The sequence below is a fragment of the Myotis daubentonii genome, chromosome 5 (genome assembly GCF_963259705.1).
Source record: "Myotis daubentonii chromosome 5, mMyoDau2.1, whole genome shotgun sequence".
Lineage (NCBI taxonomy): Eukaryota > Metazoa > Chordata > Mammalia > Chiroptera > Vespertilionidae > Myotis > Myotis daubentonii.
In genome coordinates, this window is record NC_081844.1 from 27,417,868 (window position 1) to 27,532,045 (window position 114,178).

General features: G+C 51.9%; 5 protein-coding genes and 1 long non-coding RNA gene across 14 annotated transcripts in view; 5 read left to right on the forward strand and 1 right to left on the reverse strand.

Moving 5' to 3' along the window:
* S1PR5 (sphingosine-1-phosphate receptor 5) overlaps positions 1-2,777 on the forward strand; it is a 5,325-nt gene extending 2,548 nt beyond the window's left edge. For all 3 annotated transcript variants that reach the window (XM_059696828.1, XM_059696826.1, XM_059696829.1), the window contains one exon: positions 733-2,777. In XM_059696828.1, the coding sequence (XP_059552811.1) occupies positions 750-1,925 (1,176 nt within the window). In that variant the 5' untranslated portion in view covers positions 733-749 and the 3' untranslated portion in view covers positions 1,926-2,777. The remainder of the gene's footprint in view (positions 1-732) is intronic.
* A 3,429-nt stretch (positions 2,778-6,206) lies between these two features.
* On the forward strand, positions 6,207-14,494 carry KEAP1 (kelch like ECH associated protein 1). Of its 4 annotated transcripts, none has more exons than XM_059696832.1 (6): positions 6,207-6,432; positions 8,426-9,111; positions 10,932-11,617; positions 12,921-13,126; positions 13,403-13,579; positions 13,743-14,494. In XM_059696832.1, exons 2-6 carry the CDS (start codon positions 8,473-8,475, stop codon positions 13,907-13,909), a joined length of 1,875 nt encoding a protein of 624 aa, XP_059552815.1. In that variant the 5' UTR covers positions 6,207-6,432; positions 8,426-8,472; the 3' UTR covers positions 13,910-14,494. The 4 variants fall into 4 exon arrangements, with proteins under 4 accessions (XP_059552815.1, XP_059552814.1, XP_059552816.1 ...); XM_059696831.1 differs by lacking the exon at positions 6,207-6,432 and adding an exon at positions 6,510-6,764; XM_059696830.1 differs by lacking the exon at positions 6,207-6,432 and having other exon boundaries at positions 7,080-9,111.
* Positions 14,495-23,994: 9,500 nt separating this feature from the next.
* On the forward strand, positions 23,995-29,882 carry LOC132235062 (uncharacterized). The gene is made up of 2 exons (XR_009452970.1): positions 23,995-25,098; positions 29,017-29,882. It is a non-coding gene; the product is annotated as an uncharacterized LOC132235062 (long non-coding RNA).
* On the reverse strand, positions 27,212-72,499 carry PDE4A (phosphodiesterase 4A). 4 transcript variants are annotated; one of them, XM_059696834.1, is made up of 16 exons: positions 71,965-72,499; positions 63,913-63,966; positions 43,805-43,996; positions 42,963-42,999; positions 42,794-42,864; positions 41,975-42,024; positions 41,678-41,790; positions 37,887-37,980; positions 35,986-36,203; positions 34,220-34,318; positions 33,944-34,108; positions 33,611-33,710; positions 33,301-33,455; positions 32,958-33,080; positions 32,254-32,436; positions 27,212-29,792 (listed from the first exon to the last, which is right to left on the reverse strand). In XM_059696834.1, exons 1-16 carry the CDS (start codon positions 72,276-72,278, stop codon positions 29,112-29,114), a joined length of 2,649 nt encoding a protein of 882 aa, XP_059552817.1. In that variant the 5' UTR covers positions 72,279-72,499; the 3' UTR covers positions 27,212-29,111. The 4 variants fall into 4 exon arrangements, with proteins under 4 accessions (XP_059552817.1, XP_059552818.1, XP_059552819.1 ...); XM_059696835.1 differs by lacking the exon at positions 63,913-63,966 and having other exon boundaries at positions 71,965-72,498; XM_059696836.1 differs by lacking the exons at positions 63,913-63,966; positions 71,965-72,499 and adding an exon at positions 62,491-62,886.
* LOC132235061 (small ribosomal subunit protein uS2-like) lies at positions 49,052-50,072 on the forward strand. Its single transcript, XM_059696839.1, has one exon. It carries the CDS (start codon positions 49,122-49,124, stop codon positions 50,007-50,009), a length of 888 nt encoding a protein of 295 aa, XP_059552822.1. The 5' UTR covers positions 49,052-49,121; the 3' UTR covers positions 50,010-50,072.
* An 11,335-nt stretch (positions 72,500-83,834) lies between the features above and the next one.
* Positions 83,835-94,730, forward strand: CDC37 (cell division cycle 37, HSP90 cochaperone). Its single transcript, XM_059696840.1, has 8 exons — positions 83,835-84,043; positions 90,111-90,392; positions 90,734-90,842; positions 90,950-91,065; positions 91,148-91,270; positions 92,329-92,511; positions 92,595-92,666; positions 94,200-94,730. Exons 1-8 carry the CDS (start codon positions 83,942-83,944, stop codon positions 94,347-94,349), a joined length of 1,137 nt encoding a protein of 378 aa, XP_059552823.1. The 5' UTR covers positions 83,835-83,941; the 3' UTR covers positions 94,350-94,730.
* Positions 94,731-114,178: the final 19,448 nt, after the last annotated feature.

A 114,178-nucleotide genomic window follows, 5' to 3' on the forward strand; every position in this document is an offset into this window, starting at 1 on the left:
TCGTCTGTACACGGGGCTATGGTGAGAGTCGTCCAGGGGACTAAAGGGCCCAGTCGCAGGGGATCATTATCAGGCTTTCATGACACGTGTGCCTGTCTGCTGGAGCTACCTGTGCATTGTGGGCCTGTCGGTTGCCCTCGGGCTCGGGCTCTGTGAAATGGGCCGATGGCTCAGCGTTCTCACGGGTTTTTGCGGTGGGTGAAAGGGCAGGAACGAGCCCTGTGTGCAGCTCAGGGCTCCAGGCTGAGCATGGGTGGAGGTTGTGAAATTGTGGCCTGTGTGGCTGTTGGTATTGCTGTATGCCTCTGCCTGTGTTGCTTTATCTACGGATGAATGCATTTCTGTGTGTTTTTCGGATGGGATCTGACCATTTTTGCCCTCGTTTGTGACCGTGTACATATATATCCTTGTCGGTGTGTCACTGTATTTGTGCATCCCTTCCTATGTGCGGCTGTATTTGTGTGCTGCATTCTGTTTACGATTGAATATACCTCTGGTTATCTCGATGATGTGCGAGTTATGAGTATCCCTCAGGCACTGTGGGACTGTGTCACCCTGTTCCCTATTATTATTTCTGTGTCGGCCTGTCACCATGGCCATCCCCCTTCCATCCGGAACTCCCCCTGCTCCCCAGTGTACCTGGGAGGTGCAGGGGAGGGGGTTAGGGCCCCTCGCCCCTTTGGCAGCGAGGATGGTTCGCGCCAAGCCTGACACTGCACCGCCTCTCCGCAGCCTCGGGGCGGTGGCCCATGGAGTCGGGGCTGCTGCGCCCTGCGCCGGTGAGCGAGGTCATCGTCCTGCACTACAACTACACCGGCAAGCTCCGCGGCGCCCGCTACCAGCCGGGCGCGGGGCTGCGCGCCGACGCCGTCGTTTGCCTGGCCGTGTGCGCGCTCATCGTGCTGGAGAACTTGGCTGTGCTGTTCGTGCTCGGACGCCACCCGCGCTTTCATGCGCCCATGTTCCTGCTTCTGGGCAGCCTCACATTGTCTGACCTCCTGGCGGGCGCTGCGTATGCCGCCAACATCCTGCTGTCCGGGCCGCTCACGCTGCGCCTGTCGCCGACGCTCTGGTTCGCAAGAGAGGGCGGCGTCTTTGTGGCGCTCGCCGCCTCGGTGCTGAGCCTCCTGGCCATCGCGCTGGAGCGCAGCCTCACCATGGCGCGCCGGGGACCCGCGCCCGCAGCCCGAAGGGGGCGCATGCTGGCCCTGGCTGCCGCCGCCTGGGGCCTGTCGCTGATCCTCGGGCTCCTGCCAGTGATGGGCTGGAATTGCCTGGGCCGCCTGGACGCCTGCTCCACCGTCCTGCCGCTCTACGCCAAGGCCTACGTGCTCTTCTGCGTGCTCGCCTTCCTTGGCATCCTGGCTGCCATCTGTGCGCTGTACGCGCGCATCTACTGCCAGGTGCGCGCCAACACGCGGCGCCTTCGAGCTGCTGGGGGCTCCTCCAGCCGGGCACGCCGCACGCCGCGCTCCCTGGCCCTGTTACGCACTCTCAGCATAGTGCTCCTGGCCTTTGTGGCGTGTTGGGGCCCCCTCTTCATGCTGCTCTTGCTCGACGTGGCGTGCCCGGCGCGCGCCTGCCCCGTGCTCCTGCAGGCCGACCCCTTCCTGGGCCTGGCCATGGCCAACTCTCTTCTGAATCCCATCATCTACACGCTCACCAACCGCGACCTGCGCCACGGGCTCCTGCGCCTCCTCTGCTGCGGCCGGCGCCCTCGGGGCCGGGGCTCGGGAGCCTCCCAGCGATCCGGGAGTGCCGCTGGGGCTTCGGACGGCCTGCACCACTGGCTGTCCCCCAGCCTAGATGGCAGCTCCATCCGCTCTGAGCTCTCATTGCCCCAGCGGGACGGGCTGGACATAACCCTCTCCACCGGCGCACCCACAGCCCCAGGGACAGGGGTACCCGCGCCAGCCGCAGAATGACGCCCTTTGACCGGCCATTGCCCTACCTAAGAGCTGTTTCGCAGACGTTTTCTTTTTTAAATAATGGACTCGATAGGAAACCCAGCCGAAGATGGTGGAGAAAGAAGACGCAGGGAAAGGTATTTCATTGGCTGGTGTGAAACCCCACAACAGTGAACAAAACTGACAAAAACCACACTCTTTGTGGAATTGACGTCCTGGTGGGAGCACAGGAGATAATGGCGGCGTGAAGAAATCATGGAGACAGTTCCCGTGACAATGGGCGATGTGATGGTGTCGGGGGAGGCCTCGCTGCAGAGGTGGTGACATGTGCTGTGAGCTGAGACATGACTGAACACCTGAAGCAAGAGCGTTTCCTGTGAGGGGACAGCAGGTGCCAAGGCCCGGAGTGGGAGCGTGCACACAAAGGCAGGGAGGTGACTGGCCACATCACTCAGGGCCCTGGGCTCAGGGGAGGACTGTACTTTTGCTCTGCTTGAGGTGGGAGCCGTGGAGAGTTCTCGGTGAGGGAAGGGCTTGACTTGGTTCAGTGTTCACAGACCTCTGTGTGAGGCAAAGGTGGTAGCTGGAAGAGCAAGGTGGTGGCTGCACTGGCCACAGAGCGTGATGATGGGGACTCTGACCACGTGGGTTCTGGATAGATTTTGGAAACAGCAGACGGAATTACTGAGGAGTTGAGTGTGGGAGCGAGAAAGGAGTCCGGGACAGCTCTCCCTCCAGCTTAGAGGCGGGAACACCAAAGACAGGGCACTCTGCAATGGGACTCTGGGAGACTCAGCCAATTCTGAGCTGAAACAAGATTTGAGCGTGTGTCAGATCCTTCATAAAAAATAAAAATGGAATAAAATAATACGACCAATTACAGCTTATTGTGCCTGGCTAGTCATCCCACAGCGGTAGGTCCAGGACACGCCTTTTACTCACCCTCACTGCAACCTGGCAAGGTGAGCTTCCCCACCCCGTTTACAGGGCAGGGAACTCTAAGCGGCGAGCACCTTGCACTCGCCCAAGCTGTCAGGCTCCTAGGCCTGCAGAGGTGCAGGCTGGGTTTCTGGCTCCTCCGGAATGGGGGGCAATCCCAGAGCCCCATTTGTGCCCATAAAAGGCTCCAGACTGCTGGCCAAGGTCCCTGGCCGTCCCCAGGCGCATTCCCGACTCCTGTGAGGTGGGGCCCGATTGGGAAACTTGTAGCTCAGACTGTCACACGCCTCCTGTCCGGAGACAGCGGAACTTCAGGCAGCTGCAAAGTGTTTTGGGGGCACTGACCCAGCCTAGGGGGGCCCAGTCTCTGCGGGCCATGCTCAGGCCTCCCCGACAGGCCAGGCACACAGGAAACAACCTATTTCTTGGAACACAAACACACTCATGCCTGGGGTCACAGTCTCAGGACTGGACCCAATTCCCAACCCAGCCTAACACTCCTTGCCCCAGGCTCCTTTAATTTTCCAGGGGAGCCTGAAGCTCACCCCATTGTTCAGTTGTTTAATGATGTGATGGCAGATTATTTGTTTGTTCACATTTTACAAAATTCAAAAAGTGCTAGTTACCTCATTGGCCATGATCATTGTGGAGGTTCCTGGGAAACTTCCAGAGCTATCTATACTAATAAAAGGGTAATATGCTAATTAGACTGGGAGACCTTCCAGAGACCTTCCGGACGTCCTTCTGGGCAAAGCCGGGGGCTTGGCCAGCCTGCAAACCGCCCCCAAACGGCCCCTCAGCTCCTCGCCCAGGCCGGCCACACCCCCCACAGGGACCCTCACCCCAATGGGGGCATGACCAGCCTGCAAACAGCCCTCCCCTTACCCAGGTTGGCCCCACCCCCCAGCGGAGACCCCCCCCACCCTGAAGGGGGTGTGGCCAGCCTAAAAAACGGCCCTCAGCCCCTGACCCAGGCTGGCCATGCCCCTCAAGGGGACCCCCTTCAGGAAAGACCAGCTGGCCCCCACCTGTGCAGCAGGCCTCTATCTATACTAATAAAAGGGTAATATGCTAATTAGACTGGGAGACCTTCCCAGATGTCCTTCCAGACAAAGCCATGGTGGCGGGGCGATCAGGCCAGCAAGGGCGGGCAGACATTTTGGGGCAAGCAGGCCGACAGGGGTGGCAGTTGGGGGTGAGCAGGTTGGTGGGGGGGGCAGTTGGGGGAGAGCAGGCCAGCAGGCAGAGTGGTTAGGGGCAATCAGGCAGGCAGGCAGGCAGGCAAGCAGTTAGGAGCCAGCGGTCCCAGATTGAGAGAGGGATGTCCCGGCAGTTGGACATCTCCTGAGGAGTCCCAGATTGGAGAGGGTGCAGGCCAGGCTGAGGGACACCCCCCACCCCCGTGCACGAATTTCATGCACTGGGCCAAAGGTCTATGAATAAATGAGCTGAAATGTTAATACATCTTCTCTCTTTTTATACAATTTTAACATTGCTCTGCATCTTGTTTTGTTCACCTAATAGTAGATCTTGGAAACTGTTGTCCATTTACAGATTTTGTTCTGTCTGGCTGCCTTATTCCACTCAGGCTGCCATAACAAACACCATAGCCTGGGTGGCTTGAGACAGTAGACATTTATTTCTCACAGTTGGAGGCTGGAAGTCCAAGATGAGGGTGCCAGTGTGGTTGGGTGCTGGTGAGGACTCTCTTCTGGGCCAGAGACAGTTGCCTTCTGGCTGTGTGCCCTCGTGGTGTAGAGAATTCAAGGAGCTTCCTGATGTCTCTTCTTATAAGGGCACTAATCCCCTCATGGGAGCCTCCTCCTCACGACCTAATTTAAACCTAATCAGTTTCATTCATAGCACTTGCTCTTAAACACACACACAACATTTTAAAATATTGAGGTAAATATTCATACAGCAAATGTCTTGCTCCTTTTCGCTGACAATATTACTTTCCAGCATGGATGTGCCACTACTTACTGCACTAGGACCCTAGGGGTCCTAGGAGACTCATGCAACTGGGAGGTGGTGGTGGTGGGGCACCCCACCCCATCCTCTGAGCGGGCTTAATCCCAGACCCCAAGCAAGGACATTGAATCCTCCAAATTCACTCTGGAGGCTGGCAGAATCCTTTCTTAGACTAACGTATGTTCAGCCTAGCATTCCCATTATTCACTTAGTTTTATGTTTCAAAAAACTTGAATTGCTCAGTGGGCATGGCTCAGCGGTTGATCATCAACCTATGAACCAGGAGGTCATCCATTAGATTCCTGGTCAGGGCACATGCCCTGGGTTTTGGGTTCAATCCCCAGTAGGGGATGTGCAAGAGGCAACCAATCAATGATTCTCATCATTGATATTTCTCTTTCCCTCTCCCGTCCTCTCTGAATTCATTAAAAATATAAATTAAATAAAAATGAAAAACCTTAAATCCATTTACTTAAAATTTAACTTTATATAAACAGCATGGCCCTAGCTGGTTTGGCTCAGTGGATAGAGCATCAGCCTGGTGACTGAAGGGTCCTGGGTTCGATTCTGGTCAAGGGCACATGCCTGGGTTGTGGGTTCCATCCCCCGTAGGGGTCGTGCAGGAGGCAGCTGATCACTGATTCTCATCATTGATGTTTTTATATCTCTCCCTCTCCCTCTATAAAATCAATAAAGATATATTTAAAAAAATGAAAATAAACAGCATGAAAAATAGCAATAGCTGCCCTGGCTGGTTTGGCTCAGTGGATAGAGCGTCGGCCTTCGAACTGAAGGGTTCCAGGTTCGACTCTGGTCAAGGGCATGTACCTTGGTTGCGGGCACATCCCCAGGAGGGGGTGTGCAGGAGGCGGCTGATCGATGTTTCTCTCTCATCGATATTTCTAACTATCCCTCTCCCTTCCTCTCTGTAAAAAATCAATAAAATATATTTTTAAAAAACAGCAACAGCTAACATCTGCTGGGCGCTGGCATTCGCTATCATTTCACAGGGAGGAAACGGAAGCATGGAGAGGCCAAGTTACAGCCCCGCCGCACAGAGCCGGGGGCGGCAGAGCTGGGGTTTGAACCTCCGCACGCGCTGGCCACGCGCCTCCAGGTTGGAGGCAACTGGAATATAAAGACCAGGGGAGCCCGGCCGGCTCGGCGTTTCGGGCTGCGGGGCCGGCGCGAGGCCTGCGCTAGGGGAGGAGAGCTGGTGCTGCGAAGCGGCTGCGCGCTGAGACGAGGAAACAGGGCGATGGAAGGGGCAGCGAAGGGGTAACGGGGGCGCCCCTGGCCTCGCGCCCTCGCCCGGCGCCGGCTCCGGTCCCAGGCTCAGGCACCCGAGGGCAGGGCGGGGAGTCTCGGCTCCTTCCCTGCCGCGCCCTCTCCCCGCCTCCTTCCCGGCGACTCAGCCTCGCCCCGACCCGGAGCCGAGGTCCCGCGACAGCGCAGCGGTCCCCGCGTCCCCGACGGTGAAGGTGGGGCGGGAGCCGCCCCCGGCTCGGCCGCGGCCGCTCGGCCCCCGGGTGTCACCACCGCGCCCGGAGCCGCCGCCACGTGCAGGGCATCCCCGCCCCGCAGCGAGCGGGAGCGAGGCCACGCGGGGGCCGAGGTGAGCGCGCCCGCCGCGGCGACAGGGAGGGTGTCCAGGTGCCGGCAGGGCTCGCCCGGCCTCGAACCGGGAACGCTGATCCCCGCGGCGCTGACCACGCGGCGCTGGCCGCGGGGATGGACGCCGAGCTCGCCGCGCGGGGGACGTGCAGCCTGGCGACGCCGGCGGGCAGGGGAGGGGAGCGGCCCGGCCGCGGGGACTTTTATTCTGACACCGCCGCCGCCGCTCTGCTTAGTCACGGTGACCGCGCGCCCCCCCCCCCCCCCGCGCGCTGCGATGGAGGCGCCCGGGCCTGGGCGGCGGAGGCGGAGCCCGAGCGCGGCCATGGCGGGGTGAGTGCGCGGCCTGCGCCTGGGCGGCGGGCCGGGAGCGCCTCTGCGGCCGTGCGGGGCGGGGGGTGGAGGGGGGGGACCGGGAGACACGGCCCCGCCGGCCCGTAGCTCGGGGTCCCCGCGGCCCGGCGGAGGCCAGGAGGGCGCGGCTCGAGTCCTGTCCTTTTGTTGGACGGCGCGGCTCGCGGGGTTGCCTGGGAGAGACGCGAGCCGGCCGAGGGGCCCTGGGAGCGCCGCTGCCACCGAGGCGCGGGAACCCCGGGACGTTGGGGGGCTGGATCTGCGCCCCGGGGTAGGCAGTCGCGGAGCCGCGGTGGGGTCACTTCCTCCCTCTGGGCTTCGGTGGCGGCTCCTGCGGGGCATGCGCAGTCCCGTCCGTTCCCCCCTCCCGCTCCCCCCCCCCCCCCGCGTTTGTGAGCGCCCAGGGCCCAGGGGGCACCGTGGACCCATTGGCCACCGACCAAGAGACTGGCCAGGGGCCTTGGCCGCGAGAAGTGGCCCGCGGCACCCGGGGCCCAGGGGAGGAGGCGCCCCGCGGGCACAGTGGAGGGGCAGCCGGCCAGCCGCAGCCCGCTGACCCTGCGCCTTGGCACGTTCGGGCTGGACGTGGGGGAGGCGCCGAGAAGGTGGTGTAGCCCTGACCTGCACAGGGCTCCCTGCCTTCCGAGGCGCTGGGGCGAGGGCCAGGGCGATGGGCCGCCCCTCCACGAGCAAGCCAAGCAGCTCATTTCAGTTCTTGACAAGGGCGGTTATGGGAATGAAAACGAGGTGAATCTGAGCTGAGCCCCGGAAAGATAAGATGGAGAACCTGGGGAGCCCCTTGCAGGTCTCCCCCGACCCCCACCTTTGCCCAAGCAGGACCTTTCAAAACGCCACTCATGCCCTGGCTTTCCAGGCCCCAGAAGACCCCCCTTTCTGTAGTCATTATCTGTCATTACACTCTTCCCTGATTCTCCGGGTTGTCGCTCTCATTCTGCCTTTGAGCCTTTGCACTTGCGGTTGGTTCCCTCACCTGGAAAACTAACTCCCACCCGCACCCGCTTTCATATATTCATTCTTTTTGTCTCAGCTCCACCAGAGGCCTGGACCGCCCACGTTAAAGTAACTGCCCCCACGTCACACGGTCAATGCTGTTGTCATTTTCTTCATGACTCCAGTTTCTACTCAAATCTTGTTTATTTTATTTATGGCCGTTTCCTCCCCGGGTGTCAACTCCAGCACAGTTTATGTCTGTCTTTGTCACTGCTATGTCCCCGGTGCCTAGAACAGTGCCTGGCACACGGTAGCTGATCAATAAATGTTGGTGAAATGAATGAAAGAAAGAGTGAGCTGGACATGATCTAGGAAGGGAAGGGCCAGTAAACCGCTGGAACAGAGTGAGCAAAGGGAAGAGGACAGGGGCTGATTGTGGAGGGCTTGGCAGGTCATGTGGTTTTACTCATGCTATAGGGAGTTGGGGGATTCTGAGCCGGGGAGGGACATCATCTGACGTGTTTTAGGATGGACCTGTGGGCTGGCGAGGCGATGGGACCTTTAGCAAGAACAAATGGATCTGCTTCGCCTGGGCTTGTCAAGGAAAGCTGGTCTGGGAGTCGCTTTATTTTTAAAAAGGAGGCCTGGCCCCAGGCCCTGTCCCCAGCCCTGTGCTCTCCCTCCTCCAGGCCCCTGAGTGTCAGTGGTGGTGTTGTCCCTTGTCACCTGGAACCCCATGCAGCCGGAACCCAGGCCTAGCGGGGCTGGGGTCCACACCCGATTTCTGCCCCTGAGGTCGCAGCGCCCTGAGGGTTCAGGGGACACAGTGATGTACGCCTCCACCGAGTGCAAGGCTGAGGTGACACCCTCCCAGCATGGCAACCGCACTTTCAGCTACACGCTGGAGGACCACACCAAGCAGGCCTTCGGAATCATGAATGAACTGCGGCTCAGCCAGCAGCTGTGCGATGTCACGCTTCAGGTCAAGTACCAGGACGCACCGGCTGCGCAGTTCATGGCCCACAAGGTGGTTCTGGCCTCATCCAGCCCTGTCTTCAAGGCCATGTTCACCAACGGGCTGCGGGAGCAGGGCATGGAGGTGGTGTCCATCGAGGGCATCCACCCCAAGGTCATGGAGCGTCTCATCGAGTTCGCCTATACAGCCTCTATCTCCATGGGTGAGAAGTGCGTGCTCCATGTCATGAACGGTGCCGTCATGTACCAGATCGACAGTGTCGTCCGTGCCTGCAGTGACTTTCTGGTGCAGCAGCTGGACCCCAGCAATGCCATCGGCATCGCCAACTTCGCTGAGCAGATTGGCTGTGCTGAGCTTCACCAGCGTGCCCGAGAATACATCTACATGCACTTCGGGGAGGTGAGTGAGGGGACGGGCCATGGAGCAAGGCTTGGGGTGGTATGAGAAGGACCAGGGACCGGGGGTGGTCATCCCTCCCTCCCTTGAGATATGAAGGGTGAAGGCAAGCAGCTGGAGAAGAGCGGAGCTCTGAGCTTCTAGTGTACACATCTAGGGCGACGCTGGGAAACAGCTGAGGCGAGTGAGACCTTCATGGGTATCTGGGCTCCCTGGTTTCTGGGGTCCAGAGTGGGGCTAGGATGCAGCCAACATGACAGCAGCTCAGCCCTGGTGTGTGCAGAGCAGGGCCCGGCGTTTCAGGCAGTCAGCAAATATTTATTGAAGACCCATGACATGCTGCTGACTGCAAATGTGACCCTTAGACGTGTTTTCTTTGGTTCACGCAGTGTCATCCTATGTTCTTGGTTTCGTTTTCATTTTTACGTGGAGGAAGTTGTGAAAGAAATAATAAGTGCTTGAGTCTTTGCTGTGGGCCAGCCTGTGTTCTAAATGATTTCCATCCTTTAAATCACTGAATCTTCTTAACTATCCCAGGAGGAAGTATGCGTTGGAGGGCTTTCCTAAAAGTATTCAAAATCCTCCTTCAGTGGCCGGGACCAGCGGGGTAGACATTACTCTGGTCACCATTTCTCTTCTTCCCTCGCCACCACATGTGGGGTTGACCAGTTGTCCCGAGGATCTGGACAGCTAGCTTCCAGAAAGGCAGCCTGCAAACAGGCTTTTCCACTGCCCTACATGGTGCTTGTTGAAGAGATTGCCTGGGCTTGGAGCACCTGAACGGTGGTAACCTGCTGATGTGGGGTCTATTTTTATAGACCAGTGCCTGACAGGAAGGATTTGCCCCAGGGCCCTGTATGTCCTAGGAGCAGCCCCATTATATAATCCCCTACTGATATAATCCCCTTTATAGAGGAGGAAAACAAAGGCATGGAATGTTTCAGATATTTGCCCAAAGTCATCCAGTTAGAAAGTAGGGAGCCAAAATTACAACTCAGGTTGCTTTCTTCAGAGCCTGTACTTTTTTTTCCTAGAATATTCTATTGCTATTATTTTTTCCTTTTTTTTAAAAAAAATATTTTTATTGACTTCAGAGAGAAAGGGAGAGAAGAGAGAGCTAGAAACATCAATGATGAGCAAATCATTGATTGGCTGCCTCCTGTACATCCCCTACTGGGGATCGAGTCTGAAACCCAGGCATGTGCTCTTGACCGGAATCGAACCTGAGACCCTTCAGTCTGCAGGCCGGCGCTCTATCCACTAAGCCAAACCGGCTAGGGCTATTTTTTCCTTTTTAGTAAATATGCCATTTTGAAAAAGTATTATCATTAAAAAAAAAAAAAAAAAAAGGTAGCCCTGGCCAGGTAGCTCAGTTGGTTAGAACGTTGTCCCCATATGCCAAGGTTGTGGGGTTGACCCCCTGTCAGGGCACATACAAGAACCAACCAGTGAATGAATGCATAGATAAGTCGAGCAACAAATCAATGTCTCTGTCTCTCTCTCTCTCTCTCTCTCTCTCTCAAAATAAATAAATAAAAATTTAAAAGGTAATGTTCTTATAGTTCAAATAAAAAATGAAACAAAAAAGATACACAGTACATTGTGTCTTTGCCCGTTTACCTGAGTACTTATGTACTACATGCCTGGCACATGGTACTAACTCCTTTAATCCTCACAACCAATGAGTTCATACTATTCAAACTCCCATTTACAGATGAGGAACCAGACTGTCAGAGGCGGGCTGAGTGACTTGTCCAAGGTCACTACAGCTGACGCCTTGGGGGGGACACAGGAGTCAGCCTGTCACGCTAACTCCCTTGCAGGTGGCCAAGCAAGAGGAGTTCTTCAACCTGTCCCACTGCCAGCTGGTGACCCTCATCAGCCGGGATGATCTGAATGTGCGCTGCGAGTCTGAGGTCTTCCATGCCTGTATCAACTGGGTCAAGTACGACTGTGAGCACCGACGCTTCTATGTACAGGCGCTGCTGCGGGCCGTGCGCTGCCACTCGCTGACGCCCCACTTCCTGCAGATGCAGCTGCAGAAGTGTGAGATCTTGCAGTCAGACTCCCGCTGCAAGGACTACCTGGTCAAGATCTTCCAGGAGCTCACCCTGCACAAGCCCACACAGGTGATGCCCTGCCGGGCGCCCAAGGTGGGCCGGCTCATCTACACTGCTGGTGGCTATTTCCGCCAGTCACTCAGCTACCTGGAGGCCTACAACCCCACTGATGGCACATGGCTCCGGTTGGCAGACCTGCAGGTGCCTCGAAGTGGCCTGGCCGGCTGCGTGGTGGGCGGGCTGCTGTATGCCGTGGGCGGCCGGAACAACTCGCCCGATGGCAACACCGACTCCAGCGCCCTGGACTGCTACAACCCCATGACCAACCAGTGGTCGCCCTGTGCGCCCATGAGTGTCCCACGCAACCGAATTGGGGTTGGGGTCATCGATGGGCACATCTATGCTGTTGGTGGCTCCCATGGATGCATCCACCACAACAGTGTGGAGAGGTGAGTAGCAGGGCCAGAAGGGGTGGGCTCAGAGGGTCCCCCAGCTGACAGGTCCCAAGCCGTTGGCATTTGGGGATTCCTCCTATTGTTGAGTGCCTGTCTCTACAGCCTGCTTTCAGGTAGCAGAAACCTCAAATGAAAGCTAAATTCGTGGGAGACTTCTAGTGGTGAGCTTGGATGATGTGTCTGGGCCTGGGTCTGTGTACAGGGCCGTCACAAAACCATACAGCTCCTTTGTGCAGACTTGGAAAGAGTTCCATCAGGTTGAAATTGATGTAATATGCTAATTTTGTTAAAACGCAACCCCTCACTGTCGTCAGCCCCCAAATTGTTGTAATAGAGTCTGCGGTCTGGTATGTGGCAAGTGCCCTCTTCGATGTGGTGCCCTGGTGCAGTGCAGCCTGCGCGGAGTGACCCTGTGTTTAGGGGCCAAGCGTGTTGGACTTTTGACTTCTGCATAGTTTAGTCCTCTACCTTCTCTTCTTCCAGAAGTGAGATCCAGGATATAGGTCTCACCTGGAGAACTTGTTAAACTCGCCAGCCTGCTGCTGGAGCTGTGGAGGTCTGGCATTGGTGGGTGGGTTTGGAGCAAGGCTGGGGAATGGAAATTTTAAACAAATGCCCCAGAGGTTTCTAATGCCTGTGGTCTGTAACAAGGATGATGGGATGATGCATCACCCTTAATAGGCTATTTTTGGGGAAAAAAAAAAAAAAGACACTATTAATTATTCCAGGAGCACAGGCATGAACTGGAGTTGCCCAGGCCCCTCTCTCTCTGAGATCAAACTTTAAGAAAAAACATCCTGGGAGGTAGCCTCGTTGTTAGAGTTGGGGTCCTGTTTTCTGAGAGGGCTGGGTCAGACCCCAGCTCCATTGCTTTTTTGATTCCACGGGTTTTTTTATGTCCTGATGTACCTCTTAACCCCTTTGTGCCTCCATCTTATCATCTTTGAAGAGAGGTGACAATAATGAGGACCCCTTGCCCACTAGGCTAGGGCATTGGTGAGATAGCACACATAAGACTCAGCACAGGCCTTGGAAGTGGTCTGATGAAGCCAGCAGGGTCCAGCAGGTGTGTGTGTGTGTGTGTGTGTGTGTGTAAAACCTTGAGCACATGACAGCTATGAACCTCAGTTTCCTTATCTGGAAAAGGGAGCTACTGATAACTTGCACCTTAGAGAACAATTGTGAGGATTAAAGAGCTAGACCTAGCAGAATAGACCTAGTGGAATACTGGGCTTTAGGAAGTGTTCCTTGGAGGACGGCTCTGACTGCTGCTGTCGTTGTTATTGTGCCCTTGCAGGTATGAGCCAGAGCGTGATGAGTGGCACTTGGTGGCCCCAATGCTGAATCGAAGAATCGGGGTGGGAGTGGCTGTTCTCAACCGGCTGCTCTATGCCGTTGGGGGTTTTGACGGGACGAACCGCCTCAACTCAGCCGAATGTTACTATCCAGAGAGAGATGAGTGGCGAATGATCACACCCATGAACACCATCCGAAGTGGGGCAGGTGGGTGGGGGCTGAGGGGAGGGGATCATGGAGGATCACCCTCCCCGCCCCGGGAGTGAGACTTGGCCAGGCCTGAGTGAAGCCTGTTGTTTCCATCTTGAGTACCCTGTGGCACACACAGGAGAGCTAGATTCTGACATCAACTTCCTCTTTCCTGGCTTAGTTTCTGAAGGGTCCTTTGGGAGAGGGAGGAGGGAAGGGGCCCCCCAAGAAGGTGGTGGCTGGGGCCCCCCAGGCCAGGCCCCGGAGTCACCCTTTCTTCATGGTGTGGTTTAGGAGTCTGTGTCCTGCACAACTGTATTTATGCTGCTGGGGGCTACGATGGCCAGGACCAGCTGAACAGTGTGGAGTGCTACAACGTGGAGACAGAAACGTGGACTTTCGTAGCTCCCATGAAGCACCGGCGAAGTGCCCTGGGGATCACTGTGCACCAGGGGAGAATCTATGTTCTCGGTGAGGCCCTGGGCGTGGGGACCTGGGTAGAGAAGACGAATTGAGTAGCCTCATCTTTGGGGGGCTGGCTCAAGTCACATAGGAAGGCTTCCTGTGGTTTCTTCCTCCTTTTTCTTTCCCCTGCCCTTGGAGGCAGTGACCATCTCCGCTGCTATCCCTGCAGGGGGCTACGACGGCCACACATTCCTGGACAGCGTGGAGTGTTATGACCCAGACACGGACACCTGGAGCGAGGTTACCTGCATGACATCTGGCCGGAGCGGTGTGGGCGTCGCTGTCACCATGGAGCCCTGCCGGAAGCAGATCGACCAGCAGAACTGTACCTGTTGAACCACTTTGGTTTTCTTGGGCAAAAAATGGTCCCATCAGGAGTATTGTTTTTGTACAAAAATAGGGACAAAAGAAAAGCGACAGAGCAAATGCGTGTCCACCAGGATGCGAGGCTGGGATGCCCTAGTGTTAGAATGACTACTTGAAAGGAAAAAGACCAGAGTGGGAGCCCGTGAGCCCGTCAGAATAGTCCCAGGAATGTCTAAGAGAGTGCTGGGGGGGGGGGGGGCGGGGAAGGGGGGGTCCATCAGGGTGGGTTCCTGGGAAAGAAAACCTCCCATCCACTATCCCAAGACGAGGCCTGGGTCCCACACCAGCAGACGCCACCTCCCTTTGGGGTGAGAGCAAGTCCTGAGGTCAGGCTGGTTTTTGTCCCCTGTGTCTCTGTGATTGGTTCCTAGAGGACTGGGAAGGAGCCAACTGAGGCCTTGGGGGTGAGGCCCTTCAGGAGGTAGGGACCCCAGGATGCGCCTGTACATAGAAACCACTGGATATTTTTGTCCTGGACAGTCATTTTGTTGATAAGTAACCCTGTAACTTTCCAATGAAAATAAAGAACAAACTAACTAGTGTCTTCTACCTCTACTCTCGGCTCAAGATCTTGAACCGGAGGACAGAAAAGACTCTTCTCCTGAAATGCACTCGAGTCTTTGATTTAGGTCTTAGATTTGAAACCAGTTTGTTAACTCTGCCCGTTGCCTCTTGATATGTAGGGCATCTTTCTCCCGTAGGCAAGACACACAGAGCTCACTCTATCATCACTTTGGGCTGCTTTGAAGACAATGACCTAACTCCTGACACATCTCCCAGGGCCCTGAGAGGTTAATTTCATATGTGCACACAGTTTCTATTTTAGGGCAAACCATCCCCAACATGCTTTGCAAATTTGGTGAAGATCTGTCTGGTCATTTTAGTGTACTTCAGTCACAGACTGCACCTTTTCTTTTATTGAAGTGCCTTTAATAAAATAGACGGGTTTTGGGGAATTTTCTTAGACAAAGGGCTCAATAGTCTGGTCTCTTGAACAATATGTGTGAAGGCAGTATGTGTTCTGGATCTTCTGCCAATCCACTCTTCGTTTTGAGGGGGTGGAAATAAAATGAAGTGTGGTCTCCACTATGGGCATACCTGAGCCAGCGTGGGGCTGGTTCCAGACCATCGCAAAGTGAGTCACTGTTGTTTTGCTGGTGGAGCATCTTGCCTTCAGTTTGTAAAAAATAAAAAAATAAAAAAAAAAGCAATGCCAGGGAAGCACAATAAAACAAGGTATACCTATATTGGGGAATTCACAGGTTCTCCAAGTAGTTTAGAGAGGAAACATTGATTCCGTCCCTTCCAGGGAAAGCCTCATACCTCCCGTCTGTGGCTTCACTCACTCAGTTCACCTAAAGGCTACCTTAGTTGTGCTCAGTTCTCTAGTCCTGCTCCAAGGTTTTTTATGGAACAAGGAAATACATCTATGTTGGCTGCATTGAATGAATAGGGGAGGACTAGGAATTGTAAACTTAATACCTGGATAGCCTTTTAGTATTTATAAAGTGTTTTGACTCATTTGTCAAATAGTGCTTTGAGCCCTAACCGGTCTGGCTCAGTGGACAGAGCATCGGCCTACGGACTCAAGGGTCCCAGGTTTGATTCTGGTCAAGGGCATGTACCTTGCTTGCGGGCACATCCCCAGAAGGGAGTGTGCAGGAGGCAGCTGATCAATGTTTCTGTCTATCCCTCTCCCTTCCTCTCTGTAAAGTATCAATAAAATATATATTTTAAAAAAGCATCAGGCCTTAAAAAAAATACTGCTTTGAGCTAGGAAGCATAAGCCTGTATACTTTACAGATGAGAAACCGGTTCAGGGAAGTGACTTGCCCAAGGTCACATGACCACTAAGTGGTGGAATTCAGATTCAACCTGTGGGTACACCAAAGCAGCCATTCTCAGCCACAGCACACCCTACCATATGCTTGTGAGAATGAATACTAAAGAGCTCCCGTGGGGTCAATGTGTATAGCAGTGAAAGTTCCAAAAACAGTGATCTGGAGATTTACATGTAATGCAATTGCTAGAAGCCACAGCACCTACCCCAGAGTTGAATTTCCTTTCAGAGAGGTTAGATCCCGGGTCTTGAGGTCAGGTTTAGCTGACTTAGTAAAGCAGTTTAGGTATCAGCAGTTAGGTGAAGTTTCTTATCTGCAAAAATGGTACTTTGACACCTACTGTGTACTTACCTATGAGAGCAACTGGACCAGCAAAGGTATTTACATTCACTTCCCAAATCCACAAAACAACTTTAAAATAAAAACCCTGACTCTCCTAGACAGTGACCAAGCCCCAAATGACCCCTGCCCTCATGGTAATAACAGCTTAGCAGGGGAGTAGGGTAACCAGTTCATCTCAGCTTGCCTGGACTTTCCCAGTTTGGACACTGAAAGTCTGGCATTCTCAGGTAAGCGGGGACCATTGGTCACTCTCAAGGAAAGCCAGATGCTGAAGCAATGTTACCAACATGCTGAATGGCAAATAGATGTGGGTCACAGTTACATTCACATTTTTTTAAAATATATTTTATTGATTTTTTTACAGAGAGGAAGGGAGAAGGAGAGGGATAGAGAATTAGAAACAGCGATGAGAGAAACATCAATTCAGCTGCTTCCTGCACACCCCCTACTGGGGATGTGCCCACAACCAAGGTACATGCCCTTGATCGGAATCGAACCTGGGACCCTTCAGTCCTCAGGCCGACGCTCTATCCACTGAGCCAAACCAGTTAGGGCCCAAGAAAGCATTCTTTTAAAAAAATAAAATTTTATTGATTTTTAGATAGAGTTGATGGGCGGGGAGGAGAAACATCCATCAGATGCCTCCTGCGTGCCCCCTACTGGGGCTGTGCCCTGACCAGGAATCGAACTGGCAACCTTTTGGTACCCAGGACGATGCCCAACCAATTGAACCACACCAACAGGGTCCAAGGAAACATTCTTGAGGAAGTGTTTTTCTCACTGAAATCCAAAGGATTGATGAGTGTAAACTAGATGAAAGGGGCAAAATTCTGGACAGAGAAAGCATCAAGTGCAATGGTCTTACAGCATTGAGAATCAAATCTAGATAAAACTCTGAGAAGAGGAACATGGTGCCAGAAGAGGCTAAACAAAGGTTGGCAGGGGGCCAGACCATACAAGATCTGTGTCCACTCTCATTTCTCTTTAATTGTTAAATACCTAATCTTTTTTTTAAGAACATTACAGACATAGCTTAAATCTTACTATTTATCCATTTCAGTCTCCTCTACATCTTAAAAAAAAAAAATTGCTGTAACGTTCTGTTTACTTCCATAAATAGCATAATGCTGCTTGTATTATTCTGCATCTTGCTTTCCCCCGCTCAGTAGGACTTCTCAGTCTATCTGTAATGGCATATTCCATTTATCAGCTCCCTGATATTTTGTTTTTATCTCTTCCATGATTGACAGACTTTTAGGTTGTTCCAGTTTCTCAGAATTACAGAAAAGGCTGCAATGCCCACTCTTAATCATGTCTCCTTGGGCACAAGTGTGTGTATTTCTCCAAGTGGATACTAAGAGGTGGAACTTACTAGATCATAGGGTAGGCACAGCTTTACTAGATGCTGCTAGATTGCCCTCCAAAGTGGCTGTAACAAATCATAGTCCCGATGCATTCTAGAAGTTTCTTACACATGTATACACACATTTATGACTTTTCTTTGATGGGTTTTCCATTTTAAGAATGACTTGTGGTTCCTGAGATTTCCATTTGTTAAGTTACTGTCTCCTGCCCATAAATTAATTATTCTGCCTAAATTAATCAGGATTGGTTTTTTATTAGTTCTGTTAGAACCAAGAATCATGACTAATAGAGACATCAGGAAGTTTTTTAAAATATTTTTTTCTTCAAATATGTTTGTTTTGTTTTTGCATTATTTTAAAATCCATCTGGAATTTATTGATATGTATGATAAGAAGTAGGACGATAGCCCGGGCCGGTGTGGCTCAGTGGTTGAGTGGCGACCTATGAATCAGGAGATCACTATTTGATTCCTGGTCAAGGCACATGCCCGGGTGTGGGCTCCATTCCCACTGTGGGGTATGCAGGAGGCAGCCAACCAATGATTCTTTCCCATCATTGATGTTTCTATCTCTCGATCCCTCTCCCTTCTTCTCTGAAATCAATAAAATACATGTTAAAAAAGAAGTAGGAGCCCTAACCGGTTTGGCTCAGTGGATAGAGCGTCGGCCTGCAGACTGAAAGGTCCCAGGTTCGATTCCGGTCAAGGGCATGTACCTTGGTTGTGGGCATATCCCCAGTAGGGGGTGTGCAGAAGGCAGCTGATCGATGTTTCTAACTCTCTATCCTTCTCCCTTCCTCTCTGTAAAAAATCAATAAAATATATATTTTTTTAAAAAGTAGGAATTTTATAAGGATAGCTGATTGCTGCCAAATCATATATTTTTCAAACCATTTTTTGACTAATTCATTTTCTACCTATAGTTTTCAGATGCTATTCCTTTTTTATACTAAATTCCCATATATGCATGGGACTCTTTATTCTTTTTTAATTTTTTTACTTTTTATTCTGTTTTGTTGACATACTCATTTTTTACACCAATTTGTTTGTTATTAGTTTTATAACCTGTCTTAATATCAGATAGAACAAGTACGCCCCTCCCCCTTCCATTTTTCTTTCTTAAAAAAAAATAACAGTGTGGGCTATTATTGCATATTTATTCCTCTCTATGAGGTTCCATGGAAAATCAAATTTTGTATTGGATTGCATTAAAGTGATTGAGTTGGGGAGAGAGAATATTTTTAGAATATTAGATCTCTCCATTCATGAACTTAGTATACTTGTCTGTTTAGTGAAGTCTTTTTTGCTCTTCTCAGGAAACTTTTATAAGATCTCCACAAAGAGCTTGCAATGTGTTTGCTAATGGAAATTTCATAAAGTTTTGCTATTATCAATGGGACCTTTATTCCTGGATCCTTTTAAATTGATATTTCTCATATATATGAAAGTTGTTGATATAGATATGTTGCTCTTCTACTGACCTCTTTGCTGAATTCCCTTATTCTACTAGTTTGTATTATTTTCAGTAGATAATAAAATCACAAGCAAATAATGATAGTATAATGTCATTTTCCAATTGTAACCCACTTACTGCTTTTTCTTGTCTTACTATTAGCTAAGACCCACTGTAATGTTGATTAATGGTGGAAATAGTGGGTATAGTTGTCTTATTCCTTTTAAAAAATATTCTTATTGATTTTAGAGAGGAAAGGAGAGGGAGAGATGGATAGAAACATCGATGATGAGAGAGAATCATTGATCGGCTGCCTCCTGCATGCACCCTATGGGGATCGAGCTGGCAACACTGACCAGAAATTGAACCGTGACCTCCTGGTTCATAGGTCAATGCTCAACCACTGAGCCACACCAGCCAGGCTATAGTTGTTTTATTCCTAACTATAAGGCAACTGATTCTAATGTCCCAACATTAAATCTGATATTTGCCAAAAGACTTTCTGTAATTTATGCCTTAAGTTTTGCTGAAAACTTTATCAAGTTCAAGAAGCTCCCTTCTATACCTAATTTTTTAAAATCATTATTTCAGAGGTCTTTTATTTCAGAGGTCCTTTAGGTGAGTGCCAAAGAACTGAATTTCTAACAAGTTCTCAGTTGATGCTGATGCCACCTGTTCAGGGAACACACTTCGAGACATAGGAGTGTAGAACAATGAGTTAAAGGCACATTCTGAGAAACATTTAAGGAGTAGATGGGAGTAAGAAAAACGCCGATAGAAACATACCAGCAGCAGAACATTACGAGGAGAACTAAAGGAAAGTAGTGTCACAGAAGCCAAGTAGAGAAAATGTTGAGCACAAAATGTTTTAAGGACCAAGGTTATTAAGTGCAAAGAGGTTCAGAAAAACAGACAGCTTCAAATGCCCAGTGGATTTGGTGACTGGGAAGTCACCTTACTGAGCATCATTTTGGAAAAATAGTGAAGGTAAAGCAATAGATTCCTTCGGTAAATATTTATTGAGTGCCTCCTTAAAAAAGGCAGTGTTGCCAAGGAGACAACACTGAGTCAGTGAAAGAAGCTGAGGAAGGGAACATGTCATTGGAGACATTTGTGTGAGGCACAGAAAGATCAGATGATAGCTGGAGGGGAACAAAGGGTTCGTGGGGGGTTTGGAGTTCTGCTGTTAAGATTCAGAAGACACCATATTTATAAGCTGAGGGGAAGTTCCAGTACACAAAGAGATAATAAAGGTGAAGATGAAAGACAGGATGGACTCATGGTGACGGTGATCAAGTAACGCCCCACACTCAATTCACTGGATGTTGTCTAAGGTAGCTTTCAACTCTGTGAAAGGCACTGTAGTTCTGGATGTACAGAGTCTCTTGCTTATACGATACAGTGTACCTTTGCATCAATGAATATCTTCTTCTTTGAGTGTATTCTGGTTTTAAATTATAAACGTTAGTGCACATATATATTACAGAAGATAGAATTTAAGAAAATAAAAAAATAATACACTAGAGTCAACAGACTAGGGTTGAGATCCATATCTAGCACTTAGTGCAAATCTCTGTGCCTCACTTTCCTCACCTGTAAAATGGTGATAATAGTACCTCGTGCCTGGCAAACACAGTAAAAATACAATAAATGTAGTGTTATTGACTAGGAATGCGGTACGTAGTGAGAACATGAGATTAATCTGATTTATCAAGGTTGGTAAAGTTAGAATGATAAATGATAACATTTAATGTCCTCAGAGCCCTTTACCTGGGTTACTTTTGATTACTCATTGGCTGTCATCACCGGTGGGAAATCAGTACTTCCTGTCTTATTTGAGGATGGTTTTCTAGCTCCCTGTGGCCTTCGGCGGATACAAGAGGTAGGTCTACTCTAGAAGGAGTGCAGCACCCTCTGGTGGGCCTCTGCATGGAAAGAGGAACTATTTCCAGAGACGTTAGAAAAGGAACAAGATTGAATGCGTCCCCAGGGTGTAGAATGCCCTTGACCTTGACTTGTTATTTTTTTAAATGATCATTCTTCAGATCTTCTGGGCAAACTATATTTTTTATAAATTCAATACAACGGCTGCCAATGCGTCCCAGAAGCTCCCTACTTAAAGGACTTCTTCCTCCTGAGAGGGCGTCAGCACCACATCCACACCTCAGCGCTGTAACTTTGATTTCATTGTGCCGCAGTTTGAGCATGGCCTCCAGGAATACTTCTCAGACTAGAGATCCCAGGACCCGCCGGGATTTAGTCAGCCGATCTACACAACTTCGGTGGCAAACTGGAAACACCGCAGCCCGATGCCGACTTCGGCCGCCTCTTCGCCTTCACTCGCTCCCAGCTTCAGGGTCAAGAAAGATGAATTGCATCAGCCAAGGCGTCGGCGCTTCTTCCTTGAGTCTCAGTTCTTGCATGTGGGGTCCCTGTCAACTCTGAGCTGTGCTTTCCTCTTAGAGTTCACCCGCCCTGGCCATGGCCCAGCTCCTCTAGGGATTCACCACGTGAAGAGTTAGGGCGGGAACAACAAATACTGCAGTGCCTGCCACGTTCCAGGCTCAGTGGAGAGACAACTGGGAGCGAAGACATGGCTTCTGCCCTCCGGCAGCCGACAGCCAACGAGGGAGAGACAGATACTTGCCTGATTGATTGGTCATTAACATGCAACCGGAAAGCCTGAGACACGCTCCAGAAAAATGTAGCTTGCAGACGTCGTGATGCATTTGTCCGCGTTGTAGTCATCGTTATCCTTCCGGTTTTCTGCCTTGTCCACCATTTTATTTACGGGCATACGATAAGAGCTTCACATGTATTTGAACGTTAACGAAAAGAGGAACAATTTCCAGGTGAATTCTTGGTCACCGTGGATTTGCAAGAAACGTTCTCGTGAGTGAATGGAGTTGGCCAAAGCTTCTAGGTCAGCGGTTCTCAACCTGTGGGTCACGACCCCTTTGGCGATCGAATGACCCTTTCACAGGGGTCGCCTTAGGCCATCCTGCATATCAGATATTTTCATGACGATTCATAACAGTAGCAACATGACAGTGATGAAGTAGCAACGAAAATAATTCTATGGTTGGGTCCCAACATGAGGAGCTGTATTTAAAGGGCCAGAAGGTTGAGAACCACTGTTCTAGATGTTTCTCCAAGGGTGCGGGTCCGCCCAGTTCTGTGCAGGAGTAAGACACTCAGCCATCTGGATTTCAGTTCAACACGGAGAGAGCCCCTGTGACCTCCTTCTAGCTGTTACCATCTCTTGGAACCTCATGAAACAAAGTAATGCCTGTCCGGGGTGAAAAAAATTACTTTTTTTCAATTTGCCAGGTAAAATGGAAAAATTACACATTTTCAATCGTAAAATTGAGAAGTGCTTGATACATAGTGTCGGGAAGCTTTAGATCCTTCCTGCGGCTTCCATTTTCAGGGGAAACAGCCCCAGTTCCTGAAACGATTTCTGTGTAACACGGCGAGTTCCTCCGTGAGCTGGTTTCACCCCCGCCCAGGCCCCAGCCGGGAAGGGGGCGCGGGGCGGGGGGGGGGGGGCTTCTCATATGTGGGGACCACTGAAGCCTTTTTGCACGGAGCACCTCAAACTGGAAGGGAGGAGGGGACACCTCGGAGCACAGGGGGACGGCGGGGCCTTTCGGGGGGGAGGGGGTGAGGATGGCAGTGACAGGAAGCCTCGGGAAAGGGGGCGGGGGGGGGGGGCAAAGACGCGCCACTTTCCAGGAAGGAGGAACCATCCTGGGGACCTTGGAGGAAGCGGTCTGACCTGGGGTCCCCGTGGGAAGAGATAAAGTCACGGCAGGGTCCCCTTGGGAAGGGCTGTCCACGCCGAAGGAAGTGGGGGCGACTCTGATGTCACTCTCAGGAGGAAGAACCGACGCTAGGGTCACCTCAGGAGGGAGAGAGGTCGCCGGAGTCCTTCCTGGGAAAGGTGGGCGTCTCAGGTGTCACTCTCAGGAAAGGGGGCGGCGTCCGGCGTTACCCTCAAGAAGGGGGAGGGATGACGCCAGAGTACTCTGAGGACAGGGGGGTGACGCTGGGCCCCTCTAAGAAAGTGGAACCGACGTTGGGGTCACTCTCCGGAAGGGAGTGACGTCTGACAGCCGGTCCCCTCCGCCGCCGCCGCAGGTGTTCGTCTCACCTGCTTCCGTCCGCGCCCCTCCGCTCGCAGAGCCCTCGGGTTCCGAAGGCGAAACGGCCCGCCCCTCGCGGTCCAGCCAATCGTGTCGCGGGAAAATCTCCCGCCGGCCTCGCCACGCCTCCCTGTCTGCGCGTGCGCGACGTTCTGTCCTGCTGCAGTGCCTTAGCGCTGCTCTAGGGGCGCTCGGGAACGAGCTCCCGCAGATCGGGTGCCCTGTCTATGACCCATTTTATAATAACAACACTATCTACTTTATAGGCTCTTGTGAGAATTAAGTGCAATAATTTACGTAAAACAAACAGTACATAGTAATCGCCTGGAAAACCTGGGCTGTTATTATTTGCATTTTACGAGGGAAACAGGCACAGAGCCGGTAAGGAACCCGCTCAGACTAACCCAATCATTAACTGGCAGAGTCGGAACTAGAACCCCGGCAAGCTGAATCCAGAGCCCGTGTGCTTATCTACCAGGCCTTTGTGGTTCCCAGGTAACAACGACCAGCTTTTATTTCTTCTGATTATGAAATAACTTTCCCCTGGATTATAAAAATTCTTAAAACATGCTCATTGCTAAGATTACAGAACAGAAAGCACAGATCTCTTTTAATCCTCCCATTGGCGAACTGTTAATATTTTGATGGACAAGCTGCCTTTTCTATGCACATATTTTTTAGTAGGATCATATATAATGGAGAATGTTTTGAAACCTGCCCTTCTCACGTTTAACATCTTGTCATTTCAATGTAGACTCACCTTATTGTTTAATCCTCACCCCAGGATATTTTTCCATTGCATTTTAGAGGGAGTGGAAGGAAGGAAGGGAAGGAGAGAGAGAGAGAGAGAGAGAGAGAGAGAGAGAGAGAGAGAGAGACACACCAGGTACGTGCCCTTGACTGGGAATCGAACCCTCAACCCTTCAGGGACAGGCTGACATGCTACCTACTGAGAAACACAGGCCAGCACTCACCTATTGTTCTTAATGGCTGCATATTATTCCATTGTGCTGGCAAAGCATACTTTAATGACTCCCTAGGTTGGACATCTGGGTCTTTAATAATTCTTTAATATTCTGACCAATACCAGAATGGGCCTTTTGTACCCGCATCTTATGGTTTTCATCCAACTGTTTCTTTAGGATAAGTACTTTTAAAACTGCAATGGCTGGGTCAAAATGCATGCACAGTTGTTATGTTTTTGATAAATATTGACAGATCACTTCTGGAAAGTTCTCTGTGTCAACTTCCATTAGCACTAACGAGCTATAAAAGTGCTTTGCCCACCCCGGAACGGTTTATATATTCATTATTTGCCAATATATAAAAAAAGGAACTACAGTGCTTTTCATTTGCACTTCCCTATAGTTTTATGCTGTGAAAGAGGGAAAAATATTACCCACATCTCAAGATTTTGTGCGTGTGAAATAAAATAGCGGTAATAATATAAAAGTATCAAGGAGCTATCATTGTGGAACAGTCACCAGGTAAAGTGAGATCCTGGCCTTATTTCCCTGAATTTCCCCAACATTGTGAAATCCTTTCTTGGCCTCAGTTTCCTCTTCTGCAAAATAGAGCCTATGAGAGTACACACCTCCAGGATTGCTGGAGACTGAATAAAATAATCCTCCTAATGAGATCAGAGCCCTGGAAAGGCTGGGAGAGGCGGAGCTGTTTGCTTAAGACTCTGTAGCCTACAAGTGGCTGATGTCAACTTCAGAGAATAAACTGACTCCACCCCTTCTCCCGTTTACCCAGCCCTATTCAGATTACAAGGCCTCCCTGCCCTTGGTCATGGTCGCCCGAGGAAAGCTGGACTCCCCATCAGGAGGGTTGTAAAGAGCCAGGGATGGTCACATGCCACCTCTGCCCTTTGACCAACATTCTCAGCCTGTCAACTTTGTCCGACACTGGAGACATTTGGGACATCACGCCTGCCCTTTCACTCTGGGGGAGACCGAGGCCTGGAGGAAGGAGGCTGCCCGGGCCCACCTGGCCATCCCCTGCAACCTGGGGTGAGTATTGTTGCCCCCGACCCCCATCCTGATACCCTTTCCCCGACTCTGCCTCCCTTGGAAACACCCTTGGGGAAACAGCTGGTCTCCTCTCTGCTTCTTGAACAAAGTTCAGATTCTCTGGAACCTTCTCGCTAGTTTTCCAGCGTTGCTGCTCCACTCTGGGTCCAGGCTGCCTCCACTCCTCTGGGCCAGGACATCTACTGTGAATCTTTAAACCACAGTCAAGCATACAAACCTTGATGCACTAAATCCTCCACCTCCCTCTCAGATGTAAGTCCCTGAACTGTGCAGTCTGATACAGTAGCCATTGGCTACATGTGACTATTTAATGGAAAGGAAAATTAAAACTCCAGTTTCTCAGTTGCACTAGCGATATTTCTTTTTAAAAAATATATTTTATTGATTTTTCACAGAGAGGAAGAGAGAGGGATAGAGAGTTAGAAACATCGATAAGAGAGAAACATCGATCAGCTGCCTCTTGCACACCCCGCACTGGGGATGTGCCCGCAACCAAGGTACATGCCCTTGGCCGAAATCAAACCTGGGGCCTTTCACTCCGCAGGCCGACGCTCTATTCACTGAGCCAAACCGGTCAGGGCTGCACTAGTGATATTTCAAGTGCTTAATAGCCACGTGGGGCTAGTGGCTACTATGTTGATAGGGCAGACATAGAACATTCCCATGCTAGAAAGTTTCAGCTGGACAGCGCTGCTCAAGACTGACTCCATGAGTCTGAGATTTTTATCCCATTTTACAAATGAGACAACTGAGGTCAGAGAGATCATACCTGAGGGCACATAGCGAGAGCTGGGATCCAAACTGGTCTCTGGTGCTAGTGATGGATGGCAGAGCAGGTGTCAGCTTTTCCTTCGATTCAAATAAGCTGTCCTCATTTTGTTTCAAAACACACAAGCTGTAATATATACATCTACTGATCCCATGGTGCTTAACCACTCAGTGTGTGTGTGTGTGTGTGTGTGTGTGTGTGTGTATGTGTGTGTATTTGCTTATTATATCCCAGAGGCAGCCAGTATTCTAATCCAAAAGCCCACATCACAAACACTTCCCCTATCCATATCTCTATCTACCTGGGAAGTTTTGTTCTTTAGCATAATGAATGTCAGCACCGCTTGTGATTTTGTTGTTTAAGATTTTTCAGAGAAGAGAGGAAGGGAGAGGAAGAGAAAGAGAAATATAGATGTGAGAGTGAAACATCAATCAACCTGGGCATATGCCCTGACTGGGAATTGAACCAGCAACCTTTAGGTACATGAGACAATGCCCAACAACCGAGCCATTGAATAGGTGAAATTGGGGGCTCATTAATTAGCCTGATAAAGGTGGGAAAAGGGGGCTCCCATGGGTGGAATTAATAGTATTAAACTATGTGGATTGGTTAAAATATGAGGTGCACTCCCTAACCTTGTATGAACAAATTAGAAAACAGTTTATAACCCAAGCCTGTTCTTTGTCCAGTCATTAACTTGGAGGATTCTGCTTGCCGGATTCCCATAAGACTAACAGGCCCAAAGCAACACAGAATCCTGCCTTAAAATTGTTCAGGTTTGTTCCTTGGTTTTGTTTTCATGCAACATGAAGGTTGCAACACCAATATGGACAGAATGCTGGGAATTCATGGGATTTACAGGTGTCGATGCTCTTGTGCTTGCTAATCAAGTTTAACGTCTCCACGGCAGAATTTGCCCCGAAACCTTTTATCATGACCTGGCAGCCAGAAGGTGTCAATCATGGTGAAGGTGTCAATCAGGCCTCCTGGAGGCTTCCAGGGGTGATTTGAGATTCCAGAAGAACCCAAGAGTCGTGTCAGACATGTTCTGTGTGGCGGAAGCGAGGTCACCTGGGTCTGTTGGCCTCCAAAGACGGCCTGGTCTCAACCTCCGTTTTACAATCCGGAGTTCCCTGTGCCAGGCCCTAGCCCACGCCTGGAAGCTGCTTTCCGCCAAGCTCCCTGCAACCCCCTCAAGTTCTATGTCCTTGGGGAGGGATAGGGTCAGAGCCCCCTTTCCCTCACCTCCCGCCCCAGGCAGGCAGTGCTGGAGAGGCGCACCTCAAGGACCAGGTGGGAAAGAAAGCCACATTAGCCAGGAAGATCAGTGAAAGCCTCGGTTTAATTGGAGACAAGATCGAAAGATTATCGATCAATGGACTGATTGATTGACCATCAAAGTGGATAAACTGGAGTACCTCCCGGGGGACTTGTGCACCCCCCATGGAGAGAGGAGCCCTGATTGGGGGTGGGATGGTCCATCTCAACTGTTGCCAGTCGAGCCCAGCCCTGGGCAGGGGGAGGGACAGGCTCTGCCCAGCCCTTACCCCCTGGATGAACCGACTCCCCATCAAACAGCGCCGAGCCCACCCTTTTGGGGTCTATGGTACAGTTGATATAATACAATAGGAATAGGGATTCTCCCTCTTGGGAGATCCCCACCCTTCCTTCCCTGACTGGGTCAGCCGGGGAAGGGCACATATATTTTCCCTTTTTGCCTCTGTAGAATAAATTTACAAACCAACCTTACAGTATGTACAAAGAAAAAGAAAGGAAAACAAGAAAACAAACAAAAAAAGGCCCACTCCGGTTGCCGGCTAGGACAGAAACTACTTTCACTACAAAAAAGAACCCTGTACAGTATCATGAGGGTGGGAGAGGGTGGTACTCCCCAGTGGGATAGACAGACGGATGGAAGGCTGCAGGGGGCGGGGGGGGGGTGGGCTACAGTACCATGTGCTCAGAATAGAAGGGGTGGGGGCAATGAGAGAGGCCCCACCCCACCCATCTACAGAACCAGGCCACGAGGAGGAGTAGGCAAGGGAAGAGGGGGTCCTTCCTTCCAAACAGTCCCCCATGGCTTGGAGAGAAATGGCCTTGCATCTGTCTGTCATATTGCTTGGGGAATAGTTAAGGGAGAGGGCGCGGCTTGGCAAGGCGGAACAAAGGAGAAATGACTTTGGTGCCAGGGTAGGGAAGGAGGGAATGTGGGTGTACACCATTATTGCTTCCTCCTAGGGCAAAGGGTCAGGGAGGGGGGCAGGAGGATGCTGGGGGGATGCCTGGGATGGGGCTCTGGGTCTGGCCCCGCCCCACCCAAGGTGCAGGTGGGAGCCACTGCAACCCTCTCCTATGGCCATGAGAATCATTAAGGCAGAAACAAGAGGAGAAGCAGCTGGAAGAAGGGGGTGCAGCTTGGAGCTGTCCCCCCAAATGGAGAAAAGTCAAACGGAACCCAAAGTGGAAGGGGACGGGGGTGGCAGGTGGATCAGGCCCTCCTCAGAGCGCAGACCCCAGGCTGGTGGTGCAAATGTCCCCCTCACACCTTCGCCTCCCAGCATCCTAAGTTGTACAGCATCCCCAAGCCTGTCCCCGAGTCAGTATTGCCAGGTTTGTGCAAAATGAGGTGGAAGACTTGGCGGGGAGGCAGTGAGCCTGAGCGGGGCTGGAGCTGGGGCCTCTCAGTGACCCGCCCCACTGGGCCCCTGCCCAGAATGGCTATTCCCTGGCTGGATTCTAGAAACCCTCCAAATTTAGGAAGAGCCTGGAAGGAGACCTTACGCCTGCTTGGGCTCAGGTGGAGAGCCCACAGAGGCTGGAAGACTGAGCCTGGGGCCTGGGAGGGGTGTGGGGTGGGGTTGGAGACGGACCGGGGGGAGCCGGGAACAGGAGCATCTACAGTTGCTGTGTTTCATCCTGTTGTTTGTTTTTTTTTCCCTGTTTTTTTTTTTTTTCTAAAAATGTAACAATGAAAATTCCAAAAATAAAACCCCTTCCAGAACCTCAGCCCCTCCTTCCCCAGGCCCCACCTCCAAAACGTGCCCCCTGGGTTGGGTTGGGGGTGGGGGGGAAAGGGGAAAAAAAGAAAAGAGAAAAAAACCCCACTTTTCTGTTTTCTTTTTTCTCAGGAGGCCGAAGAGTCTTTGAGGCAGTGAAGGAGGCAGTCGGGGGACGATGGTGGTGAAAGGAGGCAGGAAGGGTAAGAGGGTGTAGAGGCTGAGGCTCAGGTAGGGCCTCCAGCAGACCCCCACCCACCAGGGGCTGGGAGTGTGTGTGGGTCCTCGCCCAATGTCCCAGTGCAGGCACAGCACGCCCTCTTGGCAGCCTGATGCTCTTTCTGGGCCCCCACCTCGGCTGCCGTGGAGGGGAGGCCCAGGAGGCCCGGGGCAGCCTCTGGAGTGGGTGGGGTCCTCAAGGCAGGCAGAGCGGGCCTCTCCGGAGATAGGGCGTGGGGGCTGCTGCAGCCCATGGCATCCACCGACGCATCTGGGGATGCGGACTCGTCCTGGCCCACAGGCACACTGTCTGCTGGCTGTGCCAAGGACATTTCCTCTACGTCCACCTCGGTGGATGCGTCTTGGCCATCGACATCCAACAGTTCCTCCACTGGGGATGCATCCTGAGCCATGAATAATTCCTGCACCTCAACTGCACCCGGGGCAGAGGACGCCTCCTCCTCCTCCTCTTCATCCAGCGTCAGCTCGAACTGGAACTTATCAGGGGGGTTTGGGTGGTCCGGCCCCTCCGGCTCCTCCTCGGGTGGCGGCGACGGGCTCTGCCGCATGGCGCTGTAGTACCAGTCCCGGTTGTCTTCCAGGGTGTCTAGGATCTCCTGGGCGTCCGGGTGGACCAAGTCGGCCCATGTCTCCCACAGCGGGTGCACAATATAGTCGATGAACCCCACCTGGGGAAGGGAGAAGAAGGATGAACCTGTGGCCGCAGTGGTAAAGACGGCCCCGCCATGCTGAGGGATCTAATAAAAGTTAAATGTTGATACCATGTGACCCAGCAATCTTGCTTTTCCAAATCCACCCTGGAAAAATTCTTGCATAAATAACAAAAAAGAACCATATGAGATATAAACAAAAACTGGGAACACCTCCATAGGTACATCAGTTGGGGATTTTTTTTTTTTTAAAGAAGCTATTTTAGGGAGTCATTGTTTATTTTTATTTATTTATTTAAAATATATTTTATTGATTTTTTACAGAGAGGAAGGGAGAGGGATAGAGAGTTAGAAACATTGATGAGAGAGAAACATCGATCAGCTGCCTCCTGCACACCCCCTACTAGGGACGTGCCTGCAGCCAAGGTACATGCCCTTGACCAGAATCGAACCCGGGATCCTTCAGTCCACAGGCTGACGCTCTATCCACTGAGCCCATCCGGTCAGGGTGGGGATTTTTTTTTTTTTAATGTGGTACCCACAGATATTCATAATGGCATTTTTTGCAACAAAGAAAAACTGGAAATAACTTCATTGCAGGCTGAGACTAATATCATCTTCCCTACTTTTAATGGATTATTTTTCTTGGGGGACACAATGCTTCCACTGAAAACTACATTTCCCAGTCTCCCTTGCAAAGAGAGGGTGTCGACAGCATCTGTGATCATGAGAGGCATCCCTGAGGATTGAAGCCCCATTCTTTCAATGGCAGAAGAGAAACACTGAAAGCTCCAGGTACCTGCCAATTTTGTGGAGCCATAGAGAGCCAAATTCTCTTTCTCTAGGCTTTCCTTGTATAAAAGAAAAAAGAAAGCTTTGTTTTGTTTGAGTCACTGTGAATGTCTAACTCCTAAACACTTAAATGTCTACCAACAGGGAAATGACCACACAAACTTTTATCTACATACATCTATGGGAATACTATACAGTAGTGAAAAAGGGTGGGCTAAATCTGTTTGTAATAGCTTGGACAGATTTCCAAGTCACTGTTAAGAAGAAAAGGCAAGCTGTATAAAATGGGTATATATTGATATAATTTATCTTTTTCAAAAAGCTAAACCCACGAACCACTGCTGGTAAGTTGCCTGTTAAAATCTATATATATAAAAGCCTAAGCAACCGTTCAACCATTCTACCGGTAGCTATGACGCACACTGACCACCAGGGGGCAGACGCTCAACACACAGATATGGAAACATGGAACAAATTGATGAATCTCAGAGGGAAGGGGGAGGGGGGAGGATGGAAAGAGATTAACCAAAGATCTTATATACATACTAGAGGCCCAGTGCACAGATTTGTGCACCAGTGGGGTCCCTCGGCCTGGCCTGCAGGGATCGGGCCAAAACCGGCTCTCTGACATCCCCCAAGGGGTCCTGGATTGTGAGAGGGCGAAGGCCAGGCCGAGGGACCCCACCAGTGCACAAATCCGTGCACCAGGCCTCTAGTAACTATATAATAAAGCTATGAAACTGGCTTTCATCAAGGATGGGCATGATTTGCAGGCCCCGGAGACATTTGAAAATGTCCGGAGACATTTTTGACTGTTATGCCTAGACAGGGGAGGGTGTTCCTGGCATCTAGTGGGTGAAGGCCAAAGAAGCTGCTCAACACCATAAGATGCACAGGACGCCCCCACCACAGAGAATGATTTGGCCCCAACTGCCAGCACAGCCAGGCTGGGTAATGCTGGTCTAGGAAGGCACACACACCGAACTGGAAAAGGTGGGTCTCATGGGAGGAGACTAGACGTGGGGAGGGTGAGAACCTCTTGCATTCACACCTACGTGCTGAGTTTTGATGAGAGGGCACTCCCGTCCCTCTTGTTAAATTAATCAGCACATGTAGACAAGTCAATGCATCTCGTTTCAAAATCCTCTAAAAGTCGGGGACCGTATCACTGGCCAAGTTAGGATATCAGAAACAGGCTGAATCAGCATAAGGCCTGTAACTAAGGGCCAGCTAAGTATTACTGATCCTATGGCAGTTGCTGCAAATGAGTTAGAACTGTCTGAGGATGTGTGTGCCAGAGGCTCAGTCTGGTGGTTCTGTGGAGGAGAAAATGCTGCGTATTTCCCATCAAGATAGAAAAGAATGCCCTGCCAGCATGGCTCCGTGGCTGGGCGTTGACCTATGAATCAGGAGGTCATGGTTCAATTCCTGGCTCGGGCTGCTGGCTGGATCCCTAGTGTGGGGTTTGCAGGCGATCAATGAATCTCTCTCATCATTGATGTTTCTCTCTCTCTCGCCCTCTCCTTTCCTCTCTGAAATCAGTACAAATATATATTAAAAAACAAACAAACATCGTAAGAAAAAGAACAAAGACTTGAAGTTGTGGAGGAGCAGGTCAGGACCTTCTGGGCCTGAAGCTCCAGGTGGATGGGGGGGGGGGGGGGGAGGCCGGTGCCCTGCACTGTACCTGAGACTTCTCCACCGAGGCTGTGTGCTTGTCGCACATGGGGCTGATCTCCATGCCGCGCTCCCGCTCGCGGTCGCCCTGCTGGAAGAACTCGGCCATGATGCGGTCTGTCCACTGGCGGTACAGGTCCAGCGGCTTGGTGGGGTTGCTGAGGTCCGCACAGTGCACCATGTTCCTCAGGACCTGCAGGGGGCACGGGACCTTCAGCGGCCATGCTCCTCCTGTCCCAGTGGGAGGCTTCAGGCTTCCTTACCTTCCCCCCTTGCGGGGAGAGTGGGTAAGGGGCAGATGCAGAGACAGAGCAATAAAGAGGGCGATGAGTGGAGGAAGGAGGGAGGAGATAAGAAGGGGTTAATGAAGGAAAGGGCAGAGGGAAGGAGGAAAACGGAGGGAGGGAGGTGTGGGGGAGATGGAGAGAGGTAGGGGAGATGGGGGAGAGGGGAGGGGAAGGTGGGGGAGAGGAGAAGATGGTGAGGAAGAGGGGAAGGGGGGCAGGGAGGGGTTGATGAAGGGAAGAAAGAATTGGGGGAGATGGTAGGAAGTGGTGGGAAATGGGAAGGGAGGTGGGGATTGGAAGGGGAAGATGGGAGGGGAAAGAGAAAAGCAGACAGGAAGATGGGCAAGAAGAGAGCTGGAGAGCAGCCCAGATCTGAAGGGTGGAGGGGAGGGGACCAGTCCTCTTCTATGATGTGTGAAGGGGGCACCTGGATGCGGTCGGAGTAGTTGTCCAGCAGAAGGACCCCTGAGCTGGTCACTTTCTTGGTTTCTACCATGGTCTTCAGGTCAGCTAGGAGGGTCATGTGCTTGGACATGTCGGTGGCCAGCACCTGTGGACAGGGGGGCTGTCACAGGGGCCACTGGATCTCCCCACCAGACCGCTGTGCGGGCCGGAGCTTCTCAAGTTTTCACTGGGCACAACCTGTCCCCACAGGTCCCGCCAAAAGACTCCCCCGCCCGCACCAGGGGCCATTCGGTCTCAAACTCAGACCTTCCCACGGTGCCACCCCTCAAAGCCGACCTTTCCTGGTCTGCCCCCGCCCCGCCCACCATGTCGATGACCATCTTGCGCAGGCTCTGCCGCTGGCGCTTGCTGAGGTTCTGGAAGATGTCACAGTTGTCCTGCTGCAGCAGCTTGAAACCCACGGCCAGGTGGTGGTTCTCCAGCACCGACTCGTCATTGTACATGAGCGCCAGCTCCGAATCTGCCCAGGCGGGGCGGGGGGAGTGGGGGGGTGGGGGGGAGGTCAGGGGAAGGGAGCGCACACTGGTGGGCCCGCCCACCTCCACCCCAACCCGCCCGCCCGCCCACCTCCTCTCCAACAGGCTCCCCCCTCCCCCCTCGTGGAGGGGCGCTCACTGGTGTTGATGAGGAACTGGTTGGAGACCCCGGGGTGGTCCACGTCGTGTATGGCAGCCGCGAAGAGGGCTGCGAGGACCTCCAGGTCTGTGAATACAGCCTGGAGGCAGAGAGGGAGTCAGAGAGACACAGGGTTAGAAAGATGGGGGCTCAGGGAGAAACAGAGAAGGATCAGAGAGAGGAACGGGGTCAGAGAGAGACGGAGGTCAGAGACCCAGAGTCAGAGACGGGCAGCCAGAGAGGGGCGGTCAGAGAGGGGCGGTCAGAGAGGGGCGGTCAGGGAGGGGCGGTCAGGGAGGGGCGGTCAGGGAGGCGGGGTGAGGCGGGGCTCACGTCCAGCGCAGGTGTGGCCAGCAGCACGTGGGTGGACTGGAGCACGTCGGCGGCGTGCAGGCTGTTGTGGTAGGCCACATCCTGGTGGTAGTGGTCCTCCAGAGTCAGCATGTATGTCACCATCGTGTCCACCGGGATGTGGAACTTCTTCAGGAGGCCCCGTTCCTGAGGACAGGTGTGGGGAGGCGGCGACCCCCACTAGCCCTTAGCTCCCCGCCCTGAGCCCCTCCCTCTCACTGCCCCTCGCCCGGCCCCACTCAGCCCCCCGCCCCCTACCTGGAATATGGTGTACATGATGCAGCTGAGGGAGCGGCCCCTGGCATAATCTGACACGTGGAAGATGTTCAGGCCCCACTTGTTCAGGTCCTCCAGCTCCTGGAGGAGATGGAGGCCAGACATCAGGAGCCTGTGAGGGCTTAGGTCTGAAGGTAGCGCCTCTATTGCTGACCCGGTGGGTGGCATGCTCAGTAGTAACGAATTTACAGCCCAGGGCCTACTGGGCGGAGAAACAGCCAAGCAACCACAGCGGCTGTTTGTGGAGTGATTATCATCTGCCTGGCACTGCACTAGGCACTTGGTCTCATTTGACAGGGGCAGAGAAGGGATGTGACTTACCCAAGACCCTGTAGCCTCGAGCGAAACTGCTCATGGGGGCCAGGAGGAAGGAAACATGGGCTAATTTTCCATGTCTTCCCAGGATCCAGAACAGTGCCAGCTTAAGAGGGTGGGGGCCCAGCAGGGGGCCCAGCAGAGCGCATGGGGGGGGGTGGGGGGGGTGGGGACCTAAGGCAGCACGGGCCAGGGTCAGCTCACAGAGGGCTACAATAAATGTCGGCGGAGTGAGCCACTGAGAGAGCAGCACGTCTACTGTACAAATCAATGCGAGGGCCCCTCGGCTCAAGGTCTCTCGGAGAGTCAGACGCCAAGCCCAGGTCTGGCCTGCAGTGCACACTGCTGGGGTTCTGCCCAAATCCCCTTCACCAGCCACTGGCCCACCTCCTCGCTGTTGGGACTGATGCTTCTAAGGCTCACGGCTGCCCCATTCTCCAGAAAACTGCTTTTGCCCCCACAGGAGCTACATGGAGGGGATGATGCATCCCCCGCTGGGGCAGCCCCCAGCCAGTGATGACACGGGGCTACAGAGGCCGGCGCGCTCCCCTCAAGGTGGGCTCCCCTCTGCGGTGCTGTTCACAGCTCCCTGTGAGGCCCAGCTGAGGCCAGGCTCCAAGGGAGACCACCTCCTTGCTTAGCTCCTTTTGCTCCTGCTTCCAAGAGTCTCAGAAAGTTCCTGTCATGCCCCTGGCTTTTAGGACAGACCTCCATTAGGACCTGTTTCTGCTCACCAAAGGAAATCCAAAGAGGATTTTTGCCTTTACAAAAAAAGGTGAAACGCCAAAGCAGAAAACAGTGCTTGGCGTTTGTTCTGCAGCAGCGGTTACACAGGCGGCAGCACCCTGAGCAGCGAGCGGCCCTGCCAAACTCCTTCCCAGGACCGCATGGGGCACCTGGGCATTCAGGCACCCGAGCTGTGAACTGCATCTGTGAGCACCTGTGCTTTACCTCAGTTCATCCTGTGCAACCATTAGTGAGATGTGTCCTAAGTGTCAGAAGAGCCTGAGAGAGCTTGTAAGGGTGTTACACGTCATGTAAAACTGGATGTAATTAAGTGTTTTGATCATCCTATATAATAACAGGCTAATATGCAAACTGTCCCCTCGACCAGGAGTTCAACCAGGGGGCAGGGCAGGCCAGCCAATCGCCCGAGGCCCCTCCCCCCGGCTGGTCCCACCCCCGATCGGGGCGAACCGGCTGGACCTAACCCTTGCATGAATTCGTGCACTGGGCCTCTCGTAAACCAAATAAAGACACATAAATTAACAGCAATGGCTTCATTTTACACCCTGTGGGCTTACGCAAGGTTTCATAGGAATGCTCTGGGGACCCGTCGACCCCAATCCGCATCTCAGGCTCACCCAACACCCAGTCCTTCCCCAGGAAACCCGACCCCTCTCCAGCCCAGCCCCTGCTGGGCCCCCACCCACTTGGGCCAGGAGCTCCTCTTGGTCTGTCTTCACCCCAAAGCGGGGTATGCTGGCGTCGGTCAGGCTGCTGCTGTGCGTCATCTTCTTCACCCCCGTGATCTGAGACATAGGCTGGAACTGTGGCTCCGCGGGTGGCGGCTGCTGGGAGGGTCTCGGCCGAGGTGCCCTTTCTCCATCCCTCATCATGGGCGATGGGATCTCCACTTCATTCTGCTTGTCTGTAGAAGATGGAGGAGAGCAAGCATGGGTCCCCCTCAGAGATCCCTCATCTGGCCCTCAGCCCCCATCCCATTAGCTTTGGGAAGTTTTGCCCAGGATGGAAGACCCCTTCTGGGTGTCATGCTGTTGGTTACTCATAGCTGGAAACCAAAGGGGAGGTAGGAATTTTTCTGGGAAGTTGGTGGGCTGGGGTGGGGACTTTGGGGCCTGCCAGGAGCTGGGAAGTGGCCCCCGTCCAATCGCAAGGTTTGGCAGGGGGTTGGCATGGAAGTCAGGAAGTGGGGTGGGGATGTTAGAGAGGCTGCCTGCCCTGATTGGAAGTGGCTGGGAAGACAGCTCCATGGTGACGGAGAGTACTGGTGGGGACGGCCAGTGCTGGGAGGAGGGAGAGAAGGGTGGTCTTTGGCTCCATGGACCCTCACCCCTACTGGGTAACACCAGTCTGCCTGGCAGGTAGGCCCTGGAGCCTTTTTCCTGAGCTTTCAAGGGGCCTCCAGAGCCCAGTCAGGGCCACCCATTGTGACCTGCCCCCCCCCCCCCACTCCCCCAGTCAATGACAGGGCCCTACTGGGGTCATCTGCCTGCCATGCTCCCATTGGATCTCAGAACTTGGCGCAGCCACATCCCCCCTGGTGGGAGCATTTGAAAATCAGAACCTTCTCTTAAACTTGGGGTGGGGTAGACATCTCCTGACTTTGGGAACCTCTGGTGATAAACTGTGAGGGGGAAATCCCACGTTTGTGAGAAATGTTCCCAGCTTCGGCTCTTGAGTTCAGAGGGTAGGGTGAACTGGAGATGCCCAGGAGCTTGAGGGTTCCGATAAAGGCGGGGTACTCTGCATTAGGGTGGCCCTGAGAGGAAATGCTCCTCAGTTTGGGGAATCTCTTCCAGTTCTTAAGCTTTAGAAGTCTGTTGAGTTTGATTACCTAAAGTTTGGGGATACTATTGAATGTGGGAGACTTTTCAGCTTGAAGGTTTTTTATTTAAAGTTTGGAGGTTGTTTGTGGATTCTTCAGGGCAGAAGTTTCCTTACATTTGAGAGCCCTACTGAGTTTAGACATCTCTCTTGAATTTGGGGGGCTCTTCTTAATTTGGGGACTCCAAGTTTGCAGATTCTATCGACTTTTGTGGGGCTTTTCAGCCTGGAGGCATTTTCTTATCTTTTTTTTTTTTTTTAAACAAGTATAGGTTGAAGAGAGAGAGGAAGACAGAGAGAGAAAGAGAGAGAGAGAGGAACATAGACTTGCCAATCCCCGCATTCAGCGTTCATTAGTTGGCTCCAGCGGGTGCCCAAGTAGGGATCGAGTCCACAAACCCCGTGGCGCATCCGGACAACACTCCAACCCACTGAGCCACCCGGCCAGGGCTCAGCCTGGAGGCATTATCAAGTTTAGGAATCCTATTTGAGTTTGGGGGTTTCTTGGGGTCATGAGTTTCAGAGTTCCATGGGGGTTCCCCTGAGTTTGGGAGAGCTTTTCAGTTGAAATGTGGTGTTCTACAGAAGTTAGGGTCCCACTGGATTTGGGGGCATCATGAGTATGGGAACTCTTGACCATGGTGACTTTGAGCTTTGGAGAGTTGAGTCAGAGTCCACCTTGGGCAAAGGTGGGCAACAGGACCCGAGGTCTGGGGGGGCCCTCCAGCCCAGGTGTGCACCCCTGCGCGGGCTGCCCTTCACTCACCCAGGAACGTGGAGGAGATGTACTCAGAGACCTGGTTTCCTGACCTGCTCATCTCTGACAGGTGTGTGAGTTCCCGGTTTAGCATCCTCTTGAACTAAGGTGAAGGAGGCAAGAAGGAAGGAATGATGGAGTCGGGTAAAAGGGGGGAAGTCAGCCTCGCCCAAGAAACTTCTGAAGACTCCATGAGTGCCTCCTACTTCTCTGTTCAGCCAACAGAGCCCCCAGCAAGCTGCCAGAGGGAAGGGGTCAGCCCTTCCTTTCCTCCAGCTCCGGATGGGAGTCCCCAGGCTGGGGGAGTCCCCAGGCTTGGGGAGACTGGGCATATCTCTCCTTGCCTGAGGAAGTGGGGCTCCCCTGTCCATACTCTCTCCCTCTCCCCCCAAGGAGGAGCCAGAGGGGCACCTGTGGGAGGGAGGGGCTCCTAACAGGGAGCCAATGAGGTATCAGGAGAATCCCATTGCCATGGAGATGGGAGTCTCCTTAGCAACTCCCCTTCCAACCAGCTTCTGGGCTTGGGGGAAAGGCGGGGTAGGCTGCGGGCCCCTTAACCCTTGCCTTCCCAGAGCTACTCCTGGCCCCTGTGTCCCCAGACAGGGACCCCACTCCCCGGGAGTCCTGGCCTCCGGCACTCAGCCCAGCTGGGAAGGAGGGAACACAGTTCCCAAGTTCTGGGCGAAGAGGTTTGTGGGGAGCAGGGGAGAATGGTGAGCTTAGGAAGCCCGAGTTCGTCACCGGCAGAGGGGTTTCCCCATCATCGCCCCCTCTCCCCTGGCCCCAGGAGGCGGACAGATGCACAGATGAATGTAATACGCCCAGCGCTGGGCTTGGGGGCCTCTCCTGGCGCCCCCATGCTACCTCACACAGCATCTGCGGTGACATTGTGCAAGGAGGAGAAAGGGCACCAGCTCCCCGCCCCCCAGCTGCCAAAGCACCCCAAAAGCAGAAGCCGACAGTGTCCAGAGATGCAAGAAGGGTAAGTCTAAGTGCCCACCCTGGACGGGCACTTACTCCACCCAGTGCTGACCAGAGACCCTGGGCACACGTAAAGAGAGACACACACACGCACACGCACCCGCACCCACACCCACACACGCAAGATGGACCCACAAAGTCACAAACCGCACACAGATTTCTGTTACACAGGTCACACAGCCGCAGACATGTAAATCAAGGGGCATGTACAATAAGGTGGTCACTGACACTCGAGGTCACATGCCCCAGAAAAATCATGTAGTTCTGGACTCACGAACATGTCCAACACACAATGCAATTGAAGCCATAGGATCTCAGACAGGGCCACACCATGCCCCAGGCAAACAAGCATATAGTTAGGTGGCCCCACACCGCTGCAGACACACATGTGTGTACCGACAGTCACACCCAGAGAGATCCACACCCCCAGCCACCCACCATCTACACCCAGCCCTGGGCCACGCACAGAGACACAGTCATAAGCACTCATTTCCAGGCCACACACGTGCACAGCTGAACACACAAGTTCAGACCAGAGGTTGATGGGTCAGAGGTCAGAGGGTCTCCTGCCCATCCACCACCCCGAGGTCCCCTACCTGGTCCCACCAGCCCACCAGCCATGGCTTGGAGCAGGTCTCGCAGAAGAAATCCACCAAGGGCATCTTGGAGTCTAGCCCCGCTCAGGGCTGCCGCGCACAGAGGCAGAGCTTGGGGAGTCCTGGGGTTGGCAGCCACAGTCTGGGGTGGGGGTGGGGTGCTGGGCAGGTGGGCAGTGGAAGGGGGAGCCGCGGAGGGGCCTGGGCCGGCCCAGCAGGGCTGGGGGCTCCCTTCCCCTCCGCGCTCCCGGTGGCAGCCCTGGTTACATGGTCTGCCGGCCCCTGGCCTCTGCGGGCCCCCCCACAGCAGTGGTCGGAGGTGGCCAGGGACCCCTGCCCATGGAGGGGCAGGGCGAGGGTCCCAGCAGGCGGCTTCAGAGGCTCTGGGCTCCGTTTGTGCGCCTGTGTGTGCGTGCTCACTGCAGCACTGGCAGGCTGCATGTGATGTCAGCTGGTGCCGGGGGTGGGGGGGCGTTAAAGGGGCATCAGAGTCCACAGACCTCGGCCAGGCCCAAGTGGGGCTGCCGGGATAGGCAGGGCAGCACACACCCCCTCGAGGACATGCCTCCTCCATGGACACACCCAGAGACAAAGACACACACCCAGATGCTCCCCACACTCACAGACATACGAACACTCTGAGACACACCTTCCACGCTAACACAGCCAGACACTGGGCACACTGAACACACACAGATATCCAGATGCTTTTAGGGCTACCCTGACCACACGTGCACACACACACACACACACACACAGAGTCACAACTCTGACGGGTAACACCTTTGTAGGTATATAGCTGAGTCCATAGAGATACAAATGCCTTCAGACACGCCTCTTCCAAGAACACAGACCCACACCCAGACATGGAGACACACGCCAAGGGACAAACACTCAGATACGGGACACACTTACAAACACACACTCAACACACCCACAGACACTTTCAAACAAACACAAATACCCACGTGCCCTTAGACACAAACACACCCTGACAAATCCATAAGGGAGTACACACACACACACACACACACACACACACACACTCGCAGATTCACATTCAGAGATACAGTCACATGCTCAGATGCTCAACGCACCCTCAGGGACACAACCGCCCTCAGGCTTACATGTTCCCAGACAGATCTCCACCCACAGGCATATGCACGGCCCCCAACAGACACCCCCACCTGCACACTCATTTCCTGAGCTGCTTCCTCCCACAGGGGCGGCCACTGAGCCGCACACTCCAGGAAGCATCAGGCACTCGGCCTACTTTCTGAATGGTGACCCTGGAGCTGTGCAGGGCACGGTCTGCCCAGCTGTCCATGGAAGCCTTGCACCCTCCCCTGCAGCCCTGCAAGCACACGCATACGTGTGCAAGCACACACGGAGAGTCACAAACACATGGAGACACACACCACAAATGTGGACCAACTCACACCTGTAGACGTACACATCCCCCCGGCACAGACCCACACACAACCCTGCAAAATCGCCTGTGCACACCCACACCATCCATAGGTACACATCTGTACTCCAGGCCTGGCCGTCTCTCGGAACACACCCCCACCCCACACTGCTAATGTGCAGCCAACAAATGGACAGCCACACAGACTCAGCCACAGGTACATACCCATAGATGATACAAGCACACCGCCCGCCCCGAGAAACATGATTGTCTATGGACAGATGTACACACACACACACACACACACCAGGACGGACGGACGGACACACACACACACACACACACACACACACACACACACACACACCAGGCTCCCTAGGTCCTGGGAGAAGTAAAGATCTATAGAAGCTGCCGAAACCGGTTTGGCTCAGTGGATAGAGCGTCGGCCTGCGGACTGAAAGGTCCCAGGTTCGATTCCGGTCAAGGGCATGTACCTGGGTTGCGGGCATATCCCCAGTAGGAGATGTGCAGGAGGCAGCTGATAGATGTTTCTCTCTCATCGATGTTTCTAACTCTCTATCCCTCTCCCTTCCTCTCTGTAAAAAATCAATAAAATATTAAAAAAAAAAAAAAAGATCTATAGAAGCTGTGCCCCCACCCTATAGCCCTAGCCACAGATTGGCCCTGCCCACTGGGACCGCCCCGTTGCTAGCCCTGCCCCAGGCCCCGCCCCGCAGGCTCAGCCTAGGAATAGCCCCACCCACAGCCCCACCCAGGGACTGGCCCCGCCCTGCCGGCCAGCGAGGTCCACACACCTTGTGGGACGCCATCTCGCTGACTGAGCGGTAGGTCTGCATGGTCTCTAGCTGCTCCAGACACCAGTCCAGCTCCTCCAACGTCTCGCGGGCCAACTGCTGACATGTCTCCTCTGGAGAAGGGGCAGCAGGGTGGTGACGGGAGGACCCACAGGCAGGCCCTCAGAGGCCCGGCCCGTGGCGATGGGGTCTGCCCGGTGAGTGGGGTGTTGGGAAAGGGGATGAATCAACTACCCTGGGCCAGGGACCCCCACTGGGGCAGTAAGAGGGGCCCTTTGCCACTACCCCTGGGCTTACCTGACAGTGTGGCCTTGCAGACTGGGGTTGGGCCACTCAGTGGGGATCGCCTGCAAACAAATGGGGCTCCAGTGCCGGCCTGGGCCCCTCCAGATCCCTGCCCCCCTCTCCGTGAGTGGTGCCGATACTCCTTTTGCTGAGCGCTCAGTGTGTCCCAGGCACGCTGCCATGTACTCTGCAGCCTCTCACAGAACCCACAAGAACCCATTTTACAGACAGGGAAACTGAGGTTCAAGGAGGTGAACCAGCTTCCTGGAGACTACATGGCTGATCAGCAGTAGGGTCAGGTCTTGTGTCTCCAAAGTTCCTGCTTCCTTCCATGTCCCCCCGCTCCCCCGGCCCCCAGACCTCCCAGAGGGACCAGCTGCTCTCAGCCATACCCCTGACCCAAAAGAAGAAGAAGTACTTCTATTCAGTGAGCACTTGCTATGTGCTGGGCAATGTTTTAGCACTTTCCATTTATCATCTTCTGGACTCCTCACAGCAGCCATCTAGTGGGGCAGCTATTAAATTCTTATTTTATGAAGGGAGAGCAGATACACCACAGGATCCTATCTGTCCAGCAAGTTAGCATCAGGGCAGGAGCGGCCCCGAGGCTGGGGTGGCTGGCCGCCTATGGTCTCACCACCCTATATCTGGGACCCTCAGTCTTTATGTATAAAGGTTTCTGTGTCTTAGGCATTTGAATGACAAGAGTTTACTGGCTCAGAGGGAGCTGTTACCTGAACGGACAGATCAAGTGCCTGCCAGAGCCCAGCGTGGACCCAGCTGTGCTTAGTTCACGATCGATCGTGGCTGTTGGGGCCCAGCTTAACTTACTTGTTGCTGGGAATGGGCACGTTGGTCAGCAGTGAGAAGTTGCTGCGAACGCTCCGGAGACTGGCCAGCACCTGGGGTCAGGACGGCAGTGAGGAGAGGGTACTGGGCCCCTGTCCCCAAGTGTCGGGGAGGTTTGGAGTCCTTTCCCTCCTTGGGGGCGAGGTCTCACCTGGGCAAATGGCGTCACGATGAGGTCCTCAGCATACCTGTAATCCAGGACAGGGTAGGTCAGGGGTCCGCACAGCGGGACGCCAAAGGGCCTGGGAGTGGAGGGGGCGGGGCGCCCGAGAAGCAACTCTCCTGGGGGACACTCTGTGGGGGCCGGGCCCAGGGAGGCTGGTGGGCAGGGAGGGGCTCCTGGGGGGGGGGGAGGGCACTCACACCTCACAAGAGTGAACACGCTGCAGGGGCCAGTCCTGAAGGAAATGGTGGTAGGGAGAAGGGCTCAGGTGGGTGGGAGCAGGTGAGAGCAGTGGGTGTGTGAGATGGGTACCTTGGTGGGTAGGGCAAGGGCTGGAGGATCCAATGAGAGGGGAGGGGGCTGAGCAGGTCTGGGGGGGCTCACACCTCCGTAGGTGGCAATGATGAGGGAAGCTGGCACAGGAAAGGCTGGCGGAGGGGAGGAGGGGCTGCTCAGCAGAAGTGGACTCTGGGAGGAAGCAGTGGCGATGGGGGGGGTTAACTGGGGGTCTTCCCTCCTTGCTACAGACACAGGCTGAGGTGGGGCCCGGCCCCAGCAGCCAATGGGCAAGTTGGGTAGGTGGGGACTGTATGGACAAGGATAGGGGCTTGAACTGAGGGAGGGGCTAGGTGTGGCTGGGTGGGGGGCAGAGATAGGGTGGGCACTCACGGGATGGGCATGCTATAAGGGACTGAGCTCCTGACAGGGGGAAGGAGGGCGTTTGCCCTCCCCTGGGGGCTTGGGCAGCGGGCGCCCTCCTTGCTGAGAAGGGCAGCCTGTGAAAGGGCCAGGCCTGGAGTAGCTGGCAGGTGGGGTTAGGGAGTGCTCACGCCTCGCTGGTGACTGATGAGTTCCGGGACATGGTCTTGGGCGACATGTCATAGTCGCTGTCGGAGCGGTAGAGGAAAGATTCGCGGCGCTGGCTGGTGGCCGCCCCGGCGTGCAGCACCAGGCCCGGGCTCGCCTGCGAGTCCAGCGGGCTGCGGCCGGGGGACGGTGTAGGCCCATTCTCCGCCTCGAAGCTGCAGGGGCGGCAGGAACCGGGGTCAGGGGGGCTGAGATGGCATTGGGGAGGTTAAGAGGAACGGGGCGGGGGTGGGGGGAGGCAAGGGAATTCCTGGCAGAAATGAGGGACAGATAGAGGACACTAAAGAGAGAGACACCCCAAAAGAGATGGCAGACAAAGAATCGCAGGGATCAACAGTGCTGAGAGCCTCTGTGAGCCAGGCTGTGGTAGGTGCTGGGGTACATGACCTGTGCTTCACGGGATGACATGGGAGGGCTGGACTTTCAACACGTTGGCCTAGTAACAACACACACGCCAAGTGGTGGGGTTCTCATTGACCCTGCTTTTCCCACTGTGCCTCACATCAGCCTCACTGCTCAGATCTATGCAGAATTGGCCCACTTCTCAGCCCGTCTGGGCCAGCCCCCCTCATCACTTGCCTGGACCAGTGCATTCTCCTCTGCCCTGGTCCCTGGCTCCTGTCTTTGCCCCTCGGTCTGTTTCCCCCTCAGCAGCCAGAGGGAGCCTGTAAACACTTGAGTCAGGCCGTATCCCTCCTCTGCTCAGAACCTTCTATGGCCCCCAACTCACTCAGAGGAAAAGCCAGAGTCCTCGCTGCAGCCCCCCAGGCCCTGCCTGGGACCTCCCACTCTACCCTTCACCCATTGTGCTCCAGCCGCAGTGGCCTCCTCGCTGTTCCCTAAACATTCCGTACACATTCCTGCCTCAGGGCCTTTGCACCGGCTGTTTATCCTGCCCAGATCCCAGTGGCTCCCCTTTCACCTTCAGGCCTCAGCTCAAAAGTCGACTCCTCGGGAAGGCCTCCCCTCACCAACCGCTGTCATAATATTTCATATTTCCCTTTCTTAAAAGCATACTGCTGCCCGGCTGGCATGGCTCAGTGGTTGAGCGTCAACCTATGAACCAAGAGGTCACAGTCCAATTCCCGGTCAGGGTACGTGCCCACGTTGCGGGCTCAGTCCCCAGGGTGGGGCGTGAGGGAGGCAGCCAAAGCCAATTAATGACTCTCTCTCATCATTGATGTCTCTCTCTCTCTCTCTCTCTCTCTCTCTCTCTCTGTCTCCCTGACCTTTCCTCTCTGAAATCAATAAAAATATATTTTTAAAAATACTAGTTATTGGACATAACCTATATTTTGCTTCTTTACTGTTTGCGTTGTCTTCTAGAAGTAAGTACTGCAGATCAGGGACTTTTGCCTGCTTTGTTTACTGCTGTACCCCTTGGGCCAAGAACATCGCCTGGCACATAATGGACGCCCAGTCCATGTTTGCTGAATGGATAATAAAATGTATAAATGAATGAATGAATGAATACATGAATCCATGGACTGGGTTGTGGCCTACAGAGAATTAAAAGTAGGTGGATGACGGCACGTTCCTGGAGAGCTGATTTTAGCTGTTGTGGTTGACGCAGGCCAGCCTGACAAGGGGACATCCGAGCAGGGCCAGAGAGACAAGGAGGAAGACCGACCATGGCCAGGAGGAGGCACTCCAGGGTGAGGGAACAGCAAGGTCAAAGACCTGGGGCAGGATTCAGTGTTTGTTGGAAGGCCAGCGAGGAAGCTGGGGCGGCTGGAATGGAGATGCAGACCAGGACAGAGACACGGCTACAGGGAAGGGAGACGAGGGGACCCCGGCCTGGGGCACTGGCAAGACCGAGACCCTCGGGATGAGGCAGGGGGACGCTGGCCATGCCACTGCCCAGCTGTATGACTTGAAGAAAGTGACTGCATTTCAGTTTCCTTGTCCGCACGATGAACAAAACCACTATGTCCTCGGGTCATCCAGGTGACCAGCATTAACGCAGGTGAAATGCTCGGAACCATGCCTGGCACAGAGTCCAAAAAACACTGGCAATCCCAAGTCTGTCAGCCCCACATGTGCCACTTGGGGAGCGGCCTCAGCAAGGCAGGTGATGCGGAGAACTGAGTATGAGAATGGGAGCTGTGTGCCTGCAACATGCGCTGTGGCTTTGGGAAGGCCTCTGACCTCTGGTCACTTACTCCACTGCTACAGTGAGGGGCTTAGGCTAGTGGGCAGATTTCATGCTATGCTGGGGGGGGGGGGTCAAAGGAGGAGGGGGAGGAAACGGGGCCCTCCATTTTCCGGCCCTACCTACTGCAAGCCAGCATAAGATCATTATTTGAATAGTCCCTCTGCTAAGAAACAGGTCTGAAATCTCTTAGAACTGGACAACGGCAACCATATTATGGAGCCTTTTTTCTAGGCTACTTCTGCGGTGCAGAGAGTGGAGAGGGAATTCACCGATTCCCTCTTACAGATGAAAACCAGGGTCAGAGAGGAGAATGATTAGCCCTGAGTCACACAGCAAGGCCATGATGGGGTCAGAATTCGAAACCAGAAGTCTTGTGACTCCTTCCAGTGGTTCTCAACCTTCCTGGTGCCGCGACCCTTTAATACAGTTCCTCATGTTGTGGTGACCCCCAACCATAAAATTATTTTCGTTGCTACTTCATAACTGTAAATTTGCTACTGTTATGAATCGTCATGTAAATATCTGATATGCAGGATGTTTTTCCAGGGGTCGTGGCCCACAGGTTGAGAACCCCTGCGTTAGCTGCTGCCCTCTGCCTACCTGACCCCATCAGAGCCTATTATTCTCATTAAATAGAATGTTCAGTCCTGGCTGGTTTGGCTCAGTGGACAGAGTGTCGCCTGTGGACTGAAGGGTCCCAGGTTCGATTCCAGTCAAGGGCACATGCCCGGGGTTGCAGACTCAATCCCCAGTAGGGGGCGTGCAGGAGGCAGCCGATCAATGATTCTTTCTCATCATTGATGTTTCTATCTCTCTCTCCCTCTCCTTTCCTCTCTGAAATCAATAAAAAAATATTTAAAAATAATAATAATAGCCCTAACCGGTTTGGCTCAGTGGATAGAGCGTCGGCCTGTCGACTGAAGGGTCCCAGGTTCGATTCCGGTCAAGGGCATGTACCTTGGTTGTGGGCACATCCCCAGTGGGGAGTGTGTAGGAGGGAGCTGATTGGTGTTTCTCTCTCATCGATGTTTCTAACTATCCCTCTCCCTTCCTCTCTGTAAAAAAACAATAAAATATATTTTTAAAAATAAATAATAATAATAAATAAGATGTTCCAAAGGGCCAGACAATCAACACAAGAAGCAGAGTGGGACTGGAGCCCTGAGTAATCAGATATTCCAATTTTAGTAAAGAAACCTGAAATATTAAAGTACAAAATTCAAACTTTTTAAAAAGCACACTTCAGCACATCACCCCAGCCACTTTCAAGGGCTGTTTTTCCAGGCAGCCAGCTTCGGCCTGTGCTACAGACTTTCCTAAAAACTCTCAAAGGTCCAGAGGTCCCGGGCAGGTGGCAGCTGGCCTCAGCTTGCCCTGTGCCTCCTGCTGAGCACCCGGCCGGCACTGGTGGTAGCTGGCATCAGTTTGTAGCGTGACCCCTCCCAAGCACCTCCCAGACCAACAGAGGCAGCTACCAACCTCGGACATCTTGGTAGCTCCTGCCAGGTGGCCCGGGGCCAGGCCTAGGCAGCCGCTGACCCCGGGTAGCACCGGAGGCCCTCCAAAGAGGCCCCAGCACCAACACACTCAGTGGCTGCCTCCAGACCACAACAGAGCATCCCTGATTATCTCCACGAAAGGCCCCCCCAAAGGGTAGTCTCAGCAAGCACCAGAGCCCTTTTGGGGTGAATCCTGCTCTGTGGTGTGCCAGTCAGCCTGAGGGTCAACCCTAGTCAGACAACCCTACTCAGACATGCCTACTCAACTATAACAGGAGGGCACACTCATCCCACACAAGGGCACTCCTAGAGCACCGAGCTCAGGTGACCAGGCAGACTGCTCCACTGGCCCCTACAGGTCACCTATTACATAAGGCCACCTGCCAAGACTGAGAGACATAGAAAATCTACCTAAGACATAGAAACAACACAGAGAGGCAGCCAAAACGAGGAGACAAAGCAACATGCCTCAAAGGAAAGAACAGGAGAAAATTCCAGAAAAAGAATGAAATGGAGGCCACTAAGCTACCAGATGCAGAGTTCAAAACACTGGCTATAAGGATGCTGAAGGAACTTAGGGGAAGAATAGATGAACTAAGTGAGAACTTCAACAAGGAGATAGTATAAATAGCATAAATAAGGTCATAGACACCATAAAAAAGAACCAGTCAAAAATGAAAAGTACACTAGAAGGAATCAAATAGCAGGTTACACGAAGAAGAGGATCGAATCAGCGATTTGGAAGACAAAGTAGGGAAAAACACCCAATTGAAACAGCAAAAAGAAAACAGAATTTTAAAAAATGAGGACAGTTTAAGAGACCTCTGGGACAACATCAACCATTTCAACATTCACATCACAAGGGGACCAGGAGGAGAAAAGAGAGCAAGGAATTGAAAACCTGTTTGAAGAAATTATAGCTTAAAACTTCCCTAACTTGGCGAAGGAAATAGACATATAAGTCTAGGAAGCTCAGAGAGTCTCAAACAAAATAAACCCAACGAGGCCCATAACAAGATACATAACAATCAAAGTGCCAAAGTTTAAAGACAAAGATAGAATCTTAAAAGCAGCAAGAGAAAGACAGTTACCTACAGGGGAGCTCTCATAAGACTCTCAGCTGAGCCCTGGCTGGGTAGCTCAGTTGGTTAGAGCATCCTCCCGATACGCCAAGGTTGCAGGTTCAATCCCTGGTCAGGGCACATACAAGAATCAACAAATGCATGCATAATAAGTGGGACAATGAATCGCTGTTTCTTCCTCTGCCTCTCTCTCACTAAAATAAATAAATTTTAAAGGTGAAAAAAGAAAAGGCTGTCAGCTGATTTCTCAACAGAAACTTTGCAGGCAAGAAGGGATTACCACGCAATATTCAAAGTGATGAAAAGCAAGGACCTACAGCCAAGACTACTCTATCCATAAAGGCTATCCTTTAGAATTGAAATAGGAGATAAAGAGCTTCCCACACAAGAAAAAGGTAAAGGTGTTATCACTACCAAATCAGTATTAGAAGAAATGTTAAAGGTACTTCTTTAAGAAGAAAAAGGAGTTTTCCGCGCTACCCAGGGAGGGCTCCATACGGCGTTGTTCTCGGTTCCCACGTAACTTAAAGGGAAACTTTTCACAATGTCCGGAGCCCTTGATGTCCTGCAAATGAAGGAGGAGGATGTCCTCAAGTTCCTTGCAGCAGGAACCCACCTAGGTGGCACCAACCTTGACTTCCAAATGGAACAGTACATCTACAAAAGGAAAAGTGATGGCATCTACATCATCAATCTGAAGAGAACCTGGGAGAAGCTTCTGCTGGCAGCTCGGGCCATTGTTGCCATCGAAAACCCAGCTGACGTCAGTGTCATATCGTCCAGGAACACTGGCCAGCGAGCTGTGCTGAAGTTTGCTGCTGCCACTGGAGCCACTCCCATTGCCGGCCACTTCACTCCTGGAACCTTCACCAACCAGATCCAGGCAGCCTTCCGGGAGCCAAGACTTCTGGTGGTTACTGGCCCCAGGGCTGACCACCAGCCTCTCACAGAGGCGTCTTACGTTAACCTGCCCACCATCGCTCTGTGTAACACCGACTCTCCGCTGCGCTATGTGGACATCGCCATCCCTTGCAACAACAAGGGGGCTCACTCAGTGGGTCTGATGTGGTGGATGCTGGCCCGGGAAGTACTCCGCATGCGTGGCACTATCTCCCGTGAACACCCGTGGGAAGTCATGCCTGATCTTTACTTCTACAGAGATCCTGAAGAGATTGAAAAGGAAGAGCAGGCTGCTGCTGAAAAGGCTGTGACCAAGGAGGAATTTCAGGGCGAATGGACTGCTCCTGCTCCCGAGTTCACTGCTGCTCAGCCTGAGGTTACAGACTGGTCTGAAGGCGTGCAGGTGCCCTCTGTACCCATTCAGCAGTTTCCTACTGAACACTGGAGTGCTCAGCCTACCACTGAAGACTGGTCTGCAGCTCCCACTGCTCAGGCTACTGAATGGGTAGGAACAACCACTGAGTGGTCCTAAGCTGTTCTTCCACAAATTCTTAACAGAACGGAAATAAGGTTGATGGAAAATAAACAGTTTCTAAAAAAAAAAAAAAAAGAAGAAGAAGAAAAAGGAGGGAAAGAATATAAATATGAATAATAAAATAGCAATAACCACGTACCTATCAATAATCACTTAAATGTAAATGGATTAAATGCTCCAGTCTAAAGACATAGAGTAGCTGAATGGATAAGAAAACAAGACCTAAACAACACCCACTGTCTATAAGAGACCCACTTCAGATCAAAAGACACACACAGACTGAAAGTAAAGGGATGGAAAAAGATACTACATGAAAATGGAAACAAAAAAGATGCTGGGGTAGCAATATGTATACCAGACAAAATAGACTTTAAAACAAAGGCTATAACAAGAGACAAAGGAGGACATTTCTTTTAAAAATATTTTTATTGATTTCAGAGAGGAAGGGAGAGGGAGAGAGAGAGAGAAACATCAATGATGAGAATCATTGACAGGCTGCCTCCTGCACGCCCTCCACTGGAGATCAAGCCCACAACCCAGGCATGTACCCTGACCAGGAATCGAACTGTAACCTCCTGGTTCATAGGTCAGCATTCAACCACTGAGTCGTGCCAGCCGGGCAAAGAAGGACATTTCATAACGATAAAGGGATCAATCCGAAACTAGGATGTTACCCTTCTAAACATTTACATACCAAATGTAAAGCACCTAAAGTATATAAAGTAAATATTGATGCATACAAAAGGAGAGATCAAATACAGTAATTGTGGAGACTTTAACACCCCATTGACATCAATGGGTAGATTATCCGGACAGAAAATCAACAAGGAAACTGTGTCCTTAAATGACCCTTTAGACCAGATGGACTTAATTGATATTTCTACAACATTTTATCACAAAGCAGCACAATATACATTCTTTTCAAGCGGACATGGAACATTGTCCAGGATCGACCACATGTTACGTCACAGTCTCAATAAATTTAGGAAGACTGGAATCATATCAAGCATCTTCTCTGACCACAAGGTATGAAACTAGAAATCAGTTACAAGAAAAAACAACACAGAAAAGCACAAGCTCATGGAGGCTAAATAATGTGCTATTAAACAATGAAGGGTTAACAATGAGATCAAGGAAGAAATCCAAGAAACCTTGAGACAAATGAAAATAAAAACACAGTGGCAAATGGCCTGGTTGGTGAGGCTCTTTGGTTGAGCACTGACCTATGAACTGGGAGGCTGTGGTTTCATTCCCCAGCAGGGCACATATCCCTGTTGCAGGCTTGATCCCTGGATGGGTGGGGGTGGGATTTGCAGGAGGCAGCCAATCAGTGATTCTCTCTCATCATTGATGTTTCTGTCTCTCTCTCCCTCTCCCTTCCTCTCTGAGATCAATGAAAATATATATTTTTTAAAACACACACACAATGGTCCAAAAATCTATGGGACACAGCGAAAGAAGTCCCAAGAGTATTACAGGTCTACCTTGAGAAGTAAGAAAAATCTCAAATACACAATCTAACCTTTCAACCAAAAGAAACTCAAAAATGAAGGACAAAGTCCAAAGTGAATTGAAAGAAGGAAATAATAAAGATCAGAGTGGAACTAAACAAAATAAAGTGTAAAAAAAAAAACCTACAAAAGATCAATCAAACAACAGCTGGTCCTTTGAAAAGATAAACAGAATGATAAGCCTTTAACCAGACTTATCAAGAAAAAAAAGAGAGGACCCAAATAAATAAAATCAGAAATGAAAGAGGAGAAATGACCATTGATGCTACAGAAATACAAAGGTTTACAAGAAGGAAATACTATGAACAATTATATGCCAACAAATTGGAAAATCTGGAAGAAATGGATAAATGTTTAGAAACATATAATCTGCCTGGCAGGTGTGGCTCAGTGGTTGAGCATCAACTTATGAACCAGGAGGTTACTGACTGGGTTCCTGGTCAGGGCACATGCCCAGTTTGTGGGCTTGGTGCCCAGTAGGGGGTATGCAGGAGGCAGCTGATCAATATTTTCTCTCCCTCTGAAATCAATATATATATATTTTAAAAGAAACATACAATCTTCCAAGACTGAGTCAAGAGAAAACAAAAAATCTGAACAGACTGATAACTACTAAAATCAGATCAGCAATAAAAAAATAAAAAACTCCCAACAAATAAGTCCTAAAAGTAATGGCTTCACAGGTAAATTTTACCCAACATTCAAACATTCTTCTCAAACTATTCCAAAAAGTTCAAGAGGAAAGAAGGCTCCCAAGCTCATTATACTAGTACAAGGCCAGCATTACCTCGATTTCGAAACGAGGCATTACAAAAAAGAAAAAGTACAGGCCAATATCCCTGATGAACATAGATGCAAATAGTCTCAACAAAATATTTGCAAACCCAATTCAGCAATACATTAAAAAGATCGTATACCAAGATCAAGTGGGATTTATTCTTCGATGCAAGGATAGTTCAATATACGCAAATTAACATGATACAACCACATAAACAAAATTAAGGATAAAGACCGTATGATCATTTCAATAGATACAGAAAAAGCATTTTATAAAATCCAGCATCCATTTATGAGAAAAATTCTCAGCAAAGTGGGAATAGAAGAACATACCTCAACATAATAAAGACCACACATGACAAACTCACAGCTAACATCATACTCAATGGTGAAAAGCTAAAAGTGTTTTCCTTACGGTCAAGAACAAGACACGGATGTCCATTATCACCACTTTTATTCAACATAATGTAGGAAGTCCTAGTCACAGCAATCAGACAAGAAAAAGAAATAGCAGCAAATTGGAAAGGAAGAAGCAAAGCTGTCATTATTTGCAAATGACATGATACTGTATAGAGAGGACCCTAAAGATTACACTGAAAAACTATTAGAGCTGACAAATAAATTCAGTAAAGTAGCAGGTTACAAAAATTAATATTCAAAGTCAGTTGCATTTTGTGCATCAATAACAAACTATCAGAAAGACACACTAAGGAAAAATATCCTATTTTCAATTACATAAAAAATACCTAGGAATAATTTAAACCAAGGAGGTAAAAGACCTGTACTCAGAAAATTATAAGACATTGAAGAAAGAAACTGAAGAAGATACAAATAAATGGAAGCATATACGGTACTCTAGGAGAGGAAGAATTAACATTGTTAAAATGTCCATACTACCCAAAGCAATCTAGAGATTCAAAGCAATTTCTATCAAAATACCAATTACATTTTTCACAGAATTAGAACAAATAATCTTAGAATTTATATGGAAACACAAAAGACCCCTAATAGCCATAGCAATCTTAATAAAGAAGAACCAAGTTGGAGGTATCATTCTACCTAACATCAAGCTATACTACAAGGCTCTAGTCATTAAAACAGCATGGTACTGGCATAAAAACAGACGCACAGATCAATGGAACAGAACAGATAGCCAAGAAATAAACTGCCTATATGTTGAGTTAATCTGTGACAAAGGAGGCAAGAATATACAATGGGGTAAATACAGTCTCTTCAATACATGATGTCGGAAAAACTGTACAGATACATACAAAAAAATAAAAGAAGCTAGACTACTTTCTTGCACCGTATATAAGAATAAACTCAAAATGGATGAAAGGCTTAATGTTAAGACTCAAAACCATAAAACTCCTAGAAGAAAACATAGGCAGCAAACTCTTTGACTTTGCTCTTAGTAATTTTTTAAATTTATCTCCTTGGTCAAGAGAAACAAAATAAAAAATAAACAAATGGAACTAAATCAAACTGAAAAGTTTTTGCACAGCAAAGGAAACCATGAACAAAACGAAAACACAACCTACCAGGTCAGAGAAAATATTCACCCATGATACATCTGATAAGGGGTTAATATCCAAAATATAGAGAGAACTTAAACAACGCAACACCAAAAGTCCCCCAAACAATCCAATTTAAAAATGGGCGGAGGACCTGAATGGACACGTCTCCAAAGAGGACACACAGATGGCCAGTAGACCTATGAAAAGATCCTCAACGTCACCAGTCATCAAGGAAGTGCAAATCAAAACCACAATGAGATCTCACTGCACACTTGTCAGAATCGCTATCGTAAATCAAACAACAATTGCTGATGGGGATGTGGAGAAAACGGAACCCTTAGATTCTTAGCAGTGAAAAATGTGTTTTTGTAAGCTACTGAGATGACTGCCTGCTAAGGACTCCCAGATAGCCTCAGGATGGGGGTTGCTTGCTAGGAGAGACCACCATGTGATTAGAGGGTTGTAACTTTCAGCCTCACTCCTGGAGCCCCATGGAAGGGAGAGAGGTTGAGTTAATCATCAATGGATTGGCTGATGACTTAATTCAGTGGTTCTCAACGTTCCTAATGCCGCGACCCTTTACTACAGTTCCTTATGCTGTGGAGACCCCCAGCCATAAAATTATCTTCGTTGCTACTTCATAACTGTCATTTTGCTACTGTTATGAATCGTAATGTAAATATCTGATATGCAGGATGTATTTTCATTGTTACAAATCAAACATAATTAAAGCATAGTGATTAATCACAAAAACAATATGTAATTATATATGTGTTTTCCGATGGTCTTAGGCGACCCCTGTGAAGGGGTCGTTTGACCCCCAAAGGGGTTGCGACCCACAGGTTGAGAACCACTGACTTAATTGGTCATGACTACACAATGAAACCGACATCAAAATCCCTACATGACAGGGTTTGGAGAGCTTGTGGGTTGGTGACACACCTGGAGAGAGCATGGAAGCTCCATGTTCCTCTACCCATACCTTTCCCTATACATCTCTTCTCTCTGGTTGCTCCTGAGTTGTATTGTTTATAATAAACCAGTAACCTGCCCGGTCAGTGTAGCTCAATGGTTGAGTGTCAACCCATGAACTAAGAGGTCACCGTTCAATTCCCAGTCAGGGCACATGACTAAGCTTTGAGCTCGATTCCCAGTAGGGGGTGTGCAGGAGGCAGCCAGTCAATGTTTCTCTCTCTCCCTCTCTCTCTCTAAAAATCAATAAAAACATTAAAAAAAAACAAAAAACCCCAGTGACCTAGTAAGTAAGCTGTTTTCCTGAGTTCTATGAGCCATACTAGCAAATTTCCCAACCTGAGGAGGAGGGCGTGGAAACCTCTGATTTAGAGCCAGTCGGTCAGAAGCACAGGTGACAATGTGGACTTGAGACTGATGTCTGCAGTGGGGGCATTCTTGTGGGACTGAGCCCTTCACCTGTGGGATCTGCACTAACTCCAGGTGGTTAAGTTCAGAATTGAACTAAACTGTAGTTCGCCCAGTTGGTGTCTGCATAGAACTGGAGAACATTGGTTGGTGTGTGTAGTGGTGGTGGTGGTGGTGATGGTGGGGGAACCTACACACATTTGGTGTCAAAGTGTTCCGTGAGAGTGAAAAAGAAACAGCAGTTTCCTCATTTAGTTCTGATACCCCAAATAGCTTGGATGAGTTCCAAATAAATTATCCCGTGCATTGGAAGGTCACCAGTTTGATTCCCAGTTAGGATACATGCCCAGGTTTTGGGCTTGATCCCTGGTCAGGGTGCGTGTGGAAGGTAACTGATCCATGTTTCTCTCTCATATCGATTTCTCTCTCTCTCTCTCTCTCTCTCTCTCTCTCTCTCTCCCCCATTTCCTTTCCTCTCTCTCTAAAAATTAATAAAAACATTTTTAAAAAAACAATTGCTTTTCTATACACTAACAATGAACAACCCAAAAAGGATATTGAAAAAAAATTCCATTTACAGTAGTATCAAAATGAGTTAAGATACTTGGGAATAAATTTAACAAAGGAGACAAAAGCCTTCTACACTGAAAAGTAGAAAATGTTGCTGAAATAAATTAAGAAGACAAAAATAAATGGAAAGACATCCCATGTTCATGGATTGGAATCTTTAAGGTTAAGATGTCAATATTACCCAAAGTGATCTATAGATTCAATGGAATCCCTATCAAAATTCCAACAACATTCTTTGCAGAAATAAAAAAGTCCTTCTAGAATTCTTATGAATTCTCAAGAAACCCTGAATAACCAAAACAATCTTGAAAAATGACAAAAAAAAAAAAAGTTGAGGAGTTGCATTTCCTGTTTTTAAAACTTACTGTAAAGCTACAGTAATCAAAACAGTGTGGTACTGCATAGACAGACATATAGACCAATGGAATGGATTAGAGAGCCCAGAAATAAAACCTCACATATATGGTCAAATTATTTTTGACAAACATGCCAAGAACAATCATTGGGAAAAGGACCGTCTTTTTAACAAACAATGCTGTGGAAACTAGTTACCCCATACAAAAGGATGAAGTTGGATCCTTACCCCACACCATATACAAAAATTAACTCGAAATGTATCAAAGGCCTAAACGTAAGATCTAAAATTGTAAAACTCTTAGAAACTTCGTGACATTGGATTTGGCAGTGATTTCTTGGATATGACACCAAAAGCAAAGGCAACAAAATAAAAATAAATTGAACTTTATCAAAATTAAAAACTTTTGTGCCTCAAAGAACACTATTCAGAGTGTGAACAGGCAATCCACAGAATGGGAGAAAATTTTTGCAAATCACATATCTCATCAGAGGTTAATACATAGAATATAAAAGAACTAAAACTCAACAACAACAAAAAACAAGCCATTAAAAAGTGGGTAAAGGACTTAAGTAAACAATTCTCCAAAGAAGATATACAGATGGACAAATAAGCACATGAGAAGACACTCAACACCGTTAGTCATTAGGGAAATGCAAATCAACCACAGTGAGATACAACTGCACACCCATGAGGATGGCTATTATTAAGAAAAGCAAAATATTAAGTGTTGGTGATGACATGGAGAGATTGGAGTCCTTGTGCATTGCTGCTGGGAATGTAAAATGGTACAGCCACTGTGAAAAATGGTTTGGCAGCTCCTCAAAAATATGAGTATAGAATTACCATGTAATCCAGCAATTCTACTTCTAATTATATACACCCCAAAGATTTGAAAGCGAAGATTCAAACAGTTTCTTGTACACCGATGTTCATAGCAGCATTGTCCACAAAAGCTAAAAAAATGGAAACAACTCATGTTCATCAATGTGTGAATGGATAAAGTTATATATACACACTGAGTGGCCAGATTATTATGACCACCTGACGTTTGTAGGCAAATTAGCTATAATTTTGTGCTGAAGTTGCTAGAGGGCCAGACCATTATAAATAGGGAAGCAGGTTGTTTACCATGACAGTAGAAGTGATTTTTTCTGAAGATGTGGGTAAACAATGCGATTTAACAGCCTTTGAACATGGGATATATATTATTATGAGTGGCCAGATTATTATGACCACCTGATGTTTGTAGGCAAATTAGCCGTACACTGCATCACATGGGATGTGGAAGCCGAAGGCCTGTTCGATCACCTTTGCTGTCTGCAGTTACCAAGATAAAACGTCTCCAATTCGCACAGGAACACAAGGATTGGACAGTCGAGCATTGGAAAAAAGTCATGTGGTCCGATGAATCACGTTTCCAGTTGCATCATGCTGATGGCAGAGTGAGAATTTGGCGGAAACAGCATGAAAGCATGCACCTCACATGCATGAGTACAACCCTTCAAGCTGGTGGGGGCAGTGTTATGGTTTGGGGTATGTCTTCCTGGCATGATTTGGGCCCTTTAATTCATGTGGAACAACGTCTGAATAGCACAACATACCTAAGTATCGTTGCTGATCAAGTTCATCCTATCATGTTGATGGCGTATCCCAATGGAGATGGCTTCTTCCAACAAGACAATGCGCCGTGCCACGGTGCTCGTATTGTGCAGGAGTGGTTTCAAGAACATGAGGGAGACTTTACCTTGTTTAGGTGGCCCCCACAATCACCAGATCTCAATCCGATTGAGCATTTGTGGGATGAAGTTAAAAAGAGCCATCAGGCAGCTGGTTCCACAACCATCAAATCTCACAGAACTGGACAGTGCTATTCATCAGGCATTGTGTCAGATTCCTCGCATCACCTTTCAACATCCCGTGGAGTCAATGCCAAGAAGAATCGCCGCAGTATTGAAGGCAAAAGGTGGCCCAACGAAGTACTGATGGGGTGGTCATAATAATCTGGCCACTCAGTGTGTGTGTGTGTGTGTGTGTGTGTGTGTGTATCTCCCACGTTCAAAGGCTGTTAAATTGTGTTGTTTTCCCATATCTTCAGAAAAAAATCACTTCTACTGTCATGGTAAACAACCTGCTTCCCTATTTATAATGGTCTGGCCCTCTAGCAACTTCAGCGCGAAATTATAGCTAATTTGCCTACAAACGTCAGGTGGTCATAACAATCTGGCCACTCAGTGTGTGTGTGTGTGTGTGTGTGTGTGTGTGTCTGTGTGTGTGAATGATGGATGAACCTTGAAAACATTATGCTAAATGAAATAAGCCAAATACAAAAGACAAATAGACCAATAGAATTGCTTAGAGAGCCCAGAAATAAACCTGTCACATATATGGTCAAATGATTTTAGACAAGTGTGCCAAGACAAGTCAATGGGAAAGGACAGTCTTTTCAGAAAATGATGCAATTTGTTGTGTAATTGTGAAATTCTACTCATATGAGGTCTCTGAAGGAGTCAGATTTATAGCGACAGCAATTAGAATAGTGAGTGCTAGGGCCTGGAGAAGGGAAAAGGGGAGTTAGTGTTTAGTGGGGACAGAGTTTCAGTTTGGGATGAAAAAGTTCTGGGGATGGATGGTGGCGATGGCTGCATAACAATGTGAATGTACTTAATGATACTGAATTGTACATTCAAAAATGGTTAAAATGGCCCCAGACGGTGTGGCTCAGCGGTTGAGCGTTGACCCAGGAATCGAAGTCACTGGATCAATCCCCCACCTGGATTGCGGAACCAATCCCCAGTAGGGGTTGTGCAGGAGGTAGCTGATCCATGATGTTCCTCTCTCATCAATGTTTTGATCTCTCTATCGCTCTCCCTTCCTCTCTCTAAAAATCAATAAAAACATATATTTTTAAATGGTTAAAATGTGAAATTTTGTTATTTATATTTTATCACAATTTAAAACATTTCAATCCCAAAACACCAATCTGAAAGAATATGTGCACCCCTATGTTTATAGCAGCATTATTTACAATGGCCAAGACCTGGAAACAGCCCAGGTGCCCATCAGCAGATAAGTGGATAAAAAAAGCTGTGGAACATTTACACAATGGAATACTATGTGGCTATAAAAAAGAAGGATCTCTTACCCTTTGTGACAGCATGGATGGGCCTGGAGAGTATTTTGCTAAGCAAATAAACCAGCCAGAGAAAGACAAATACCATATGATCTCACTAATATGTGGAATCTAATGAACAAAAATAACTGACAAACAAAATGGAACCAGAAGCATGGATACATGGAACAGACTGGCTGGCGCCCGAGGGAAGGAGTGTGGGGTGACTGGATAAAGAAGGTAAGGGATTAGCTAAAGAACGCATATACATAGCCCATGGACATGGACAATAGTTTGGTGAAGGCTAAAGGGAGTGGTGGAGGTAGGCAAAGAGGGGAAAAAGGGAGACAACTGGGATAATGTCAACATTAAAAAATGTTAATATAAATCTCTCTATATAAAAGCCTAAGCAACCATTACCGCCGAACGACCTGAATGACCGGTCGAGCAGTGCTATGATGCTCACTGACCAACAGGGGGCAGATGCTCAATGCAGGAGCTGCCCCCTGGTGGTCAGCGCCCTCCCACAGCCAAACCCACCATGGTCTCCCCCCCCCGCCCCCCCCGCGCCCCCCCCCCCCGCCTGCTGGCCCCTCCCCCATAGGCCTCAATCACAGGCCAGGCCGAGGGACCCCACCCCTGCACGCATGGATTCCCGCACTGGGCCTCTAGTAAATAAATAAAAAACAATTTGCAAAAGAACTTCATGAAGATGTATATAAAAAGGGTTAATTTAATATGCGTTCATCTTTTAAAAAAAAACACATTCTTAAGATGGAATAGCTAATCATGGGCTTGAGCCTCTGATGATAATGCCCACTTATTGAGCACCTGCTGTGTACTGGGTCCCAGGTTAAATCCTGTTAGGTGTATAGTAATAACAACAAGACACTGAGTTCTTGCTGTGGCATTGAGTGCTTTATATACATGAACCCAGTATGTCTCCTGCCAACTCCGCGATTTGGATTCTGTTTACCTCCTGGTTCAATGAAAAGACAGGCACAGAGGGGTGGCGAGGGATGGGTAGCCTCATTACCTGAGAATCATGTCCTGTCTCCCAAGGCCCAGCCTGGATTTTTTGACTGAGTGCCACTGTGAAGGGGGGCGGAGCATTCCTATGGAGAGAGGACCCCTCCCCTGCCCCAGGAACTGAAGGGCTGTTTAGGGAAGGTGAGACCCAAGCCCCAGAGGGCAACCAACTAGCATCTTGGGTAGTTACTGCAGCCCCAGGGGACTCAACTCACTGCAAGCAGGAGCCCAGGGGCAGGGATGGGAAGATGCTCCCTGGGGCCGCACTGTTTGTGCTTCCAGGAGCGATGTCCCGGGGCTGCAGGAGGGCATATAGGAGATTAGGCCTGTTGAATTGAAGCCTGCGGGTAAGGGGGTCTCAGCTACTCCCCAGAATTAGACCCCCAGGCTGTGGGGAGTCACCCCTCCCTGGCCTGCTACTGATCAGGGTGACCCAAAATCAGGCTAGAGGCTGCACTGGAGATGTCCCAATGGGGCCCAGAGCCACAGACTAGTGTTGTCAAGGACAGCCAACAGGCCCTGACATCACAGCCACGTGCCCAGACACTCCATCAGAAGGAAAATGACCTGCCCAAGACTCCCCCTGGGATAGGCTGACCGCTTGGTGGCTCTCAGGTGACGTGGCTACCTGCTTCCACCCCTCTGGGGCCTCTAGTCCTGTCCCCCTGGGCTTCTAAACATCAAATTGGGCCTCAGGAGGACTGTGCAGTCCAGGGGCAGATCAGAAAGTCCTGCTGCAGGAGCTAATGGGAAGCCAACAAGCTGGGGTGCGGGTAGGGCTGTGGCAATGAGAGGGGACATATCCCAGTTGGTAAAAACCATCACAACAATGACAGTAGCCAGCTGCTCTGGAATGCCGCATGCTCCAGCACTGTGCTTTGCCTGGACACGAACTCATCCCCATTTTCCGGAGAGAGAGAGAGAGAAACTGAGACACAGAGAGGATGAATAACGTGACTAGTGACAGAGCAAGGATGCGAACCCGGGGAGCCGGGCTCAAAGCTACAAAGCATGCTAAGTCACTGGGTGTCTGTCTTCCCCCAGGCAGCCTGGCAGCTCCCCAGGCTCTGCCCCACGCCAACTGACACCCTTGTCGGAGGTGCCAGGCAGCCTTTATGGAAGGACCTGGCATTTGCTTTGTGAAGGTCACATGGAGGTTAAGGGCGGGTGCTGGTGTGTATCTGCCAGGCAGGCGCGCGGTGCCAGTGACACAGTTGTTAGTGGGGTTAAGTGTAGGAGGAGGGTCTGTGCATGTGTGAGTCAGAGGGGGTGCTCAGGGGCACCCGTGTGCATGTAGGTAGTCCGTGTGGATCTACACATCTGTGTGTGTGAGTGGGGTCTGGGTGTTCACAGCACTTGTGTGGGTCTGTGTGTCTCCGAGTCCTGTGGGTTTGGGAGGGTGTACCTGTGTGCGGTGCACATGTGCCGAGACTGTGCCTGACTCCTGAGGGGTATGAGGTGTGCAGGTGGGAGTCAGGCCTGGGTATGTGTTGCAGTGAGAGTGTGTTCCTGCAAGCAGTGTAGTCTATACAAGGTTTAAAAGGCCAGGGTTTCTGTGGTCTGTGTGTCACCGTGGCCATGGGTCAACCCCGACCGCCCTGCGTGTGGGTGTGCTGTTTATGTCATGTATGGTCGTGTATGTGGAGTGTATGTGCCTTGTTGGGGAGCATGCGTGTGTCCAGGTATCTGAAGGGGGTGCTGGAGGGGAGCAAGAACATTGCTGGAGTACCCCAAGAATTCTGAGAATTTACAAGCTGCTCCTCTGCCCCTGTCCAGTAGCTTCTCACTGCCCTCCAGGAGTTCCAGCTCCTCCCACACCCACCGGCCTGGCTTTCAGCCTGGCAGCCCCAGCAAGGAGGGAGGAAGGGTAAGGCCTGAGGGACCTGGCTGGAGGCCCGCGGCCTGGGAGTGGAGCCCAGGTGACGCTGGACACGCATACTGGCTGCCAGGGTGAGTGCCAAAAGTCCAGGTTTAGGGGCACAAAGAGGGTGAAGGGATCCCATCTGGAGTGGGCAGAAAGGGGGCAGGACCCAGCACCTATTTTCAGAGCCACCACCTGCAGGAAGCCCTCAGAGGCACCCAGACGTCTAGAAACAGGGAAAGGGGAGGGAGCTCCGGCAGACTCTGCAAACCACTTTGGAGACTCCCGAAGGCAGCCTGGGCACCCCCACCAACGCATCCAGAGCCCTCTGGTGGGAAAGCAGGGGACTGGCCTCGGGCCACCCACCTGACGGATCTGCCCGGAGAGTGCCAACAGGTGTCCTCGTCACTGAAGGAGAAGTGGGCCAGGGATTCGGGGCCCGCGAAGGGCAGTGCTAGGGCAGGGCGCCGGGGCCTGCCGGGCGGCGGGCTGCTCTGGAGCGCGGGGCTGCCGAGCGCCCTCCGGGCGCGCATGGGGACGGCCGCACGCACCGCGGGGCAGCGGACGCTGCTCTCCGGGCCCGAGGTGTCCCGGGCCGCCCGCGGCGGCGCTGGCACCGCCTTCACACCCGCCCTCCGGGTGACTTCCCAGGCCATGGGCGTTCGGGTGTCCTCCAGTCCGCAGCGCCCGGGGCTGGGCTCGGCGCCTGCCTCCTCCTGTGAGCCCGGCACAGCTCTGCGCACACTTCCCGCCTGCCTCCTTCCCCCCGGGCCCGGGCGGGGGGGCGGGGCGGGTCGCCCCGAGCTCTGGTTTCCCCGGCTCCGGGCCCACCGCCCCCCACCCCGCCCCTGCCTCTGGCCCCGCCTTCACCCCCTCCCCATCCTGACGTCGAGCTGTGCCGGCGGGAAGTCTCAGAGCGCCCGGCGCTCCTGGAGGGACCAGACGACCTCCCGCGCGGGCAGAGTGCGGAGTCTGGGGACAAATACCAGGGGGAGGGACGACGGATGCCGGGGGTGGAGCTGGGGGTCGGCACAGAGACAGAAGAGACAGAGAGAAGGGGAGACAGAGGCATTGAGGGAAACCAGAGAGAGGAACTGATTCCCTGCCCCTACGCCCTCCCCGGCCCCACAAGGGGCTCCCAGCGCCCCGGCCCTCCTCCTCGTCTCTCCCTGCCCCCGTCTCTCCCGCCGGGTCCCCGTCCTGTCCCCGCAATGCCCTCTCCCAGCCTGTCTCTCCGGACTCTGGTTCTAAACGAGTGCCCAAGGAGTGTCAGGATAAAGGAGGACCCCCAGCTCCAGCCAGTGCCCGCCGTCGGGCTGCCAGGATAAAGGGACGCTGGGAAGCCAGTTCGGATGGGCCGTCAGCCTGCCAGCCCCGCAGCCCCCCGGGTATAGCCGGGAAGGGAACTTCAATTTGCCCTCCGCGCCGGGTGCACGCATTGACCAGCGAGCCTGACGGCAAAGCAACCGCGAGTGCATCGCTGGCCCATTTCACAGGCCGGTAGACTGAGGCCAACGCAAGGGAACAAGCGTCCTCAGATCAGCCTGCGTGGCAGGTTGGTTCCCCCAAAGCCTGACCGCAGACTCAGGTCTGCGCAGGAAGTGGGAAGAACGTAGCGTTTATTGAGCGCCTACTGCATGCCCTATCAGATGTCTCCACGGCAACCCCGCGGGCAGGGATGATGTTTATCGCTGCCTTGTGACGGAAGAGGAAAGATGAGGCTGGGCAGAGGCAGCTGCGGACTCCAGACCCCGACATGGAGACTCAAACCCACCTGGGCGCACTTACCCAGCCCACGCCTGGCGGCCGAAATCCTGGACGCTTCGGAGAAGCCGGAGGCGCCTGCGGAAAGTTGGGGACGGGCTGGCGAAGAAGACGGGCGAGGAGGGCGGCGAACGTGGCCAGCGGGGCGCGCGCCGGGCCAGGGACTCCGGCAGGAACGCCTCGTCCTCGGCCGCCGCCGCCGCCGGGAAGGCTGCCAGCTGCAGCTCCGGGATGCAGCCCAGGCGGCGCGGCCGCGCCATGGCCGCAGGGGACGCGGGGCGGCCCGGCCTTGGTGGGCGCTGGGGAGCAGCGCCGCCCGCCCCGGTGGCCCAAGCAGGCCGGCCGCCCAGCCCTGGGGCCCACCCCGCCTGGCCGCCTTGGCCCTTCCGGCTTCCCGCTGGGGCCGCCCCTGGGGCGGGGCGGGACGGGGACGCCCGCAGGGCTGCAGCGGGGACACCCCACAGACCTCAGGGCCCCCGCCCCCCCGCAGTCCCTCAGTTGTCCTCACAATCTCCGGAAGCATCTCTACAAACACCTGGCACGCCCCCACAATCGCTGGGGTGCTCTCACAACTTCCTGCGGTATTGCGAGACCCCACGAACTTCAGGGGCGTCCTCAACGTTCCTCAGCCACCTCCACAATTCCAGAGAGTGCCCCCAATATCCCCGAGATGCCCCCACACAACCCAAGGATACCCCCAAATCCCTGGGTTCGGAGAGGGCCCCCACAGACCCCTGGGGACACTTCCAAAGCTACCCAGATGCCCCCTAGTAGTGTCCTCATTGTTAGTGAGACATCCTCACAAACCTCAAGGGCACCCCAAGAATCCCAGGATGCACCTACAAAGGACAGTGGTGCTTTGAGAACCCCTGAGAAACCCCCTCACCTAGATCCCAGGACCACTGCTACAGTTCCCCAGATGTCCCCCGCACCCCTTAGAACACTCCCACCATCTTTGACTCATGCAGAGACCCCCAGAGTACCACTGGAATCCTCTAGTCACTAACCATTCCCACAGACATGGGTAGGAGGGGCTTCAAAGCCTAGGGTCCCTCCAGACCCCAGGAATGCTTCCACAGTCCCTCGGTGGTCCCCCAACCCCTGAGTGGCTCCACAGCATCCCTGAGATGCTCCTACAAATTCAGAGACCTCCCCCCCCATAATCTCAGGAGTATCTTTAGACTCAGGGGGTGATCCTATAACATGGAGATGCCACAAAAACCCTGGGGTGCCCCCAAAACCCAGGAGTACAACTAGATTCCTCCACAACTTCTAAGACAGTTCTACAACCCTAGGCTACTCCCAGAACCAAGATGCACCATAATCCTTGGTAACCCACCAGAATACCTCCCTTAATTTATGACATCCCTAGGAGATCTGAGTGTGCTCACAGCCCCAAGACACTCCTTAGAATTTTTGAGGCACCCCTTAGAATTGGGGCCCCCACACCTCATTAGGTGGCCCCAAGAACCCAGCCTCCCCTCAGTGCTGACTCCCTCTCAGGCACAGTAGTACACAGGCATAGGGACTTTCTCCCACCCCCCCCCCCCAGGTGGCTCTGCATGCCCAACCACTTCACTCTGGGGGGCTCATTACCCCCTTTCACAGATGAAGGAACAGAGTCAGAGAGGTGAACACCCTTGAACAAAGTCAGGCAACTGGTTATGATTCTGGAGCTTACTCCGACGTGTTTGTGGCTCTTAGGGGTTGGGAAAGCTTGTTTTAAATAAGTGGGCAAATCTCTGTCTTAGGCCACCACCTCTATAAATACCTTTCTACCTGTTGACTCCACTGTCATGGGGCCTAGAGTCAGGTGGCCCAGGCTTGTCTGGCCTCTGGCACTTAGCCATTTGACCTTGGGACAGTCACTTCATTTCACTAAGCCTCAGTTTTCCCATATGTAAAATGGGTATAATACTACACATCTCATGGATGGACAAGTAAAAGGTTCTAGACGTAGTAAGCACTCACTAAATGCTAGTTACAATTGTTATTATTTGACAAAACATTTATGAAGAGCTTATAATGTGCCAGCCGCTGTACTAGCCAGCGATGATGATGATGATGCCAATCATAGCAACAAACCTTCAGAATGCTTCCTGAGATTCCGCGCCTCTAGCCATGATGTCATTTAATCCTCACAAAACACCTGCAAAGTGATACTAGTGCTGTCCCTATTTTACAGATGGGAAAACTGAATCTTGGGGAGATACAACCTGCTCTAAGTCACACAGTCAGTGAGTGGCTGATCCAGGCTCTAGACCAGTGTTTGTCACCCTGTATTTTATTATTGCTTCCCTAAGGAGTAGTCTTTTTATTTATTTATTTATTTATTTATTTATTTTAAAGAAATCTTTTATTTATTTATTTTTTTATTGATTTCTTACAGAGAGGAAGGAAGAGGGATAGAGAGTCAGAAACATCGATGAGAGAGAAACATCAACCAGCTGCCTCCTGCACACCCCCTACTGGGGATGTGCCCGCAACCAAGGTACATGCCCTGGACCGGAATCGAACCTGGGACCCTTCAGTCCGCAGGCCGACGCTCTATCCACTGTGCCAAACCGGTTATGGCAGGAGTAGCCTTTTTAGACATCCCCCCTTCACCTCCTCCATAAAATGCTAATACCACAGATATACTGTATATTTGTTTATGTACTGTGTGAATATGGGGGCTTTGTACATTTTTGTTTTTTGAGTAAGAGTGGAAAGGGGGGAGGTGAAGAGAGGGGAGAGAGAGAGGGAGGAACATTAATGTGAGAGAGACACATTGATTGGTTGTCTCTCACACATGCCCGACTGGAGGTTGGGCATGGAACCTCCAGCCCAGGTACTGCTCTTGACCAGGAATTGAACCCTTTACCCTCCAGTGTGCAGGCTGACGCTCTAACTACTGAGCAACACTGGCCAGAGCTGTATATAATTTTTTTTAAACATCCACCCCAAGAACCAAATTTTACACCCATGGATGTGATATCATCTCATTGGGAATGCACGGTTTCCCAACCTGGGCACTACTGACATTTGGTGCCTGTTAATCTCTTGTCCTGGGGGGGAGTCCTGTGTGCTTGTAGTAGAAGCAGAATCCCTGGCCTCTACCTACTAGATGACAAAAGCACCCTCTCAGTCATGACAACTAAAATGTCTCCAGACATTGCCACATGTCCCCTGGGGGGACAGATTGCTTCTAGCTGAGAACTCCTGCTCTAAACCCATGAAGACCCATCACTGGCTACCAGTACCTCTTGGTCCAAGTACAAACAGAACTAGGAAAGACATTCACGTTTACCTGCCCGTAGACTTCCCTGAATTGTTTTGCTGATCCTGCACATCAGACTTTGGGAATAGATTCCTTACAGGCCCATTTCACAGATGGGAAAACCAAGGCCCCGAGAGGGGAACTGACTTGGCCAGCATCACCCAGCTCAGAAGGAACAGACCTGGGATATAAATTCAGTTGAACTGGAATTTTAGCCACTAGGTCCTTCACAGGTCAGTTCCCTTCCAGCCCAGTGAACTTTGCCCCTTCCTAGGAAGTCAGAGGGAAACTGAGGCCTAAAGCCAACCTTGACCGGGCTTACAAGGCCCTGCACAAGCTGCCCCATCTCCTCCCTGCCTCATTTCCCTTCACTCACCCCTTGCTCACTGCTTTGCTTCCAACATATCATCAGACACATTCCTACCTCAGGAACTTTGTACTGGCTGTTCCCTCTGCTTATCACCCTCATCCTTCAGGCAGCCACATACCATCCCCCCTCTCACTTCATTTAGGTCTCTGCTCAAATGTCATCTCTGCAGAAAGGCCTTCCCTGTCCCCAGGGTCCCCCTTTTCTTCATGTCCCATGTGTCACCATCTGGAATTATCATTATTCCTTTATTTGCTATGTCTTCCTCACCCACTAGTCTGAGAACTGGAGCCACAGCCTGCATCTGTCTCTTATATTTTATGTCACAGCCTGAAGATCCTCCATCAATAGCCCTGTTACAGATGAGGAAACTGGGGTTCAGATGGTTAAGTCCTTTCCCAAGGTCACAAGTCAAGGGCAAAGGCTGGATTTGAACTTTTTACTCGAGAGTGAAAACAGTGGGTCCAGATGCTCCCCGCCCCCCAAACTCTGTCCTCACCCTGCCAGTCTGTGGCTCCTGCAGACCAAAAGCCCTGGTTTCTGCAACTCAGAGGGGCTTGCAGTCAACCTGTTACTGGTTAAAGAGGGGACACCCTGGCAGCCAGGGCCTGGGCTTGTGATGTGGAGAACACCCCCTTTCTCTTTGCTGAAGTCATTTTAAGGAAGTGCAGTTCTCAAAACACCAGCTCTTGATCGCCCAGACCTGATGTCAGCCATCTCAGCCTTAACACGGCAGATCTTATTCAGCCGGTTTGCTGATAACAAAACGGAGGCCCAGAGAGGCCTGATCTCTGGCCCCAGGTCACACAGAGCAAAAGGGCAGGGCCACAATCTGAATCTCACCCACTGGTCTGGAGCCGAGGAGACCTGGTTTTGAACCCCAATCCCGCCCCTCCTGGCTGTGTGACCTTGGGCAAGCCACCTCGTCTCTGTTTCCTCGGCAGGAATGGAAAGCCAAAGATGCTGGGAGTTAAAACGCAAGTTGGTGTTAGGAGGCCCTGACGTGGATGTGGACAAGCCCGCGGAGGCCAGACCGGAGCTCCGGGTTCTCAACTTCTCCGCCAAGTTCCTCTCTATCCGCCAGGCGGCGGTGTCCAGCGCGCTCGGCTGCAGGGTAGAAGACGGGGATGGCGGCCTGGTCCCTCCCACCCGGGGAAGGAGCAGACCTCATCGGTAGCCTGCGGTCGGCCGGCCTGGCGCCCGCATTCCGAGGCGCTCAATAAGCATGAAATAATAATACGGGGCGCCGCGGCAGTGGCGGCGGCGGCGACTTTGCTCTTCAGGGACAGGTGCGCGCGGCAGGTCCGGACTCGGAGCGCACACTTAGCCTGCCTGTGCCTTTTCCGTCGTCCAGCAGGGGGCGCGCGGAGACATGTGCTCCCAGCACACATCCAGGGACCTGGGAGCGCCGGAGACAAGGGGAGGCGAGGACCCAAATGGGCACAGAGACCACCGGCCAGGGAGAGACCCCAGTCGGGCTGCCTCCACCCCCTCCAGGGGCCAGGCAGCCAGGCAGCGACTCCCTCGGTGGGGAATGTTTGAGGGCGCAAAGTGGGGCAGTCGATACGTTGGCTCCACTCTCAATTAAGGCAAGCTCCCCCCGCCCCCAACCACCAGAGTCCTTCTCTTCCTCCAGCTCCATCTGCCTCTTGACAGATCGTGGCGGTGCCATGACTCAGCCCCGCAGGGCGCCAGGAGCACAGTCTCATACATCCCCAGGTCCGGAGGGGGCTGTGGGGTGTGGATGCCATCTCGGATGGGGGCAGGGCCCTCTCTCTGGGGGTTCCTATGACTCAAGTCTGGAAGGCTCTTTGGACCCCCTTTGTGGTGGCTGCATGAACTCCAACGTGGAAAGTGGTGGAACCCCTGTGTGTGCACTGGTAAGACCCCCACCCCTCCTCTGGAGAACTGGACTGGCCGAAGGCACATTCTAAAAAGCGAGGTTCCCATTGGAGGCTTCTCAGTTCCCCCTTCCTCCTTCTGCCTGGCACCAGTGCCCTCCCTCCTGCCACAGCCCCTGGAGGCTACGCAGGCCACAGTGAAACAGAAACCTGAGCCTCTGAGCAGTGTGGTTGAGGTTCCTGTTTTTCCTTACAGTCCTGGAGGAGCAGGTTGTATGCAGGCCCCACCTCCGCTCCGGAACCCAGGTCCCTGAGTAACTAGCTACTGAGCACTCACTATGTTGAGTCTTTACACGCATCCTCAGTCTCACAGACCTCTTAAAGCAACCCCCAGAGGGCAGTGCTGACAACAGTCCCACTTTACAAATGGGGAAGTTGAGGCTCAGAGAGGGCAAGGCCTTGTACCAGGAGGCACAGGCCGTCAGACCGACCCTGTACGGGCATCTCAGCTCTGCCATTTCCTGGTTATGTGAGCTTGGGCCAAAAGAAGGGTCTTTGCCATTCTAAGCCTCAGTTTCCCCATCTGTCCAACAGGAATACCTCAAAAGGCACAGGGGGTGAGGACTTGTGAAAAATTCCCCCACATGGAGCCTGCCCACGAGCGAGCCAGTAGGAGACAGATGCCGCTAAGATGATGATTATTAGCACTTAGCCACGGTCCCCGTCCCCCGAGTGTCAATACCCCCGTGACCAGTCTAGCAGGAGTCCTAGTGGGGGGCCTTAAAAGGGGTTAGGGTCCATGGCGGGGAGGATGGGGGTTCATAGGGGGGGAATGAGGACACATTTGTAATTCCTTAACTAATAAAGAATTTAAAGATTTAAAAAAAAAGGGGGGGTTAGGGTCCAGTTCCTCCTACTGCACCCCACCCCCTTCCTCAGGACAGTGACCGCTGGCGTGCTGCCCTTGGTCTTGGCATTTCCTGTTGACTCAGTTTTGTTTTCCTTCAGCTCCTCTCCAGTTCCCTTTGGGAAACAGCAGGCTGTGTGTGCAGCCTATGACAATCGCTTCCTGGGAAAAGGTTCTATGGCTGGATGTGTCCCACACTGAGGTGGGTGGAGGTGGCCTTGGGGGCGATGGTGCCTGCTAGAGGTCCCCAGAGCTAGAAGAGTAGGGCAATAGCCTAAAAGGACCTCCCTTGGGAATTCCTGGAGTGAGATCACGGCTGAAATGTCTTAGTGATGTTCCAAACAAAAGGGGTACTGGGGGGGGGGGTGCAAGCAAACCGCACAGTCACAGCTGTCAGTCACACGTGCCACCAGAGCGCACACAGTCAAACCTCAAGCACCACCAGAACTCCAGCTGGGTAGAGGACAGCACATCAGGCACTCAGGAACACACCCGAAAGTCAGAGCACTGACTCCCGGACACGGGGCACACGGGCAGCGGAGAGCACGTCACAATGTCTCAATCTCCTTCCTCAGGGAGAACAGGCAGTCCTGCTGACACAATCCCATTGTCCTGGGGGTGTACACATTGCAGTGCCACCATCACTGCACCCCAGGAATGCACATGGTCACAGTCGCTGTCCCAGCAGCACACACACTCACTGTCATGATCACTGTAATGGGAGCAGGCGCACTCACAGCATCCCAACAGCACAGTCAGTAACACAATTACCACACCCGGGGAGCACACACAGCCACACAGTCACAGTATTCCAGTAGCACGGTCACCGTCCCGGAAGCACACAGTCACAAAATCACTGTCCTGGGAGGCCACACAGTCCCAGGTTACAATCACAGGACCTCGGAAGCCCTAGCCAGCCAAGGCAGCCACAGCTGGGCATACCCCAACAGCTGGAGCGATGCCAGGTCAGTGAGAGGATACAGTCAGAGACAGCCCAACACACCCCCTCACTAGCACTGTCACCAGGGGAGTCAAGGTTCCTTCACCCTGTGCTGAGACCATGCACCCCCTGGGCATGTCTCCCTCCCCTGCACAGCTACTGAGCCTAACTCTCTCCTGCCCTGAGAAGGGGGCTCCATCTGGCAGACAGCCCCCAACACCGTGCTCCCCAAAGAGGCCCTCTCTGGATTTCTTACTCCATCTGCTGCAGGGTGAGTCCACAAATACCCCCATTCCATATAGTCCTCCACCCCCTAGAGCCCTGAGAGCCCCTCAGCCTGGAAGAAACACTGGTCCTAGCAGGTGCCCCCCTAAAGGGTGCCCCTAGGACACCCGCAAACACAGTTAATCTGGCTTTCAGTACAGTGCTTCCAGGAAAGTCCCTTGAAGTGGTGCCCAGCCTAGCCACTGCCCTGCACTGCCACCAATTAGGGATACAGACCCCTCAACCCAGACCCTGTTTTACCACACGCAGCATGGCCGCCCTAAGTCAGCCTGAGGGTGGGCTTCAGTAATTCTCGGATACAGTGCACTACCAGGGGCCGGGTCCCAGCTACTCCCGCAGTAGAACTCTCCTACCCCTACCTCCGCCGGTCACACTGACCCCCAGCCGCATTACAGCGCCCCCTGCGGCCAGCGGGGCGAGTTGCATCATTCCTGGGCGCCTATCCGCTCCGCGCGCGTACATCGCCGGTAGTCTTACCGCCTGCAGCTGCCTCCGCCCGCGCCACTGCTGCCGGTGCCGTGGAAAGACGAGGGCCAGGACATGCGGGACGTGCGCAAGCCTGGCCGGTCGCCAGTGTCCACGGCGTCGGCGCGCTCTATGGGTCGGTGTGGTGGCCGCTCCGGCTCTGCGCGCTCCGCGCTGTCCGAGTAGCCGCGTTGCTGGATACGGATAGGGGTTCGCGGCTGCCGCCACAGGTGCTGCGGAGGCGGCTTCAGGGTGGCCTGACCCTCCCGGGGCCCGGGCAGCGACAAAGACAGGCTCCTCTCCGAGGAGACGGCCGGGGGCTCCATGTCGCCGGCCCCCCACCTGCACCCCAGGGGGCCCCGGCCTCTTCTCCACGCTGCACCCTACTCAGCTGCGTGAGAGCCGAAGTGCCCGGGGCCCCGAGGGTGCGCCCGGCCTCGGTGGGGCCATGGCGCCCCGGGGATCAGACCCGGGGGCGCTAAGGGCCGATCGCCCCCGGGCCGGGCGCCAAAGCTTCCAGCCTGTGCTTGGCGCTCTATTCCGTGCCCGGCAGCGCTCTCCGCGCTTGGCGCCCGGTTCGGCGCCGGCCCCGGTTCCCCGCCCCGTCCCGCCCCTCCCCGCTCCCCGCTCCCCGCCCGCCGCGGTTGTCAGCACCGCCCCCCTCCTCCTCGTTCCCGACCAGTGGGGGGGGGGCAGTCACCCGAGGGGGGGGGCCCTTCCCGCCCACGCAGAGCCCGGCTCCGGGCTGGGAGGGGGCGCGGGAGCGCGGTTCTCTCCAGAGTGCCCAGCCTAGCAGCGGCGCGCACCGACAGGAAGGAGTTAAACGGTTAATCCGATCGGGAAGACATCCGAGTGGTTGCCAGTGCGTCAGGCAGTCCGTCCATCTTGGCGGGGCGGAGCCCGGTGCTGGCGTGTCCTCGCCGCTAACCCTGGCCGGGGGCCCAAACGAGTGGGACGTGGCCCCGGTGCCACAGACGCGGTCCCTGCGGCGGGCGGCGGCGGAGTGCGGGGGATCTCCTGTCGGTGGGTCGGAGGATGGGGATGGCGTGTGCCCGGGGCGGGATGTGCAGGCAGGCGGCCCCTTCCGAGGGTTGTCTGTGTTTTTGCTGTCTTGGAAGTGTGTGCGCGCACGTGGTTGGCTGCCGAGGGCTGCCTGTTTCTTTGGATTTCTCTGTGTGTGTGTTTCTGCGTGTCTGTGGGTGAAGGCTGTGCGCACACATGTGCTGCCTGCTGGAAAGTGCGCGGTCCGTCCCGGTGGCCTGGGGTTCTGCATGTGCTCCCACGCCTCTGGGTGTGTACGGTGCTCGCGGAGTTGTGCACGGGATTCAGCCTCCGTTGTTTGACTGTCGTGTCTGAGAGAGTCCGTGTGTGTGTGTGTGTGTGTGTGTGTGTGTGTGTGTGTGTGAGTGTGTGTGTGTGTGGTTGGCCTGGGGCCGCTTTGGGGTGTTTCTAATGTGTCTCTTTGGTTCCCGTGTGGCTCCAAGAGGACATCCTGTGGCCAATACCCCGGCTGCCCGCCCACCGCTCTAAGTTCCGCTGCCTCTTTAAAGCGCATCTGCAGGAGGTAAACTGAGGCAGGTCTCCAGAAGCCGCGGAACGCACCCCCATGCTCTTTTCAGGCGAGTAAACAGCCAAGCTCCTCCCCGCGGCCCCCCGCCGGCAGAGCCCCCCTTCCGGCACCTAAATCGGGAGTCTCCGTGACTCACGCTCCCGCCTCCCCAAGCGCCGCGCCGAGCGAGCGAGCTTGAGCTGAGAGCAAGCGGGATCCAAGCGTCCCCCCTTACCCCGCCCTGGCAGGCCCTTGCCGAGCCCTGGTGGCAGCCCCGCAGGGGGACCCCGCTGCCCCACCCGCCTGGCAGAGGCACTCACACGTTAACCGACTTAGGTGCGAGTCCATGAAAGCAGACCCTTGCCCCCGTGAGCCCCCCTCCCGGGCTCCTCCAGGCTGGCTGTGCCGTGTTTCACCGCCCCCACCCCCGCACTGTTCTTATATTAAAAAAAAAAAAAAAAAAAAAAAAAAAAAAGCCTGTCTCCAACCTCCACAGCCATTTTTGTCCCCACCACAGGGGGCTCCAGGCGTGGGCGAAGGTGGAGCAAGAACCGGCTCCCCATGGCAGCAGTGGGTATCCCAAAGGTCAGAGTGTGTCTCCCACTCCCCACAGGGACCCTCCCGCAAGTATACACTCAAACGGCCTCTAGGGGATTTGCAAAGGCTGCCGGTCCTTCCAAGATCAATTGAGGCTCCTGGGCTGGGCCGAAGTTTGGGGAATGGGGCCAGAGCTCTGGAGGCAACAGTAGGATGGGGGTGGGGGTGGGGGGCGAGTGTCAGGCCACAGGGGGTTGCAGAAGGAGAGCACAAGCCCCTAGGCTAGGCTGTAGTTGGAGTTGTAGCCTGAGGCTGAGGTGGATCAGCTGCCTAAAGTATGGAGGTGAGAGGGATTGGGGTGGGTGGGGCGTGGTACAATAGACCACCTTAGGTGGGAATGACAGTCACTTCTTCCTCCCTCTTGTCAATGAACCTTTGTACCATTCTCCAAGCAGAGTCTCCAAAACCTTCCAACTGAGCAGATGAAAGGGGTGGGGAGATCAAGGCTGCAGAACACTGTGGCCTGGGGAGGGCAGTGGGGACAGGGGCCGGAAAGCAGCCAGGACCAGCTCAGCTGTCCAGCTTCTGAACTCATCCTTGGGCCAAAATGGGGGTTGGAGTGCCCTGGGAGGACCCCCGATGAGAAACAGCAAGAAAGTGCAATGTAAAGTTTCGAAGATACCTCTCACATCTCCCCAAGGGAAAGAAAAATGCCAAGCCAGACCTGACCTCCTCCAGGATCCCACCTTCCCCTTCAAGTCCTGGAAGAAACAGAATCTTCCTAGAAGGGTACATAGAGGTGCACAGCAGACTGATCAGAGGCTTGCTCCATGGCATGGCCCAGCTCTCTGAATGTGGGGGCACCATTGGGAACTAGGGCTGAAAGCCCTTTTTGAAACCCTTGCTGACTCAGGCAGCTGCAAAATGGAAGAAGGGTTTTCTGGAGGCTGTAATGGGGCACCGTGGGGGAGGGGTGTCACAGCCTGACCCACCAGACGCCAGGAGACGGTTCAGCTGATTTTGCAAAAGGCAGGGAGCCTGGAGCACAAGAAAGGGCTGCTGGCTGGACCTAGCCCAGCTCGCCCTGTTCCTCCACCCTACCTTCCAGCCTGCTCCCCCACCTTCCTACCTGTCGGCTCTGGTGATGGAAATCCGCGGAGGGATCAGAAGTGGCAGCGTGGTGGGCCGTGGGAGCACAGGGACCCCAGGGTCCCAGAGCTCAGGGTCCGCCCAGCCCAGGCCAGGACCAGTGGAGAGGCGACGGCGAGGGCGTCGTAGGAGGTCGGCCCCCAGCATGTTCGTATGGCTGGGTTCGGGGGTCTCCCCCGGCCTCTAAGAAGGGACAAAGGCGGGATGGGTGCAGGGCCTGGCCAGGCAGCTAGCTGTGAGCCCCTCCCCACAATATTGCCCCTCCCTCGCCACCTGGGAGAGCTTCATGGGGGTATAGGCTCCTGTGTCCTCCACTCAATCGGAGCCACTCGCTGATCCCTCCCACAGAAGATGCCTTCCCATCCCTTACTTCTGAGGGGTTCCCCTTCTCAGTCACAATTTTTGTGGGGGCCCCTCTTGAAGTTTCAGCCCTGTGGCTCTGGGCCCTCATGACTGTACCCTGTCCTTCATATGAACTCCCTCGAACACATCCCCTTTTTAGGATCTCTTCCCACCTTCCATGTTTAAGCAGCCCCCTCTTTGTCTTAATATCTGTGGGCCCTCTCACATCTGAGACCCACAAGACCTCACCCACAACTCCACCCACAATCCTTTCCGACTTCAGAAGCCCCTTGGAAGCCCCTGCCTTCTGCCCTTGGGCAGAGGGACTCAATCGTGGCGGCAGGAGAATAATGGAATCAAGGGAGTAAACTGAGGCACGAGGAGTCTTGACTCCTCGCGACCACTTAGTGAACAGCTGTGGTCACTAGAGGGCGCCCGTCCCCCCCACTTGCGCTGCCCAAGCCCCGCCCCCAGCCTGGCCCCGCCCCTCACACCTCGTCCACGGATAGGACACTGCGACTCCTCTTCATCCCGCCAACCTAGAGCTCCATTTGGGCTGCGGGGACCATGCCGGCCCGAGCCAGCGCCTCCTGCAGGACCAAGACAAAAGCATCCACCATTAGCAACCTGGGGCTCCCCCTGCCGGCCGGGCCTGGAATCCGCCCCGCCTTACGTCAATTGCCTCTCTCGGGGAGTGACGTCAGGAGGCTGCTGACGCACTGCCCGTCTGTGACGTTCCGCCCGTTGCCAGAGCGACAGCTGACGCACTTCTAGGCTCCAGACTGCGTCAATGCGGGTGTCGCTAAGCACACACATTCGGCTCCCTTCCTCCCGTGGGGTCTAACCCCGGCCAGGGGATCGATTGATCTATTCCGCAGCGAAGACCCGGAGTTCCCAGATTCGGCCGCACGCAGCTCGTGATCTGAGCGGGGGGGGGGGGGGGGGGGGGGAGGTGGCGGGAGAGGAAAGGGAAAGGCTGGCGGAAGCGTCGCCTCCGAGCTGTTGGGCCTTTAAGCCTAAACCCGAAATAGCTCCGATGTGCGGGGGCCGGGCGCAGAGAGACGCCGGCTTGGGCACAGATGGGGGACGCGCAGGCAGAGGCGCACGGAGACAGACAGGGACGCGTGGAAATAGAAACAGACAGGGACACAGACGCAGCTCCGGATGCTGAGTGCGCTCTGCTGCAAGCGATCCTTGGCTAAAAGCTTGGGGGAGGGAAAGGCTTGCTCACTTCTTACCCGAAGGCTGCAAATTGCTGCTGGGTGTGTGGCTGTGGCTCAGTGACTTAAACACTTCGGAGCCTCACTTTCTCCTCTGTGAAATGGAATGATAATTTCTACGGGGTCCATGTGAGATTGAAATGAGATCAGACCATATTGAATTCTCAGAAAACAGCGTCTGCACCCAGTAGGTGCTTAATGAATGCTGGTAACATCTGAACTTGTGGGAGCATGTTAGAACCCAAATCAGATCATGTCCCACTCTGCTCAGAGCTCTCCATGGCTTTCACCTCACTCAGGGGAAAAAGGCAAAGCTCTCACTCAACAGCAGGCCCACGAAGTCCTGTCGGATGTGCCCAATCCCCTTCCTGCCCTCACATTCCTCCTACTCTCCCTCTGGCTCACTCTCATCCGTCCACCCTGGCCTCTTGGCTATTTCTGGACACACCAGACACTGTCCAGCTTCAGGGCCTTTGCACTTACTGTTTCCTCTGCCTGGAACTCTCTACCCTTGAATAATCACAGGCCCCTCACATCCTTCAGGTCTTTGTTCATAGCTCACCTTTTCAGGCGTTTCTCTACTGCACCTCTGTTTAAAGTTGCTATGCCCTCGGGATTCCTAACCCCCTTATCTTGCTCTATTTTTCCACAGCACTATCACATCACAACATACTATGTAATTTATTTATTGCATCTATTGTCTGTCTCTTCCCAAAATAGAATATCAGCTGCAGTAGGACAAGAATATTTTCTTTTGCCTGGCTGGTGGGGCTCGGTGGTTAGGCGTCGACCTGTGAACCAGGAGGTCATGATTGATTCCGGGTCAGGGCCCATGCCTGGGTTACAGGCTCCATCCCAGTGTGGGGGTATGCATGAGGTAGCCAATCAGTGATTCTCTCTCATCAGTGATGTTTCTCTCTCTCCCTCTCCCTTCCTCTCTGAAATCAATAAAGATGTTTTTTTTTTAAAGAATATTTTATTTTATTCATTACTGTATCCCCAGTGCCTCGAACTGAATCTGGAACATAGTAGGCTCTTGGTAAGTATTTGTTCAATGTCTGGTTGTTATTTGAGGACTCAGTAACATATTTATAAAGCTCCTAGTATACCTATTAGGACTAGCTACTTACCCCCTATTTTGGCTCTCATTTCTTTTTTCTTACTTTATTGCATTAGCTAGCATTTCAGTTCAATGTCAACTAGTAGAAGTGAATGTAAACATCATCTCACCAGCCCAGTATTTAGCATGAGGCAAGCCTGCAACGGACAGTTGTTGAACAAATAAACTAATGTATAACGATAGCTTAAAGGTCACCTCCCCTTCTCAGCCAGACTGAATCAGTCCACATTCTGGGTTCCCATTGCTGCCTATTCTGCCCCTATTAAAGCACTCATCATTTTGGGGTCATTATCTATAGTCCCTATTAGAACTTTGTGAGAGCAAGAAATGCTACCTATTTCATCATCTAGGTCCCCACACAGAGTCTCAATGAAAGCTGAATGAATAAGAGACACAGGAAGAGAAAGGCGCCCTCTCTCTCTATGCAGTCAGATAGATGTGCAGAGACAGGCAGAGAAAGGGCTATGCAGCAAGGTCCATGCTCAGGTTCCAGAATTACACTGACAGAGCTGCATTCAAATGCCAGCACTGCTACTTTATTAGATGGATACCCTTGGGCAAGTTGCCCAGCCTGAGTCTCACTTACCTACTTGAGGGGGTTGCTGTGAAGATGAAGTGAAGCCATGCATATGAGGCTCTGAACACAGTGCCTGGTAAACAGTAGGTTCTCCCAAAACAGTAGCCACTGTTTCATTTAGTAATAACAGCCAGCACTGTTGTTGAATCACATGAGGCTAACATGGGAGACGGCAACACATTCACAGAGACCTCACTTCCTCCCCTCCCCGCCTCTCCCATCAGTCTCCTTGCTGTTTCTCAAACACTCCAAACATATTCAGACTGGAGGGCTGTTGCCCTTGCTGTTGCCTCCATCCAGAAAACCATCCTCAGATAGCCTGTGCTCCTCCCACCACCCTGGTCTCCCTGGCTCTTGTTTTAAATGTGCATTGTGATTTCAGAGAGAAAAGGAGAGAGAAAAACAAACACCCATCAATGATGAGCATCATTAATTGGCTGCCTCCCGCAAGCCCTCCCCTGGGGATTGAAGACCTCTACTGGGAATTGAGCTCACAACCCAAGCATGTGCCCTGACTGGGAATCAAACTGTGACCTCCTGGTTCAGAGGCCCACGCTCAACCACCGAGCCACACCAGCTGGGCTTATTTTGCTTGTTTTAGGCTTATAACATTCTAACAAGCCATCGAATTTAACCTCCTATGTATTTTTTTAATTTGCCTTCTATTTTTATTAGCTTTTGCCTGTCCTTTGATTAGTACATGAGGTCAGATGTTGGTCAGATGCTGCTAGGACAATACTAGCATATAGTAGGCACTCAACAAATAGCACTTGAGTCCTAGACGGTGTTTCTAAGTGGTTAGAGCATAGGCCCACACACCGAAGCATCACAGGTTCCATACCCTGTGATGTACCCTTGCCGCTTCACTCCCCGGCCACAGCCAGGGTACAAGCAGGAGACAACTGATCAATGTCTCTCTCCTACAGACATTGATTTTTCTCCCCTCTCTCCCCCCCTTCCCTCCCTCCCACTCTCTCAAAAAATCAATTGAAAAATATCCTCGCATGAGGATTAACAAAAAAATAACTCTTAAATGAATGAATCTGGTTGACTCCATCTTCTTTGGGTCTCTGCTCAAAGTCATCTCCTTCCAGATCCTTCCCTGACAGATGCCTCCCTCAAAACTATGGCTCTTTGCCCCTCACTCAGCCTTTTCTTCTTGGCTCTCACCATCCCTGACATATCTTTATGTTTCTGCTTTCCCCAACCCCTAAGTTTCATGAGGGCAGGGAATTTTTCTGTCTTGTTATAGCTTTATCGAATATCGATCCATGGACATGTAAACTGTGCAGTCCCACAAGGCCTTACGCTTAGAACGTTTAAGGCTCTGCTGTCATCTTGAAATTCTTCATCATTTTGAACAGGGACCTTGCATTTTCATTTTTCCCTGGGCTCTGCAAATTTTGCAGCCAGTCCTGGAAATATCCCCAGTGCATGGAACAGCCCATGGTAGGTGCTCAGGACTTGTGGAATGAAGGAAGGAAAGGAGGAGTGGACAGCCAGAGGAGCCCCACAGGCCAGGGACGAGAGGGGAGGACACTCAGGCCACCATGGTCTGGATCCCGGTGCACATTTGAAGAAACCAGTCCTGGCAGAAAGCTGGGCATGGGAGGCAAGGCATCAGCCTCTAAGCCTGCTTTCCCCTCCCCTGGGCAGCAGGCAGTCTGGGGATGGGGCGGGAGGGGGAGTCCAGATGGCAGAGCAGGCCACTCTGGGCCGCTGGCACCAGGCTCAGGCTGAGAGGCCTTTTCCCCCACCTGACCTGTCAGCGCCAATCAGCAGCAGTCCAGCCTGGGAGCCTCTGGCTGGGCCTGAAAGAAGAGAGCTGGCTTCACCCAGCCTGATATCCCACCCCTACCCCCACCCTCACCCCCACCCCACCCCCCTCCCTCATCAGGATATGGGGATGGGTGGCCAACAAGAGGGAAGGCAGTGAGGATCAAGGCCTTGTCCAAACCTTGGCCCTGAGCATCCAGGCCAGACAAGCTCTGTGCTTGGTGTTGAAGTGGGGCTGGGGAAAACTTAGAGGCCGTGAGTATGTGTGTGCATGAGACTTTGTACACAGCGGTGCATGAGCAACTCGATGGGTGGGATTTTTTACGAGTTTGAGTTTGTGTAGTTGAGACCAGACCATACCTGCAGGAGTGTAGGTGACAAGGTGGTGCCACATCAGTCTATGTGGGCATGAGGTTGGATGTGTATCTGTGTGATTGTGATGAGTGCATGTGTGTGTGGGTGGGGGGGGGGGGGAGTACGTGCATGTGGATGGAACAGGAAGCAGCTTTTCACAGTGGCTTGAAATCTAGAATTTGGGTTCAAATCTTTGCTCAGCCACTCACCAGCTATGTGGCCTTAGGCACTTTATTTAGGTTCTCAGTCTAGGGTGTTAGTGCGACTACGTTTGTCTGGGTGTGTGTGTATGTGTTCAGAGTAATTCTATTCTACGAGGTCTTCATGGATATCCAACCTAAAGGGGACTCTCTCGTTTTTCTTTCCTGTCACAAGCTGTCCTAATCACCATTTGTGGTTATCCGTTTATTTCTGTTTCTCCCACTAAACGTGAGCTCATAGAGGCAGGGAGCTTCATTCTGTTCACTACTGTGTCCCAGCACCTGACATACAATAGGCGCTGAGTAATTGTTGGATAAATGCAGGGCTGTGTCTGCGTGGTACAGAGAGAGAGGTGGATGCTGGCTGGGCATCATGGGTTCCTAGAGGGCCCTGTGCCCAAGTCTGACCTCTGTCTTCCCTTCTCAGCTATTGACAACTATTCGTTCAGCCACCCTCACGTTTATGGGAATGATGACACGTCATCAACTCCCTATATCACCTTTGACAACATCTTTCCCTTCTCTGGGTCTTAGGGACTTCATTCACCTCGTTTGTAAAATGGGAGGGTGGATGGACTGACGGGTTCATGTTAAGCCTCCTTCCTGACCTAAATTGCTATGGAAAGTCTCAATCTAATTTCCTCTTTAATTCATTCAATATTTATTGAGCACGGATCTGAAGCTGGACCTGCCCTCATACATAGAGCTGAGGTGAAAAAGGAAAGAAGATACAAACCAGAAATCTCGTGTATCTCCAGCACCACCCCACCTCAGCCACTCTCTCCGCCTGATGGAATTTTAGTCTTCACAGTCTGAAATCACGGTGGATATTTCTGTTGACACAGTGATCTTGCTCCCTTACCAGTCTTGAGAGTCAGTAGAGCAGGGACCCAGCTGGTCTCATTGCTACAGCCCCACAGCCTGATTGCAGTGCCCTGGCACATAGTAAGCACTTGGAAAATAGCTCTGAAATGAGCTAATAAATGATGCAGCAGGAGCAGGCTCGCATGCATGACCTAGCGGATGCCTCAACGTGTCATTACCCATTTTGCAGATGGGAAAACTGAGGCTCAGGAAGGCAAGCCATTTGCTGGGTCCCACTGCAGCTAAGAGTGTGTGGCTGTGGGATGCAGCAAAGGAAACTTGGATAGCCCAGAGGGGCAATACCAATTCCCCCCCTCATCCCCCGTCTTTCCTCATAGGTACAAGACACAGACCCCGGGGTTGCGCTGATTTGGGGGGAGGGGAGAGGGCAGGACAGTGCAAAACACTGTCTCCAGAGCTGGCGATGCTATGTTGGCAGATTAGAAACAGCTTGGCGCTGATGGGGGAGCTACCGGCGCCCGCTCCCCAATTCTATGAGCAGGGGCACCGGGGACCCTATTTAACTGGGGCCAGTCAGCCACAGTTTCCGAAGCCAGGGAGAGATCCCCGCACCTACCCGGGAATCCCCAGCGTAAGGGGCCTCCCCACACAGCTCCGGCCCGTAGGCAGGCCTGAAGCCCTCAAAGGGCGTACTGGGGGCCCAGACTTTCCGGTGGAACGGGGGAAGCCCCCAACATCCTGGCCCCCTCCCTCGGGGCGCCTGGTACCCCTCTCCGCCGCAGCACGCAGCAGGAAGCTTACCTTGTAGGAGGGGTCTGGGGAAGGGATGCCCGCCCTCTCCAGCCGGGAGCTGGGGTGGCGGGAGGGAAACGGGGATCTCCAGACCCTTTGTTTGCTGGTGTGTGTGTGTGTGTGTGTGTGTGTGTGTGTGTGTGTGTGTGTGAGCGATTAGGAGACCCGCTGGGGTATGAGTCCGTGCGCGCGCGTGCCCGGGCGGTGGCGGCCGGAGAGATGCTGGACTGCCCCAGCTGAGGGGGGAGGGGAAGGAGAGGGGACTCCCGCGCCCGCCCGCCCTCCCACTCCCGGGTTGAATGGAGCTCGAGGTGGAGGGCGGTAGCTTTCGTCTGGATGGCCCCACCCCCTTCCGAGCCGGGGAATCCCCCCAATTTGGAGACCCTTATTCCATTCCCTCCAGCTTCCTCGCTCCAAATGCTCGATCTGGGGGAGTCTGGGAAGAGGCGCCTTGCATCCGAGGGGCTGGCGCTCCTCCCACCCCACCGGTCCCCACGAAGTGCCCTTTAATCGGAGATAATCCTGGCCGTAGGCTGCAGCACGACCTTTTATCCCGGTTTCAAAGCGAGGGTTGGGATTGACGAAGGTGTGCGGCTGAGGTCGCCCAAGCGCAGAGTAATGGAGTCCTTGGAGCTCGGCAGAGGAAGAGGGCCCCCACGCGAAAGGGGAGAGGCTATGAGCGGTCCTTGAGTCCCCGGCGAGGAAAGCCCATCCACACCTCCACCATTCCCCCGCCCCATCACCACCGGCGTGGGGCCTGGGGCACTGGCCGCTGGACAGACATTAGCGACACCCAGCGGCCGCACAGGGACACGCCGCCGCGTACCCGTTTGGCAGACACGCGGTGGGGTTGGGGCGGGAGGGGTCCGGGTGATTCTAGTGGGTGAACGCGAGTCCCGCTCATAAGCGGCAGGAGATAGGAGTGGGACAAGGAGGCTCTGAGCCCAACCGGGGAAACACCAGCCCCCAAAGCAGGGCCACATCACGGCCAGCCAAGGGCAGGGTCATATTCCTCCTCTTAGACCCTCCCAGGGCAAGATCCTGCACCCCTCGTTTTGGGAAGTCCCCTCAGATTACACCCCACCCCGATTCACAATGGATAGGGGGCAGGTCTCCTCGCCGAGGCCCCGCCCCTGCAGTGGGTTCAGGCTGTCGCTGTGGCGTGGCTAGGTCTATTCTCTCGCTCAGTCTCACCAACTGCCCCCCACCTGCGGCTGCCGTAAATTCCCACTGTGAGGCAGCGGGAGATGAGGGGGGCGCGAGGTTGGGGCGCCCTCAGGTATACCCCCCGGAGGTGCCTAGCGGGGACCCCGAGTCGGGGCTCGGGAGGCCGGAACACGCGCTCTAGTCCCTTTAAGACCCCAGCTCGGTCGCCAGCGCCGCCGCCGCAGTTACTAGGGATATGGCGTCATCTGCGGGTGGGGCTTACGCGCCCGACCGGAAGCGGAAGGGGCGGGGCTCCGCGCACCCAAGTTCCAGTGCTGTCGCTGTCGCTGCCGCCACCGCCAGTGCCCCTTCGGAACCGAGCTGGCTGGGCCACAGCTCAAGATGGTGGACTACAGCGTGTGGGACCACATCGAGGTGTCTGACGATGAAGATGAGACGCACCCCAACATCGACACGGCCAGTCTCTTCCGCTGGCGGCACCAGGTAGAGCGCGCGTGCCCAGCACCTTCCCCCCTCCCGGGACTCCGCTCCAGAGTTCTGATCCCCTATACCTCCGGGGCCCCGCCATTGACACTTGGGATCCCACCGCACAGTCTGGGCTTTTAATATCTTCTGGGGCTCAACTCCGTGACCCCAGAACTGCCGGGACCCCTAGGGCACCTTCCTCGTAGTCTAGACTCCCAAGACAAGCTTTGGGGGTGCCCCCTAGCCCTGTCTGGGACCTTCGACTTATACCCAGAACTCTGCCACAGAGTCTGGACCCTGATCCTATTCGAGGACCCACTTCTGATCTTGGATATCCCATTCGCCCCTCCCCTCCCCAGTTCCTAGAGTCCCTAATCCTTGAATGAATCTATTCTGCGATATGACTCCCTGGGTCTAAAGATGATTCCCATTCAGATCCAGAGATCCCACGCCTCCAAATAGAACAAGGAATTCTGCTTCCCCTGGGATTTCTGTTCCTGGCCTGGACGCCAACCCACATGCTTCCCCTGGGATTTCTGTTCCTGGCCTGGACGCCAACCCACACCCGGGGCCCCTTCCCTATCATTCAGTCCTGTGCCCTACCGGGGTCCTCAGTCCCATCTAAGACTGGAGTTTGGGAACCCCGGTCCCCTCCAGACCGAATTACCAGCTCTACCCTGATGGAGCCTCCAATTCTGTCTGCTCGCCTTTAGTCTCACCTACTGTAGACCCCATATCCCACAACTTCAGGAAACCCTACCTTAGTAGCTTCCCTCCCAGCCAGAGCCCTTGCTGCTTACTTGGCATTGCAGACCCAGGCACCACCCACACCCCAAGACCAGCTTCCTGTAGCACCTCTGCCAGCATTGGAACACCTCATCCAAACCCATCCTGTCTTCCTCCTAACCCCAGCCTGGTCTGGTGCTGTCAGACACCCAAATTGTCTCTACTCTCACCAGGAACCCTCTCCCAGCCTGATTCCAAATTCACTGCCCCTTTTATCTATTTGCCCCTAAATCCAGATCCCAGAATCCCAAGTCTGAGAGTACCCTGCCTCTCTCCCTGTCCAACAGTGCTCACAGACCAATAGAATAGCTCTCATAAGACCTAATGTTCTAGCCCTGGCTGGTGGCTCAGTGGATAGAGTGTTGGCCTGTAGACTGAAGAGTCTCAGGTTCGATTCCGGTCAGGGGCACATGCCTGGGTTGCGGGCTCAATTCCCAGTGGGGGGCAGCCCATCGATGATTCTCTCTCATCATTGATGTTTCTCTCTCTCCCTCTCCCTTCCTCTCTGAAACAATGAAAACATATTTAAAAATAAAAGACCTAATGTTCTAACCTCCTGCTCCCCCATATCAGAGCTGCTGTATCCACATGCCTGTGCCTGTTATACTTTTAAACTGAGGGTGTGTATCTGTCAGAACCTTCCAGTTAGGAATGCTTCACCCCACCCTCCCTTATGGCAACTCCCAATCACTTATCCAGAAACTCCTAGAAGGCCCCTTCCCATCCTGCCAAGGCATTATTAGTTCCTACATCTGGCCCCCGCCCCATTTTCAGCCCATTCCTTAAAGCAGCAGGCTCTTACGGTGTATCTGCTGGGCAAGCCGCTAGAGAGCAGGGGTGGGGAACGCCTGGCTTGCGGGCCATATAAGGTCCGTGAAATCATTTGGCCTGGCCCTGCCAAGGCATTAGGGGCGAGTTAATTAAATGTTTGACCAAATATAGCAGGCTAATTTTTAAGTTGATAATTTTGAATGCCCCTCGACTGATGTTATAAATATCCAAATGGCCCTTGGCAGAAAAAAGGTTCCCCACCCCTGTCCTGGAGCGTAAGAAAGTTCTAGCACTTCCATTTCCTGTTGTGTGTAACATTTATTATTTTGACATATTTAAGACACCCACAGAGCTCTAAAGACAATAAACTTGGGAACACGAGTTTCTGTCACACAAAGAGGTTAATCTGTACTGCTTTATGGAGACCGCTTTGGTCCTGCTGGTGGGAGGACCCTCTATCCTGTAGCGGCTTCCTCCCGCCACGCCCTCTGCCTCCCCACCCGCCCCCCCTCCTCCCACAGAACCTTTTCCTGTCCTGCCGCAAGAGCCCTGAGGCTGTGGTGGAGACAGGGGGCCTCAGTGTCTCCTGCACTGGGCAAGCTTGGGTTCTATCCCAGTCAGTTGAAATGAGATTAGATCTGAAAAGAACTTGGCTCAGGCCCTGGGAGGAGCAGTGGGATTGGTAGAATGGTAGGTAGCCTGGTGAGCTTCTTCTTCTTCTTCTTCTTTTAATATATTTTATTGATTTTTTACAGAGAGGAAGGGAGAGGGATAGAGAGTTAGAAACATCGATGAGAGAGAAACATGGATCAGCTGCCTCCTGCACATCCCCCACTGGGGATGTGCCCGCAACCAAGGTATATGCCCTTGACTGGAATCGAACCTGGGACCTTTCAGTCTGCAGGCTGACGCTCTATCCACTGAGCCGAACTGGTCAGGGCTCCTGGTGAGCTTCTGAATACAGACTTCCCCACCTGGGTTCAAATCTTGGCTCCTGAATCACTAACTTGCTGCATGGCCTCCAGCCAAGGGTTTGATCTCTTGGTGCCTCAGTTTCCCCAGTTGGGACTATATAGTACCCACCCCATAGGGTTGTTATGAGGGTTGCTTTATTTACTTAAAGGATGTAATGCTTTGGGACAGCACCTGGCATGTAATAGCTCTTTTTAAATTTTAGCCACTACTTTCATCCTTATTATTTAGGTAACTCGCTCTCATGGTAAAAAAACAAAAACAAAAAAACCTCCAAAGATTCCAGAAGGGGACAAGTGAGGCTCCCTTGCTCAGACAGCCACCACTGGTTTCCTGCGGCTCCTTCCAGTGAGTTGTGCCACATTAAGATGCCATAAGCCTTGGTTTCCCTCTCTGGAAGGCAGGAGGGCAGCCCCACCCACTGCCGTGGCTTCTGCCCTGCCCAGCCCCTCATGGAGGTGAAAAGCCAGGCCTGGCGGGCAGCCACCCCTGCCAGTTCTGGGAGGCCTTTATTTAGCTTTGGCCTCTCTGGCAGCCACTCAAAGGACACTGGGGAAAGCTTGGTGGCTGCCCAGCAGGGTGGTAGGTTTCTGCTGCCACCCAAGGCCAGCCGTGATGCCCGCCTGAGAGAGAGCCCCTCACAAGTCAGCAAGAAGGTTCCAGGGTGGCACAGGCCCTTGTGGAGAAAGGGAGGTTGCAGAGGCCAGGCCTGTGTTGTTTTTTCATCCCTCCGTGAGGCAAGGGCCTTCTCGATCCCTATCCACGTGGGGGAAAGTGAGGCTCAGGACCGGTGTGTCAATCCAGGGGAGTGCCAGTCCTGTAGAGGCCCAGGTCTCTCGATTCTCACCCACTGTATGCCTGGCCCTGTGCTTGAACCTGGACAGAAGCCCCAAATAAGGCAGAAAAGCAAGTTAACAGACCAGTCTGGTGGTGGTAGTTATGACAGTGATGATAACAGTAAGATACTGAGTGCTGTGTTGCAAGCAGTTGCCATGGAATCATATTTAGTCCTCACAGCAACCCTGTGAGGCCTCATTTCACAGAGGGGAAAACCAAGGCAGGGAGCAGGGTAAGGGACTTGGCCAAGGACACGTCACCAGTAAGTGGTGGAGCTGGGTGCTGTGATGATGCAGTAACAACCATTCCCATTCAGTGAGCCCTAACTCAGGGGCAGAAATAAAACTGAGCACCGAAAGTGCATTTCCTTGTTTGAGCCCGAAAATGTTCCCCAGAGAGAGCGATTGTCCCCTTGGACAGACAGTAATGACAGGAACCATGTGGGGATGGTGCTGGCTGGGTGCCCATGCCTGGACCGTCTGCTTTAATTTATAACCTTCTTTGCTCCTCCTAGTGCAGTCCCATGAGTGTGGTGGTGGTGTCTGCATTTGACAGGCGAGGAAACAGATTCTGAGCGGTTAGGGGATCAGCCCGGGGACCCCCAGGCAATACACCATGACCATGGAATGTGACCCCAGTTCTGGGGCCCGAGGCTGCCCTCCAGCATCTTCTCACTTATCTGATGATCACCGAGCGGCTTTGGGGACGCAGTGACGCTTAGGAGGACACTGGGGAAGGCTCTGTTGAAACTGAGACTTGGCAAGTCAAATGGAGTAAGAGGAAGAGAATTCCAAGTGGAAGGAACAGCATGTGCAGAAGCTAAGAGGCAGGAGAACTGGTGTATTCGGGGAACCACGCGGGCCAACATCTGCCTGGGACCCAGAGTTGGCAGAGGAGGGCAGGACCCAGCCCTACAAAGGGCCTTGGTGCCCGGTTGGCAGCTGGGGGCAGGGTCAGAGCGTCCCATCTGAACCCACACACTAGGATGGAGTAGAGGGAAAAGATGTATATGTTCCAAAGACTCCTCTGTCAGCTGCTGAGTCTGGATTTGAGAGAGCAGCCGTTGAAGGCAATGACATCTCCTGGGATTTTGTCAATGGCTCTGGATTGAATGGGCACAGCCAGGAGCCAGGGAAGATGATGTGGAGCCCAGCAGGGCTGTAGAGCAGACAGGGCTGAGCAATAGGATGGGGGTCTGAATGGGGGCACTGAGTGAGGGGGACGGTGAGATGGGCACCATCACTGAGCTTAGGGCACAGTGGAAGTGGACATTTGGGGTGTAACACCCAGGAGGCTACTGGGCACAAAGCCGGGGCCCAGGAGGGCATGCTGTCCTGGAGACAGCTGAGTGGGCCTTGGCAGTGATCCAGGCTCAAAGACTCGCAGTGGAGTGAATTAGAGAATCATTTAATAGTGAAAAACCGTCAGGACTGGGTGCCAGAGCAGGAGGGCAGGGCAGGGTCAGTGAGCAGGCCTCAGCTGGGGGCAGGAGGTGGGGTAGGGGTGGCTTCACCGAGGGAGGACATGGCAGGAGACTGGGTTTTGGGGGGTACAATGGTGGGTTCGCTTTTGGACATGGAGTTGGAGATGCCTACGGGACACCCAGGCAGAGATGGATTGAGAGGGTTGCTGGGCAGAGGATGGTGCTCTGGTGTTGCAGAGAGAGACTCTGAGGGAGAAGGGGAGCCTATGACCTTGGTGAGGGGTGTCTTTTTATTTTATTTCATTTTTTTTGTTGTTAATCCTCACCCAAGGATATTTTTTCCATTGATTTTTAGAGAGAGCGGGAGGAGGGGTTTAGGGGGTAGAGAGAAACATCGATGTGAGAGAGACACATCGATTGGTTGTCTCCTGCACGCACCCAGACTGGGACTAGAGATTGAACCTGCAACCTAGGTACATGGCCTTGACTGGGAATCAAACCCGAGACCCTTTGTCCTTTGGGCCGACACTCTATCCACTGAGCTACACCAGCCAGGGTAGGGGGTGTCCTGACTCATCCAGCAAGCAATTCCTGAGCCCCTGCTATGTGCCAGTGTGTGTGTGACCCAGTAAACAGATGTATCCCCACTTCTGGGGAGCCAGTATCCTTGGAGAGGGACAGTGCCCAAAACATGGTAAATAATTGTCACTGGGTGTTAGCAGGTGACATGTGCTGAGGAGGAAGATAGTGCAGGACAGGAGTGCAGGGAGGGCCTGCTCTTCTGTAAGGTGCTCGGGGAAGGCGTCACCTGTAAGTCAGCATGTGAGCCAAGATGCTAGGGATGCGAGAGAGTAACCTGGGGGGGGGGGGGGGGGGGACCCGGGCACAGAGCCTTCCAGGCCGAGGGAACAGCCAGTGCAAAGCCTCTGAGGTTGGAGTGCATTCAGGAAAGGTTGAGGCAGCCAAGTGGCTCTGGGGCAGGGGGGTTGGAGGAGGTAAAGGCATGGAGGTAGCAGGGCAGAGTGTGCAGGGCCTTGAGGACTGTGGGGAGGACTTGGGCTTTTGCTGTGAGTGAGGTGGGAACCATGAGGAGTTCTGAGCAGAGGAGGGACCTGTCCTGACTCAAGTGTGTGCAGGTATCTCGGGGTGAGGGTAGAAGCTGGGTACCCAGGACACACATTGGTGCAGTCATTCCTTGTGACCACCCCAGGTATATCCTGGAAGCCCTTGGCTGGGATGGGGCCAGGGTCAAGGGACAGGCTGTTCCCCAGAGTGATGGGCCATCCCCGCCCACAGGCCCGGGTGGAGCGCATGGAACAGTTCCAGAAGGAGAAAGAGGAGCTGGACAGGAGCTGCCGCGAGTGCAAGCGCAAGGTGGTGGAGTGCCAGCGGAAGCTGAAGGAGCTGGAGGTGGCTGAGGGTGAGGGCAGCAGGGCGGAGCTGGAGCGGCTGCAGGCCGAGGCTCAGCAGCTGCGCAAGGAGGAGCGGAGCTGGGAGCAGAAGCTGGAGGAGATGCGCAAGAAGGAGAAGAGCATGCCCTGGAACGTGGACACGCTCAGCAAGGACGGCTTCAGCAAGGTCTGCGGGGCTGGCGGGGTCCTCGCACCCCTGGATGGGCTCCGTGGCCATTGGAGGTTGGGGGGTGAGGGCTGCACAGGTTAAGGGAGAGATGGATGGGGGCAGCGGGGGGAACAGGGATGCCAAGTGGATGGAGCACCCCACTGGTCCCCTTCTGATCGGCCCCAAGGCCCTCGTCCGAGGCCACAGGTGCCATGCTCGTGCTCCTGCCACATTGATGCTCATGGCGCCATCCCTGCCTCCACCGTGGATGGGATGGGCACGGCGGCCATGGCCCACCCGGCCGTGTTCGAGGCACTCCGAGGCCTCACCCCAGCCCACTCCCTCTCCCCCCACCACAGAGCATGGTCAATACCAAGCCCGAGCAGGTGGAGGAGGACTCGGAAGAGGTGAGAGAACAGAAACACAAGACCTTTGTGGAGAAGTATGAGAAACAGATAAAGCACTTTGGTGAGTTGGGTGCGGGGCTCCAGCAGTGGGGGCCTGAGGGGTTGCGTGTGACAGGGGCTGGCCCTGCCTCTGGGCCCTTCCAGCACCCTGTCAACACCTTGTCGTAGGCATGCTCCACCGCTGGGATGACAGTCAGAAGTACCTGTCAGACAACGCCCACCTGGTGTGCGAGGAGACAGCCAACTACCTGGTCATCTGGTGCATTGACCTAGAGGTGGAGGAGGTGAGTGGAGCAGGCCCTGGGCTGGGGAAAGGCTCTACCCTTAGGCTGCCACTTGGTGACACTGCTGGTTCTCCTTGGGCAGAAATGTGCACTCATGGAGCAGGTGGCGCACCAGACCATTGTCATGCAGTTCATCCTGGAGCTGGCCAAGAGCCTGAAGGTGGACCCCCGCGCCTGCTTCCGGCAGTTCTTCACTAAGATCAAGGTAGGGGCCCTGAGCAGCTGGGGCAAGGGGGGGTGGTCCTCAAGGAGCCAGCCTACAGTCGATGGTGGGAGGCAAACACATGTCACTGGGGCCCAGGCCTCTATGACTAGAACCTTATACATCAGGAGAGGGCCAAGCCATGGAGGAGGTGAGAATGTGTTGGCTTCCAGACAGATTTTGAAAGAGGGGGAGGGACAGAGTCAAGGACACCTCCAGGTTTCTTACCTTGACCACCTGGAAGAACAGAGCTCCGTGTGCTGAGCTGGGGCGCTTGAGGGCAAGGCAGATTTGGGGTTGGCGCCGTGAGATCCAGAGCTCAGGTGTGGCGGTGTTGAGTTGGAGGTGTCTACGAAAATCCCCACAGGAGGACGTGAAGGAGTGGCTGAGGGGGTCTGTGGTGCAGGGGGCGTGCAGGCAGGTGGCATTAGCATACAGGCACACTTTGTTTGATTGCACTTCACCTTATTGAACTTCGCAGGTGTTGTGTGTTTTTACACATTGAAGGTTTTTGACAACCCGGTGCTAAAGTCTATCGGCACCATTTTTCATGTCTCTGTGTCACATTTTGGTAATATTTTCAGTTTTTCAGACTTTTTCGTTGTTACTATATTCATTATGGTGATCTGTGATCAGTGATCTTTGATGTTACTAGGGCAAGACCAGCAAAAAGATTACGACTCGCTGAAGGCTCAGATGATGGTTAGCATTTTTTAGCAATAAAGTATCTTTTAATTAAGGTAGGTATATTTTTTAGACATAATGCTATTGCATACTTAGTCCACAGTATATTGTAAACATAACTTTGATGTGCGCTGAGGAACCGGATACTCGTGTGACTTGCTTTCTTGCGATGTTTACTTGATTGCGGTGGTCTGGAACCGACCCGCAGCACCTTCGAGGTGTGCCTGTGTAGGTGGTACAGTCTGAGCTTAGAGGCGGAGACTAGATGGAATAGAGAAGAGGCTCAGCCCCAGGGTGTCTCTGAGGACTGGCAACAGGAGGGTCTTGGATCCCTCAGTCCTGCCTGGCAAACCCCTCTTGCCTCCTGCTCCCCACAGACAGCCGACCGCCAGTACATGGAGGGTTTCAACGATGAGCTGGAGGCCTTCAAGGAGCGCGTGCGGGGCCGCGCCAAGCTGCGCATCGAGAAGGCCATGAAGGAGTACGAGGAGGAGGAACGCAAGAAGCGGCTTGGCCCCGGTGGCCTGGACCCCGTGGAAGTCTACGAGTCTCTCCCTGAGGTGCGGAGCCCCAGCCCCAGGCAGGCAGGACTTGCGGAGTCCCAGGGGCCCAAGCCCTGACCTCAGCCCCTCTGCCTCCACAGGAACTCCAGAAATGCTTTGACGTGAAGGACGTGCAGATGCTCCAAGACGCCATTAGCAAGATGGACCCCAGTGTAAGTAACTGCACCCCCGGCCCACCCACTAGCCCCCCGAGCGGCAGGCCAGCAGTGTGTCCCTCAGCTCCCCTGCCCCCAGCTCCCCTGCCCCCAGCTCTCTGTGGTGCGGATAGAAGGGTCTCCTGGGCTTCTGGGAGGAATACGGGAGGCTGGGTCACTGTGGCCAGCACATGAGGCAGCCAGGCTTTTGGACCACAGGCACCTACTGTGTCCTCGGCATCCAGACGGAGTATCACTTGACTGCGGGCTGTTTGTGAGCACAGCCAGGACACCCCACTGACCCCAGCTGGCCAGTGATTCAAGGTGGCCCAAGGAGGGGGTTCCTCCCCAGCATCAGATACCCCATCAAACCACAGATTCTCTCTCTCTTTTTATATGTATATATATATATATTTATCTATTTCAGAGAGGAAGGGACAGGGAGAGAAAGAAACATCAGTGATGAGAGAGAATCACTCATCGGCCACCTCCTGCACACCCCCCACTGGGGTTTGAGCCCGCAACCCTGGCATGTGCCCTTGACCGGAATCGAACCCGGAACCCTTCAGTCCATAGGCCAACGCTCTATCCACTGAGCCAAACCAGCTAGGGCCACAGATTCTCTTTTGATATTAACTGGCCAAATGCCTGGGAAGGGCTGGGAACAAGGTAGATGCTGGTAAACCTCAGCTGTTGTTGTTAGGAGGAGCAGTAGCAGTGCTGAGAGATGAATCTTAATAGAGCTTGGTTTGACCCCATTTCTGACAACTGGCTTAATGGTTGGCCATACTGGTTTCCTCATATGTAAATTGGGTCATTCAGAGGATCTGTGCTGGGGTTTCTAGATCTTCAAACTCCGGCTTGAGGTTCACTGCCTGTCTTTGGTACACAGAGGTCATGCTCTTTTTTTTTTTTTTTTTTTAATATATTTTATTGATTTTTCACAGAGAGGAAGGGAGAGGGGTAGAGAGTTAGAAACATCGGTGGGAGAGAAACATCAATCACCTCCCCCCTGCACACTCCCTACTGGGGATGTGCCCGCAACCAAGGTGCATGCCCTTGGCCGGAATCGAACCCGGCACCTTTGAGTCTGCAGGCCGATGCTCTGTCCACTGAGCCAAACCAGTTAGGGCTTTTTTTTTTTTTTAATTTTATTGATTTAAGAGAGGAAGGGAGAGAGGGATAGAAACATCAATGATGAGAGAGAATCATTTATCGGCTGCCTCCTGCATGCCCTGTATTGGGGATGGAGCCCACAACCTGGGCATGTGCCCTGACTGGGAATCGAACCATGACCTCCTGTTTCATAGGTCAACACCTAACCACTGAGCCGGGCTGCACTAGCCACATTTGACTTACTTGATAGCCACATATGGCTGGTGGCCACCATGTTGGACAGCACAGATTGTGGCTCCTTTCCATCACTGCAGACAGCCTTTTGGATAGCTCTGCTCTAGAGTGGGCAGTAAGCAGGCTTCAGGATGTGCAGGAGACAGGTGCTCGTCCTGGAGGGGGCAGCTTGGCCTCACCTGTCTGCCTTTCTCCCCACAGGATGCAAAGTACCACATGCAGCGCTGCATCGATTCAGGCCTCTGGGTCCCCAACTCCAAGTCCAGTGAGGCCAAGGAGGGAGAGGAGGCGGGGCCCGGGGACCCTTTGCTGGAAGCTGTCAAGCCGGGGGAGAAGGATGTCAGCGCGTGACCCGCCCAGCTGCCGCCCGCCTGCCTGCAGGCTTCCGGGCCCCCCTTTTCAGAAAATGAAAATAGATGCCATTGCCCTAGCTCCTGGCTTCCTTCACTTCCCCCCACCCTCCAGCCTGGGAGACCTGCCCATGCCCTACCCCCCGCACTCATCCAAGTCTTGCTTTGAGTCAAGGGCCTTCACTGCCTGAGCTCCCCCATCAGCATTATGCCAAAGGCCCTGGGGTGCAGGAAGGAGCAGAGGTGGTTAAGCCGATCCACAGGAGCGGGGGAGGGTCCCCCGCCGAGGGGCCTGCTCCAGTCAGTTTCCACTGTCAGCTGTCGAGTCTCCTCTATGGTGAACAGCAGTGATCTTCCAATAAAGGATTTCAGATGCTCTGTACAGCGTCGCGCGGGCTGTTGGCACAGCTCTTCTCGGGGGTGGGAATGGGGGCCTAGTGAGTGTTGGTGACTAGACCTGTGAGTCCCACGCTTTGCCCTCCATCTATCTGGGCAACTCCTGTGCTCACTCCAGACACACTGTTCCACCTCTCCCCTCAAGGTTCTTACCTGCCTCTCGCCTCTCAGGCTTTGACTTGTCTTGTTCCTCTAAGTCTCCTGCATCATGTCTCGCCTTCCATGTGGGCAGCTCTGCCTCCAAAACATCTTTTTATTCACAGGCCTGCACCCTGGTCCAGGTCCCCAGCACCTCTGGCCTGGACACCAGCCCCACACCAGACCCCAACGGGCAGTGGCCAGAAGATGCACATGAACACGAGTCAGGGCACGCTCCTCCCTCAGAGCAGCGGCCAAAGCCCTCCCGGGGCTCACCAGGCCCAGAACCATCACCCAGTCACCTCCCTGCCCTCACCTTGTGTCCCCTTACATTGTGGCCCTATTTGCATGTGGCCCGCGGGCCATAGTTTGAGGACCCCTCCTCTATGCCCTGCTGATCTGAGAGCACTTGAAATTTTACATCAGTGTGAGTTTGGACAACTTAGTGTTCCCCTCTGTACAATGAGAATAATGGTAATGCCCTCCTCCCACAGTTGTGAAATGAGATAATGCTACTGGCAAGCAGGTGCCTGTCACGTGCTCAAGATGTGGGCCTTGGTGCATGCCTGTCCCTCTGCCTGAACACCCCTATAGGTCCTCAAGTGGGGCTCCTGTTAAAAGGTAATGAAATATTTGGGCCCCAGATAGGGCTTTAAAGAATAGTACAGAGAGAAACTAAGATGGCAGCATAGACAAACACCGGGAAATTGCTGCCTCCCACAACAACTTCAAAAAAACAACATAAAGACAAAACGGACATCATCCAGAACTACAGGAAGGCTGGCTGAGTGGAAATTCTACAGCTAGAAGGAAAGAAAAGCACACTGAGAGCCAGAGGAGCTGCGGAAGTAAAGTGCAGAGGTACGGGGGCTCGCGCGCGCAGAAAGGGGCTGGCACCTGAGGACGCGGCTGTCTTTTTGAATCTGGAGGGAGTCACAAGTCCTGACTGGTCTGAACTCCAGTTCCGGGAAGTCTCTGGGGACCCAGGACTCATACGGGGAGAAACTGGACTGTCTGGCAGAGGGCAGAACTTGGAACTTGAGGTCGGCTTTCCCTCAGAGGTGCTTGCAGCAATTACCGGGACACTGAGACTCGCGGCCCCTTAGGGCAGGGCTGAGAATCCGCCATAGCTGCTTGCTCCACCCTTTGATTCCCTGAGACCCCGCCCCACCCAGGCTACGGCAGAGGCTTTTGCATATTAATGATCCGGCCCTTTGCAACCTGAAAATTACCTAACAAACTGCAGCTGGGTCAGACAGACCCAGCACTTCCAAGAGAAGGCCCAAGGCCCCACAGCGGCTTGCATTGCTTCACAGCTGGGTCTCATCAGGGTACCTCCAAACTCCAAAAAAGGAAGGGGAATCTGCAGTTCTCTTTGTAGCTCCTGCTGTGTAACCTCAGGCAGAGGCTAAATTAGCACCTCCTTAGATCCAAGAGCCAGTGTACCCAGTGGTCAGAGCGGGGCCATCCAGATTACAACTCCTCAGATCCATAAGGGACACACTCAGGGGGCAGACTCAGTGAGCACCAAAGCCCCACTGAAGCAAGTCTTGCCCCAGAAGGGTGTCTTCAGCACAGAAGTTCTCCCACTGCAGACACAGCTGATTCTCACTGCCAATTGGCCTGGAGGTCAATTCCTCCCAGTGATCCTACAACAATCAAGGCATAACTACAACAAGACTGTGCACAAAGCCCACAAGGGGGTGCACCAAGAGTGTCCACCTCAGGTAACTGGGGAGGCTGAGCCACTGGGCCCTACAGGACACCTAGCACACAAAACCACTCTACCAACACAGGGAAGCATAAAAAATGCGGAGACAAAGAAACAGGTCACAAATGACAGAAATGGAGGAAAGCAAACGTCTGGATATAGAGTTCAAGGCCACGTTTATAAGGTTTTTCAAGAATTTTATGGAAACCGCCAATAAATTTAGTGAGACCCTTGATAAATCTAGTGAGACTCTTGAGGATATGAAAAAGGACCAACTAGAAATTAAGCATACACTGACTGAAATAAAGAATAATATACAGAGGTCCAACAGCAAACAAGAGGATCCCAAGAATCAAGTCAAAGATTTGAAATACGAAGAAACAAAAAAGACCCAACCGAAAAAGAAAAAAGAAAAAAGATTCCAAAAATATGAAGATAGTGTAAGGAGCCTCTGGGACAACTTCAAGCGTACCAACATCAGAATTATAGGGGTACCAGAAGAAGAGAGAGGGCAAGATATTGAAAACCTATTTGAAGAAATAATGACAGAAAACTTCCCCTACCTGGTGAAAGAAATAGACTTACAAGTCCAGGAAGCGCAGAGAACCCCAAACAAAAGGAACCCAAAGAGGACCACACCAAGACACATCAAATTAAAATGCCAAGAGCAAAAGACAGAGAGAGAATCTTAAAAGCAGCAAGAGAAAGAAAGTCAGTTACCTACAAGGGTGTACCCATACGACTGTCAGCTGATTTCTCAACAGAAACTTTGCAGGCCAGAAGGGAGTGGCAAGAAATATTCAAAGTGATGAATGCCAAGAACCTACAACCAAGATTACTTTATCCAGCAAAGCTATCATTCAGAATAGAAGGTCAGATAAAGAGCTTCACAGATAAGAAAACGCTAAAGGAGTTCATCACCACCAAACCAGCATTATATGAAATGCTGAACGGTATTCTTTAAGAAGAGGAAGAAGAAAAAGGAACTCTTACCATTTGTCACAGCATGGATGGAACTGGAGAGCGGATAAATACCACATGATCTCACTCATTTGTGGAATATAATGAACAACATAAACTGATGAACAAGGACTGATCCAGAGACGGAGAGGCATTGATTGGACTGTCAGGCCTTGGAGGGAAGGTAGGGGAGGGTGGGGGTAAGGGGGAAATATCAACCAAAGGACTTATATGCAAGCATATAGGCCTAACCAATGGACGCGGACAACGGGGGGGGGGGGTGAGGGCATGAGCGGGGGGGGGGGGGTGTAGAGGGTAACATGGGGATAAGGACACATATGTAATATCTTAATCAATAAAAAATATATTAAAAAAAAGAATAGTACAATGAGCATGGACACATTAGCCTAAGAGATGAACTATCAAGCCAGTGAAGCCCTCTGCCCACTCCTTTTGGGGGATACCACCACAGCATGCTTGTCACTAAGACCAGAGCTCAGTGCCACCTCCCAGAAGCCTTCCACCAACCTTCTGAGTTGTCCCTCCTGACCCCAGGCAGCCTGCCTCATCTGCCCAAGTGCCTGACTTTGCCGACCTGTGTATTGTCTCTGTTATGCTGTGAGCGCCACCAGGGCACAGATGGAGTCTTTCCTGGTCCTGAGATATTCACAGCGCCACAAGGGGTCCTAGCATACAGGGGGCTCTAAACAAACATTTGCCAAAGCTAAGGGTCCCAGAATGCTGTTGTGCACAAGCTGATCACCACCAGGGGGCAATAGTGAGCTGCATCTAGTGCTTTTCATACAGATGAGAAAGGCAGGTGGTGGATCTGGAGGGCAGGGTGGGGGGAAAGCAGCCTAAGGCCCTGGATAAACTTCACTCATCCAGGGTTGTCAACTGCTTAATTCCTTTTTTTAAAAAAAATTTTTTTATTGATTTCCGAGAGGAAGAGAGAGGGAAAGATAGAAACATAAATGATGAAAGAGAACCTTTGATTGGCTGTCTCCTGCACACCCCCTACTGGGGAAGGAGCTGGAAACCCAGGCATGTGCCCTTGACCGGAATTGAACCCCGGGTCTCCATAGGCCAAGGTTCCATCCAATGAGTCGCACCAGCTAGGGCAACTTCTTTTTTAAAAAAAATATATTTTATTGATTTTTTACAGAGATGAAGGGAGAGGAATAGAGTTAGAAACATCAGTGAGAGAGAAACATCCATCAGCTGCCTCCTGCACACCCCCTACTGGGGATGTGCCCGCAACCAAGGTACATGCTCTTGACCAGAATCGAACCTGGGACCCTTTGGTCCGCAGGCCGATGCTCTATCCACTGAGCCAAACCGGTTAGGGCAGGGCAACTTCTTAATTCTTTACTGTGAAAACTTTCAAAGACAATCCATATTCCCGATTTTTCCTTTTGCCTCAGGCTCCACTATAACTAAGCACTCTAGTTCCTAAAATTTCGATATTTTGTTTATCATGGACTTTTTTTTTTAATATATCTTATTGATTTTTTACAGAGAGGAAGGGAGAGAGATAGCTAGAAACATCGATGAGAGAGAAACATCCATCAGCTGCCTCCTGCGCACCCCCTACTGGGGATGTGCCCGCAACCAAGGTACATGCCCTTGACCGGAATCGAACCTGGGACCTTTCAATCCGCAGGCCGACGCTCTATCCACTGAGCCAAACCGGTTACGGCTATCATGGACATTTTTTATGTTCATTGTGCTGTTTGAAAATATTGCACTAAAGTATTTAAGTGTTTATCTTAGTTACAGAGTTTTTGTCATGTTTCTTGTTAATCTTACTCCAGTATATATTTTTCCTTTTTTTTTTTTTTTTTTTTTTTTATAGAGAGTTAAAGGGAGAGGGAGAGACAGAGAAACATCTGTGTAAGAGAGACACATTGGTTGCCTCCTGCACGCACCCCTTCCAGGCCAGGGATTGAGCCTGCAACCGAGATATGTGCCCTTCACTGGAATTGAACCCATGGTCCTTTAGTCCGTGGGCCAATGTTCTAAGCCAGCAGTTCTCAACCTGTGGGTCGCGACCCCTTAGGCGGTCGAATGACCCGTTCACAGGGGTCGCCTAAGAGCATCCTGCATGTCAGATATTTACATTACGGTTCATAACAGTAGCAACATTACAGTTATGAAGTAGCAACGAAAATAACTTTATGGTTGGGTCCCAACATGAGGAACTGTATTTAAAGGGCCGGAAGGCTGAGAACCACTGCCGCCCTAAGCCAATGTGAGCCAAGCCGACTAGGGCAGTTACAGAGGGTTTTGTTTTGTTTAATGTATTTTTAAATTGATTTCAGAGAGGAAGAGAGAGGAAAAGAGGTATAGAAACATCAAGGATGAGAAAGAATCATTGATCGGCTGCCTTCTGTACGCCCCACACTGGGAATCAAAGCCGTGACTCAGGTATGTGCCCTGACCCGGAATCAAACCCTGACCTCCTGGTTCATAGGTTGGCGCTCAACCACGGAGCCACGCTGGCTGGGCCACTTCCCTTTCTTTTTACACAAAACGTAGCCCACACTACGGTCTGAAACATCTTGCTTTTTTCAATGAGCAATGTGATCTGCAGATCTTTCCTTTACGGTCCGTCAGCACTTCCTCATTCTGTCTCCCCAGCCTGGAAAGCACCGGTATGTGCACATCTCAGCATTTACTTCACCAGTCCTTTTTTTTTTTTTTTAAATTACAGATTAGATTTTTTAAAAAATATATTTTATTGATTTTTTTTACAGAGAGGAATAGAGTTAGAAACATTGATGAGAGAGAAACACCGATCAGCTGCCTCCTGCACACCCCCTACTGGGGATTTGCCGGCAACCAAGTTACATGCCCTTGACTGGAATCGAACCTGGGACCCTTCAGTTCTCAGGCCAACGCTCTAGCCACTGAGCCAAACCGGTTAGGGCTCACCAGTCCTTTTTGACAAACACTTGGTTTTTTCTGTTCTCCACTTTTTCAAGCAATGCCTCAAGAAATACCCTAGGATACCAGTTGCCACGAGTACAGGCTGCCCACCTGTGGGAAAAATTCCCAGAAGCAGGACTGCTTAGTGGGAAACACTAAGAATTCCACTCAGAAGAGTGGAGGGACTGGTATCGGTGATGTGAGCGGGGTTGGAAAACAAACACACATATGTTGAGTGTATTAGTTCTCTATGGCCGCTGTAACAAAGTGCCACAAACTCAGTAGCTACAAATGCATTGTCTTCTAGTTCTGCAGGTCAGAAGTCTTACCGAAATGAATACATTGGCCAGGCTGTGATCCTTCTGGAGGCTGCTCTGGGTGGGACCACTTCCTTGCCTTTTCCAGCTCCTAGGGATGGCCTGCATTCCTTGGCTCCTGGCCCCTTCCTCCATCTTCGAAGATGGTAAATATGAGTCCTTGAATCACATCACTCCTATCTCTTTTTCCCCCTCTCACTTCCACTTTTTTTAAAATAAATTTTTAAAAAATATTTTTATTGATTTCAGAGAGGAAGTGAGAAGGAGAGAGAGATATTAACATCAATGATGAGAGAGAATCATTGATCGGCTGCCTCCTGCATGCCCCTCACACAGGTTCGAGTCCACACCCGGGTCATGTGCCCTGACCGGGAATCAAACTATGACCTCCTGGGTCATAGGTCGACGCTCAACCACTGAGCCATGCCAGCCAGGCTCCCTTCCACTTTTAAGCACCACTGTGACAATATTAAGCCCCCCAGACTCATCTCCCTATTTTAAGATCAGCTGATTAGCATCCATTCCCCCTCTTTTATTGATTGATTGATTGATTAACACCCTTGATTCCATCAGCAACCTTAATTCCCTTGCTCTGTAGCATAACATATTCACAGGTTCTTTGGGGATGGGGTATGTTATTCTGCTAAGGGAGGCGCCCCAGAACTAGCAGCATCAGAGAGCTATGAATAAGTCCAGGACTTAGGGGTGTGGGAGGGAACTTCCTGCAGGATGTGTGGTCACAGAGAGACACAGCCACTGCCCACGTGCCCAGCACAGCCACTGCCTGAACTGTGGCCGAGTCAGGAGGTGGTGGGGGAACAGATACCCCTTGTTGCTTTGTCTCCCACCTCTGGTCCGCCAGGCTTCCCCACGGGCAGAACCCAACAGAAACCAGGACATGGAAGCCAGGCAATACAACTTGCTTATTTTGTGGCCACCAGAGGGAGCCCTCAATCCATAGCTACTCATAGGCAACAACTATTTGGGGCTCCTGCTGGGTGCCTGGAATGGTGCTGGGTGCATACAACAGGGTAGACTCTGTACCAAGTACCCCTATGTGCCCAGCTTCTTTCATTCCTAGCACTTAAAGTCATCCAGCCCCACACCCTAAATCCCATTTCTTAGCATGTATTTGGTTTATGTCGGATCCTCCAAGGCAGGGATTCCTGTGTTTTATTCATGGCCAGATCCCAGGGCCTAGAACTCAGCACACAGTAGAAACTGCATAAGTCTGTTTTTTTTATATATATATATGTATATACCATACAATTGACCATTTTAACCATTTTGTAAAATCCTCACCAGAGGTTATTTTTTCCATTGCTTTTTCAGAGAGAGCGGAAGGGGAGGGGGGGAGAGAGAGAGAGAGAGAGAAAGAGAGAGAGAGAGAAACACATCAACTGGCTGCCTCCTGCACCAGCCCCAACTGGGCAGGGAGCAAACCTGCAACCCAGGCATGTGCCCTTGACTGTGAATTGAGCCTGAGACCCTTCAGTGTGTGGGCCAACCTCTAATCACTGAACTATGCCGGCCAAATCTATTTTTAATTTTTTGAGGACTCACTAAACCATAAGCATTTTAAAAATTGATTTGAGAGAGAGAGAGAGAAACATCGATTTGTTGTTCCACTTATTTATGCATTCATTGGTTGTTTCTTGTATGTACCCTGACCAGGGATTGAACCTACAACCTTAGTGTAGGGGGATGATGCTCTAACCAACTGAGCTACCTGGCCAGGGCCCATAAGTGTGTTTTGAATTCAGTAATTCAATGTCAGAGGCAGAATGGAGGCTTGTCCTCAAAACCCTTTTGTGCCTTTTCAATTTGAAATCATGTGAATGAATTACTTTATTTAAAAATAAATATAAGAAAATAACATTAAAAAGAAAAGAATGGTGGTAGAAGGATGCTTCTTGGAGCCACTGAAGCCATAAAATTGGAAACCACATAACCGTCTACCCCTTGGGATAAGGGACAAGTAAATTGTAACGTGTTGATGTGTAAGATGCTGCACAATAGAGCCATGAAACCAAGTGAATTTGCGCAATTTGCATCCATATGGATACAATTCATGAACAGAAATATGGACGGCTTGTCTCAATTTTTATTTTTTTAAAATATATTTTATTGATTTTTCACAGAGAGAAAGGGAGAGAGATAGAGAGTTAGAAACATCGATGAGAGAGAAACATCGATCAGCTGCCTCCTACGCACCCCCCACTGGGGATGTGCCCGCAACCCAGATACATGCCCTTGACCGGAATCGAACCTGGGACCCTTCAGTCCGCAGGCCAACGTTCTATCCACTGAGCCAAACCGGTTTCGGCTCAATTTTTTAAAAAGGCAAATCCACCCATGTTTTCCAGTGTGACTTCACCTTTTACACTGACGCTCATGGAGAACTTCTAATCACATGAAAAAAATGCTCAGGTGAATGTTAATTAGTAAGGAAACAAAACTGTATGTTCTGTATGATGTCAAATTTCTGAAAATAGAATGTTATATATTTAAAGAGAAACAAGTCTGGACAGAGCTGGCAAGTTGCAGAGTCCAGCAGGTGGGTAGGAATGTCAAAGAGTTCCAGACAGGCTCTCCCTCTGGGCCTTCGCCTGGGCAGTGCCCCCGGCTTGGCGCACCCTTCCCCTCGCATCCCTGTGCCTTCACCTCGGGCGACTCAGGCTCATCTCCTGGCTTTGTTTTTCCCATATTGTGTCGCCATCTGCTGCAGTATACATTTAAACTGTTTTCTCAGCTGTCTTTCCACCTAGAAGGCCTGCGTCACAAGGGGAGGGCGTTGTATCTGTCTTCTCGGCTGTGCCCCAGGGCCATGCACACCATAGGTGTTCAAGGGATGTGTACTTATTGACTAGGGCCGTGGTCGGCAAACTGCGGCTCGCGAGCCACATGCGGCTCTTTGGCCCCTGGAGTGTGGCTCTTCCTAAGCCTTAGGAGTACCCTAATTAAGTTAATAACAACGTACCTACCTATATAGTTTAAGTTTAAAAAATGTGGCTCTCCAAAGAAATTTCAATAGTTATACTGTTGATATTTGGCTCTGTTGACTAATGAGTTTGCCGACCACTGGACTAGGGGAAAGCAGGCTTCCTCTCGTTGCATAGCGGCAGCCGTGGACAGCGCCCCTTCCAGACAGCGGCTCCCTCAGAGAATACAAGTGGAGAGTGGAATGCAGAGATTCTCCCTGGTATGTATGCTATGTTCTTTTTCTACTTGAGTGGATGGCACAAAAGTGATTTTCTTTTTAGATTTTAAAAAATTCTGACATGCCCGGCTGGTGTGCAGTGGTTGAGCATGGACCTATAAACCAGGAGGTCACGGTTCGGTTCGATTCTCCTTCAGGACACAAGCCCAGGTTGCGGGCTTGATCCCCAGGAGGGGGCCTGCAGGAGGCAGCTGATCAATGATTCTCTCTCATCATTAATGTTTCTATCTCTCTCTCCCTCTCCCTTCCTCTCTGAAATCAATAAAAGTATATTTCAAAATAAATACATAATTCTGATGTAATTGACATATAACATATTAGTTTCAGGTGTACAATATAATGATTTGGTATTTGTATATATTGCAAAATGATTGCCACAATAAGTCTAGTTAACATCCTTCACCATACATAGTTACAAAAATAAATTTTTGTTTTCTTGTGGTGAGAACTATTAAGATCTACTCTATTAGCAACTTTCAAATATACAGTACAATATTGTTAGCCATAGTCAACATGGCATACATTACATCTCCAGGATTTATTTATTTTATAATGGAAGTTTGTACTGTTTGACCCCCTTCATCCATTTCACCCATATCTACCCCCCTGATTTTTAAAAATATATATTCTATTGATTTTTACAGAGAGGAAGTGAGAGGGATAGATGGTTAGAAACATCAATGAGAGAGAAACGTTGATCAGCTGCCTCCTGCACGCCCCCTACTGGGGATCGAGCCCACAACCAAGGTACATGCCCTTGACCCAAGACCCTGCAGTCCGCAGGCCAACGCTCTATCCACTGAGCCAAACCGGTTAGGGCCCCTTGATTTTTTTTTTTTACGTGTGATAAAATACACATAATATAAATAAAATTGCCCATTTCCACTAGTTTTTAAGTGTCAAGGTCTGTGGCATTCACATTGTTGTGCAACCATCCCCACCATCCATCTCCAGAACTTTCCCATCTTCCCAAAGTGACACTCTGTTCCCATTACACACTCATTCCCCAGCCCTCTCCCCCAGCCCCTGGCAGCCACCATCTACTTTCTATCTCTATGAATGTCATGGCTCTAGAGATCTCATGTCAGTGGGATCACATATATTTGTCCTTATGGCTTTTGGCACTTAACATAATGTTTTCAAGGTTCATCCACTTTGTAGCATGTGTCAGAACTCCATTCCTTGTTATGACTGAATAGTATTCCATTGTATATATACACCACATTTTGTTTATTCATTCACCTTTTGGTGGACACCTGGGTTGTTTCCACCTTTTGCCTAGATCTGTGGTCGGCAAACCCCGGCTGGTGAGCCACATGCGACTCTTTGGCCCCTTCAGTGTGGCTCTTCCACAAAATACCACGTGCGGGTGCACACGTACAGTACGATTGAAACTTTGTGGCCCATGCACAGAAGTTGGTATTTTGTGGAAGAGCCGGTATTTTGTGGAAGAGTCACACTGAAGGGACCAAAGAGCTGCATGTGGCTCACGAGCCGTGGTTTTCCGAGCCGCAGTTTGCCGACCACTGGCCTAGTTGATGTTTTTATTTATTTCTACACCTTTCTGAATGCCTGGAGTACTTCATCATAAAACATTCCCGCAAAATAGATCTCTACAGAGTGGAAAGGAAAGATTGCCAGGAAATGTCATTAAATGAAAAAGATAGGCCCTGGCCTGTTAGCCCAGTTGGTTAGAGCATTGTCCCGATATGCCAAGGTTTTGGTTTCCATCTCTGGTCAGGGCACATAAAGGAAGCAACCAATGAATGCATAAGTAAGTGGAACAACAGCCCTACCCAGTTTGGCTCAATGGATAGAGCGTCGGCCTGTGGACTGAAGGGTCCCAGGTTCTCTTTTGGTCAAGGGCACATGCCCAGGTTGTGGGCTTGATCCCCAGTAGGGGGCATGCAGGAGGCAGCCAATCAATGATTCTCTATCATCATTGATGTTTCTATCTCTCCCTCTCCCTTCCTCTCTAAAATCAATAAAAATATATTTTAAGAAAATAAGTGGAACAACAAATCAATCTCTCTCTCTCTCTCTCTCTCTCTCTCTCTCTCTCTCTCTTTCCCTCCCCGCCCCCTGCCTCTCAAAAAAAAAAAAAAAAAATCGAGCCCAGCCAGTGTGGCTCAATGGTTGAGCATCGACCTATGAACCAGGAAGTCACAGTTTGCTTCTTGGTCAGAATGTGGGGAAGCACAGAAGACTTGGTTGGAAAGTTTGTAAGGAGGAAGTTCTGGCCTAGGGGAGTTGGCTGAAGGCGGTCGCCCCTAATTGTTCCTTGACCTTTCCAAACAAGTCTGTACATGCAGACCCTGGGTGTTTACCGTAATCTTTATGCTTAATCTTTAGACATCCTTGCTTAAAGGACACTGCAGACGCATGTGTCCTCCCAAGAATGCTTACCTTATTGATGGTATCTAAAAGTTAAACCTTGCCCTAACCAGTTTGGCTCAGTGGATAGAGCGTCAGCCTGCAGACTGAAGGGTCCCAGGTTCGATTCCGGTCAAGGGCATGTACCTTGGTTGCGGGCACATCCCCAGTAGGTGTGTAGGAGGCAGCTGATCGATGTTTCTCTCTCATCGATGTTTCTAACTCTCTATCCCTCTCCCTTCCTCTGTAAAAAATCAATTAAAAAAATATTAAAAACAAAACAAAACACCCATCTCAGCCTAACCTGTTTGGCTCAGTGGGTAGAGCGTCGGGCTGCGGACTGAAGGGTCCCAGGTTCAATTCCAGTATCCCTTTCCCTTCCTCTCTGTAAAAAAAATCAATAAAAATATTTAAAAATAAATAAATAAAAGTTAAACCTTATCTCAAACTGCTGTTACAATAAAAGCCTGAAGAGGCTGTCTGGTTCCTATAGCGAGGCAGTCCCTTAGCCCTCTCTTTCAGAGAAACCTGTGTCAGCGTAATCCTTCATCGGTCCCTCAGGGTCTGCTGGTCAGCCCTGGCACCTGAGACCAGCCCCAGTGTCCAAGCTGGGGCTGCTCCTGGGAACTTTCCAGAGGTTGTGTGTTCATACACATGCCCACGTGCCCACAGGGTGTGGCACTTTCTTGGAAGGATTCCCAACCAACCTCATGGCTGTTTTGGGGAGGGGCTATTTCCTGAACCTTCCAATTCTAAATGATGCAAAGGGATTTTCTTTTTAATTCACCAACTCCTGGCCTTTCCCTGGTCTCCTGGGAGCTCTGGAGAAGCCACTTCCTGCAGGCCTCTGGAATCTGGGGAAAACCCTGATTCTAGCTTCCTCCTGGAAACCCACTGGGGAAGGGTGGCTAATTATCCTAGTTTGCCCAGCTGTCCCAATTTTCACCCCAAAGTCCCCTGTGTGGGAATCCCCTGCAGTCCTGGGCAAACCGGACCATTGTTGGGGTGACCTGTAGCCTTCCTGCTGGGCTCCACTCTGTGATGTAGGGTGCAGCACGCCAACCTTCCCAGCAGCGCCCATGACCCTATTTTCCTCAGCTGTCAGATAGGGGGGCTGGTCCCACTTTAAAAGAACTGGAGAGCTGCCGGCGCGGCTCGATGGCTGAGTGTTGACCCATGCACTGCTTTGATGCCGGGTCAGGGTTCATGCCTGGGTTTCAGGCTCGATTCCCAGCACGGGGCAGCTTAGGGATGTTTCTCCCTTTCCCTTCCTCTCTCTAAAATCAATAAAAATAGTCCTAGCCGGTTTAGCTCAGTGGTTGGAGCGTCGGACTGAAGGGTCCTGGGTTCAGTTCAGGTCAAGGGCATGTACATAGGTAGCAGGATGAATCCTGGTGCCCTTGGGGCGAGTGCGGGAGGCAGCCAATCAATGTGTCTCTCTCACACATATTGATGTTTCTCTCCCTTTCTGTCTCTCTCCCTCCCTTCCACACTCTCTAAAAAAATCCTTGGTTGAGTAAAAAATATCCTTGGGTGAGGATAAACAATAAATAAATTAATTAATTAATTTAAAAATTAAGAATCCATAAAAACATATTTTTAAAAAGGAAGAAAGAACGGAAGAGTTCTAAGCACCCAGCCCTGGTCCAGCATCCAGGGTGGGACAATGGAGCTATTGTTATAATTTATTATTATTACTGGGATTATTACCATTGGTGTTAAAATTATTAGCCACTTTATCATTTCCTGTCAGTCCCTCCTGAAGTAGCAGACACCAGGCCCCAGCTACATCCTGTCCTCTGTAGCGGCCGCCCCCCCACCACCACCACTCTGCTGGCTGTTAAAGAATCTGGCACCCCCAGCTTCCTGCTGCTGCACTCCCAGTGGCAGAGAGGAAGCTGAGGTCAGAAGGCCATGGCCAGCCCTTCAAAGCAGACAGGACAGTAGCTTGGTTCCACAGAGCTCCCCAGGCCATCCACTCCACCAGTGTGTGTGTGTGTGTGTGTGTGTGTGTGTGTGTGTGTGTGTAAAATAAAAGCATAATATGCTAATTAGAAATTAGACCGGATGTCCTTCCCGACTACCTCCCGGACAAAGCCGGGGCTGTGAGGGTGTTGTGGAGCGCGAGTGACAGAATGACCAGCTCCAGACGGATTAAAATGTCGAGAGCCTTTAGTGACTGGCCGGGGTCCGCGCCTCCACTCGGGAAGCCCAAGAGAGAAGCGGCCCCGACCCTCTGCAGAGTCCGTGTTTAAAGGGGACAACTGCATCCGTGCTCAGGTTCCCACAGCAAGCAAAGCCGAGTTACAGAAGCTCATTGTGTAGTTTTAGCCAAGCTGTTCATCATCCTCCTGTCACTCATTTCTGGGTAACGTAAAGGCCAGGACTGTTCTTAATTTTGGTCTGTTTGTTCTTTGTGGGCCTTTGTTCAGGTGTGGGAGCTCAGCTCCCAGAAACTTTGCACAGGCTGTCAAGCTGCTGAGGTGGCTGGGTAATTACGCAGGCCTAAAATTTTTCCTACTCTGTAACAAGGGAAGCCCGGGTCCCGGGTGCCAGAGGGAAGCCGGTGCCGGCAGCCAGGGGAAGGAAGGCCTACTCTTGCACGAGTTTTGTGCATTGGGCCTCTAATATATATTTTTATTGATTTTTATTTATATTTCTTTCCTTTAAATATGTGTGTGTATGTATGTAATTTTCATTGATTTCAGAAAGGAAGGGAGAGGGAAAGAAAGATAGAAACATCAATGATGAGAGAGGATCAGTGATTGGCTGCCTCCTGCAGAACCATGACCTCCTGGTTCACAGGTCGACGCTCAACCACTGACCCACACCAGCCGGGCATGTTTTTATTGGTTTTTAAATTGAGAGGAAGGGAGAAAGAAATAGAAACATTGCGGATGGGTGCCCTGCCTGGAATTGAACCTGGAACCACTTGGTCCATGGGACGATGCTCAATCCACTGACCCACACCAGCCCAGCTCTTTTTTGAAATTGTTGTGTGTATTTCTTTTTTTAAAATTGAAGTTCCCTGACTCTTACTGGTCCTGCTTGCATGAGTGGCCACGACTAAGTGGAAAAGGGGAGGGGAGCCAGGCGGGGGGAGGGGTCGTCTCCACAACATCCCATTTGTACACGGAGCTAAACAGACACATGCAGAGTCATTACTGAGGTTAGAAGTTGGCAGCCTGGGGAAGGGAGAAACAGGTGGGGGCTTGGGGTGTCGTTAAAAAAGGCAGGGCCTGCCCTAGCCGGTTTAGCTCAGTGGATAGAGCACCAGCCTGTGGACTGAAGGGTCTCAGGTTCGATTCCAGTCAAGGGCACATGCCTGGGTTGCAAGCTCGATTCCCAGTGGGAGGCATGCAGGAGGCAGCTGATCAATGATTCTCTCTCATCATTAATGTTTCTATCTCTCTCTCCCTCTCCCTTCCTGTCTGAAAAAAATAAAAAGACAGGTTCCCCCCCATCCCCCAATTGGGGTGCCTGGGAGGGACTCGGTCTGCTTCCAACTCAAGAGGAATCAGAAGATCAAAAGTGGTTTGGGCCCTGGCCAGGTGGCTCAGTTGGTTGGCGCATCCTCCCGTACAGCAGAAGGTTTTAGTGTACGGTCAGGACACATACCTAGTTTGCATGTTTGATCCCAGGTTGGGATGAGTACAGGAGGCAACTGATTGATGTTTCTCTCTCACACTGATGTTTGTTTGTTTTTCTCTCTCTCTCTCTCCCTTCCTCTCTCTCTAAAATCAATAAACATATCCTCAGGTGAGGATTTTTAAAAAAATTGGTTGGGAAGGCCAGAATCATCAGGGATGGAGGGAGGAGGAAGGTGCAGGGGATGGGGTGGGGGGCTGTTTGGCAACTGGGTGAAGGGGTTGCCCTCCCCTTGCTTCCACCAGCTTCTTGGAACCTATGAGGTGCCAGGCACAACTCCAGGTGTGAGGACACAGTGGAGAACCAGACAGACCCTCCGCCCTCGTGGAGCTGACATCCTAGGAGGGAAGCCAGGCATCTAAGTCAGTGCTCAAAGAAATGGCCAGTGAAATGTCAGGTCGTCATAAAGGCCATAAAGACTACAGCAGACCCCGGAGCAGAGAGATGACTCTGCTGGTTCAGAATGAGGAGCTTCTGGGGAGTGGTGAGGGTTTGTTTCTTAGCCGGAGTAGTTGATGTTTTATTATTGTTGTTGTTGCTTTTTAAAATATATTTTTATTTATTTCAGAGAGGAAGAGAGAGAGAGAAACATTAATGATGAAAGGGAATCATTGATCGGCTGCCTCCTGCACATTGGACCGAGCCCACAACCCAGGCACGTGCCCTTGACGGGAATCGAACCTGGGACCCTTTGGTCCGCAGACCGACGCTCTATCCACTGAGCCAAACCAGCTAAGGCAATGTGTTTTGTTTTTAATCCTCACCCGAGGGCATTTTCCCATTGATTTTTTTACTTATTTATTTATTTATTTTTCCCATTGATTTCTTAGAGAGAGTGGAAGAGAGAGGGAAAGACAGAGAGAAACATTGATGTGAGAGAAACACATCGATTGGTTGCCTCCTGCACTCGCCCTGACCAGGACCTGGGCTGGGGAGGAGCCTGCAACCCAGGTACCTGCCCTTGACTGGGTCAAACCCGAGACCCTTTGGTCTACAGGCCCACACTCTACCCACTGAGCCAAACCGGCTGGGTGAAAGTTTTTTTGTTTGTTTGTTTTTTGTTAATCCTCACCAGAGGATTAATTTTTCCATTGATTTTTAGAGAGAATGGAAGGAGAGAGAGAGAGAGAGAGAGAGAGAAACATCGATATTTGTGCAGAGACACATTGATAGATTGCCTCCCACACTTGCCCCAGGGTCCCAAGATTGATCATGTAACCTAAGTACGTGCCCTTGATCGGAATTGAACCGGGGACTCTTCAGTCCGAGGGCTGATGCTCTACCCACTGAGCCAGACAGGCTGGGGTGAAAGTTGTTGTTTTTTTGTTTCTGTTTTCTTTTTTTGTTTGTTTTGTTTTTAATGCATGGTCAAGGAAAGCTGTTTCCCTACGCACAACACTCTGACACCTAGGGTATGGGCTTTCCACACCAAGAGATTCTCCGGTTTTCTGTGGACACCACCCGGGTGTCTTACAGTTCAGCTCAGTTCTGACACTAACTATCCAGACGTTAAGGACTCAGTCCCGCAGGACTGCCCCGCCCCCTTCAGCCTCCAATAGCAGTCCCCACGCAGGGTTCCCACAGCCTCTTCCTCAGGTTCAATAATTTGCTGTACAGCGGGGCCTTGACTTACGAGTTTAATTCGTTCCGTGACGGAGCTCGTAACTCAGATTACTCGTATGTCAAATCATAAAGTGAACGAGTGAGACACGTGATGCTGGGCTGATGTTGTGGCGTTCACTGTGACGTTCGCTGCGCCAACTAGCGGTGGGGTGTCTGAAGCTGGCTCGTAACCCGAATTTTAGCTCGCAACTCAAAGCAAAAAATCGGCCGAGAGACGGCTCGCATCTCGAAAAACTCGTTAGTCGGGACAGTCGTAAGTGAAGGCCCCACTGTAATGGCTCGGGGAACTCAGGGGAACATTTCGGAAGTGTCCCAGTTGATTATAAAGGACATTGTAGAGGATGCAGATGATCAGGGGCTGGGAGGGGCCTAGACTCAGGCGCTTCTGTCCCCGTGGAGTAGGGGCACATCACCCTCCCGGCACATGGATGTGTTCACCAACCCCCACGCTCCCCGCATCCTGTCGTGTGGGGTTTTGTGAAGGCTCCAGTATGTAGGCACGATTAATGAAGTCACTGGCTCTTGATGATTACATCCAATCTCCAGCCTTCCTCCTCGCCCTGGAGTGGAGGTGGAGCTGAAAGTTCCAACCTTTTGTCACATGGGTGGTTCCTCTGGAAGTAAGAAGCGTTCTAGAAGCTCTGTGCCAGGAATCGGGGATAAAGACCAAACATATGTGTTTTATTATATCACAGAATCATACATGCAAAGGCCAATTTTCTTCAGAGAAGGGTACTCACGGACTCAAAGTTCTCAGGATCATCTGTATCTGCTCATTATTCCCATTCGGAACCCCAGGAAACCACTCCTCCCACTCACTGCCCTGACTTCAGCAGAAGAGTCCATCGGAACTGTGCATTGCAATCGCTTTGCTGTTCTGTAACCCGTACAATCAGGCCTTGGGCCTGACCACTTGCACCTGTAAAAGAGAAGTTCTGGAATGGTTTCCAAAAAAGAAAACAACCAGATGCCCTCTCACACAAGAATGCTCCTGGTGCCCTGACCGGTGTGGTCCAGTTGTTTGGAGTGTATACCGAAAAGGTGGCAGGTTCCATTCCTGATCAGGCACCGTACCTAAGCTGCCGGTTGGGTGCATGCAAGAGGCAGCCTGTCAATGTTCCTCTCTCACATTGATGTTTCTCTCTCTTCCTACCCCATCCTCTCTCTAAAATAAATTTAAAAAAAGAAATAAACTCTGATCTCTCTCTCTTATCTTAAAAAAAGAAAAAAAAATGTTCCTCTTAACAACAAAATTGGAAACCACAGGCCTTCACCAGGAGAATGGACAATTAAGTTTTGAGCTATGGATCTGTACGTTGGAATATGATAAGGCAGAGGAAAGGAATGTTCTAGAACCATTTGCTTTAACATGGATGACTCTCAAGAATGTGTCCCTGAGTACATGGAATCAAGTAACAGAACGTCAACAGTAGGATATATTTTTGTAAAGTTGAAAATCTTGCACAAAACAGTAATTTAGTATTTGAAGATCTAAGTAAAGTGAGGGGAAGAGTCATTAAAAAATCTGAGGAAGTGTATTCCAGGGAGAGGGAGTAGCCAGTGCAAAGGCCCTGAGGCCAGACCGTGCCTGGTGTGTTGGAGGAATTGCGAGGAGGCCCTTGTGTTTGAAGCAGAGTGAATGGGGGGGGGGGGGAATGAGAGGAGGTGAGGACAGAAAAGGAATGGGGCAGGTCACCCAGGGCCTATGAGCCACGGGAAGGAGTTGGGCTTTTCCTCTGAGTGAGGTAGGAGCCAAGGAGGGCTCTGAGTAGAGGAGAGACATGGCCTGACTCAAGTGCTCACAGGGCCCCCTGGGACCCCCAATGAAGGGAGGACAGACTGTGAGGGGTGAGGGCAGGAGCCCTGGAACAGACCAGAAGCAACTGAGTTGGTCCAGGTGTGTGACGATGGGGAACAGGGAGACAGCCCACTTTTGTTTATGAGCCAGAGGTGGGTGTGAGAGAAATGGGGGAATCAGGAAGGACCCTAAGATTTCTCTTTCTGAGCTACCCAATAGTTCCGTTTTTCTCTTGAGTCCTTATATAGGTGGGCTGAGCAGGCACAAAAAAATACAACTGTTCGTTTATAAACTGGCCCCCACACAGAGGGCGACGGGAGACCGCAGAGAGGCAGATCACCCCAGATCAATGGGGCGGGTTTAACAAGCAAAGGAACTTACATGTGCGGCTTGTCTGGGACGACCACCAGATGGGTAGGCCCCGCCCCTGCCCACCAGAATCTTAAACGTTTATATAGAGGCCTTAACGGGGTCCAGTCAGGTATTCAAGCATGTCAGACTCTCAACACCTTCCTCTCCAAGGCTGTGTCCTTGGAACAGATCCCACTGAGGGGACAGTAGGTGAAGTGTACATTCCAAAGACAGGGCAGAGGTGAGGAGCCTCCAGTTTGTCCAGGTCCAGCTCGAGGGTCAACTGGTAGTCATGCCTTCTTGATGATCTCCTCCAACAACAATACATACCTTTTATTCCACTCCTTTTTAAGCAAAACATATTTTT

Coding starts and splice junctions, on each gene's coding strand:
- KEAP1 (XM_059696832.1), top strand. CDS start 8,473: ATGCAGCCGGAACCCAGGCCTAGCGGGGCTGGGGTCCACACCCGATTT. Junction 9,112..10,931: donor TCTACATGCACTTCGGGGAG/GTGAGTGAGGGG, acceptor ACTCCCTTGCAG/GTGGCCAAGCAAGAGGAGTT. Junction 13,580..13,742: donor GGGGAGAATCTATGTTCTCG/GTGAGGCCCTGG, acceptor CTATCCCTGCAG/GGGGCTACGACGGCCACACA.
- LOC132235061 (XM_059696839.1), top strand. CDS start 49,122: ATGTCCGGAGCCCTTGATGTCCTGCAAATGAAGGAGGAGGATGTCCTC.
- PDE4A (XM_059696834.1), bottom strand. CDS start 72,278: ATGGAGCCCCCGGCCGTCTCCTCGGAGAGGAGCCTGTCTTTGTCGCTG. Junction 34,109..34,219: donor TCATGTACACCATATTCCAG/GTAGGGGGCGGG, acceptor ACCTGTCCTCAG/GAACGGGGCCTCCTGAAGAA. Junction 33,711..33,943: donor TGGCCACACCTGCGCTGGAC/GTGAGCCCCGCC, acceptor CTCTGCCTCCAG/GCTGTATTCACAGACCTGGA.
- CDC37 (XM_059696840.1), top strand. CDS start 83,942: ATGGTGGACTACAGCGTGTGGGACCACATCGAGGTGTCTGACGATGAA. Junction 90,843..90,949: donor GAAACAGATAAAGCACTTTG/GTGAGTTGGGTG, acceptor ACCTTGTCGTAG/GCATGCTCCACCGCTGGGAT. Junction 91,271..92,328: donor AGTTCTTCACTAAGATCAAG/GTAGGGGCCCTG, acceptor TGCTCCCCACAG/ACAGCCGACCGCCAGTACAT.